The sequence below is a fragment of the Ornithodoros turicata genome, chromosome 2, assembly GCF_037126465.1.
Source record: "Ornithodoros turicata isolate Travis chromosome 2, ASM3712646v1, whole genome shotgun sequence".
Lineage (NCBI taxonomy): Eukaryota > Metazoa > Arthropoda > Arachnida > Ixodida > Argasidae > Ornithodoros > Ornithodoros turicata.
The window spans coordinates 32,577,911-32,722,089 of NC_088202.1; the positions used below are offsets into that span (position 1 = coordinate 32,577,911).

The 144,179-nt window shown below is 46.0% G+C and overlaps 2 protein-coding genes, 2 long non-coding RNA genes and 1 other non-coding gene across 9 annotated transcripts in view; 2 read left to right on the top strand and 3 right to left on the bottom strand.

Annotated features, from left to right (window-relative positions):
• Nucleotides 1–6,401, top strand: part of LOC135385276 (zinc finger protein 530-like) — a 79,202-nt gene extending 72,801 nt beyond the window's left edge. For 2 of the 4 annotated variants that reach the window (XM_064614489.1, XM_064614490.1), the window contains 2 exons: nucleotides 1–1,841; nucleotides 2,076–5,993. The exon at nucleotides 1–1,841 is cut by the window's left edge and continues 527 nt beyond it. In XM_064614489.1, coding sequence (XP_064470559.1) covers nucleotides 1,832–1,841; nucleotides 2,076–2,515 — 450 coding nt within the window. In that variant the 5' untranslated portion in view covers nucleotides 1–1,831 and the 3' untranslated portion in view covers nucleotides 2,516–5,993. Of the gene's footprint in view, nucleotides 1,842–2,075; nucleotides 5,995–6,014 lie in introns of those variants that run through there. The other 2 variants (XM_064614488.1, XM_064614491.1) reach the window with 2 other exon arrangements.
• Nucleotides 6,402–17,839: 11,438 nt separating this feature from the next.
• On the bottom strand, nucleotides 17,840–18,003 carry LOC135386469 (U1 spliceosomal RNA). The gene has a single exon (XR_010420675.1). It is a non-coding gene; the product is annotated as a U1 spliceosomal RNA (small nuclear RNA).
• A 43,983-nt stretch (nucleotides 18,004–61,986) lies between these two features.
• Nucleotides 61,987–62,869, bottom strand: LOC135383320 (uncharacterized). The gene is made up of 3 exons (XR_010419808.1): nucleotides 62,824–62,869; nucleotides 62,523–62,768; nucleotides 61,987–62,384 (listed from the first exon to the last, which is right to left on the bottom strand). It is a non-coding gene; the product is annotated as an uncharacterized LOC135383320 (long non-coding RNA).
• Nucleotides 62,870–65,706: 2,837 nt separating this feature from the next.
• Nucleotides 65,707–70,629, top strand: LOC135383321 (protein unc-93 homolog A-like). Of its 2 annotated transcripts, XM_064612832.1 has the most exons (4): nucleotides 65,707–65,793; nucleotides 66,899–67,214; nucleotides 67,275–68,090; nucleotides 70,313–70,629. In XM_064612832.1, the coding sequence occupies exons 1-4, from the start codon at nucleotides 65,746–65,748 to the stop codon at nucleotides 70,537–70,539; spliced, it is 1,407 nt and encodes a 468-aa protein (XP_064468902.1). In that variant the 5' UTR covers nucleotides 65,707–65,745; the 3' UTR covers nucleotides 70,540–70,629. The 2 variants fall into 2 exon arrangements, with proteins under 2 accessions (XP_064468902.1, XP_064468901.1); XM_064612831.1 differs by having other exon boundaries at nucleotides 66,899–68,090.
• A 14,191-nt stretch (nucleotides 70,630–84,820) lies between these two features.
• LOC135383322 (uncharacterized) lies at nucleotides 84,821–85,737 on the bottom strand. The gene is made up of 3 exons (XR_010419809.1): nucleotides 85,524–85,737; nucleotides 85,275–85,347; nucleotides 84,821–84,930 (listed from the first exon to the last, which is right to left on the bottom strand). It is a non-coding gene; the product is annotated as an uncharacterized LOC135383322 (long non-coding RNA).
• Between the last annotated feature and the right edge of the window lie 58,442 nt (nucleotides 85,738–144,179).

Consider the following 144,179-nt stretch of genomic DNA (forward strand, 5'->3'; position numbering starts at 1 on the left):
ACTTGGAGAACAGCTTTTTGCCATTAAACACAAACTCTTTGTCATCACAGTTTGTAGACAAAAGTCTGTCAGGGACAAGTAATGACACGATCCCATTCCCCCCCATGACCCCCTGCACTTGGTTGAGAACCACTAACATACACTGTTCTTAACATTCTGGGTAATAAACAGGGGTTGAAGTACATATGTGCATAAGATTTTTGTCTGCGTCTATGTGTTTCACATGACATAGGGAATGTTGCAAGAATATTAAATGTGTTGTCTCAGCACCTCCAAATGTAGCGGCTTTATTTTTTCTTGCCTTAGATTTATTTGTGAAAAATATGTGAAAACAGATCTCGAAAATTAAGATAAAGTGCTTTTCTCTTTGCACTGAATCCTGTACATTATTATATAAGAGCAGATATTTGTTGTTATTCCAGTGGCGTCACTAGGGTATGCATCACACCATCCCCCAATAATTAATCCCTTTTCATGCCACGTGATACACGATAAATAACATCATACTTCACGCGTAAAAAAATTGTGCCCTCAAAGGGTTGAGTGAGGAAGCAGCGGTTCTTATGCGGCACATCACCCCCCTCTCCCCTCAGTGATGCCACCTCGTGATAAGAAGGAGTCAAGTGAATAATGCTGCTGCTTTTAAAACTGGGAACCGGTCACCAGCTCTGGTGGCGCAGCGGTAACGCGTGCGCTTGGAGACTGGGAGGTCCGCGGGTCAAATCCGCGGGCCGGCTGTGCCGTCTGGGGTTTTTCCTGGGTTTCCCTCAGATGTGTAATAGGCATATGCCGGCACAGTTCCCCTGAAGTCGGCCCATGGACGCAGCTATCCTCCCCCCGCTTGGTCTTCCACTTCACCCTTTCCTCTCCACCACCTTTCCCTTCCCGAGAAACATGCCGCCTAATCAGGCAGGCAGACCTCTCGGGTTCCTCCCAACGACACTCCTCCTCCTCCTCCTCCTCGGGAACCGGTCCACTCGTCACAGGAAGACTCGTCACAGGATAATTGGTCACACCGGCCCTCTGGTATGAGGTCCTTTGTCACCGGAACACTTGTCAAGGGTGGCGGTTTGTCACCGGAACACTGGTTGCAAGGTTTACCCCGTTCCAAAGGGAATGCGTTTCGCAGTGTTTTACCAAAGGGATTAGTCCCGTGCCCGACCCGCACTTCCGCGAACCCGGATTCCGAAGACTGTTGACTGTACAAATTTCACGTCTTTGCTAAGGGCACGGAGAGCATGGAAGTGACAAACTCAGCATGGGGCTCCGTTGCTGGGGCGCCGACAAAAGTTGAGAGACTGACCAAGATTAGGTCAGGAGACCCTTTTACGTATTTCACATGCTGGGGAATGGGTCAGTTCATGTAGAACATGCACCGGTCAAGACTGACCAAGGTTAGGTCAGGAGAGCCTTTTACGTATTTCGCACAGGTTCACGGTGACGATTATTCCGGCGTGACAGCAGTTCCTCGTACGAGATGCCCTGTGACGAGTTGGCCTTATTGACGGGTTCACCTGTGACCAGTTGGCCTGTGACGACCGGGCTTGTGACGAGTTCTCCTAAACCCTGGAATTTTGTGTGCATGTGTGTGAGAGAGAAAGTTTTGCAATTCTGATCTATTTTTGTCTGGAATATCAATATAATTTGAAAATTGTGATGTTAGTACAGTTATTATCTCTTAATTTGTGTGACTATCATTCCGCTTTACATGTGCAGATTCGTTTCAGGTTCCTGTTCAGGCAATAAATTTATTGGAGCTAACCTCGCATAGCCATGTTATTGCTTCATCTTTCTGCCCTGCTTGTATTACTACTACGTATTGATTTTGACAATGGTTTTAGGTATGCTTCATTTAGGTGCTTATGCATTTATGAAGTGTGTCTGAGCACTGTATAAGAGCTGTACAGCTAAATATGACGTATGATGGAATTCCCAATTTTCAAATTTTGCTTCCCAAATATTTTAAAGGGCGAGATTTCAGTCTTTATAAGTACCTATATGCTTTACAAGGTGCATAATAACCATTCAAGGTGTGGCAAAATTTTTGCTAACACGTCTTCCTCATAATGTTGCAGATTCAGTTGATGTTAAGACAGAAGATGTAGAGCTCGTCGAATACGACACCAGCCCGTACACTGTGGAAGAGACTCTCCATCCGTTGCCATGCAGGACACCCAAAAGTGAAACGCTGTTCCGCTGTGAGTTCTGTGAGTGCAACTTTTTCCAGAGCTACCACCTCACCGAGCACCAGCACAACCACACGGACGAAGAAGAGGAACCGTATGATTGCAACTACTGTTCCAGGACTGTGGCCCAGGATCTGCACATGATAGGCGAATCGGACGGTGACCTGAAGCCCTTTATGTGCCTTCTTTGCAAAATGCCGTTTAGGCATCGTGGTGACCTGTACGAGCACAGAGCGTTCCACAAAGAGAAGTCCCACTTCGAAGTGTGTATCAGGTCGTCCTCTAGTTATAACTATTTGACCCGTCACATGCTGCAGCACACAAAATGATTGCCCACTTTGGCTTGTAATCTCTGCAAAGAAAGGTATCATTTTATGTGCTTTGCTCTTCTGAGCTTTGATATCTGTAGTATTTGTCTTGAACATGGTGCTTGTACTGCCTCATGTGTGTCAAAATGAATTCTAGGAAATCAATGTCAACACTTGAAAATGCTATTCATATTCAGTGTTGGCTTTCACGAAAATGTCTCGCTGTGAAGTGGACAGCCAGTGTAGTTTACAACCAAATCATTGTACTCTTAATAGAGAATCAGAACATTAACAAGTTTTCAGCATCTAATATAATGACCGTCATGACCCACATGACCGTCAAAGGTGGTTTCTCCTCCAAAGCATGAATATCCAATGACTGCAAAATGAACAGGCTGTCATGATGAATTAGAAAACCAAGGAGGATATGCACACGATGAGGTAGCATTATCTTACATTAAACCTATCCTCGAGGAAATGTCAGCAAATTAAAATTACCAGAAAGTGCAAAGTTTATTTATTGTATGATGTTGACCTGGTGCATTGGCCGTAGTTCTCTTATTATGTCGTATAGCTCATGATTAAGACCCACAGTTTTCTGCTGCGGCAAGTTCAAGATTACGTGGCACTAACTTGTAAATTCCGTGATTTTCTACGGCAAGGAGTCAACGGCTACTTGAAACTGGGAACGCTTTATTTTCTTGGACAATGTGGGAACAAAAAAAAAATTATAAACTTGCAGATTCAAAACACTGTTGTGACTCGGCATTACATGATAATCTCCTGTGTTCTCCTCTAACAGCGAATGCCGTCTGTCAATCATTTAATTTACAATCATTTAATACCTTCTGAAACCTTCGCCAACTTTGTCATGTTGTGCTGTAAGGTTTGTCATAGCGTGTTTGTCCAGCATTTCATTCCGCGTTTTGTAATTCGAGTGACACTATCATCCATTAAGTCAGTGGACCAAGTGTGCGCAAATCAAACAAAAATACCACAATAACTAGCAATATTTAGTGCTACACTAGAGGTGTGCATATTATGCGGTGGCGCAAAATATCCGAGTGAATGTGGTATGTTGAAGGGTAACATGTACCATGGAGCAGTTAGAAACGTGCGGAGCGTGCATGTTTATCTGGCACTCTTTTGCGGGAGCGTGCAATACTTCTCCTGAGATAGCCTTAGTTGCTCATGCGCCAATAAACCTCAATCCAATCCAATTCTTCGGAGACTCTGCACGTCGTAGTAACTGTTCACATCCTGCCACGTGTGTCCTTCGACCCAGTTGGGTCTTTGGCACAATCGGACTTCTGTGAAATTCTGTGCAAAACATTGCAAAATTTCAAACAAAGCGAAATTCTGTGCCAAATGAGGTATTCCGCGTAATTTCGTGAAATCTCGGAAGACCGGGGTCTTACTCATGATCACAGCTGCCTCGTGATGTAAAGCGACTTCATTATTATTAATATCTTATTGTGTAAAGCATAACTGCTTATCTTTAAGTGCATATTGGTTGGTTCACACATGTGCAGAGATTTTACATGTGGGATGTGTTTGCACAGTCATAAAATTAGGATTGTAATTTTAGCTGATTAATGTTCATTCCTTTATATGTGCATGTGTCTGTGACCTGAAAGTCATGGTGTTGTGTGTAGGGGTTCCTGATAATCATATCTGTATTGGGCTGTATGATACTATAACTTCAGAGCTTCTATTGGTTTGTTCAGTTGTGCAGTTAAATATAATTGCCTCCTCTGCAGAAAATAATGTGCGACTGGGCTTTGCAGTTACTGAATGTTGCCGTCCGTTAGTGTTACCTGTGCTTTTAGGCAGGAAAGCGTGCCTGCCTTGACAACATTTCTTCGAAGAAACTATAGATAACTTGGTGCTATGTAGTCCACATTATCAGGGAGCTTATATTGCCTTACCTGAATATTGAAACACCTTGTTTGTAGTTTGGTTTTTATTATTTTAAAACTGTTACAGTATACCATTGTATAGTATAAAAGATATTTCAACAACATCAGGGCAAACTTTACAAAACTGGTCACAATTACCTGAATTAAGTTTTGAGTTTTTCATGTTTCACTCTCTGTAGCTTGCAATATTTACTTTCCACAACATTTACAGCACATGATGAAAATGGGTGATCCATACCTGCTATCACAAAACATGTAGTCAAAACTGTACTTCGTTGGTTTCTATGAGCACATCTGTAGTTTTATGCCATCTATTGGCTGTGGATAGTATCCATAAACTGGCGATTACCTTTGAAGTATCCTGATGCTATGCTGTGCCTCGCACCCAGTGGAGCACTGTGCCACAATAACTCCGCATCATTTCTGTGCATGCCTCGTAATTTCCAAGCATTTTCAATATTACATTGAGTGTAAACAAGTCTGATTGTAGCATGGAATATGAGGGGTAGCTGGATCTTCATGAATATTTCACTATACGTACATTCAATCATCACTTAAAGATGCCTTGTCAGTCAACACTGTAGTGCGTAGAAAGCAGAAAAATCTGTAGTCATATAATCTTGTGATTCACAACCTCAGATATGCTCCAGTTGCATTTAATAAATGTTGCCTACACATTTGGTATAAGGTCGCATCTTGTGCAATTCTTTGGCAGAAAGCTGGAAAGTTGCAGGAGCCATGGACCTCTCTCAGGCATTGTGTGTGTGCCTCTCAGTTTCACCTGTCTTATAGCTCTGTGATTTTTTTGTCCCTAAAGTTCGATGCATGTGGAATTTAGAGGCTCTGTTTGCGTATGTGTCTGCTACTTGCGTAGCGTCTGCTTACTTGTGTTTGCAGTAATGAAACATTTTGTGCGTGCATAAGAGCCTTGTGTTTTGGGTCAAACCAGCTAAAACCCATTTTTAGCCCCACCAACTCGCGGGGCATAGTGGATAAGTTGATCGCCTTCCATTCCGAGACTGGGAAGTGATGCAGGTTCGAATTCGGATACCGGCTGTGCTGTCTGAGGTTTTGACTGGGTTTTCCGGCAGACTTTCTAGACAACAGAGCAGCCCTGGATGCATGCTAACCTCCTCGCTGTCCCCCACTCCTTCTTGCATCAACTTGATGCATCAACTTCACCAGCTCGCTTGCTTAGCCATCTTTTCATCATCATGGTAGCCCATTAAGTCATTCTCGATATTCTGAACAGTCACAGTGTTTGAAGAACATGGGTGAAGAACACTCTCGTGGCAAAAGCGCTTGCAGGGACTACACGGCGGAACATGGCGTACCTGACAAAATTCACACTAGCATGCTAACTGATGCTCAATGTGACAAATGGGTTGAGCATGTGTGAACAAACAGAGAGAGCTGAGCATGAAGTTAGTCAGTACATGGTGAACTGAGCAAGAAGTGAGTGTGAATGTGAGTGAGCAAACAAAGAGCTGAGCTAGAGATGAGTGAGCAGGAGTTGCAACCGCTGATCTCTGCTCTCACGTGCTTGTGTACTTCCAGTAAATTTTGAAACGTCCCTAAACAGTTTGTTGTTGGTGTTCCAGGAGCCCTGCGACACAAAAGAAGTGAGAGTGGAATGTACGAGTGCAGGTTCTGCCCCTATGCCACCAAGTCAAAAAGTCACTGGCAGACACACGAAAGGACCCACACCGGGGAGCGACCCTTCAAATGTGCAGTCTGCGGAGCGGCGTTTGGCCAGCACACTACGTTGATGTACCACATGCGTCGTCACACAGGGGAAAGACCCTTCAAGTGCAACCAGTGTCTCAAGTCCTTCTCCCGAAAACAGAGCTTGACCAACCATTTGGCCATACATTTGACTGTGAGACCATTCAGCTGCAGGAGCTGCCACAAGACATTTGCGAGAAAAGATGTGTTGCTGAAACACGAAGCTGTCTCTCATCAAATTTAGTAAAGTGATACTTTCATGACCCTTGACTTCATTTTGACAGGACCTTGTGTTTTGGGGTGTTTATGCTTTGTTTGTTTTTTTGTAATAGTGGTGGGCAGAAATTGGGTTTTGTTTTTTTAGGAGCTGTAAAATAAGATGAAATTGGTAGATATTGAGTGCAAAAGCAAATTAGCGAGTGGGAAATCTAACCAAACCGCTTCTCGCATTGAGAATGAATTGAGTGTCATGCGGCAGTGCTTAGCATTCACTAGTGCCAGCGTAAATGGCTGAATTTGCTTTTTGGCATTCCTTTCTGGTTTCTTTGTTCTGTTTTTCCTTTTTTGTGGGGGAGGGGAGTTCGTCTGAAGTGACGATGATGTAAATCAGGTTTAACTCTAAAACAGGAGGCTTTCAATGTGAAGCAAACGTGCAGGTGACCTCACAGCAGAAAAGGAACGTTGTACCCTGTGCAGGTTGTCTGCTGCTATCACCTCTGGGTACCAGGTACCTGTGGGCAAAACGGGTGAAGTGACCAAGCTGTCAGGAGATGCAGAGCATGATGTCTGCAGCTATAACTCCCAATCTGTCCCACATATGGTGCCGAGTAGGTTGTCAACGTCAGGTTACACTAAACAGAGACACTCATTCGAAACCAACTTGAGGGCTCAAGTTTCGTAAAACTACGTATTTGGCCGTGTAGTAAGAACCTGCAGAGTTGCTGCAGCCTTGCACCATTGGAGCTGATGTAGGTGCATCTCTGCCTTGTTTCTGTTCATGCACCAGTCTGCAAGCACACAGCTAACAGTATAATATGTGAAAGAACTGATGTTCCGAGGCTGGAACAACACAGAAGGGACAAATGCATACAACGCCTCAATTTGCCTAAGAAATTAACGATGAAAGTCACTGAAAAGCAATCCAGAAGATGTGGGTTCGAGTCCTACAGCTAGCTAACCTTTTCAGTGACTTTCGTCTTTCATCGTTAATTTCTTAGGCACATTGAGGCGTTGTATGTATTTGTCCCTTCTGTGTTGTTCCAGCCTGAGAACATCAGTTCTTTCATGTTCAACAGTTGCCGCATGCGTCGATCCCGTTGTATGAGTGTGGGCCTCTTTAAACAAGAAGCCACACTTTCTATAGAGTCCCTCCTTGGGCTGAACATTAACAACGCAAATGACTATGTCACAGACATTCTTGTAAAAGCCGCAACAAAGTCCATTCCACAGTCATCAGGTCAACTGCCCAGGCGTTGCAAGCCTTGGTGGTCGGAGGACTGTCCAACCACAGCAAATCTACTGGCGTTTAAGGGAGCTCGAGCAAAAGTTAGGTGGACACGCCGACAAGCAAGGAATGAATCATGGAAGGGCTTTGTCTCCTCCTTGAATAGCAATAGGTTGTGTGGGATTGACTGAAGAAATAAAGGGCAATTACACAAGCTTCTCTATTCCCTTTTTGGAGAGGAATGGTACGGTGTGCCAAACTTTAGAAGAACAGGCGGATGTGTTGGGAGAGCACTTCCAGAGTGTTTCTTCCTCCTCTCACTACACCAGGAATTTCTTAAAGGTCAAAGATGATGCTGAGAAAAACAAAATCACATATGGCACCGTTTCAGCCGTGCTTTTAATAAACCATTTTGTATGATGGAGCTGCTGCGTGCTCTGTCATCTCCAAAACAAACAGCACCTGGGCCAGATCGAATCACGTATAGGATGTTGCAGCACTTATCAACAACATCACTAGACGGTCTTCTGTACTTTTTCAATTCAGTTTGGCATCAGGGTGAACTCCCATCTCATTGGAAAGTGGAGACAGTCATTCCGCTTTTGAAGCCAGGGAAAGATCCTTCCAATGTATGTAGCTACAGGCCTATACGCTTCGTGCAAAGCGTCCGCAAAACCTTCAGGCAAAACCTTCGAGCGCATGGTGAACTACCGCCTGATGTACTCCTGGAAAAAAATGGATGTCTCGACAGGTATCAGTGCGGATTTAGAGCCGCCCACTCAACCACTGTTCATCTGTTGCGGCTGGAAATTGTCGTCAGGAAAGCGTTTGTCAGAAAGCAGCATTGTATTTCCATATTTTTCGATCTCCAAAAAGCGTATGATACCGCATGGCGATATGGTAATGTTTGCGACTTTTACAATTTTAGTATACGTGGTCGTACGCTCCTCTGCATCGCAAATTTTCTACAGGACAGAACTTTTAGGGTTCAGTTGGGCACATCACTCTCGCGTTCGTTTATTCAGGAGAACTGTGTCCCACAGGGTTCCGTTCTGAGTGTCACACTCTTCATAGTCAAAATGAACTCTATTGTCCACGCTATTCCGCCATCCGTCATGTACTCACTATACGTTGACGATGTTCAGATATCTTGTTCGTCTACAAGCATTTCAAGATGTGAGAGACAACTCCAGCTCTGTGTGAATAAATTAGCAAAATGGTCATCTGAGAATGGATTTAATTTCTCACCTGAGAAAACGGTTTGTGTACCCTTCTCAAGAGTAAGGGGTATATTTCCTGAGCCAGAACTTAAAATGAATGGCCAAGATATTACGGTCAAATCTGAGCATAAATTCCTGGGTATACTTTTTGACCGCAAGCTCACTTACAACCCTCATATAAGGAACCTAAAAAGTAAATGTGGGAAATCTCTGAACATTCTCAAAATCTTGTCACATAGATCCTGGGGTGCAGACCGTGAGGTTCTGCGTCGCATCTACACTTCTTGCATTCGTTCCAAGCTTGACTACGGATCTGTCGTGTACGGCTCTGCACGAAAGTCCGTCTTGAAAGCTTTAGACCCTGTCCACCACCAGGGTCTGCGACTGGTCTTGGGAGCCTTTCGCACATCGCCGGTCGAGAGTCTCTATGTTGAGTGCAACGAGTGGTCATTAGAAAGGCGGAGATTTTACCTTGCCTCTACATATGCACTAAAAGTACGAAGTTATCCACAGCACCCAGCTTTCTCTTGTGTTACTCAGACACGCTGCAAACAGTTATTTCTTAACAAACCGTCATGTACACCCCCTTTTCAGCTTGCGAATCATGCAGGAAATTGAAACAGTTTTTCAGAGTACGATTCTACGCCTGTAGGAACTAGTGGGAGGATTGCACCGTGGCAACCACCGCCCGAGCACAACACATCTTTATTGCAGTATAAGAAACACGAAACCCCCACAGCCGTACTCCTGCAAAAGTTTCTGTCCATAAAAGGTGGTTTTGGGGACCACGTCGCATTTTACACAGATGGTTCCAGAACGGACACCGGTGTCTCATGTGCAATATGGTTACAGACACATCTTGCAGATCGCACCGATTGCCTTGCAGCTTCCATTTTTACCGCACAAGTATATGGCATAATCTTGACACTTAATCATATACTACGACTTTCCATCAGGTCATCAGTTGTGTGCACTGATTCGCTTAGTTGCCTGCAGGCTATATGTAGCCTGCAACCACCAAAAAACCTGCTCGTTCTGCGAGCAAAACACCTGTCTAGCCGCATAATAAACAGAGGTCTTTCCTTGGCACTTTGCTGGGTGCCCAGCCACGTCGGGATACCCGGTAACGAGCTCGCGGACACAGCGTCTACCAACGCACTCTCAGGTGACATAACCCCCTTTGACGTACCAGCTCAGGATCTGAGGTCTGCCTTGCGTAGAGCAATTAATTTAAAATGGCAAAGTGACTGGGACTCACAGACAAATACTGAATTGCACTTGATCAAGTGTAATGTAGGCAAGCCTGCATGAGTTTTTAAAGATAAGCTTTATGAAGTAGTCATGTCTCGTTTGCGTATCGGCCACACATTTCTCACACACGTTTTTTTAATCCTTCAGAAGCACCCACCTCAGTGTGTGCACTGTGCTGAGCAGCTGTCTGTTCTTCACATTCTCATCAGCTGCCCCCTCCAGGAACATAATCGCCAAACTCATTTTTCTGAGTTCTGCCGGTATAGAATTCCTCTTCACCCAGCCCTTTTGCTGGGCGATGAGCCGCTTGTCCGTTTTAGCAGTGGTTACAAGTTTTTTAGGGACACCGGATACCTTAGAGATATCTGAATTCACATACATTTTTTATGCTTATATCAGTTTTAAATTGATCGTCTTCTTTTAACTGGTAAATAGATGATGTCTCACGGTATTGGCGCATTAAAGCCTTAGTTGCTCATGCGCCAGTAAAACCTCAATCCAGTACAACTAGTTAAACTACTGCATAGTAGTTAAAACGTTGTTAAAGCTATCTCTTAGTATGTAATTATAACTAGTAGTATAACTACATGTTTCTACGTGAGCCGCACTTGCAGGAAGGGTTGCGCTTGCTGTTTCTCAGCGCGCTCTACAAATTTCTAATTTACACCTCGGGCCGTCATTAAAAAAGCTTGAAAACGTAATCATACGTAAAACATCATGTAATCATACGTGAAAAAAACAAAAACAAAAAAAAACGTTATCATATGAGGCAATAAAAATGCCTGAATAATTCAGCAGAAAAAAGAAAAACGACTAAAACATAGGGCTTCGAATACTCCAGCAGTTCTGCTTCATGTAGAGCGCATCATCCTGTTTAAACGGTCGGTGTGCTTTAGGCTGCACAGTGGACACTGCATACAGGGTGTCCCAGAAAACGTGTAATCGAATTATAATAAAAAAACTACACCACCTAGAGTCATGCGGTTAATGGCATTTGTTCTTACTGGGTTCTTGCCACCTCCTCATGTGAATGTCGTGCAACGTAAGTTTAATTATGTAAATTTTTGCGAGCTTAAGTCGGAAATGTGCCTAGTAAATGTCACTTTTTTACCCCACCAATCTAAAGAGCGTGTCTAATTTAGTCAAATTAATGATAATTGACAGGGATATGCAGGAGCTATCCCATCGGAAAAAATAGCCGAACACCATGCTCTACGGAGGTCGCACAGAACAGCGCACGATGAATTTTTCAGCGCAATCTTTGTTAGTCTGACGAAAGGAGGTTGGAAACCCAGCCCTCCCCGACATCGCAGAAAGAGATAAAACAGGCACGGCTTATCACGTCCGACTTTCGCTGGGATAATGCTTTCCCTCTCCCAATTTTAGGAACTGTTACTTTTTATACTATCACTCTGTGGGCTGGCTTCGGAACCTCCTTTCGTCGCACTGAGAGCGACTGCGCTCAAAAAGTCATCGCGCGCTATGGTCCGTTCTCCGAAAAACATGATGTTCGGCTATTTTTTCCGATGGGATAGCTCGTGAATATCACTGTGAATTATCATGAATTTGAGTGAATTCTGCACGCTCTTCATATTGGTGGGGTAAAAAAGCGACATTTACTTGGCAAATTTCCGAGTTCAGTTCGCGAATATTTACATAATTAAACTTGGAGTACATGACATTCACATTAGGAGGTGGCAAAAACCTAATAAGAACAAATGCTGTTGACCACATGATTCTAGGTGGCGTAGTTTTTTTTATTATAATTCAATTACACGTTTTCTGGGACACCCTGTATAGAAACGCGCACAAAACGCCGAGGTAGTTAAAAATGACGTAAACAACGAGATTTGACCGAGGCAAACCAACAATTAGGGACGACACAGACAAGTAAGCCTCAAACGCCCAGAAATTAGCGAATGCAAACAACTCAGGGAAAAGAGGTGCTGACGCCAGGAAATCAGAAGACCCAGGTTCGATTCCTGGCGTCAGCACCTCTTTTCCCTGAGTTGTTTGCATTAGTTAAAAATGTAGCTAAACGCGTCGGCAGTAGTTACAAAGTAGTTTTAACTATTAGTGCTATGATGTAGTTACACTATAGTAGTTAAACTACAACCTCAAGAGGTAGTTAATAGTTGTAGTTAAACTACAAAAAAGTAGTTAATGCCTATCTCTGGTTGCAGATGAGCCATCGCGAACAGTTGTATCTGATCCAAACGGATAAGCGACACGTAGAGGTCATGAGCCTGTTTACTTTCGTAGCACGATGCCTTGATGAAGTACACACCTTGCCTGCAAATAATAATGTTTGTTTGTTTGTAAGGAAAAGACGAACGAATTAACACACTGTTCTTAGTGTAAAGTGCCCCAAATATGCTCCTGTCAAAATCTGATCCAGATGAATAACCCGAACGCAAATCTGAAATCTCCGAAATGTGAACACGCTCGCAGCGAGTCAAATACTACGTTCGCTCCCCTTGTATAATTGCCTTGAAGATGCAACTACAAACTGCTCTACGTAGAAGTTGTAACTTCTCAAATTTCGCTCTGACAAGCCAAACCACGCCATTCATTCTTCCGGAAGTTTTGGCAACTTGGATAGACTGATCACCCATCCAGCCACGAGGAACATTTCCACAGACATGACGAAAAAGAAAAGAAGAAACAGGCACGTATATATCATGCAGAGAGTCGAACCGAACCCGAACCTGAACCGAAAACCGTTATAACCGTTATTTTTGGCCGAACCGGAACTGAACCGAACCGAAAGAGTTGACGCCATCTTGGAGCTGAACCGGAACTAAACCGGTAAAAAATACCGGTTTCCGGTTCAGATAACGGTTCACACGGAATTAAGTGCGAAAGTTTGGATGTTGTGCATGAACACAAAAACTATTTTTCGTATTTTTTCTCCATGTATTAACTTCGTAGACATCGTCCGTCTTCCAGAAAAAGTCGTGCCCTGCAACAATGATTTGGATCTTCTCGAGTCACGAAATAGCAGCAGATAGTAACTGAAAACTGCCAGGACTACTAACGTCTAAGACATACACATAAATATATAAGAATTAAAGGTCAACAGGACATTAGGGACAGTTTTGGGTAGTAGTCATTAAGTGACCTATTATAATAATATACTGGTCAGAGTCAGCTATACACAGAGTGTCCTGGCGCTGCATTTCAAGATCAGTCCGTTGCAACAAAAACGTGTCAGTTTTTCTTTGACAGCGCTATGTCTTCGAGGTCATCTCTACCGTTATCGCAAGCATCCTGTATATAAATACCAATACGCGGACCAACCGACGTATACGTCGTCGGCTGTGCGACCTTCGGTCTTTCAAATATTCTCCCCTTCGTTTTTTTCTTTTTCTTCTTCTGTTGTCTTGCACGTAATGCATTGCGAAAGCAAACTACCTGAGCTCAGCTCTAGCAGATATTCGTGTATACAACGCTGCACCATAATTCCCAACGTGTGTGCGTGTGAACTTACATAAGCCCCTTATACGCTAGCCACACTTAATGAAACGGAATGGCGGTAAGTTCACCTCCTCACCAACTATAATCTTGTGTGGCTTGATGAAAGCAGGGGCGTGTTGCAAAAACGCAGTCATTCGGGACGGTGGTTGCTCAGGAGGTGAAGTTACTGTCATTCCGTTTAAAGCATTAAGTTTGCCGCGTGCCTAGGGTCCTAGAAAGTAAAGCACCGGCCACACCATGCTGGTCAAATGCAGAGAACATGAGTTGAGAACAAGAGAAAATGAGTCGAACTCTCTGTTTGCACTTGCTTTGTCTTTGTTCCACAGACACTTCACGCTCACGCCGAGCACGGCGGCGGTCAGTGCTGACACAATAACGTCCCCGAGCTCACGATCGCACCCTTCCAATTCAACTACATACCATGAAGCGTCGTTATTTGATTAACGTGTATTCGCGATCCTGACTGATAACGAATAATTTCAATTACTTAAATGGCTTAGGCCAAGGTAGCAGGCTTGGTTGACATGGCAGATAATCCTGGTGAGATTCCGCTAACAACCCCGCGCCCTGAGCTATACGTGCGGGGAAAGTCAACCCAAACCAGTAATTCATGGGTATGCTCTTCTTGTACCCGCTACTAATCTTGTCTTTCATGTCGCACAAACTCTTTCAAAATCCTGAACCACCACTGACGCCTTCCTGCCCACTTCAAACACTGTAACACACACACGGAAGCTTCTTTTGACCTGCCTGTTGTGCTCCATTCGCACCAGTCGTTCCTGTACCGGTTCGGGAACCGAACCGTTTGGAAAGAACCGGTTTGAACCATTATAATTGCCTTCTGGACCTGAACCGGATCCGAACCCTTTTCGCCGAACCTGAACCCGAACCGGACCGTTAAACGTTTCGGTTCGACTCTCTGATATCATGCTGCGAGCATAAATCGCATACGCCGTTCTCGCGTGCGTGTGTCTGATGCTCTCCGTCTCCCGCAACATGCCGACCGCATCTACTCACGGCCGCTAGGTGGCAGTATTTCGAAACAGCTCTATAAGCTCTGCCGCTGTCGAAAAGTGCACACATAAAGTTGACCACAGACAAAATGTCCGCGTTATGGTATGTGGGAAAATGAAGACAATCACAATCTGGTATTTGGTCCAGAAAGTCTATCATTGTGACGGGAGATTATAGGCATTGCCAATAATGCCCCCTTACTAACACACCATACCAATGCCAGAGTGTCTACCAACCTGCAAAACCTGGAATTGTCAGGGAATCTTGATGCGACTGGAAACGTCAGGCGATTGTCAGGGAATTTTACAAAAACCAGCTCAAGTCAGGGAAAATCACAGACAAGTGCCGTCATAATGTGGAGCGCTTCACGTGTGCCGCTCAATGGTTGGGCAGCTGTGCTACCTCTACGTTGCCGCGAGTAGCTGTTTGGAGATACGACAAGCTCAGCTGGCAAAAAATTAGGGCAGTCTTACTAATACTCAAGAAGTGATATGTTTTTTTTTTTTTTTATAGAGGGGATATATAATAACATATATCAAAATGTAGCACCAAGGCATGAAATCCCCTTTTGTTGTTGTCAGGGAAATATCTTGAAGTGAGAAGTGGAAACCTGGAAAATCTGGTCATTTGAAGGCTGCAATTTGGTAGACACCCTGAATGCTCAATTTGTTCCTGCACCAATGAGGCGCACGTTTTCATAGATACGCATATACATGTATGTATGTAAAGCGAGGCCCGCATGGAGCGCTTTTTGTCGGTGAAAACGCGGCGCGCGTTAAACGCTGACGCCCACGCCGGCGACGGCACACCCGCAAGGAGCGACTGTCTCGGCGCGGAATTCGCGGCTGAGCTTTCACAGTGTTGCTTGGGGCTGGGCGCAGTCAGCACGCAGGTGGTTTCCATTGGGGCATAAATAAACATGTTGTACCTAGGTTATCGAAGATAACACTAGCATATGCTTTCTTTAGTCAAGAAGATGTTTCTCCTTCAGTTTTAGGTCCCCACTTTCCGCTGTCAATTCGGCAAACCGGTCTAGTGTACGAAACAGGCATGCTGAATGAGCCGCGTGATGACAACGCCGGCCCCGATTGGTGGAGAGCTGGCATCACCTCCGGCGCTGTTGCGACGCCGGGCGCATTTTTCTAGTCTGCCCAGAAACCTCCCAATCGCTGGAAAATGACGCGCGCGCGTCAAAATAGACGTCGCGCCGACGCCGACGCGAGCTAGTCGCGAGGAAAAACGCTGCATGCGGGCCTCGCTTAAGTTTTATGCATTATCTTGTGTGCGCAATGTTTCTGGAAAAGTGGATGTTCTATATATCCCCATTGCATTTCAAACCGACGATGAAATTCATGATCTCTCGTCCGGAATTTGATACCATATACGAGAGTAAGACTCCTGTAGTAAGAGTGTATCTGGTCACGAGCCTGCTTTCTCCATCATTTTCGACAGAACACTATGCTAACAAATCACATTCAATTTTTTCTATGTTTGTCTTATTTATTTGCCGCAATAAATTTATGGTTGTGATTAATGTGCTTGTGTATGTCCCTCAGGTTCACTGCAATAAACATTCAGCCTGTTTGCCACTTTTAATGGTACAAAAGGTATGACCAGCCCTTCTTTGCCACACCATGCAAGGATTTGATGCTTTGTTATGTGCCACTTATCTGCACGAGTGAATGATATGAGAGCATCACTCTTTTTATGCAAGATATAGTACTGAAATTTCGAGCCCTTTTGGACTATGCTGGAATAGCTGAACATATGTTCCTCTTTTCCATTAATTCATAATTAGGAACCCAAAATATTGGAAACATCATCGCCCGTTATCGGTGCTAAATGCACCAGAACTGGAAGCTGTTCTGTGCTTTTGACTGCTTCCTGCTAACCAGTAAAAAGGCGAAAAGAAACAAATGGAACGCAAGAATGACGAAAATAATTAGGCAATAATTTGACAAGGCGCAAGTAAAATCGTTTTGTCCATTGTTAAAGACTTCTTTCTGTATCTTTCTGTGGTTTGGCACCAGCTTTCAATATAATGTAACATTTTTCGAGCGATGTGTGAAGGTCATGCATCATCACATTACTTGACATTATTAACGAATTTTCGTTCGCCAACTCCCATCTAGGACGATGAGTATCAGTCAGAAATGGGAAGTGTGAAAGTGATGTTTGAGAGATAGTATGCACTTCTGGATGTCAGAAAAGACAGCAGTAGTTTTTGGAGAAATATTTCTCAGACGCTACCTCACTATGACCTGCAGTTTTTCTCTTACGAAACAGCTCCGTAGACAAAACTGTACAGACTCGCGCCAGAAAACAAATGATTTATATTGATAATTCTTGGCTTGACGTCGCGAGACAACAACGATTTTTAGATACGTCAGATGCAGCACATTGTACTATTGAGGACACGGTTAGATGTAATCTGTCAGTACCATCCCGTATTATCTCTGTTTCGCTTGAAAGTGTTGTGCCCATATTGTATTTGAAGGTGCTGCACGTGTTTATTACAAGAAATACTCTTGCAACACCTGGAGATTTGACATTACATAAACAGGGGGTGCTGATTTTAGATAACCGTGTTCGCTACGGTACGTACAACCCTTTCGATAACGTTTCTAATGTGAAGCAGAGGGCAGATACGATTTTTGCATAGAAATAATACAATAATATTTTTGAAACCGCATGTTATAAGTAATATACATGATATGTAATACATTAAATAAATAGATAAATATATTATTAAATAATTAAATTAATTATTAAATAAATAAATGTATATGTAATATACCGTTATATACGTAGTAATATACGTTGGTAATACGGCCGTCGTTGGTCTTATCTGAAGGCAAGTTCTACATTTCTAAATTTTCTTGAAGCAAAATTCTCCTGGAATTCTACCTTTCATAAGGCAAGTAACTTGCCTTTAGGGAAGACAAACGCACGTGCAACATTTATTTGAACATCTAAACGTCCTGTGCTATTACACAATAGATGTTTACACACAATTTGACTTTGACCATTCTTTTCCAAAAAACACTTCTCAAGTGCGCGTCGTTCGACCGGAGCACTTGGTTTACAATGGAAAGTCGTTCCACCGGAGCAGATAACCACAAGTCTCTGTTAAGCATTAAAAATACAGACTTCACTGTGAGCTACCACAAGAAATAAAAGCCAATTAATATCTTAGGTGTCTGTATGGGGTGAATGGGCCTTCTGTGTCATGTTTACCCTACAGGTTTGATGTGATGTATCACCGTTGTCCTGTTTCTTATTTTTGATTTTTATGAGGGGGATAGCGCGTACGCAGTCCCCCACTACCAAAAATTACATGCCCCATCTGCCCCTGTTTGGGGTAGTGGCAGGGGTCAACCCAGCCGCAGTGCAATGGCTAGGCCTCGCCCTGGGGGAACCCCCTCGCTGATCAGGGTTGCCCCGGCACCAGGTAAGTATGATTTGTTTAGTGTCGAAATGGGAGCCGTGCAGCACGTTGCATAACTTTATAAGGGTGTTTGGCTGCTTAGTTCTTATAATTATGGACACTTATAAATGGTACTTCACACTTATTCAACGGATTTGTATTAGAAGCAACTCTGACTGCCGTTTTCTTATCAGGAGTGTTACACTTCTAAGGAACAATGTAGTAACGAATATATATCTTTCCCGCAAAGCCCGTTCTCTGCTGAAGTCGCTCCCCTGCTGTCTCCGCTGCGCGTTGCGAGGCTTGGTGCAACGCCATCTAGGTGTCGCAGGCGTAACCTAGCGGAGTCACAGGACTGACGCGGAATCGGCGCGGAAATTTGAACGTCAGCTTGTTCTCGAAACCGCCGAAAACCATGAATTACAAGAATTGAATTTGCCAATGCGCGTCAATCCGCAGTAAGATTTCGAGAAGATGATTGTTACAAACCTTAGCGATCAGCTCCACCATTAGAAGAAATTACTTCTACGCTTACGAAAAATCTCTTGCGATGCAAATGAGCTTTGTGTTTTCTTTATTCAACCCGAGGAACCCGCGAGCTGGGTATGACGTAGCATCACATGACCCTGGAGTAGCCAAGCTTGCGCGAGAATTTTCGAACGGCTGGAGTTACTTTGCGCTGCAAGATAGCGGACGTTGGTTTCGATTTGCGCCTAATTGTAATGGGTGTTCAGGAAGAGGAATGGGGTCAACAATATGTTTCTGTTTTCTCTAGAATTCGGGATGAAATCGGGTGCTATTAATGCACTTAAGTGTTATCGTTTTTTCTCTGTGTATCGTTTGTTTGTTACTTGCTGTGCAGCAAGCAGTCCTCAGTAACAGTTGCATATGCTTTGTGATCAAGCCTGCATTCCTCGAGAATTCCTCGAGGGTGTCTTTCGTTTTCGGGACCACTGGGTTTTAAAAATTAGTGAAAGCTTTTTAAGGGTAAGTGAAATGGAGTGCGAGTGAAAGAGGGTCATATACGGTAACTAAAAATATAGAGAGTCATAAAATTGTGTGGTATATAACCTTTTTTATATGCATTTGAAAAACACAACCTGAATCACTTCTACAGCAGGAGAACCACGGCCTTGTACTAGGCCTAACTGATTAGAAGGTTGCCATCTTGTGAAAGCTATGAAGCGGTAGGCTAGGTTAGCTCACCTCGGTGAGGTCAGTTCACGTTAGGTCAGGGCGTTTCTTTTTTCTTTCTTGTTTTTTTTGGGGGGGGGGGAGGAGGGGGTGCCGAGGTGGCTTCGCCGGCACCAAACTGTGCCGCCGAAGTGTTTTTGCCTCCTTAGCGAACAATGCGGATCAGGTTAGAGATATGTAGGCGATACTGTAGGCAGATCAGAACTGTAGGCGATAAAAGTTAAATTTTATGTGTTTCACACAACATATTACGCTCATTCTGTAACCATTCTATAACTGTTTACCTGGTAATTTTCTTTCGTTAGAAAAAAATCAGTGGTCGAAATCCTCGTTGCAAAATAAACATCTCGAAATAAATGTTTTGTGGTTCTCCGATTGAAAATAAGCCGCCTAAAATGTACGATTTTGTCTCATTACGGCCGAAGTCTCATCACGGCCAAAAATATTTTAATCCCTAAGTGTCTCATTACGCCCCAATTCTCTTTACGGTCGCACGGAGGGAAATACGTACGTGTACGCTATGTAGGATGGTCGGAGAGACAGACAAGGACAAAAAACCGCAGAAAATCCAAATCACTCTAAAAATTAAACAATAATAATGAGCAAACGTAATTAATTCCTAAGTTCTACGTCGCGGCTGCGCCGACAGTAAAGGCTTGCAATATTCCTCTCAGTCAACGGTTTTCTCATAAAATCCCGCTATTTCGTTCCGTGAAAGAAAGCTGAGATCAAGGGATTTGGGGGTATCCCGCATCCCAGCACTAGTTGTGGCACTTTGATAAATGTTGTTCATTATATCGTATACACATTGCACTGTTGGTCAAAGTATTCAGGAAAAATAGACTTGTTAAATTGATAACATTTCTTTTAAAAAAAACAAAAAAAACAAGAACGTATTTTGGAGGCATCGGTGAAGCCGCGTCGTGTCAGATTAGTTGTAGCTTGAGGCTGAGAGGGCCCATCTCACTCTCACGAAGCACCCTCACCCCCCGTACATGAAGCTGCGTCAGCTGAGAAGGAACATTGCAGCGTGCGCGCTCGCTCACTGTCTGCACTACGAATAGAAAGAGGGGAGAGTCTAGAAGAAAAGCTGAACGAGAGGGAAATGGGAGAAAGCAAAGGATTTACACCGAGGCTATATTCCCTTTCTCAACGTCGAGACAACAAGGTCGCCATGATCGATATTGGGGCTTCATTTCCGATTTTTCGCCGGCTATTGCTCCTATTTTATCCAGTCCAGGTATCTTTTCCGGGACTGCGTGACGGGTGTACGGGCTGTTTATTCTATTATTTGTTCATGTTGCTTCGCATGGACTCCTCCGTAGTCATGCATCCCCTGGGTCCGTAATTTCTCTCACTGGCTCTGCTGGGAGGACAGTGCGCCCTGGGCCACGTTCATAGGCAGCGCAGTCGGGCCACCTCCCAATTTCGGTTACGCCCCATTTCGTCCAAACGTTTATTTCGTCCAAGTGCTCACAACGTCCAAATATTTAATTCGTCCGAAAAAAATCGGACGTACTGAACACTTGGACGAAATGAACAGGCGAGGAGAAACTTGCCCAGCGCGTCCAATAGCCCGTTTCGTCCAAATGGGGGAATTCCCAAAGGCTCTGCTCCTTTCGGCAGGCGACTGCCTGGCTGCATTCATGAAAGCACAGGCCATTTTGACACTGGGTGAATGGCAGGTGACTGTATTCATGAAAGCAAATGGATTATCGATCAAACGGGGAATCACAGAAAACACAAACCCGTTCACAGGACCGCTGACCTACAGTGACCGTCCAGTTAACGATGTGTTGTTTTCTATAACTGTGTTCTCGCTACGTACCGCGTTTCCCAATGTCAGTGATCTTTCTTGGAAACATCTACGGATCTGAAAGGAAACTTGCGGCCCTTTGCCTTTACGTAGACTACTTCGAGCGGCAGTGGCTTACCAACGTTCATCTCTGGAATTAGTTTGCGGTTGAGGACGATCTCCGCACAAACAATCACGCCGAAGGGTAGCATAATTCGCTGCGCATGAAATTCAAGAGCCAACCCCACATGACGTTTTCGAAGTTCCTCGTCGAATTTGAGTCAACCGTACACAATGTAAGCACAACCAGGTAAGCAACAAATTCGCATAATCAGGGAACACCATCATGATAATTAATAGAATATAGCATATATACTTCCTCGCTTGCTCTCTTTGTATTCGTGCCTCTTACCGCCATTTGCAGGTACGCATTCGGCTGCTGTTGAACGGGGCTTCGCCAAGCAGGAGACGATACAAGAGGCTCGCTCTTCCTTCTCATGGGCGTACGGAAAATACAGCTCAGGGGAAATGATGCTGGGAAACGAAGCACCCTTCACAGACGTAACAGAGCAGTTTGCTCATGTCATCAATGCATACCTGCAGCGCATGTCCCACTTGCTGGGCCATGCTAACTAATAAGTTAGTTGTTCAAATGAAAAAAAGAACAACTAAACAGAGCAGGCAGAGCATTTGTTTCTCGTTTTACTCGGTGTATAACATCTTTCAGTGGGAATGTTTAAATCTTACCTTCAACTAATAAGTCAGTTGTGGGAATGAAAAAAAAAAGAAAGAAAAATAAATAAACAGAGCAGGCTGAGCATTTGTTTTTCGTTTTACTTGGTGTATGGCATGGCATCTTTCGGTGTGAATGTCTAAATGCTACCTTCAATCGTAAACGAAGCAATTGTTCACTCGCATTCGGAGATCCCCCTCCCTTTTCGGACGAAACAAGCGTTTGGACGGTACGGTTATTTGGACGGGTTGGTCAAGTTTCCCCCCCTTTGGTTCAGTTCGTCCAATGCCCACTATGTCCAATTTTTTTTCGGACGTGCTGAGTACGTGGACGTTGTGAATATTTGGACGAAATAAACATTTGGACGAATCGGGGTGCTACCCCCAATTTCGATGTGGAAGGCGATGGTCTTAGCATTTGGAGGTCATGGGATTACAGCTGTCTCCCGGCCTTCAATGCATTCGGCGAGTTGGGATTCGGCAGATTTGGAGGACACGGATTTTCCACCGCCTGGTGGAACGTGCTGGATGCAACACTTCAAGATGGAGACAGAACAAAAAACGCCTGCGAAACTTGGAACAACGGCTTCGCAAAGCTAGTCGGACAATGTCACCCAAACATTTCTAAGTTAATTGGATGCCTAGAAGACGATCAGGCTGTTGCCGACACAACACTGCTCCAAGCAACTATCGGAAATCCTCCAGCGAAGAGGGTGAGACGAGAGACCGTCCACCTGCAAGCGAGACTGAGGCACCTTTGCCAGGACTATTTAAACCATGGAGATCTCCTGAGGCACCTGCATGGAAGCACTGGGAAGCTGCATCCGCCTCTGAAGCATAAAATAATAAACGTAATACACAGTTCTGCTGTTTCAGTTTTTCCAGGAAAACCTCAATTGAAGAGTAGTTTATCAATTTATACTATTAACCATTCGTAATACAATCGCAAAATATATATCGCACGGGGAGAAAACGCCGTTGCAAATGTGGTGAGCTTTTGTCCCGTGAGCGTTTGTCCGGTGAGCTTTTGCCGCGCCCCTTTTCCGGAACCCAAATTCACGTTCTCGAAACAAGGAAAATCAACGAGAGTGCTCGATTGTTTCGTAAGATTATATGCCGTGTTTAAAAATCCAACATCACTATTTACCACACAAATTCGCGTAATATCGATGTCTGTCCAAGCCTATGTAGGTCAGTCGTCGTTTGTCGGGTGAATGAAGGTAATACTCCAAAGCGTAACTCTGGATTGACCTTGATCGATTATATGAAATAACTTCTCCGTGATCATTCCTTCAGTTGGCAATTGACTAGCGCTCAGATTCATCTCTGCAAACACCCTTTTTTTAACTTCATTTGTGTCTGTGTTGCCCACTTACCCTACAAGAATAGTGATTTGCCTAAAACGCACGAACTTGGCTCACGAGGTGTCCAATTCTTCAGCTTTTTCCACGACCGAATTACACGTTTTCAAGTTTGGTTTGAATTAACTGAAACTTCAGCGTCCAACACGATGAAATCTGGAGGAAAAAATTGACGCCCTTCAGAGTTCTCTAAAAAAAGAAAAACGCACAAATTGATTTTTTTTCACATGAAATATAAGAATAGTCGAACTGCACTGTTTCCTACACTGACACAACATGTTATGTTGTCAAGTGACCGTTATTACTATTTTTTTTTACTCTATGTCCTTTTATTATTCGTCGCATCGTCCCTTTTGGTGCCCAGGGGAAAAAAAGAAACAGTCTCTGTTGGAAATATCGCGACTCCCGCAGTCCCGCTGCGAGACCCCGCCGTTCGTCCTTGGCTGGTTTCGCCGACCCAAAGCCTTTATCCTCCTCCTCCTCTCCCAATCCGCTTTTCTTTGTACGCCTTGGTAAACGGGGACGATTAGAGTCACCAGTCACTAAATAGGAGGAACAGTCAAAACAAAAAAGGAAGGTCCCTGTCACTGGGGGTTCCCCACCGACGTCTTTTTTCGGGGCTCGTGTAATGTGAAAGAAAAAGAATAGAGTCTGTAAAATATATTACTGAAGTTTCCGGGTAATAATAAACAGTGTATTTTGCGACAGAAATTTTGTAAAGTATTTTGCACCAACGCCTTAAAAATGAATTCAGATATGTGGTAATACCTACTTACCGGAAATATATATAACAAAATGTCATTTTTGCATGAATAATAGAGGTATTATCAAGGTAAATTGCGTGTAGGCGAGTGCAGGAATAAAATACTGTTTCGAGCACTAGATTTTCCAGATCGGCATTGTAAGCGCGGTGTGCAGGTGATGTTTATAGCCTAATATACCGCCGCTAGTACATCCAGTTGAGAGCCTCCGAGATACCAACATCGCGGGAGAGCTTTGATTCCCATCCAAGTGAATTGGAAAGGAGGGACAGCTGAGGAAAACCGTAAGGACCAGTATTCAAGGTAGTAGTAAGGCGGATCACGTAAGGACATTGAATAGTGTCTAATTTCGACGTCAAGTAGTTCGTACTGCTTAATGTTGAACGATTTGGTTCTTTCGTTTGTACTGGCAATAATCTTTTCCGATTGCCATTTTTAGAGTTGTTTTTTTATGTAGTAATAATAATTTAATAATTGGGGATTTACGTCGCGAGACAACTGAGCGACGCCACAGCGGCCGGTCTGTGGATTGCTTTTGCCCACCTGAGGGTTCTTTAACGTGCGATGAAAGCTCATCACACGTCACCCCGTATTTAACGTCCCTCGCGGAAGACGGCGTGTCTAAGCAACTTGTACGCTGTCACCAAGTTGCTGGCGTTCTCGGCCGGGTTTGAACCTGCGATCTCGGCATCAGAATGCGAACACGCTACCGACTGAGCCACCGAGGCCGGTTGTTTCTTATGTGCCTTGGAGCTTATTGCAATTGCACATTGCCCGCAGTCCTCTTCAGACAGTGACATAATTGTTGACTTACAGCTCTCTTGCTATAGACCTCTCCCTGTTTGTAAACAAATGACGTCATAGTGTTGGACAGCGCCACCAATCTGGTAGTGTTGAACTATGCTCGAAGCTAGGGGGCGAACAAGCTCGCGCCCGAAAGCCATGGTCTTGAGGGGATTACGATGGTCCCTGAAAGGGACGAGACCTTCGGTCCTACTTTTCTTTCAATAGGAGGCAGCGAACAAGTGCTCTTTCGTGAAACCCAGCCCTCCCCTTCCGATTTGTTTCGGCTGCCGACAACAGCAACTCACTCTGACTCTCAGATGACACGTCTGCAGCATTGTAAGAATTTGCAGATGCTGGGTTGAAGGTATGAGTAGTTTCCTCACCGAGGCATGCGCGACTATCAAATCTATTTGGACAGTGTGGCATGTTACTTATAATAAAATATAAGTACTTGGTAGAGTAAACGTATGCGAGCGGAACCCCTTTACAACGCGGATCGCATATCAGAGGCTCCAATATCATACCATGAATGGGGCTAATGGCGGGAATGCTCACTCGCAGGATTCAGACTTTGCCATCTCTGATTCATATTGCTCCCATTGTGAAAGTAAGAATGCTGCAAGGTTACGAGCTTGAGCTCGTATCGCTTAGATGGCAGTGAGTGGGGCACTTAACAGCCATACAAATGATTTGCCCTTCCCAGTATTTTACGCATCACGCATAGTCGGCAAACAAACACTCGCTAAGCATTGTTCGACATTTGTCATTCGAGTACCTAACGTAAGAGGCGTTCTGATTCCGAGCAATTGATATCATCACCTCAATTTGAGAGCGTACTTGAGCTTCTTTGTCGGGATGTGTCACTTCGCTGTTTGTCACAGGCTTTCTGGATCTGATAAGCGACCAGCAAGCGCTCGACTGGTGTAAAGAATCGCGTGTAAATTTACGGAACGTTTCAAGTTCGCTCTCTTGTGCAAGGTTGATAATTGTCCCACTGTCGCTTATCTGATGGCGCCGTTGGGAGTCTGCTATTATGTTGAGATATCAGGTAGACTTCGTGCACTTGGGTGTATATATGCGGTAAAGCTGAAGGGAACCGATTACATCTTCGGCGACTTCCTTCACTGTCGTTATGAAGCACTTGATTTTCATCGGCGTGATCGTTGTTTGTGTAGCCTGGTCAGTCTTGGCTTTTGACGACCAGGTGCACGTCTTCCCGCTACCACTTCCTTCGGTAATGTGCTGTCTTTTTTACTGTTTCTGCGCCCATGTGAAGCGTTCTTTTTTCAGCTATAATACAATACGCCAATCATTCGTGAAAATCATGTATATATTGTACAAAGCGCTTGTCATGTTGACGTCAACCGTGCATTCTCACGCATGGTTCACCAGGGTTCACATGGTATAAGTAACCAAAGTTCAGTATGACTCCATAGGAAACGTCACAAGCTAGTCAGCACGTTTTAGAGTTTAACACGTGTACTGCATGTATAGGCTAGGCATAGGATACGGTACCGCACCACCGCGGTGAAACACCCCATCTCATCGTCATCATTTATTGTTGTTGTTTGTTGCATAGCCTCATAGCTTGTGTCTCCTCTCGGTACATTTACGGAGTTGAGCTGAGGACTTTGCGCGCGCACGCACACACACACACACACACACACACACGCACGCACGCACGCACGCACGCACGCACACACACACAAATATACGACAATGAGATGGGGCTGATGCCGGCCAGCAGGCTGGGCGCTGCCCCACTGCCACTTGTACGTGAGAGATGATGAGCATTCAATAGTTGTAGATGATCAAGAGTGATTTGATTGGTAATATATCTCGTGACCTGTATGATGTACCGATAAAGGGATAAATGGTTTTGCATAGATGGTTAACCTGGTAATGCCAGTCTGAGAGGTGCTGATCGGTCATTTTGTTTGATTAACCTGCGTTATGACTCTGTCAAAGAAATGTAAGCTGACATTATCAGTAGAGGTGAGTGCGGGTAAGCAAACTTGGACCCGCACCCGCACAGTACCGTCGCGTGTGTGTCCCGCACTTGCACCCGCAAGAATTTAATCTTGGCGACCTGCACCCGCAGTGTTGTCTGTATACCCGCATTGGGACCGCAGGGGGAAGTGAGCGGTATACACGCGCTCGGCCGCCAGCTCGAATCCCCGTTTTCTTGTTCACCCTCTGGCTCTGGGTGATAAAGATGACGATGCAAGCACGATACACCAGCCCTATCCCAAATCAATGGATGCGTTCCTTCTGTTCGTTATTGACATCGGTGTTGCGGATTGAATATCCGACTGAATTACAATTTCCTGGAACTATAACTAATGAATTGATTAGTAAGTACCGTAGGTATGTAAAGTACAGAATGTGTCAAGACGATTATCGTATCACTGAAACATGGGAACATAGCCACGACAATGCCGGTGGATGGCCTGTCCGCGGTCCGCTTGCTGAAAAGGCATCACATTAGTTTGTTAAGTGCATTCCCACCTTAACAGGAATTAAGCCACGCGTTAAATATTGCTACGTACCGCGGACCACTTTCGTTCCTCGTCCACTTTACCGCTGTTTCTATTTTAAAACAATGGAAATTCTGAGTGCTGGCTACGTGTCTCCGACAGCTTCAATCGTATGCCAATAAAACTGCAATTCAACAGTGAGCCATATACTCGTATGTCTGCATTAATAATCGAACTTGCCCAGCCAGCACTTGCCTGCTGCAGTCTGGAAGATGGATTTATACGGCCAACGACATAGGGCACTGCTGAGCTTGCTTGTGACACAGAAGGATTACGTAGTTGGCCATCAAGTGCGGGTAATGCGGGTATACCCGCATTACCCGCGGTCGCATTGCAGGTACACCCGCAGTTTACCCGCTACCCGCAGCGATCGCGAATTCCTACCCGCAAATCGTGACGATGTGCGGGTACCCGCGGGTATACCCGCACCCGCGCTCAGCTCTAATTATCAGAGCTCAGCTTTTTGTTCTTTGGTTGAAATATTATGTATGTTGTTTTACTAAAGTTATTTTGTGTCAACCATGACGACATTTGATGCAGGACGTTATTTGCAACAGTGATCCAGAAACGAATAAAGTAGTCTCATCTGCGTACAAGATAGCTTTACACAGAAGTTGAATGGGTAGAACGGAAAAACTACTCTTCAGGCAATGGAGTCGCGTTTCACTACCAAAAGGGAGGCAGGGATAGCAAAATTAATAACACTCTCCAGACACAAAGAAAGCAAGTAAAGTTGTTAGCCGCAAATTGTAATGAGGGACATGACGTCGATATCCTTGCAGAACCTGGGGGTCGGCCATGGCTGTGTGAATAGCAGCCAGTGCCTGTCCGGCTGCTGTCTCCTTGGCGACGCGGTAGGTGACGCAATACAGGCCTGCTTCCTGAAGGGCAAACCTGGTGATAGATGCACCGAAGGACAAATCAAGGGCGGTGTGTACGCCGACTTCTGCCCTTGCCAAACGGGTGAGCAGTTTCCAATGGTTATCGCAATGGGTCATTGACGCGTCTTCGAGTTGATTTCGTGGAAACACCTTTTCATTGTCTTTGATATTCCGGCACTTATGTGCGGACAAGTGTTAAAGGCGGTGTCACACTGGGCCGACAACCGACAGAATCTCTCGGCTGACATCCAGAGATAACATGTCCGCGAACCAGTTGCACGGCGCATAGAAAAGACGGCCGACACAGACATCCGTATGTCGGGCGTCGGCGGGCCCTCCTGACAAACCTGGCACACTGAATGACAGCGACAAGCTGCGTTGTCCCTTCTTTCAACACGGCGTCCTGCAATGGGCCTTTTTGCAAAAGTACGGCCAATTCTTGTTGTTGGCGGCCCCTCATCAGCAAGCGATATTTTAACGAAATAAACCTACTTTAGTTATGGTTAATTTTCAATTAGTTGATCAATCGTCCTGAAGATAATCATTATCGCGAGCCTCGGGGCAAACACAGACACAGGTGTATCTCATTTCCTGTCACTCTGTCTCCCCTGCTTGAGTTGGCCTTGGACGACCTTGCAATGCGCTTTCCGTGCGTATTGGGCCCTTCGTGATTGCATCAGGTGAAGTGGGATTGTGCCGGCTGCAGGGCCGGTGCTAGGGGTGTGCGGGGCCTGTTTCACACCAGCAGTAATGAAAAGATAAGAAATGATAAGATTTTCGCAGTGGGAGATTTCAGCAGTACGGAAAATGGCAGCAGGAAAGAAGGGTGCGAAATCCTTGGTATAGCCTGCAAGGTTGGCGGATTTTTCTTAAAAGTGGGACTTTTTCTCATCACATGACCGGAGTGGCACATAACACATTCTTCTCTCATTTCTGTTGTACTCGAAGGTCGCGCGTCCGATTAAGTGCATACTTGATATTAAAAAAGAAAAGAAAAAGTAATCCCTGGTTGAAGGGCTTCGTGCGCGTTGCCTAAGGCTGTCGCCTTACTCGCCCCCCTCCCCATCGGCGGCCCTGAGTGAACCTGTATTACGTCGAGTCGGCAACATGGGTAGAACGGTGTTCTCAAAGAGGTGGCCTTCATTCCGTTAATCTTCTTCCTTCCGTTCTACGCCTAAAGGCCCACCTTAAGATGGCTCAGGCAAGCTTGTGTGACGATGCATTAATTAACTTTTGTTAATTAACCTTTTTAATTATCAACGGTAAGAGATTAACCCAATGAGAACATCTGATCCCTTGGGGGGGGGGGGATATGTTTAATGCAAAGTGACAAAAAAGGGAAGGGAAAGGCCTTGGGGTCACTGGTAACGTTACCGTTTTCAGAACAACAACTGAGGCAGATGTAGCGCGAGGAAAGGGCCTGGAAATAAGGTGCTCTGGTGGTCATTTTTGGGTGCTCAAGTAAAAGCGCTCCCGTTTTAATTTTCCTGTGTGTGCAGTGTGGGAAAAATTATTTATTCATCTGATGAAATATACGGCACACGGGAAAAGAGGCTCACTGTGTTCTTTTAACAGGGCCCTGCGGTGTTGACAAAGTCTGCCCCCTGTGAGGATGAAGATATTGCACCGGACAGCAGTCTGTAACTGAATAACCTCCATGAAGTAAAGTGATGCTCTCGCTAAAACTACTCTTTTGTTTCCACTCTCTTTTCGCGGATCATATTGCTGTTTCCGTTCTCATTCAATGTCGGGATAATGCCCATGTAAGAATATGGCTGGAACCGGCACCCGGTGGCTCCTTTCTGGATACGCAGGTTAGAACGGCACCTATTCGTTCAAGGTATTCCCATGATTTGTCGTTCGGATACTGGAAGGGATTTCTATAGACAACCGGAGTGGGAATGAAAAATAAGGATTCTGGGGACGGTTACGGTTGTGGTTTCGGCACCAATTTGTGGAAGACGAGACAGCGAGGTAGGTTGTCACGTTGTGACGTATTTTATTTGAGAATCGAAACATCCATACGTCTTGTAATGCATTTATTACTTTGTTTCTATAAGGCATTTTGAACGTGTTGCGTAATTGCCGTTCCCACGAAATGGCCAGCACATTTTACAGAAATAAGCCACTTGACGTCAGGTGAGGCCGCATTCCCCGAAGAGCTGTGACAATGAGAACAACCGCAAGACTATTGATGTATGTGCTTCAATAGGGAAAGTCAGTTTTACTGAATGCCAACGGAGGAGGCAGGGGTATATGTTTATTACGAAAAAAAAAGAAAAGGGAAAGTTAGCCAGGCAAAGAACCGGCTTGCTATTTCAAAAAAAAAAAGGAAAAGAAAAAGGAAGTGAAAAATAACGAAAAAAAAAGGAAAATGTTTATTACGAAAAAAAAGAAAAGAAAGACGAACAGAGACACTAGAACGATGTCACATGCAGTTCACATGCAGTTCACGAGTCCTGAGATGCTGAAAAAACCGAGGATAGCGGCAGTGACAGCCCACTGGTTCGGGTGAGAGACGGGGCCCAGGAGAGCGGCCATCGAAAAGTCGTTACAGCCAATCTCCTCCTATGCTCCTCCTATGCTGCTGCTATGTTGAAGGTGCTGCTGGCAATACAGGAGTTGGTGTGGGATGTCACCTTCGCCACCAACATTGCAGTTTGGTGAATTTAGCCAACTGATTTTAAAGAGAAGTGAGGGTGTACGGCCAACATTGAGTCGGAGGCGGTGGAGAAGGGATTGTTCTTTACGACTGCGGTGGCAGTGCGGTCGTAGTTTCGGCCCGGAACTCCCGAGCACATATGGCGCAGACGGCATGTGGAGGCTATAAGCTGCAGAGGTGCCAGGGCCGAAGTGACATCAGACCCAGCGCGTCTCGCTACTGCGTCTGCTCGGGTGTTTCCATACAGGCCTATGTGGCCTGGGACCCATTGAAATGAGATGTTGAAACCAGTGGCTAAAAGTTGATTGAATTGAAGTGTCATGGTGTAAAAGTCGCTTATTGCGCTGGGACGAGATGACGACAATATATGTAATGATGCCTTGCTGTCGGTAAGGATGACCCCGATAGGAGAGAAAAAAAGAAAAAGAAAATGTGAAAAATTCGCCGTCACTATTTTGCCAGTGTGGTTACAATGTGATTTTTCGAGTGCTTTCCTTCAGGAAAATGTAGAATTGACATAGCACACATGAACTGCATACAACACGCCGATATAGCCGATCCGATAATATCCGATAATATCGTGCCCTGATCCGATAATATGCCCCAGTGCTGCCAGGATACCGAACAGTCCAGCTTCTGTCGAAGACACTGCATATAGAGGAGTTTAAAACCATGCCCCAGGTCTTCATCCGGGATGTAGAAAGCCGCGCTCTATCTGTCATGTGCTACTGAGCCATCAGTGCATATATGGCGACGTAGTCGGTGTGTTGAGGCGAGATGCTCTAGTGTGAGCTGGTGGGCCACGACTGTGGGGACGTCTTTCAAGAGTCCACGTCGCCGGTGCATGGGATGGCGTAGACGCGGGAGATGGAATGCTCCCTTTCAGACGAGCAATGGCACTGCCAAAAGCAGACTCCGGGCAGTCCTCATCAATGTGACAAAGATAGTGGAGCGGGTGCCGTGTAATGCAGCGTGTATAAGCGCGAAGGGTATCACCGTCCCGCAGAATTTGAACAGGCTGTTCTTGCGCCTCTGCCAAGACAGAGTATGTCTCCGTTGTCCTGGGGACTCCTAAACAGACGCGGAGACTACGGGCCTGGATGTTGGGTAGTTCCTGCTCTTGGGTTGGACTAAGAGCATGCAGAATGGGCAAGCTATACCGCAATGTCGCCAACACCAGGGCCTGATGGACACGATAGAGGTCAGAGCATGATGGGCCACAGGATGCACCAGCAATACGCGTGAGTACATTTACCAAACAGTTTGCCTTGGTAGCAAGCAGCTTCACATGGTGGGACCGCGTCAGGCCACGGTCAATTGTAATACTCAGGTATCGACAGGTCGTGACAAAGGTCAGGAATGAGACATCGAGAAAAGCGGGTACTTATGGAACGATCTTCGTGGGATGATCTTCGTCTTGCTAGGCGAGACAACCAAGCCGCAGTGAAGGAGGTATCTTGAAGTGATGTTTAATGAACCTTGTAGTCGGCGTTGGATCGTGTCACGCTGAACGGCCGAAGTCCAGATACAGAAGTCGTCAGCACATACTGTAATGTGAGTGTGATTAGGAAGCTGCGCAAGAAGAGAAGCCATAATGAGATTGAATGAGAGGGGACTGAGGACGCTCCCTTGTGGGACACCACGGTGGACGCGGAATGTCCCCGTCAGCGGTGCGCACAAACAGGGAGCGGTGAGCCATAAAATCATTGATCCATGACCAGGGGCTGCCCCCGACTTCAGCTTCTGAAAGCGTCGCCATGATTGCGCTATGGAGGACACTGTCGTACGCTTTCTTGACGTCGAGGAAGACAGCGGCTGTCAATAAACCTTCGGCCCTTGTCTCTTGTGTCCTACTGGTTAGAGTTATGACGCTGTCCGTCGCTGACCAGCCTGGGCGATATCCCGCCATCACCTCGGAAAAGAAAAAAGAAAAAAAACGTGCTCTCAAGGTACCACCTCAGACGATTGAATATCATACGTTTGTGCCGAGGAGGAAGAAGCCCGGTGCTCCACATCCGCGTGAATAAAGATCCGAGACATGAGCCGAGGTAGGGCCGAAGTAGGGTAGCCGAGGTAGGGCCGCCGACAGCGGCCCTACCTGCACATTCGTTCTCCTTGAGTTAGCTACCAAGCGTAGCACCCATGCGCCATCTGCGTGCTATGCGCCACTGCGGAGAAAGACGAAGAAAAAAGAAGAATCCGAGCTCAGTGCTGGAAGTGTTCGTTCGAAGGTATTCGCCACACAGCTTGCAAGAGCTATTGGGCGGAAAGAATCGATGTGATGCGGCGATTTACCTGGTTTAAGTAAAGGGACCACAATCGCGGTCTTCCACTCGTTAGGGACTTCCTCTTGGCTCCACCTCTCGTTGAAGATCCGTAGGAGGGATGCTCGCCCAGAAGGGGGAAGATTCCGAAGGGCCTTATACGTGATCTGGTCTGCTCAGGGGAGGTATTGTTGGGGTTGTAGGCAGCCCTATGGTTATGGGCAGGTGAGAGGAGTAGAGGAAGAAGTGTAGAACGGACTGTTTTGTGGGGGAACGAACTGCGCAGTTGGACTGATGTTGTGTGATTTTGGGGATTCTTTGGCAAGTACAATAAATCTGCATTCTAATACTGGCGACGAGGGAGCAGCATGAACCACGCATGACCCACGCAAGACTTGGAGAATTCACTGCCGGCACAGACTGGACATCATGGCCGTGAACGTCTCGAGTTTCTATTCGAAGCAACACGCTCGCGTGCGGTACCGCGTTAACGCGTCGGGCGCAGAATCGCGTTCGGTTTCGGGTACGGCATTGGGGAAACGCGGCCCGGCGTGTTGCTTTTTCCGGAAACGGGTTCGTCGACGCGGGTGACCCTTTCTTCGAGTTTTAAGTAAATTTCGTTCGGAAAATATTCGTAACTTTTAATATCCACTACATAAAGAATTCGCATTATGTTATAGTGTATATAGAAAATATCAATCCATTGGATTAAATTCTTTGTCATCATGAAAGAGTGCTCGTCAAAGTGAGCGAGCTAAAGCTTGCGTATTGTGAAATTACACAATCTACAACACTGATCATAAATCGCAACACCTGTTCAAATTTTAATTAAACTCTTACTGATGTGTGGTAGTCACCACTTCTCCTGAATGTGAATCGATAAATTTTAGCATTTAAGCCACAATCAAATATCTTGTATAGTATGTGTGAGTATATGCACAACTTTTTAATCCATATCTTTAAAAAATGCAAGAAATAGTGTGCAGTTTTGACTTTGAAAATTTAAAGAAGAAAATGATCTTTAGTGTGGAATTTGCGTTTTACAATGTTATGAGATAAAGACTTATAAAATTAAAATATGGCATTTCCATTTGTAGTGCCCGTATGCTATGACACTAAAATAATGTGATAGTTTTTCTGTATGGCTACGGGAAATCTCGAGTATATTTTGTGAAATGGATCTACGTTTATGTGTGACCTGCGCTGATCTGCTTATTATAATTAATATAACATATCTTCCATTGTGTTTATGCATAACGCTCATCTTCATTGTATACTGGTTAAGCATCTCTGATGGCGGTTGTGGGATCCGTTTCTCCCAAAATCTGATTGCCACTTGGAAATTATTTCATATACGTTTGTGTGCCGTGTGTTAGGAAGATTACGTGGTTAGAAATGGTAGACTTCGCCTGCATATCATGCTTGTAAAATCCTCCATTTGCATCGCGGCATTTGATAATAGATTCGCTTTTCGCGAAGGCTTCGTATTATCTCGCAGGCACTGAACCCGAATGCGATTGTAAAAGTCGATGACACTATGTCGCGAATGCTTTGACTTATCCCGTCGCAATCAGTTATCTTGTCTTATTTCCCGTTTTGCCCTATCTTGGACGGCTCATTTTTCCTATGCAGTCATACAAACGGACAACTGTTTTGACGAAAATATTTATTCCCCACTCCAATCGGGTTGCTTGTCAAAGACACCTTTTCTTCTTCTTTTACTACGTCTGGGCTAGTGCAACTGTTTGAGAAATATACGTGCACTGTGGAATTTAAATAATGAAATATGATAAGTTTTCACAAAAGATTAGTGATCCTTTTTTTTTGTAATCATAGACTGATGTATCATGCCTCTAAATTTCAATGACCGATCCTTCTCCGGTAATTCTATCCTTCGGATGTTGAACTTGTACAGAGTGTAGTCGAGTAAAACCTATTTGATGGTCAGGTTTGATTCCATATGAGAATTCTTACACACAGTGTGGAATATTCGTTTCCTTAGCGATCACTGTTCTCAGTCTAGCCATGCTAAATGCAAAGTATTTTTCATTGTGATGCGTAGAATTCATTATAATGACGACAAAGATTAGATTTATTGTTTCAGTTATATGCTTGTTTATTCCGATAAATTACAATTGTCCTATTCCAAATTCTGAAGTTTTCCTTTGTTGTCTTGATTGATGAATACTGAGTGCATTATATAATGATTTCTTATTATCGGTCGCTTGAATGCAGCGTTAATCAATGCAATCGATACGTTGTCGCCGTATTTGTATCGCTTCAGTAACTTGCACTTTGTTGCGACGAACTTGCACAATCTCTTACTGATGTTTCCTTTCTTTGTACGAAGGTTCTTGAATGGCGTACAAGACAGTATTAGATGTAAATCGTCCAGTGGTCCACCGCAGTTGATATGTTCGTTGAGTTTTAATAAGTGATGATACATCAGACCTTGTACAACAATATTGAACTTCTGCTCATTCGACATTGTTGCAGGGACAGGTAGAAGAAAATAATTGCGTTGCCGTGGTAGTGGAACATATCATGTGATAAGATTTTATGTACTGTCCATCTCAGATATGTGTAATTTCAACAAATCCATAATGAATCGTGCGATATAGACCGCTTGTATATGATAATTTGATCTGACTGCTTTCTTGATGAATGCAATGCCCATTGCAATTATTACAATTACATCTGGTCTAGCGTATTAATTCTTCGTTAGCAAACCTCAAAAACTCCGCCATCAATCCCAGTGGCCCTTCCGACGTTGATGTGCAGATATTTTTATAAGTATTGTAGATTCGGCATATAAATTCTTGGACCTTCAGTTCTGTAGCGTGTACCATATCTCAGAATACGACCATGTCTAGGACGTATTGAAATGCAGCGATAATGGAATCGTTTCGCGGCTGTTCCTTTTCGAAGCAGTTTTTTATCACATCTTCCCATGACTTATGGTAGCGAATACAAAATCTGTCCATCTTTTCAATGTAGAGCAATTGTCTCTTCTGTTTTTATTTCTACATTTAATGAAAAGCATGTCTATGCTCATTGTATTAAAATTTTATTATCTGGTTTAGAATGTTATAATATCCACCTGTCGTGAGAATTACTGCTTTGACTTTGTTTCAAGTATTCACTCGACTGATATTCTATTAGTTTTGAAGTTAGTGCCTGAAATAATTATTGTCTTGTAATTTCAATTGTTCACTCGATTGACATAAGTAAAAATAATCTCTAAGATGGGAATGCCTCATACCTCTGAGTTGCATTTCACATTTGACATTTCTGTGTGGTTCATCTATATAGAACTTTCTGTTGCAAGATATTACAAAAATTGATGTAATTAAATTTGTTTCTCGTTTTTGATTGAGTATTGTTGCTACCATTTAATAATTTGGACTTTCTCTACATGTTCAATAACAATATCGCATCTGTACAAACTTAGTCGACTTGTCAACCACTTTGACGAAAGATTTCCGTTTCAAGGAAAGGATACGAAAAGATAGTGATCCCCGCGAATAATATCGACATCTATTTGCGCTGCACAATAAAATATATCGCCTTTGAACTATCTTATCTGACCTCTAGAACGCCGTGTTTGCTGGACGAAGGAATATAGCCCGCAACCCTTTGAGTGATAAAGCATGGGAGTTGCTTCGTCTTGGTCATATGGATAGAGACATAAAGTCTCCCGGCTTTGAGGAAAACAGTTAAAACCGAGATGAAAACAGTGCATATTTTCTATGTCTTGGATACCTCCATCAAGGTTCGTAGTGTTTGTTAGAATGAAAATAGTATGTTGGTCGATTTTATGATGGTTCAATGATAGATTATTTTCCTCTGTTGTTGTTTACGTGTCGCCGCTTAGAGTGTTCCTCTGTTCTTCAGCGTTAAGTCTGTGCTATAGTGTTAAATTTGTAATATTTCTCCTTTTGATAGATTGATTAGCTATTATTTCTCTGTGTTGGATGCTGCGCAGGTTTGGCTCTCTATTAATTATAGCTGTTGATTGTGTCGTTTCTCGTTATTTCCTTACGTCTATGCTGTTCACTTAATAAGAACTTGATTAATTAAAAGTTGTGTAATGTTGGAATTGCGCTCGAAGTGTTATGACAGATATTCAGGCTATTGCAATGATGGTTCTCACGTGTATGAATATTAGACCTTTTATAATACAACTTGTAATTTGATTGTAATCATATTGATTAAGAATATCTTCTTTGTAGTGGTATAGATTTTATATCCTCTTGTGTTCGTGTTCCGTGGTATTCCATACATCTATCGGCACCCGTTTTCAACAAATCAGGGCAGATATAATCAGATCTGGTTGTTGGCTAGAAGCGTGCTATGTGGTGAAGTTCATTTTTAACAAGTCTATTTTCTGTGTTGGATTCATGAAACAAAGTAAAGCTTGTAGTGTCTCTTAGAATAAAAATTGTATAGTGTTCGATTAGATTATGTCACGAGGATGGTTTTATAATAGTTAAAATGATAGATTATTCTCCTCCTCTGTTGTTTTGATTAAATGTAGTGTTATAGGTTTTATTTCCTCTTGTGTTCGTGTCGTTCGTGTCCCATGGTCTTTCAGGGTCTCTGCTGTTCACAATTAATTACATACAGCTATCGGCACCAGTGTTCAACAAATCAGGGCAGATAACAAGAGATCTGGTTGTTGGCTAGGAGCGTGCTATGTGGTGAAGTTCATTTTTAACATATCTGTTTTCTGTGTTGGATTCATAAAACAAAGTAATGTTTATAGTGTCTCTTATGAAAATTGTATAGTGTTCTTCATTAGTGTATGGTCTTCCAGGGTCTCTGCTGTTCACACATAATTACATACAACTATGATAACTTCCCGCTATTGCACTGATGGTTCTGACGTATAGGAATATTAGACTTTGTATAATACAATTTTTAATTTTGTTTGTAGTCATATTGATTAAGAATATCTTCTTTGATTAAATGTGGTGTCCGTTTCTCGTTTTGATATGGTATTGTGAAGCTATTATTTCCCTGCATGTTGGAGGATATGTCGGTTAGGGGCCCGGGCCCGTGCAGTGCTGTAGTGTGAACGTAGCATCACGCTCCAACTTGCAGGTCGGAGCCCCCCCTCCCCCCCCCCCCCCCCCCCAGAGCAGTGGTGTCCGTTTCTCGTTTTGATATGGTATTGTGTAGCTATTATTTTCCTACATGCTGGAGGATATGTCGGTTAGGTTCTATATTAATGCTATGTGTTGATTCGAATTATTTCCTTATGTCTGCGCTATTCACTTCAATAGAAACTGATTAATTAAATCTGTGTCATATTGGAATATTAAACTTAGCTTCCATATTGTGCTCGAAATTACTTACATCTATCAGAACTTTGTAATTAAAACTTCGCTAGGGTGCTCACGTATAATAATGTTAGACTTTTTATAATAAAACTTTTGATACACGCACCACCTGAAAAAAAAAATTGCGAAGGAAGTCGGCCCAGGGTGAAAAATCCCCAAAGATGTGGCCTGGTGTTGTCAGTGTGCATGCCTCTACTTGCGCGCCGCATGAAAAAAATGCGAACGAAGTCTGCCCAGGCTGAAAAATAGCCAAAGAAGTCAGCCGAGGGTGTACAACCATAAGTGTACGCTCAGCTCTTCAGCCCGCTGGTAAGCACACGGACAGCCCCTCACCTGCGCGCCACCCACCGCGCGCTGAAAAAAATCGCTAGAGAAGTCGGTCCAGGCGGAAAAATCGCCAAAGAAGTCGGCCCAGGGCGCAGCGAGCCCGTCGGCCTGCTGGTAAGCACCCGGACAGCCCCTCACCTGCGCGCCACCCACCACGCGCTGGAAAAAAATAATAAAAATAATTGCTAGAGAAGTCGGCCCAGCTATTGTTCTTTAAGTTGCATACATTTATCGGAACTTTGTAATTAAAATTCCACTATGGTGCTCACGTATAATAATGTGAAACTTTTTATAATAAAACTGGTAATTTTGATTATAATCATATTGATTAAAAATATCTTCTTTGATTAAATATGCTATATCCCTTCCGCTTAATTGAAAACGGGTGATTAAAAAATATTATGTATGATGTGTGATACCCCTTCAATGCGATTGCATCATGCCTGTAATAATTGTTGTTACGTGTATTGTGTTTCTTCTGCTTCATGTTTTGCTGTTAGATTTTTCCCATTCACAGATTGACATTACATCAATGACTTTAATAAATATATTTTCACTTGTACTTTTGTGTATGGCTATCCTTTGCATGTAAACCGCCTACTGCACACCTGTTGTAGCTGAAAAAAAATTACGATTGAAGTCGGCACAGATTCAAAAATGACGAAAGAAGTCGGCCCAGGCTGAAAAATGTGAGCGGGTAAGCGCGCACGCAGCCCTCCGGCCACGCGCCGCCCACCGGTAAGCCCCTCCACCCGAGCGCCGCCTGTCGCGCACACGAAAAACTCGCAAAAAAAGTCGGCGCGGACGCGACGGTGGTGCTGCCCTGGTGGCAATGTCTGAGTCCTATCCCCTCCGTATACTACTCATATCTCGTTACAGGTACTTGTATGGTTGCAAGTTGGTTGATTTGTTTACAAGCCCGTCGCAAGTAACTGGTTACTGGACAACGAGTGACTAAGTCGAGCAACTAAGTCGTTGCTTTTCTAAAATTCTTACTGGGTAGTAACGGATTTCGTTACAAAAATGGGCAACTCGTTACTGCACGTTACTCGTTCATTTTCTTTTCCTTTCTTTTTGTTCCTCCGTTCCGTTTTGCTTCAGTATGGACGACCTTCCGAAATGGGCTCACCGTACCTGCGCTCCGCACGTGATGACCTGGGCATCGTGTTAGCCGGTTTGTCATGGCGCTGAGCACATAAAGCCTACTGGAGAAACCACCTCGTGTTCTTCCTGGCTTTGCTAAGGCGCCATTTTGAGGTTATGAAGACATCAAATGCACTTGTAAAAGGCACGAACCTGACCTGAATGACGTGCGGCTTAAATATGCCTCAACACGAGTCACTAACCCCGGGGTGCATAGACTTTTCTTTGGTGTTCTCTGACCAAAGCAGTTCTTGCATTCCTCGAGGCGCGAGTGTTTGTCTCCCTCTTGTCGTGTGCTTAAGATGCATCAGTATTACCAACTAGCCCAACTATTGTTGTTATTCCTCAAGATTGTATCTCATTACGGCCGAAGTCTCATTACGGCCGATGTCTCAATACGACCGAAAGCCTCGATACGGCCTATAATCCTTTAATCACCAAGTGTCTCATTACGGAAAGAGGAACGTGGAGCCTCGTAATCGAGGTAACGTCTGTGTTCCTAACTGCTTTTGGTTTGGAGGTCCATCGAAAGTCAAACTTGTGCAGTGAGCTGACTACTTACATCAGTGTGAACTACATGGCCAACTGCGAATGAACACGTGAAGGACTGACACCGCAAACATTTTATCTCAATAATAATATTGAGATAAAAGTTGTAGTGTGCGGGTCAGAGGATTGCAGTAACATGATCCGCTTAGTGACATGCACCATCAATGAACTCGTGAGGGCATTCGTCAGGAGACGTCTTAAAACGTCTGAGAACTAAAAAAAATCGATTTTTCATTTGAATTTCCCCAAATTTTGAAATCGAATTTTTAGTAGCCCTATTAATCAATTAAGCGGATCGTGTTACTGCATCACCTAACCCTCACACTACTGTTCATACAAAGTATTTTTCATTTCTTGCGGAGTCCAACCTTTACGTATTCATCCGTACAATTACCGTAAAATTCACTTTGTTGGCGATACGTCTCTCAGGAAATGCCAGTGCATCATATGCCTTTCTAACTGCATACGCTACGTGCTGAGAGGAGAGGTGGACGTCCTGAAAACACGGGCAAATTAAGTTATCGCGAATGGCACTGAAGATTTTCCTTTTTTTTCGTGTGCCGATAGGGCTGGCCACGTGTTCGTTTACAACGTAGGTTTAATGAAAAGTCAATGCACTTTCACACAGCAGGAGCTCAACAGAATTCGAGGAGGTACGCCGTGCCCAATTTTCAACATCTGTCAATAATACGTCAGCAGCTTCGGTAATACGAATTCTGGGTTTTTTCCATGCAATATTTATAGGCTATATTGAGGCAGCACAGCTCGAATGAGAGTGTGTACTGAGAATTGTGCAATGAATATACTATGGAGTTCTGTTTGAGCCAGGTCAACGGAAAAGCAATAGCAACTCTGCAATAGTCTCTATTGTCTAGACTCTTGAGCATTGTGCAATAAAATTTATATTGAGTTGTTTTTGGGCTAACTCAATTCACTATGGGATTCACTATAGGGATATTCTATCGAGTTTCTGTTGACTCAAAAGTAACTCAACGAGACGTTAAGTGAAATTCAAAACTCGTTTTTGTAAGGGATGGACTACTTTGCTTCACCTATATGAGTATAGGGTCCCGCATTTTTGGCGTTTATTATGGAGAGAATTCGGCGTATGTTTTTCGATGTTTGAATTCGAGAAATGAGTGAATGAATGTCGAGAAATCTACGTGTTTTATTTTATTTTATTTTTCTAAGGGCACTACTAGCTTGCAAAAAACGTCTCCTCTTGAAAAGTAAGATGATGGTGCCTGGACACCAGCGTTGCGCCATTCGTTGCATCATTCGATTCACAGTGCCGCGTTTATGGTTGCACTGGCGTGCTACGTCCGCTAAGAGCGAATCGTTGCAACGGAACATCCTTCAGGATGGAACGAAGGTGCACGTCAGACGCTATACGCAGCCGTAAACGCAGCAATGTGTGTCATCCTTTACGCACTAAAGAAGCCGCAGTTCGCACCTTCCCTTTCCACTTTCTTCTCAAGAAGCGTGACAATGCGGAGCGGCCTCCCATTGGTCCCCTCGAACGATCCCCACGATCATCAAGGCAATCATTTTTCGCATTTTAGTCCTCCTTCAACGTTGCACTTTCTGGATAGTACACTCGCTGACAATCGGCAAATCGGAACTGTGAAACACAGGATGAAGATTGTGCAGCCTGGATATATGATTGTGAGGTAGTGCAATATTTTTTTTTTCTTGTACTTTGGTCACTGATCACACCCCATAGCTGCGAGGCACACAATCGTTCACAATAGCTCTTTTTTCTCGAATTTAATACAAGCTTTTGTCTTTGTGTTCACATTGAACACTTTCATCAACTTTCACCATACGTAGCTGTTTATCTTACCCTAATTATAATCTTGCAGCCTCTGAGCTCCAGCCCCCGTAGCAGCCTTACAGTCCTTGTCGGAGGCAGTCCGACATCGTCAGGCTTTTTCAAACAAATTCCGGAACAGTATTAATGTGATGTAGGTTTCGTTCCTGCACACATGCTGCGTACGTGTCGCTTGCATAAACGTAAACAGTCAAATCCTTAATGTGACAAAAACAACCAAGGCTTCCTCGGCTTCTATGGCAGGTTCGTACCCGTGGCGTGGCCGCGTCGCGCTTCGCACTCTCCCCGCGCCCTCTCCTTCACTCTCCACTCACCGCGCGGTGCGGGCAGACAGACCACGCCACGATTCTTGTGCAGCGAGGACTGTAATACCACGGTCCTTTGAAATCTATTCACAGTCTAAGGATGCACGTGGATTTCAGGAAGAAGCGTCTACACTGGTCAAAACGCAGGCAGAACAAGCGGCATTTGCCCGTATCAGCTGGCGTTTTCTCCCCAAGTAGCGACGCGCACGCCTCCGCGCGGCGGCGGTTTGCCCTAGGCAAACCTGACCTATTGTTCTCCGGCGGAGTTTCGTGACCAGAGAGAGTATCAATGGACCGTGGTAATACATGTTTCCACATAGTCTACTGTTTTGGGCCGTTGCTAGGGGACAGACGGGGGTCCGGCGTTCACCTACTCTACGTCTTACTACCAAAGTGTTTACAGTAAGTATAGGAATGAGGAAAAGGAAGCTCCTCAGAAAGTAGAACCTTACACGAAAGAAACTGCGTGTTTGTTATCGTTGTGGTTCAGCGCTGACTAGCTTTAGGATTCGCGTGAGGAGGAGCAACCAAAACAGCAGCATGGTACTGCAAGTGTATGGATATCGGAAGGGAGCTGCCGGCCCCTGGTTCATGGACAGGGACTGGGCAGAGTGTCTGCGAATTTTACGAGCAGACGTTTAGAGAACTGCCACGTTCACGTGTATGGATCTTGCTTACTGCAGGGAAGTAACTGTTTCTTAGCTAAATAGTAAGGAGAGTATGCTCGTTCTCATAAACACATTTACCCCGTTGTTGCACTTCTGACAAAAAGCGCTTGCCTATAGGTATCTTATGCACATAGAGAAATGCTAGCAGTTTCGTCGCTAACTGCATACAGTAAGTAGAAGGTTGTATATAGTATTAGGAGTCATTTTGCGGTGCATGTGGCATATGACGTTCTATTACCCCGTCTTTCGGTACGCAAAACAGTTCTTAATGTACCACTTCCGACACCGACTTCCTAAAGGGAGTAAATGGCTTGTTCCAATGAACACTCCCTTTTGGAGTAAGAGTTACACCCCCTAAGGGGAGTAACATGCTACTCCGTTTGTGGGGTGTAACCGTGACACCCATTGCAGTAGCTGTACCAACACGACCAAGGGGGGTCAGGCCAGCACCTGCAGATGTTGTCCTGACGACCTCCTTCGGTACCGAGTAAGGTATGAACACTGCCACCGCTGTGGGAGCAAGCTTCCAACTTCACCTCCGTTCCTCCTGTGACTGACCGTGTGCACGTGAAGTGGTTCCGTCAGCGCTGACGAGTTTTAGTGGCATTCAAGTGACGCACCTCCGTAGTCTTGAGCCTGCTGCATACATGCATAGGTGGGCATTTTCCAACGGCCTCACTCATCCTCACCTCACGAAGCACAGACTTTATTGGCCTCACTCACCCTCACCAAATCTTCCTCACCAGTAACTAAACCTCAGTCACCCTCACCCTCACATTCCATTTTAAATTTTGCCCTCACAAACCTCATCTCAGGGCATCGGGATCCCGAGAGGCCTCATCATCCTCATCCTCACATGCCTTCTCCTCATGAGGCTATTCACAACCCTTATGGCCTCACGTATCTTCACCTCATGAGGTCCTCATCCTCACGTGTCCTCACCTCATGAGGGCCCTCACGTCCTCACGGCGCCTCACGTACTTTCGCCTAATGAGGACCCACATGACCTCACGAGTCCTCATCCTCACGTACCCTCACCTCATGCCGGCCCTCATGGCCTCACGTACATTCTTCTCATGAGGACCCTCATGGCCTCACGACCCCTCATCCTCACGAGTCTCGCCTCCTGAATACCGTAATGGCGTGACGTGTCTTCAAGTCACTAGTAGGCACATAAGCCTTAAAAGAACTTTCCTTCATGTTCACCTGACACGTCGGCGTTGAACTACTGTGTCAGTATTTGGTACTAATGATACTGCGCGGCATTCAACTGCTTAAGGGTTTCGTCGAGTGATTGGATAAATTTGGTAACAGTTGCTACTGTCACAGTGAGATATAACGTTAGTGTTTGGCATCAGCAAAGAGGAGCCCGAACCCGTCACCTCATCTGTGAGGTCCGTCACGGACCGTCAGGACTTCATGGCCTCATCCGTGAGGTTCCTCACGAAAGGCCTCATGGCCTCATCCGTGAGGTTCCTCACAAAGGGCCTCACGGCCTCATCCGTGAGGCTCCTCACGGAATTCGTTGTACCCTCACGTATTGATGGCCTCACGACGACTGGCCTCATGAGGGACAATGCCTCACGACTGTCCTCGTGAGGAACATTCAGCGTGGTCTGTCCTCACTCACCCTCACGTCATCGTCGTGAGGTGAGGGTGGGGCGTCCTCATGAGGGTCCTCATGAGTGAGGACGCCCAGCTATGCATACATGGGATATATACATGTATATGAGACAAAATGTTCCAGTACGTACTGGAACATTTTGTCCTATAATATTCTCAAATCGATCGTCCATGTTCTGATCCTGGGCCGATGGTCTAGGCAAATCCAGTACGGATCTGAATAGTCTACCCTTCAAAGGCCGTGCTGAAGCTGTCCGGTGATGATCCGTTGAGGACTGGAAACGGATGCACCTGCGCCGTATCGCCTGGTGCTGCCACGGTCGTTGCACGTTGCACTGTGAAATGCAATCATTATGCAATCGGAACGATGCGGCAGGGCGTATTGTCAGTGTAGTTTCCGATTTGAAATTGTGGTGGTAAAGGGCTAGGTTCAGTTTCTGGCGTGGAATATTTTATATTGTGATACCCCATGCTGGGATACAAATAGATATTATTATGTGTGTGCGCACACGTCTCACACTTGCAAGTATGCTGAGTACGAAACTTGTGCTTGCAGGCTTCACTCAATCCAGACTAAGAGCCCGTACGGTTTCAATGAGTTTCTTGAAGTGCAGTGATGGAGCAGCCGAGTACCTTCGTATTCGTCGCTGTGTCTGGCGTGGATCTAACTACTTGATTTCGAATGGAATTGAACCGATATATTCCGAAATCTGCTTTTCAGCCTTGCTATTCAGGTAAGATGTTTTCCGATTAGCGTCCATGTGTCGTTTGACTCGTTTGACCGATTTCGTGCCACACGAGCGGCTTTCCCTTGCCGAGGTCATGTGTCCTTAGCGCTATGCTTCAACCACACAGGAAAGAACATGTTTCAAAAGTGCTAAGGTAAGACCTGTTTGGTGTAATGCTTTGTGGTGGGTTTAAGTTTGTTCTTAACGCCTGCCATAGTGGCCTGTCTTATAGCACCAGTTGCTGTTTGTGAAGTCGGTTATGTCGAACGTCATGCTGGTGTGCTTCTTTTATTTGCCTTGGATTCCTCTTATAGGAAGATGATACTGCACGGCTCATGCGGCTCGTGTTTCAAGGGTACCGTAGAATGCTTATAATGCTCATGACAAACAGCGTCACCTTACTCTTCACATCAACAGGAGCACATGAAAAGCAGATACCGTGGGTTTATTTGAGTAACAGCCTGTAATTGTAAGTTACATTACAACGTTCCACCTTGGTTGAATATAAGTGCATTGGAGATTTTCTAATGTGATTTGTGTACATCTTGTTTCAAGCATGTATCTTGCATCTGATGTCATCTTACGTAGAGTCGTGATGCAGCCCCGATAGGCGAGGCCACCAAGTCTTCCCATTGGAAGTACGAACGCACGAAAACGAATTTTGGCACACTGAGTAAGTCACGTCCCAATCTACCACTTTAGAGGAATATAAGTGCATGTGTTTCAGATTTATTAATGTGATCGCCGTGCTTGTTCTTTGAAGCTCAATGTACCATCAATAAATGCACAATTTCAAGCGTAATCTACTTTGCTTTGATGTTTAGATAGCTTCATCGGACATGACAACAAGATTCCTGCACAAGGTACAACGCAACGAAGAAGCAATCGAATCGTCTTTTGAAGGATGCATCAGAACACCAGCCGCGAAAGACTTAATGAGTTGCCTACAAGGAAGCCTCAAGCTGCAGAAATTGAAAAGACTGTGGCAGAACTTATTCATGTGTCTGCATGTGAGTCTATGTGTGTGTACAGAGGGACATTTGCGTCGCATGTTGAATACTCCAATTCTCGGGCCCCCTCGAAACATGTGGCCTTCGAATCACTTGTAGTTGTAAATGATTATTTCTGGCGAATTTATTAAATGTCTTCGCTCTGATAATTCGGAGTGTATTTGGGGAATCGATGCTTAGGGTTTAGTATACATTAAGCATTTCACCTTTATGCGAGTTGTTTTTGTTCTATTCAAGACATTCAAGGCCATGTTCATGACCTAGCATAATATCAGGATTTCGTCATATGGAAGTGCCACGACTTTTCCATGTGAGTCAGCTCACATTATACTTTGCACAGATTCAATTTAGGGTACGCTCAGGTAGTACTTGGAGTTGGTTATAATTTACTTCTTTACTGAACATTATACGCATATTTTTGTGTGCGGGACCGCAAAAACATGACATTATATTGCTTCGGGAATATAGTTCTGCTGCTACAAATGGTTATGTTACTTGTATGAGAGTTCCCAGGCTAGAAGCCTGGGAAAAGACCCATTCCCACTATCTCTTTATGATTGATTGTTCGATAATTTGTGGAGTTTGCCCAAATTTGTCGTGTTACGGAGCTGCAAAATGTACATCTTCAGCTCTCTATGCATAACAGTGTAAGTGGGAGTAACTGCCCTCAAGATTTTTGCGAAATGGAAAATGTCGTACCAAGTTTACAACTCGTGCACAAATGCAGCGTATGGGTGACCGTAAGAATTTGCATGTTTCTATATCATGGTACTGCTGGTGCTGCGGGAAAAATATCTGAACAGTTTCCTTTAAAGTCAGCATAGGAACAATGTCTTGGCAGTGGCAGGCAGACCTCCCGACAATAACTTACGCTACCGACCACTTTGTCGTGTTTGTCATTGCACGACGTATTTCCCTGAAACGTTTAGGCTGCTAGGTGCAATATATACATCACATTACTTGTACGGGTTCGGCAAGCATTGTACAAATTCATTTTATGTGCAGGATATGACTAGACATAACTTTTCAACAATTTTCCCGCGTAAACAGCAGCGCATGTAGTGATAGACGGCACTGCTGCGATGTGCTAACGTCATTGCAACACCAGCGCATTGTATATGCGTCATGCGTAAAAATAAATCACTTGTGTCCTTTATAGCGCTTCCTATGTTTTAAATAATATCATAATCAAAAATAAATAAAACATCTAAATTTCAACCTGAATGAGTACTTCGTTCGTCACGCATCAGGAATTTTCAACCGGGACCGTCGTGGGAGATCAGTGGGATATTCTGGGAGGTGACAACACGGTGTCCGCGGAACGTCATTTCTCGCCCGCTTGGCCCAAACCACGGGACGTCCCAGCATCCTATCCTGCAGCATCCTGGGGACACCCACGGAATGGACGTGTTCTGCTTGGGTGGTGCTTCCATCTACTGCAGTAGATTCTATAAACGTTCTCCGCACTTCCTGTAGCGAAAACATGCTTGGACACATGAGCGGATGCGCCCATCTTTACAAGTGACGCGCATTTGGAGAGTTGAGCAGGTGCTCCTCTTCCCTGTGTAGCGCCAGAAGTGCTGCTTAACGCACACAGTGTAAGACGCAGGAAATAACGTCAAGCTTCTATCACAGACTCGCTCGTCTCCATAATTTCGTAGGATATGTATAGGTCGACACACACACACACACAAATAGAGATACGATGATGAGATGGGTCGACGTATAGGTCGACATTCGCAGAGGACTTCCCAAAACTGGCTATGCGCCACTTTTGAGAAGAAGACGAAGACGAAGAATAGAAGAAAGAAGAGCAAAGAGAAAGGCAATTTGTATTATGTGTTAGAATCATGAAGCTGGAACATAGCCACCGAGAGGCGTTGAAGTCTTGTGTGTCCATCTCAACGCTTTTCGTCATCTGCGCCTTCGTAGCCACAGCCCTGGCAATGGGGTGGTGGAAGGGGATAATTCCATACGTCCTCCTTTTCGCGTCGACGATGCTAGTGGGATCTGTAGTAGTAGCTGGTTCTTACAAGCGTCACAGTTGCCAAAAGAGACTCATGACTGTTCGGGACGAAGGTGACCGGCATGTTGAGGTGCAAGTAGGCGTCGACAACCGAGGCTTTCAAAATCACTCGCCGGACTGCTCTCTAAGGCTCGGATTCGGACTCAGTTCCACGTATCGATGCCTTTCCAACCAAACACAGTACAAGATGATGCCACGGAGCTGCATATCTACTCCATCTGTACGTGGCGTTACCAGGGGTTATCGGACGGAAAACGTCGATAACTACGGAACAGGCTTTCACCTGGAACGGAAAGATATGACAGGAAAAAGCAAGTCGGACCCATGTTTGCATGGATTCGGCGTCCTGTCTTGTGGTATGGACCGCCCAGTTAGTGGTGATTTCTGTAGCACTTCCCAGAATAAGTCCAAAGGAGGTCTGTACGTGTCCTGCCACCGTCCAAGAAACGTTAAGTGTGCGTATCTACGCGATGAATTCATAAAGGATAACCCCACGACAAAGTTGGCCAGACCTTCACCGTTGAGACGTAGCAGAACAATTTCCTTGTGGCCGACCTTTTCTCAGGGTCAGTCGTTGAACCAGACTAATAGATTTTGTCTTACCGCCTCACCCGATCTGATTGAAGGCACGTCTACGCAGGGAGGCGCCAAGAGGTCAACCGCTGAAGAGCATCTCGACACTGTTCATCCAGAGTACCCGCAAAATAAATTTACTGATTACGGTTTAAACGTCGCACTAAGTGATAGTTTGAATCTGTTCCCAACGGCCAACGAGTCTCCAATGAGCAGTTCTTCTCTCGTGCCTTCTTTCTGGAAAACAGAGGCGTCATCTCCCATCATCACTCCCTACCCTGCGAGTCCGGTAACTTCGCCTCCTGGACATTCGGACATGAGCTCTGTTTCGACATCCAGCTGCTCGCCATCTGGCTACAAACCATCCTATCTCTTGGAGGCATACCTGGCATCGAGTTGGCGTTCGAGCGAACCTGAGATCGACGGCGGGAGCGTCGTGCAGAATTCTACGAGGGAGTTTCTCAAGAAGTGTGTTCTAGGAAACGAAAATATCATCACGATGACCTCAGGCTCCTGCAAAGGTGACCTCACAGAAGCAATATCCGTGGTCCGTAATGGAGAGAGGGAAAGTGAAGACGGGAAAACAGCAGCTTTCAAGTCTTTCAGCATCACTTCGTGTGGTGTGGAGGGAACGAGGTAGAGTCGGGGGGGGGGGGGGGACCTCATACAGACATGGAACCAATGCCGCGGGGAAGAATGGTAAGTAGACAGAACAGGCAAACATTCTTAGTTACTGGCTCTGAGCATGACTTTTAAGACACGAGACACTCTAGGATCTCAAATCACGTAAATCATACTTCCCACTCGGCGCAAGACTCGTGTAACCATATATTACAGCTTGAGAAGGTCAATTAATTGGGTGGAGTTTTTTGTTTTTGTTTTTGTTTTTTCTGTTTTGGCAGCGGGGAGGGGGATGTTCTCTGCACGCGTTCTGACGAAAAATCTAGGTACGTGGCAACATAAAACTACAAATAATGATATAAAACGAGATACGTGGGAACAGGAGTTGCTCATTTTCTGAAAATTTTATGTCTCAGCTGCGAATGCTCTAAATTAGCAATTGCCCCACATCTATGGATGACTATGCTATTCTGTGTTGTCAGGTTAGCAGAGTATCTGACGATCAGACACTTGCGGGCAGCATTGCACCTCCCACCCAAAATTAAGTAACATTGTACCACAACTCTGCACGCAAACTATACATACTGCAACCCGGCAACCGCATGACCAGCAACGATATCATTTCTAACCAATTCCACCACTCTCCGTACGTAACGTAATCTCTGGCCCTGTACAGATCACTGCACGTACATAACTCTCTGACTTCAGGTTTCCACACTGCTATCGTCTATTCGACATCGAAATACCGGCCCCAATACTAGCTAGTTGGCTAGTGAGCTAGTTGGCCCCAAGACTAAATTAAATCTCAGGTTGAAGAAGTCTTGTGCTCAAAACACCTACGTCAACCATGATCCCGTAACCGAACCAAGTTATGGTGCTTCGGAACAATCATTCTATACATTGAATTGTTTGGGCTTCATTTCTTCGCTGCATCATGCGTTTCTGTTCCATTGCAGTGACTCCGGGGGATTTTGCATAGTGGACTGATTCATCGAGGAATATACAAGGGTGGTTCCATAAGTTTCCGGCCCGACCATCTTTTAATAGTCATAGAGACGAAACAAGTGTATCACTTTCAGACTTGTACACGTTACTAAAAAAAAGTAATTGATTACCGTTACCGTTACCTTGTACGAAAAAGTAATTTTTTACCGTTACAAATTACTTGCCGGAAAAAGTAATGAAGTAACGCCTTGAAAAGTAACGCGTTACTTTGCCAATTACTTTCGATATCTGAGAAAACGATATAAAAAAGATAGAAAAAAAGATATCCACAAAAAAAAAAAAAAAGGAAACTGAGCAAAAACGAAGCGAAACGAAGCAAAAACGAAGTCACATTGAAGCAGAATTTATTTCATAAGAGCAGTGTTCAACTTTAGTAGCAGCTGCTTCTCGAAGTTTTCGTCCGTTAATTTTCCGCGTTTTCTTGTCAGAACGTCCGCAGCCACACTGAACACTCTCTCCACCATCGCGCTTGAAGGAACTGCAGTGTTGTACCGTAGGAACACCTTCAACAGAGGTTGAGAGTTTTGAGAGTTCTGTGAAAAGAGTCCCAACTGGAACTCCCACAAATGACTCATCAGGTTCACGGTACAACCTACAGTCCAACTTACTACATACAGGCCGGGTTACGGATAGATAGTACACATGAACGGGGAGAGGACAGTGGACTCAAAAATACACTACACGTGCGGAACACTGTGGCAATTGACCTCGGGGTCCTCGGGTAAGTAATTGTTGCGGGAAAAGTCCTAGAGATAAGACAGCTGCCTTGCACCGAACTTGCAGAGGGCAGTTGGTTTTGTCTTCTCGCGGCCGTGAATCATCCCATATATGTGTGTGTGCGTCGTCCCGAACAATGTGAATTCTTTAGTTTCCAAGTAATCGAGTACTTGGTAATTGATTACTGATAATTGTAATTGAATTACTCAAAAAATTACTGGGCCCCAAAAGTAATCGATTACGTTACAAATTACTCAAAAAAGTAATTGATTACTAGTAACGCAATTACCCGTTACCCGTTACGTACAAGTCTGAATTCACTTTTCGACATAGTCACCCTTAACTTCGATGCATTTTTGACACCTTTCAACCAGCATTCTTATATCCTTCAAAAAATAGTCCAAAGTTTTGTCCGCAAAATGTTGGAAAACTGCCTCTTGCACCTCTCTATCGTTTTGAAATCTCCGTCCTCTGAGATCCCTCTTCAAGTTTGAGAACAGGAAGTAGTCACTCGGTGCCAAGTCTGGACTGTAAGGTGGGTGGTGGATTTCTTCGAAGCCGCACTCCTTCAGTGTAGCCTTGGCAACAGAAGCCGTGTGGACAGGGGCATTGTTCTGAAGCAACCGGACACCTCGACTCAACCTGCCGCGCCTCTTTTCCTTGATGGCGTCTCGCAGTCGGTGCAGGAGTGAAGCATAATAAGTCGCATCCACTGTGGTGTTCCTCTGTTTGAAGTCGATGAGGAGGATCCCGTGACAATCCCAAAACATTGTTGCCATGATCTTCTTTGTGGATTGTGTGACCTTGGCTTTTCTTAAGGGTGCTTCTACTGGTTTGCGCCGTTCCGTCGACTCTTTTTTCGAAAGGAGATGATAATACAGCACCATAGTCTCATCCCCTGTGATAATTGACTTCAATATTTCTTCTTCGTTCTCTTGACAGAGCTCCAAAAACTCTTTGGCACAGACGACCCGCTGTTGCTTTTGAACTGACAAGACGAGAGAAGTCGTGGCACCCATCTCGCACTGACCTTTCTCATGTGAAGGCCCTCGCCGATGATGCGAAAAACGGTTGTTTTGGAAAGCCCCAGCCTTTCTGAGATTTCCTTCACCTTCCAACGCCTGTCGCTCAGCACTCCTCGACAAGAGACAAATTTTCTTGTGTCACCACTTCCACTGGACGACCATCGCGTGCATCATCTTCAATGGACTCTTGCCCCAGTCGAAACTGCTTAGCCCAGTCTTTTACCGTTGTGTACGACGGAGAGGCTTCCCTGTACACGTTGTCCAGTCGCGCTTTAATTTCTTTAGGCGAAAGTCCCTCTTTTGTCAAGAATTTTATCACAGCGCGGTACTCGATTTTTTCCATTTTAACTGAAGAGTGCACCCTGACTGTTCGAAATGCCGCTCTCCAACCGACAAAAGCATGGAGAGGGTTGAGGGTGGTGCTCCGGCCCTCCAACAGATGGCGCCACGCGTCCTTAATCGCATTTTCAAGTTCGCGCGCATTTTCTACCTCGGGCTGGAAACTTATGGAACCACCCTCGTATATGCAGGCTTAATAAATGTTGGATTCTCAATTCTGCGTACATTGCATCGAATGATTGTCTGCACAACAAACGTGAAAAAGAAATGAACGGTGAAACAGAATGAAAAAGAAAAGTGAAAGTGATGTAAGGGCACCGTTGTGCTCTCCTCTCAGCTCAAGGTGAAGGTAAATGCCGTGACAGATCAGTGTACTGGTAACTAGTGATGTAGCGAACTTTTTGCGGACCTTAAGTTTGCAGTCGAAACCCGCTGGTTCGAGAGGTTCGATGAACTCACAAACCAGATTCGCTGAGATTCTCGAAAGTTAAGAGTGGTGTGACTGATACGGCTAGCCATTGAATTGAAATATCTTTGTGAAAGAGGACAAAACATTGGTTTGGGCTAGTCGGTGCAAGTTCACGATCATAACGGGCGCATCACGGAGGTGGACCGAGAAAGACCGACATCACACAGGCGCTCACTGGCAATTACGGGAAGTTTATGGGAAGTTCTCAAACCGCTGTCTCAGGGAGTGCAATGAAGATAGAAATAATGCACCTACATCAATCCAATCTACCCCTATGCGCCTGCTGGAAGAGCTGCGCCTGCTCTGGCATAATTTAAAAGCGCATGTTATGAAGCGTGGCACAGGAAAACACGGTTGCTTGTGTGTGTTGCGGCGTCTCGTCGCGCCTGCAGGTGACTCGCATGATATTTGTTTCCTTTTCAGGTTTTCAATGCATCTTGCTAGTGTAATAAATGTAGTATAGCACACAGAAAAGTATAGAACGTCATAATCTGAACATGACACAACTATTTGGCGGCTTTTCGAGTCGAAAAACATATGCTTCCGCCCCCGGTAAGGAGATCGGCGCGCATGCGCAGTCGATGTCAAAGTTGAACTTCTGCGAACTTTTTAGAAAAGTTCGACTTTTGCGAAATCGAACCACGAAAGGTTCGCGACATCACTACTGTTAACGAGACTCGGGTGATCGCTTTGTTCTGTGACGTCTCGATTTTTGAACACATTTCGAGATAGCACTTACTGTATTATTATTATTAATACATTATAAAATATGTCTATTTCAACGTACTTGCACAAGTTTTCTTTTTACAGGTAGGTTGCGGCATGCATGATGCATGACAAAACAAAGTTCGGGTATGGACCCAAACGTCAAATCTCGTCAAACGTCAAACTCCACTTCCACTACAAGAGCGGATATGTCGTTACGGAGCTGGCTCGAAGACGTATGAGAATTGGCTCAGATCCGCTCGCACTGTGTTTGTATATTCACTCAGAGTCACCTCCGGGGCAGCTCGCTTCGCTCGGAGCTTGGAGGGCGATCTCGCAGATCCTTCCCACAATTCATAAGCTAGATTATGGCGGCTATTTCGATTTTTTTTCTTCTTCTAGACTGTGTAGACCGATTTACCACCCGAATCAGATTGTGGAATTAGTCATAACTGCTTAAATTTTGGCCCTTGTGTTAACAAAAGTAAATAAAATAAATAAAAATAACTGGAATGAAACATATATAAAAACTTTCACACAGGCCTTCATGCACAGTCTACGCTTCTTCAGGCAACATAGGTACAACATGGAATGGCTAGAGTGAATCTGGCTAAGCGCGCGTTGTCTGTCCGTAGGACGCATGCAGTCCGGTCTTTTGTTACAAAGTGATAAACAGTGCTCAACTGGAAGTAGACGACACTGCGAGTGCGTTGTCTTGTCGCTCTAGCTCGGTCGCGAAAGGAATTTTCTTTTTTCCTCGGTTTCCCGTTCAATGACGCACTTCCGCTCAGCTCCGACTCTGCTCAGAGCGAATAAACGTAAACGCCATACGAAACGATGCATTTACACGGGCAAAGATAATGCCTGTGCATTATGTCTCTAAAGCGATAGTATGCAGTTGCTCTTTGGTGTTTTATCTTATTTTCATTCGCCATATGTATGTGACTTTTTACGCTATCAGTCCACATATAGCTCTCAAGGATTTGTTCTAAGTCACTCTCGTTTTTACGGCGTTGCACTGAGCGTTATCAAGATCAAAGAAAAACTCATAGAAAGCGATATGAAACTTGAAGCTGTAAAATCAAACATTAGTAATTTGTTATTAGCTACTCCAAAGCCGTTATGCGATTGGTTTATCATGATTGCGGAACTATTATTGTAGTGATGTCAAGTAGTTAACTACATGCAGTTAAACTACTGTATAGTATACTATACAGTAGTTCCAGTAGTAACGCCAGCACAAAACGAAGTATGGTTGCAGCTCGGGGTATCCTTTGCTTTACCCAAGCCAACAATCTATTTTTATTGATAGGCCAACCATGGGCCCCACAGTCCTAGAGCAGTAGGCCAGACGTTGGATGGACGTTATTCATACTCAATTGACTTGCGGCGTAGGGTAACGATTTATCATTATTTATTTGTTGCTCGTATTTCCCACAACGGACAGTGAGCGCACCGTTTTAAAGCACAGAAATTTCCCACAATGAACACGGCGTTTCAAAGAGCAAAAGAAAAAAAAAGGAAAACAGAGAGAGAGAGGGAGAATCATACAATATAGTATATGCAATATGCCCGAGACCACTAGAATCAAACAGCTCATAAAGAAAAGCAATACCATATATTTTTGGCATTTGTCGTATTGCCAACTCTAGGATGGGACAAGCGTAAGCATCTCTTTCCTGAGGAACAACAGATACAATACATAGGTTGTCTCGCGAGCTTCCACAAATTCGAGAGCCCTGTTCGCGTGCGAGTCAAAATGAAGGGTGATGTGTCAAAGTTCAATTCTACGCGGACACAAAGTACACTGAAATGAGGAATTGCTGGCGTATTAGCTCACCATGAAAATAACGTCTCTGTTTCTTACTGCTTTCAGTTTCAGACAATCACTTGGCCAACCGAAAGTCGAACTTCCGCTACACCATTCCGCGTTTCCCTCTCCCCGAGGAAACATACAGGGATTGGACCAAGCTTAGCAAGAGTTTGGCTGGCCAACCTTGCCGTGCTTGACAAGTGCTTGGCCAACGAGCTCGTTCTTGGTATAGATCTGCCCCCTGACCTCGCTCTGCCTATCACTATGCAACATTGCGCCAACGTTGGCTTTACCGATAGAGTCGTTGGTCAACTGTCATCCGACTTTTTGCGAACCGTCAAAGTGTCTTTTCTTTCTTTTTGTTTCGAGGAGCAGCTGCATTGTTTTAAGGTACTTCGATCCATTATTTCATTCTCCGCATCACCACCAGCAATAGGGTAGAGTAGCGCCCCTGGCGATGAAACTCCCCATCCATCATCTCGATAAAGTTTTTGTTGTTGTAACTCTCAGTTGTCTCGCGACGTAAACCCTCAATTATTAAAAAAAAATATTTGTTGTTGTAAGTTGTGTAGACTGCACACAGGGGCAGAGCCATTCCCTGCTGCCGTCTACCAGTGATAGTAACGCCCACTTGTTGACAGTCCCATTTCGCCTAACGAGATGATACGACAATCCCATTTCGCCTATAGTGGCAGACACCCCCTCGCTCTCTTAATCCTAAAAGTCGCATTAGGCTAAATGGGAATAGGCGAAATGGGACGTAACCCTCCGACTACCCAGACCAGCGAGCTTGCCTCTGCACTAGCTGCGCGTGACGCCACTGAGCTCATGATATCAGGTACGGATCGCGTTTAGGTCTAGGATCGCGGTACTTCCCTCGCTCGCGAACGATAAGCAGTGGAAAGCACGCTTGTGTTTTTGGCTAGCTTCGAAAATTGCGCAGATTGTCCCACGCTTTTTTATCTTTTCTTCTTTTTTTTGTCATTGCTGAAAGATATGGCAGTTCGAAGGCGAGAACGGCAGAACCCATGATCACAACATTCTCTTGTGGTGCGGATCGGACGTGTGTTGACAGCGTTCATGTTTACGCCTCCTGCACCCCACGAAATTGGGCACGAAAATTATGTTGGTGATTCTGCATGATGTGCAGGTAGAACAAGCAGCTGTAAAGTCTTTTATGAAGTCGTGGCCTGTACGTTCATGCAGTATTGCAATATCCTGCTACCATCTTTGTACTTAATTTAGTTGTTGATCTCTGTAGTCAATTTACAGGAAGTCACTTTCCCCAAGTGAACACTTTCCCCAATAAGTCTGAAAAATAATTATAAAAATATTGCGGTCAATATCATCCTAGCAATACACAAGGCCTTGCCGCTTTATTCTCGTGGATCATCGTCATAAGGAATCCAGTAGTAACAGTTAATATTCCCACGGTTAAACGATATATACAGGCTGTTTGCTCTAACGTGTCCAGAAATTTTATTTAAAGCGAGCGATAAAAGAGAAACGAGCGCTACTTTTCAGCTACTTGACTAAGAAACAAGTGCTAATAGTGAAGCAGTACCTGTTTCTTTCTCAAGTAGCAGAAATGTACCACTTGCTTTTCGTTTATCGCTCGCTTTAAATATAATTTCTGGACGCGTCAGAGCAAACACCCTGTATACAACTAGGAAAAAGAAGATTGAAGTGAACGCGTCTGGTCGGAAGCTACCCACATGTCGAACTGGATCGCGGGATATTCCACTTTAGGGAAAAGAAGGTGTCATGAAACGCCACCAACATAGTAGGCAGACGTTATGTTTACGTTACTATAGGGAGTGCGCGACAAACTGGTGGCGCCGCAATGCGGCTTCCGGAGAAAGTACCTTGAGTGATAGCCGCCGGGTAGCCAGCTTTGTTTACATGTGAAGTGCGGGCGTCTTTTTTTGCCACACTGGACCTGTTGCATCGCTGACTGCGTCAGCACCTAAAAGAACTCTTCATTAGGGACCAGATGTTTCATTTCTCGTGATTTCTATGCTTCCAATACCACCGAGGGCACTAGACCCGCAGCGAATAGCGTTTGTGACGCGCGTTCGGCCATTGCATGAGGTGTGCACAACATATTCTATTTCTTTTGTTATAGTTTCAATGAAACTGAACGATGTCCTGCGAAATGATCAATGATTTACAGATGTACAATGAAAGCAGCCACTTCGTGACGCTGAAACGCCGCTGGATACTGTATCACCGTCATATGCACCGACCAAACGGCAACCTATTTCGAGATAATGATTGAGGTGTTTCATCGCCAGTGCCCAGAGCCGATATTGCTCCCGGTAATCTGGTTGACGAGTCTCACAGTGAGAACGGAAGTTCTACGTTGTCCAAAAGGTTTAGTTTTAGTATTTACGCACCGACCATTTCACAGCTGTCGTGCCGCAAGCCTACGGCGGTAGCCGAAGTAAAAACTCATATACAGTCGACCCCCGTTTATCCGGATGGTGCCGTTCCCGGCGAAATCGTCCGGGTACCGGGGCATTCGGATAAATGAAACGACCGCATAGAAACGTCCTACAGAGCAAGGTTTAATTAAAACACCGAAAGCTCGTCAACGACAGCTGTTTCATAGTACTGTAGGCACTCAATTCCTGCAAACTTTTGCTAATTGCATAGACTTGAGCCATGTTGTTGCGCTGCTCGAAAAATGTCAGTGCGGACGCAAAGTGTCAATGTCGGAGCCTTGTTTCTCACTGGCGTCATCGGCACCGTCTTGCTGCACATCATCGGAGGCAACAGCAGCAATCACATCGTCATCAGTCATAGCTGCACACGCGTGATCATCCTTATCAACGTCAACGTAGTCAGAAACCGCAACATCATCTACGGCAGTCGGAGTGGGCCTCTACATCAGGGATCGCAGCTCAGCTAAGGGAATGTCTTCATCGGCCAACGGGTCGTAAGCAGCAGGCCCTCGGGTTGGAGTTTTCCCCACTAGAACGGGACAGTTGCTCGAGATATTTCCAAATCACTCGACTGGTCAACGTGACCCGACGCACACAAGTAGAAAAGGGGGTCATCGTGCACAGTTGTCTCCCTTTGGGAGGAATGCAGGTCGCTGTCATGTGACGGGAATAACCCCAACACAGCGAAAAGGGTGACGAAGCGGGGTCAGCGTCTCCTCTTACTCACCGTAGTCCGGATAAGTGAAACTGGATTACAAGAATTTTCCACTTTCGTTCCCTGGAATCCTTGTCCGAGTCCGGAAGCTGAAGTCCGGATAAACGAGAACAAAATACGTGGAGGGAAATCCGTTCCCGTGCCTTTTGTCCGGATACCGCGGGATCCGGATAAATGAAGTCCGGATAAACGGGGGTCGACTGTAATTTCTTCGTTGAGGATCTCTTTAGCGTTATTGTATCTGAAGATACTGGAAAAACTGCAGTACAAGCTTAGACAATAAGTTGTGACCTCACGTGTTTATTTGTATAGATAAAACGGACGCACGATATAGATTTCAGTTGATGAAGCTATATATGTGTGTCCAAAGAGGACGAAAGGAATACAAGACTCAGTCAAAAACATGATATTAGAAATGGCTGGAATCAGAGAAATACACGTATATAGCCTTCGCTAGCAAGCCAGGATTTTGTGAGGCGTCAAATAACCATCCTCTCGACATATCACTTACACGCGTTTTGACCAGACAGACGTGAGTGGCTGTTCTCCTACAGCACTGTTAGATACATTATAAATACGGTGGTTGCTTCTGTGCAGTGTGTCTCCATTCCCTTCGTTCGCGCCCCAGAAAGGTTCCACATTATTTGCACTTCAAAATTAGCCCTTCTAATTACGGCGGTCGCCATGCAAGCTACGGTTCCACTTGAGAATGCATAGAAAGGGCGACGCGGTATCACGTCGGATACTTCCAAGACCGCCACTGGCGGTGCTGTCGCGACGAAGCAGCGCGCCCCCTTTTGGTGTCGCACGGTCCCTATAGGGACTGTGCGACAAACTGGTGGCGCCGCGATGCGGCCTCCGGAGGAAGTACCTTGCGTGATAGCCGCCGGGTAGCCAGCTTTGTTTACATGTGACGTGCGGGTATCTTTTTTTGCCACAGCATCGCTAACTGTGCCAGTACCTAAAAGAACTCTTCATTAGGGACCAGATGCTTCATTTCTCGTGATTTCTACGCTTCCAATACCACCGAGGTCACTAGACTCGCAGCGAATAGCGTTTGTGACGCGCTTTCGGCCATTGCATGAGGTGTGCACAAGATGAGCGAATATATTCTATTTCTTTTGTTCTAGTTTCAATGAAACTGAATGAGGATCTGCAAAATGATAAATGATTCACAGTTGCCACTTTCGTGACGGTGAAACGCCGCTGGATACTGTATCACCGTCAAATGCACCGACCAAACGGCAACCTATTTCGAGATAATGATTGAGGTGTTTCATCGCCAGTGCCCAGAGCCGATATTGCTCCCGGTATGACGAGTCTCACAGTGAGAACAGAAGTTCTACGTTGTCCAAAGGGTTTAGTATTTACTCACCGACCATTTCACAGCTGTCGTCCCGCAAGCTTACGGCGGTAGCCGAGGTAAAAACTCATATACTTTCTTCTTTGAGGATCTCTTTAGAGTTATACTGTATCTGAAGATACTGGAAAAACTGCAGTACAAGTTCAGGCAATAAGTTGTGACCCCACGTGTTTATTTGTATGGATAAAACGGACGCACGATGTAAATTTCAGTGACGAAGCTATGTGTGTGCAAAGACGACGAAAGGAATACAAGACTCAGTCAAAAACATGATATTACAAATGGCTGGAGTCAGAGGAATACACGTATATAGCCTTCGCTAGCAAGCCATTTTGTGAGGAGTCAAATAACCATCCTCTCGACGTATCACTTGCAGGTGTAACGAAAGAAAGAGAGGACTCCGACTTAACGTAACAAATAACAAACACAAGAGCAGCGCGCCCCCTGTAGGTTTCGCACGGTCCCTATACGGCTCTGGTCACACCATAGCTTTACCAGGGCTTTTTCCCTCTTATTTGTTACGTTAAGTCGGAGTCCTCTCTTTCTTTCGTTATGTCATCTCCCGGCTTTTGGAGTATTTTCTCACTTACAGGTGTTTTGACCGGGCGGACGCGAGTGGCTGTTCTCCTTCCGTACTCTTAGGTGCATTATAAATACGGTGGTTGCTTCTGTGCAGTTTGTCTCCATTCTCTTCGTTCGCGCCCCAGAAAGGTTCCACATTATTTGCACTTCGAAAATTAGCCCTTCTAATTACGGAGGTCGCCACGCAAGCTACGGTTCCACTTGAGAATGCATAGAACGGGCGGCGTGGTATCACGTCGGATACGTCCAAGACCGCCACTGGCGGCGCTGTCGCGACGGAGCAGCGCGCCCCCTGTAGGTGTCGCACGGTCCCTATACTCACGGCCGCTCGATGGAAACTGAGTACGGCCTGCCGCTATCCCCAGGAAGCGCGTGAGGGGCCTGTTTACCTTCGCCGCCGCCGCGGCGCCACCAGTCGGGGACAACCAGGACAACGCTCCATGAGCGAGCGGCCCTTCGACGCACGGCTGTTGCATTTGAGAGCGTGAAAAATGCTTACAGCAGCTGGCTATATGGACAGCAACGTCTAAAGGTTGTTTCTGTGCAGCCATTGGTCGGAAATCGTGTTATTAGTCTCCCCGAGATATGGAAGAGCGAGCGTGTTTTGGTACATAGCGTGAAAATCCCGTCACGCGGCTCGTTCTAGATTTCGTTGTTTTGTAGGCGTGTTGCTGAACAGAATCTCCAACTGAGAACACCTTCACTTAGTCACAGAAGCTACGTAACCCGTGCTTCTGCGGAACGAGCTTCTTGTACATATCCCACATTTGTGCCGAATAAAACGTGCAATCCGTTGCATAGGGGGTAATCTAATTCGAGAGGAATTCTAGGCGAGACGTACCTGGAAAAGAATAGTGTCACCCATCCCAACGTGCACCCCTATGCCATGCACTGCTTGCAGCTGCCAGTAGAAGTGCACATCCAAGTTTCATGTAACATATGTAATAATTGGGAGTTTACGTCGCGAGACAACTGAGATCATGTAACATATGTAACACAAGTGATGCAAACGAGGCCTCCACAAGGTACCACAATAATTTTATTTTTCCTGAGTGACACACAGCACAAACATTAAAGCGAAAAGAGCACACTGTAACTAGACCTATAAACGCAAGACTTTTCTCGAAAGTGGCTTATGCACCAGCTTTACAAAGCGCTCCACAGTTGAAGTGATATTGCCGGCCCAATTTCCCAGCAACGGTCGCAACAGTTTTTTTAAGAAATAGCTCACATAGCTGCTTACTGTGGTCAGCATTTTCCAGCTCACACATGAATATTGGGCTGCACATCATGTGTGGGAGTAGAGCCGTGACCAACGTTGTGCACAGATTTCCACTGCGTCTAACATGCTCACATTTCATCATCCTGCTAACGAAGATACACACCAGCCTGCAAACACCAATGACTTCCATTTTGGGGTATTTCAAGTGTCCATTGTCGAGCTTCCTGATTAGCTCAGAGACCGGTCCACTAGGCTTTGGCAACTGCAGCAAGCTCTTGCATGCCCCACATGCAATCTGAAAACAAATTGTATGACCCTATATATTTCCTGCACTTGGCAAACTGCATCTGTCAAAGCAAAGTGCAAAAGTTTAAAAAGTCAGCCACGACTGCAATAAGGGAGGATTACGGTGAGACAGGGCCCAAAAACACACCTTCTCCTCAAAAACACGTGCTAGGTATCCAGCCAAAAAAGCGAGTGGTGCTATCTCCAGATCATCCTGGTTTTCGGACAAACACTGTACAAAGTTTAGTTCACTTGAGAAGTCACTGGCAGCTTGTCCAACTTCATCTGGCTGGGCAGTAGCAGGTTCAGTGCTCTTAATCGGCAGTCGAATGGATGCCCTGGTCTCAGAACTACACGGAGCATTTCCACTCTTTGCCGCCTGTAGAATTCCTACCTAAACAATAAGCACAACTTGAAGAGCTTTCTCCTTTCACCGAGATGTGCAGTACCTTAAGCAGCTTTTCTGCAGTAAAAACTGCTGTCCTGGCATCAACCTTGTCATTACTCCCGTTGTATTGCCTAAAGCAACTGAATAGTGACCCTGTAGAGTCACTATTCAGTTGGACGTGTAAGGACGTATCGAAACCTAGAACACAAAATATCTCTTCATAAGCCTTTACTGAACATGTGCAAACACAAAAGAAACTAGCCATATGAAGATACTTACTTGTTATGATCCAGAAGATACTCAGTTAGTGCGACAGTTGACTTCGTTGTTAGGACTGTCGCCTCGCAGGTCTCTCTTGTCATCTTCTTTGCTGTTCTACCACCACTACGTTGGAGGTCTTCAATATAGGTGACGAAATCAACCTCAAGCCAGGAAAGCCGTTCGTCATCTGCCACAACAAATGGTGGTTCCTTCTGTTCCCTTGTCTTCACTGCACCAATGTCATGAAGGGCATACCACGTTGCCACCATCTTCATGAATGTTACTGTGGGTTTGCAGTCTAGAAAGTCCGAAGCATAGAAATGGCAGTGTGGGTTCTCTTGAAGAAACTCCAGTGTGGCAATCACCACTGGAGAAAAGATCTGTGTTGCTCGTGCAACCTTCATCTTTTCAAAGTTTGTCGGCTCAACGTGAGACCGCGTCGAAACCTTATCGGCTTGACAAGGAACTGCTTCTGAATATCAAACAGTTTCTTCAAGTACAGGCCTCCCTGAATTAGCTGCCCACCATCAATCATCTCTCTCTCCAGGAAGTTGGTGCGAATGTTCTTGATCAAATGGTTGGGGTCAAATGACAGAAAAAGAGGGTCGCCTTCTCGCAAGGGATGGGGCACAGCATGAACAAGCATACCATTTTCAGAAAGGCTTCTAAACAGAGCGGCGTTTGTCTGATGATTGTCAGTGATAACGCGAGCGACACGGAAACCGGCCTGTTCAACAGCTTTCATCACTTCGATTGTCATAGAAAAAAGTTGGTTGTTCTTTAGGTTCCGAGTAAAGAAGTAACCCACAGGCACAACATCGGGAGTGGACAAGCCTCGCAACAACAAGTGATTCGCAACCTCGGAGTTGGTAGTTGAGGGCACTTCTGGGCCCATGTCTACAAGGCCGAAAATCCTGTCCACTTGACGGTCGTAGATTACCTTCTGCTGAATTGACATCTCATCAATGATGAGAGAACTAAATGCTTCTTGCTCTGATGCAAGTCCTTGAAATTCCGCACTGAGCCGCTGTTTTATTAGAGATGTCACTCCAATTTCACCGGTTGTCTGTCCCACGTACCTCTGCAGTGTCGTACGACATGGCAACGTAAAAAGTTTTCTTGACCTCACGTGTTCATAACTTTGTTCGAACATGCTTTCCAAAGCACACATTCCATCAGGGTTGCTTCGCAGTATAGAGGTCTCTTGGTGTTAAAGCTTGCTACTTGATTTCGAACAAACAATGCAGTTGTGTCACCGTGCTTCGCTGCTTCTAGTACTTTGATGAATGACTGCATTTCACAGTTTTCTTCAAATGCCTGCAAGCGGTCTCGAGCTTCATCATGCTCGCGTTGCAGAGCCTGCAATGAGTCTTTGAGCCGAGAGATTTTCATTTGGAGGCGATGCGCTAACTTCTTCCCTTCTTCCATCATACGTACAACGTCAAGTGTAGTTTGGCACGCTACATCCGCAGGTAAGGAACTCTCACAACATTCCTCAGGTGTGTCAACAATACGAACAGCTTGTCGTACCTGGTCTTCGTAATCCAAGTCCTGCACATTCACGTTCTCTTCTCTTTGGGGAACATCAAAGGTTGCATTTGTATGTGCGTTAGAATTTGCTGGACTGCTACGTCGTGGTCGTTTCCTCTCCTTTGAGGTAATTGGCTTCAGGTACGAAGGGTAACCCTCGAACACGGTCGGCACTGCTGATGGCAGTAGAACCCTCAGTTTTGCCGTCTTTCGGTAGTCTTCATCTTTGAAATGTAGAGAACATACCAAATATCTGTCACTGGGCTCCCGTTTCGGGTCTTTTCCGCCGGATCCCTGGCGTGAGATGTTCCTGAGCCACGCTTCCCGGCGCTCGGCGTCACAGGGAAACTCATGGTAGCGGATGCCACGATCCTTTCTTGTATTCGTGGTGCACAGCGGCACACAACAGTTTCGTGGCCTGCACGTGGTTGCATGGGGAAAACACACACGATCACGCTTCAACAGGTGTCTTTCTCGCCTCCAGTACCGCGAAAACTGGCGAAAACCGACTACACACACTTCAAAACTCACGCCGACCATGCGTCATGCCACGCGAGTGGACGCTGCGTTGTCTCCGAGCACTAGCGACACGAGGAGAAACTGCGGCCAAAAATGTAAACTCCGGCCTCACACCCTCGCCCGTTGTTTGCGCCGCGACCTGGCAGGCCGTACTCAGTTTCCATCGAGCGGCCGTGCTATATTTCTGCATGGAAACAGTCATTGCACGGATTAATTTAGTTGGCACGTGGATTAGCTTATGGATGTATAGATTAGACGGAATGTGAAAAGAAAACTTTAATCAGTGGCAAACGGCCGCCACGAGTACAGAACAGGTCGTCGCGCGGCCCGTGATTTATCCAGATCCCTCTACACCCCGGAAGACTTCGACGACAACTACCGTCTTTCTCTCCCTCGTGCCTGCTACCAGGGTGCTTGTGTCATTTCAACTTTAGATGCATATCGACAATGATACGTAAGCTCGTTACAACATAATAGGGTTAATGACCCTCTCTATTTTCTTCACCCCCACCCTCCGTCCCCGTGCTCGTAATTCTGGGTAAACCATTGGCCGTGGCTGATTGCCTCATCGGTGAGGGTCGCTGAGTCCCCTAAAAAGCTCTTGCGAACAAGCGAAGAAGAAGAAGACGTAGAAGAAACTGGCACGTAGAACGAACGATACCTTGCAAAGTCGATGACATCTCTGGCCCTCGCGAATAGCTGTTTCTTAATTCCAATCCACGTAAGAATGAATCTTCTCTGTTCAGTATAAGACTGTGATATTTTTGTAAGGCAATCTGATAGAGTATTGCGCATTCACCCGTTCTCCAGTGTTCAATAGTAAGAGTAAGTACGGTCATAACCTACAACCTAGAGCAGGGATAGTTGAACTAACACCGACAGGGTATTAGAATAGTGCGCCAGCTGGACACATGTTCCACAAAGCCTTTATACAACTTAATTGATAACGTTCAACATTGCGCACCGTCGGTTGTACATGTATCCTGTCGCCCTTTAATGCACTCAGATTTCTACGGAACTATGCGGAGAGCATCCTATCTATATGCGAATTCTACTGGCGTTTACCGAAAATCTTATACTGACTTGAGTATGCGTGTTACCCCTGCCACACAGAAAAATAACCATTCTTCGAGAGTTCCTCATAGTGCAAGAACCTTTCTCTTAACCCTTCCTGTCTTCGAGAACGAAAGAGTGGATTTCCTGACGTCTAACTTTTGAAGAGCCTTTTAAAGGTGAAAAATACGGACAAGCCGAAGAACAAGCCGAGGAAGCTCTTTTTCGAACGCTTATTTTTTTGCGTGTGGTTCAGGGGGCTTAATCACTTGCACGCGTTAGGAGCTAACGAGAGGCGGGGCACTCGTCGAGAAGGGCACGTGATAAAACACGTGCACGGCGCTCTTCGCTGACCGTTCCAGAAGGAACAGTGCCACAGTGTGTATGTGTGTGTGTGTGTGTGTGTGCCACAGTTCCACACTATAGTGTATTGGTCTGACTACACCGAAAATTTTTGCGGTGCGTGGCGATGATTGGAGGAATTCGAGTAAGCTTAGGTATGTTTAGTAGGCCCATATAGGCAAGGATAGATGACGCGTGATGGATGGGAAACTGAAAATGGCTTCGGTTATCTATTTTCTGTCTACGCACCCATCGCGTGGCATGTTCAGCTGGGGGCGCCGACGGAAGCTGCATTAACATGACTTTCCTAAAAGGAGATGGAGGATCCTTAATGACGAACAATGCAATGCTTGCTTTGGAAAATAACTTCAAAATTAACCTCATCAAGAGCCGGTCTGGATTGCCGTAATTTTCGTTCTCTTGTGTCATAGATGGCGACGAAGCAACCAGTGCAGCCGCGCCCGTCTTTGTCCAACATTCGCGTGGCTATTGAGGAGGACAAGACGCCACCATTGTCAGATAAGAGACGAGTTCTTCGCAACCTACTTGTGCTTAGCATGAGTTTCCTGCTCCTCTTCACCGCCTACCAGTCCCTGCAGAACCTCCAGAGCAGCATCAATGCGGAAGGAGGACTCGGGACGGTCTCTCTGGCTACAGCTTATACCGCCCTCGTTACCTCCTGCATGTTTCTGCCCAGTTACATGATTTGTCGCCTAGGGCTGAAGTACACAATGGTTTCTGCGATCTGTATGTATCTGCTGTACTTCTTTGCCAACATGAAGCCAATGTGGTTCACACTCTTGCCAGCGTCTTTCATTCTGGGAGTGGGAGGAGCGCCGCTTTGGACAGCCAAATGTTCCTATCTCACAGCGCAGGCCCATTTGTATGCCGACCTTGTAGGTGCTTTGGATGCTGCCCCATTTGTAACTGGATTTTTTGGTATCTTCTTCATGCTGTTCCAGACTGCTCAAATTTGGGGCAATTTAACTTCGTACCTGGTTCTGCGGTCCTCAGACAGTCCAGACGCCGTTGACACTTCCAACCTACGTCTCTGTGGGTCTTCCTTCCACCCCAAGGCAGATGTGAAGCAACTCAACAGCACAAAGCTTGGCAGCGTCACCTCGCTCCAGATACTGACACTGAGTGGCCTGTATGCCTGCTTGGGGATATCTGCGATACTAATAATGGTATTGTTTCTGGACCCGATCTCGAACGAGCTTATGGAGACCAGTCCACCATTGCGGTATATCACCGAGACCATAGATCACATGAGAAACGCCTACCAACTGCTGATCATTCCCCTGACAATATACAGTGGAATGCAACAGGCCTTTCTGTGGGGAGACTTCACGCAAGCCTTCGTAGGGTGTTCCTGGGGTGTACAGTACATTGGGTTTGTCATGATGGCGTACGGCGTGATGGACTCCATCTGCTCTATGTTGTTTGGCCTCCTGATGAGAAGGGTGGGACGAGTTTCGTTGGTACTAACGGCGGCTGTGCTCGATCTTGCCATGATGGTGCATATGGTCCTGTGGAAGCCGATGGCGGAAGATCTGTTCAACTATTTCTTGATAGCCATCCTGTGGGGAGTGGCCGACGCGTCTTGGCAGACACAGATTAACTGTGAGTTACACTATTTTGTACGCATCTTTCATGTCTTTTTTTTTTACCGGTAAATATCTTGGCTTTACAACGATCATACAGTGAGAGATGTGGCCTGTTTTCGCTGGTCTTTCTTTTTCTTTTTTTCTTTTGTTTTGTGTGCAGCATGTAGAGTTCCCCAAGAAACACGCAAAACAATGTTAAGCACACAGTGACTTGAAGCAAAAATGCGCAGTCAACGTTGTCTCCGGATTTTCGGTGGCCTTTTTATGATCTTGGATTTGTTTTGATTATTATAGCCAAAGTAGAAAATTTAACAAAGCAAGGGTACCACATATTACAAGTTAGGTGTCAAGGTACCACACGTCCAAATTTACATAATTGAGACACGGAGAAAACGAAGACGTCGCGTACAGTTCTGGAGAAACGTTACGGAACTCGCGAGTGGTGTACTTTTCCTGCGGTGCGACACCCTAGCGGCGGGAGGAAGCGGGTGAGTTCATTGCTTCGGAGGAACCGAAGAGAGCACAATTAGCGACAGACAGCGGTAGATTTAACTTCCGTGGCGCATCCAAGGGATACAGGAACCACAGCTGTGTGTCGCTAATAACGCACTGTTCCACCCCTCCGGACTAGTAAACTGACCTGCTCCCGCCTGCCGCTGGTGTCACACCGAAGAAACAGTACGCTGCTCGCGTGTTCCGTAAACCTTTGTCGGGACATGTACCAGGGCGTTCTTGCTCTTCAGCTTTTGTTTATATAGTGCAGTTAGTTTTGCCATCTTGTTCCAGTAAACGAAGAGAAAAATTAGTCTGACGGAAGGAAATTACAATCAAAAGAACTCTACCTCCAAAAGTGGAATCCAGGAGGGAAACAAACACCCAGAGTTGTACCCAATCAAGTCACCTCTTCGTCTATGTGTGCGTGCCTCTTGGCATGGCAATGTTTTGTACCGCTGTCGACCCTCCAAACGGTGGCGGACACGAGGATTTTCCTGACTCCTTTTTCCAGCGACTGCACCAACGGAAACACATGAACCTACATGGCTCCCTGTGTTCCTTGAAACCCTTGAATACCCTGGAATTTAAAAATGGCATTTTCAAGGTCTGGAAAAACTGGATTTTTTTTTTACAGTCGTTGAAAACTCTTTATTTTGCATCATTCCTTTTGTTTTTCCTGTTCTTATGGAGCAGCTTGTGCACATTACGCTTATCCAGAGTCAGAGCAGTAGCTAGCAGCCCTTATTGCAATAGGAATCAGGAGCAAGAAATAAAAGGCACCCTGTATTCTAATAAATCTTTCTTTGTGTACTATGATCTTTAAAATTCAGTAGTTGTCAGTCACATCTGTGAACTGATATTTCGCATTCCCCATGTATTCTCCCATGTGGTACCTGTAGCTTATAAATATTTCTGCAAAATATTGAAACCCTGTGTTTTACATCGCAGACAAAATGATTAAAGCCTGAAGTTTTCGGGAGATATTTTTTCTAAATTCGGGGGGTAAAAATCGGGTAAATAAACATGTGCTCTTAATTCACGCGAATTCGGGTAGATAAACTTCCAATATGCTAAATTCGGGGTGAAATCTGGCTCAGTCTAACTGCACTGGTTTGGTGCAAACGGTGCTCGCAACTGCATTTGCTGCCAAACAAGTTATTGTGCATTCCTACAGACGTCTCAGTGGGGGCAATTTGCCGGGTAAAAATCGGGTTTCACCCTTAAGAGGCATCCTTGAATTCGGGGTGCAAATTCGGGAGAGAATCGGATTAAACCCTAAAGCCCCTTCTTTTGCCTTCTTTATCGTGACTCATGATCGTGTTTCGTTTTATAGATTTTGAGTACAGAATCATGTTTGTTGGCATAGCATTTTCTTTGTCGCTTTTTTGTTGTTGTTGTTGTTGTACTTCGTTATGTTAATATTGGTGCTGGAATATGCGCACAGTTCTTATTTTTGCATTTGCATATCTAAATAAAATTTGTGTATATATAAATAAAAACTTCAGGCTCTAAAAATGATGTCTGAACCTGAAAAGGCCCCGGAGAAACCCTAGAATTTTTGTTCCAAAATTAATTGGGAACCATACCTAATACTGGAACTTTAATGCGTGGCCTTTAATTGATTCTTTTGATAATATAGTACAAGCTGTGCACTTTTTTGTTTTTGGCACATACATTGTAGAGTGTACATGCCTTGACCAGTGAACTTATCTCCGAGTAGTTACGTCTTACTTTCTTTTTCAGCGTTTTACAGCATTGTGTTCACAGACACCAGGAACGCAGCCTTTGCAAACTACCGTCTCTGGGAGGCAGTGGGGTTCATCATCATGTTCTCTGTACAGAGCGTCTTCCGCTTTAGCGTCAAGATCGCCGGGCTTATGATAGGTCTCCTTATTGGCATCATTGGGTACCTGGTGATCGAATTTCATAGCAATACCTACAGAACTCCCACTTTGAGAGGTCGTTACTAACATTCTGTCATAGCCTCCGGTACATATTGATATTAAGTTTAGTGAAAAAAGAATAGCATGCTCATATAAAAAATAAAACCGTCTACCGTCCTCTGTTACGTGCTGTTGTTTTTTTCTTATGTATTTTCTTCAGGCATTTTGTATTAGAACTGAACATGAGCTGTACGTACAAATCATTTACTTACTGATACGATTGAGAAGGTACGAAGGCAAAAAAAATAAATAAAATAAAAGGTGATGTCAAGTCGCCGGTGGTGAGTAAATCGGTGACATCAAACTACCGGTATAGCTCCCACCGTTCTTAACTTTGCGTTTTATTTGCGACTGTATCACTATCTTTACTATACTATCATTTGTACTACCTTTAACCCTCTTGTAATCTGTTTGTGCCTTACATGTGTGCTAGAACGGTGGGCGTGGCTGTCTTCCCTTTCTTGTCCCCTCCCATGGCGGGAAGTTGAGGCCAATGTGATTGTGTGGCTCTGTCGGGAATGGCAATTATTTTGCCAGGGGCACACGTTTCTTAGCTGTCTTCGTTACTAGTGTAGTGTAATCTTGAGGCCATAAGTTAGGCCAAATAAGAAGGTTGGTTCGCCATCGTCGTCGTCTCTGCCTTGCGTGATATTTGGTGGAGATGCAGGGTACTTGATGAGCCGAACATCCTCGGTATTCCTGACACCAGTGACGGCCCACCCACAACCTCCCCGAGCATAGGAAAAGTCTACGACTACTGGGCCTTATGCCGGAGTTTGGAATGTTGCCAGGAAAAACGTCGACGACGACTGCAGCAACGAATACGACGGCCAGTGACACAATATCGCACCTCAGCGCAGAGGTCGGCACTTTGGACCGCCGCTCACTCATGCTCACTCACCAGCAACTCGACTCATTGCCCGCTCACTCATGCTCACTCACCGGCAGCTCAGCTCACTGCCCGCTCACTCATGCTCACTCACCGGCAGCTCAGCTCATCGCCCGCTCACTCATGCTCACTCACCGGCAGATCAGCTCATCGCCCGCTCACTCATGCTCACTCACCGGCAGCTCAGCTCATCGCCCGCTCACTCATGCTCACTCACTGGAAGCTCAGTTCATTGCTCGCTCACTCATGCTCACTCAACGGTAGCTCAGCTCATCGTTCGCTCACTCATGCTCACTCAACGGTAGCTGAGCTCATCCCTCGCCCACTCATGCTCACTCACAAGCAGCTGAGCTCATTGCCCGCTCACTCATGCACACTAACATGTTCATCGCTCGCTCACTCATGCTCACCTGCACAGGAAAACTTGTATTACACGTAAGTAACGAGGGCCGTGGTCGGAACTGGGGAGATATCGCTCCTGTTGGGGCGGTGGTAATCTTGTGGGATACAGGTTATAGAGCAATGCAGGACACAGGAGTAGCGACGGGGGGGGGGGGGGGGGGGCTGAAGCCTTCTCTCGAAACCGCACCTTTGGTAGTACATTTCGGAGACGTAAGAGCGAGAGAGAAATCCTCCCCTCCCACATAAACCTTCCAATTTTTATTTTTTTATTTTTTGGCTACGCCCCTGATGCAGGACGCTTATCACCAAAATGTAATGGGCTACACTCTTAGGAAAAAGCGAGTCAAAAGGGAGCCAAATGGTGCTCGGACTCGGACACCATCGCCTACGCAGAGGGCGTTGCAGCGACTTCCATGATTGTATTTAATTAAGGGTGTTGCGCGCACTTCCGTCATGGATGGGTGTTAGCCTCACTCCCCAATGTTTATGACGAGGTTTTCTAGACTATGCAACAGTGAAATCCCGTACTTTTATTCACTTATTAAAATGAGCATGAGTGAGCGGCGGTCCAAAGTGCCGACCTCTGATGGGGAATAAAATAAGGAGCCCCTTCACAATAACGATCGAAGCCCGATGGTGTCCAGAAATGTCAAAAAAGCTTTGAGTGCAGATCATTGCTGGACTGGATTGGGCATGGGACCAAGCAATTTCGATAGGGAGAAGGGGCGAGAGTCCAGCTGACTAAGGGACTCGGACAGTGCGGTTCGGGAAAGTTGGTAGTGGGGGCAATGAAGAAGAATGTGCTCCAGATCCTCAAGAGCGCCACAGTGGCAGCAGGTGGGAGAGTCAACTCTTTCATCTCAGTTCAGGCAAGCCGGTCCCCTTTGGTCCTCCGATTTCGTTGATTCTTTTTTATGCTAAAGCCACACCTCTATGATGAACAGTGCCACTGGTCCGAAACTTGAGATCGCAGCAGTTGCCGAGAAAAAAATTGACGAGCGTGCTTGGGTGGCGTCGTGCGCTTCACAGAATCTTCCTCGGGTGGTACTTTGAGGCTGTCTTGTCCGCACCACGAACGCGCTAGAGGAGCGCGAATTTTTTTGCGCGTTTTACAGATGCCGGACTACCAGATGATTTAAAAAAACGGGCATTTCCTCTCACGAACTGTTCTATAAAAAATCGCGAAAACGCTCGTGAGCGCGATTTTGCGCACATTTTAAACTTTCATTACGGAAGAAGTACGCATGGTAGAATTACGAACTCTGCACCAATTGAAAGATAATTAATTGCTCTTTCCAACGACGTATTACGCATAAATGTGAGCGTTACTGGAGAATAGGTAGAATGAGACGAACCATGCTCGATCCGTGAAAATACGCGAAGTTCGTAGGTCAATTCCTCAAAAACCCCACCTATAATTTTGGCAAAAAAATTGCATGGAATCCTGATTATATTACCTTTCCAATGGTGTAAAATTTGTGTATTCTAAAAGTTTAGAACCGAAATGCCAGCGCGCATAAGGAGAGCAGATACAACGCAGCCATGCGGTTCCAACTCCGGCCACCCTCCGGCGTTTGTACTGATCGTCGACGAAGGGCACCTGACTTCAACGTATCTATGCTACACTTCATTTCATCACCGCTTGTGCCTATGATGGAGATTTCATGCCATATCGTATTTCGACTACGGACAGGCTGCAAAGAAGAAACTTTGGTATCAGGTTGCGTGACGCGGAGGCTATAATATCTTTCACCCAAACTTTGTGCCCGCGTCCCATCGCCTTTGCCGGATGTACATACGGATTATAAGTAATAAACAAACCCGCACTGGGGACACCAGACGCCAGACTTCCTAACAAAAATGACCTTGCTGCGGTGTGGACAGGTTCATTTGGTCGCCGTGTGTGGCCAATAATGCACGGACCTGCCGTCGACGATGCAGCGGTTGAGTGAGGTGTCTGAATAACTTTGGGTTCGTCAGCGTTGGAAGTCGTCTACATGGCTCGGAACATTTATAGTGAGGAACGTGTGTTTTGTGCCGATTATGCACGTCGACATCGGAAAAGGATTCTTCGCCAGAGTGGATTCACAACTGTGTCAAGCCTTGACATCGGCGCGCTGAAGGCGCTTCTCGAACCTGAGCGACGTGATGAAGTCAGCGGTGAGGACCAACTATGTAAGAATTGTGCTGCGCACTTTCGTTCAGCAATTAGTGATCTATCGCAGTCCTCGCCCGTTGCTGTATCTGACACAAACTATGTTCAGAGCAAGAACATTATTGAAGAAATTAATAAGAGTATTTCGACGGAAAATATCGACATAACTCCGCTGCGGAAGCCGGCGTCTCTCAAAAGGAAACAAATGCCGTCGTATGCGTCACGGAAACGGAGAGAAGTTGGCGACGCATTGAGCAGGTCAATAAGCCGCAGAATACGTGATGCATATGACGTAGACGAACCGACCACCTCCGGAACAGACTGCACGAGATGTTCTAGCCTTTGCGCAACATCAGGGCCGCTTATCAGAAGTGCACCTCCAATCAAGAAAGATGCCAGATTCTTACGCTTCTTCCTGAAAACATGACGAAAAAAGAAATAGTAGGACTGATCCCGGATGCAACGAAATATGTGATAGAAAAATCAAAAAGTATGAGAGGGAAGCAGGGCGTGTGGGCCGATGCCGGACAAGTATGGTGGGCATCCTGTCAGCGAGAACGACGTACAGGTTGCACTCCGGTACTATCTTGAAGACGAAAAGGACTGTTCTGTCCAAAGTCCCAACAAAAAAGACGTAATTCGTGTCACCAGAGGCGGGAAGAGAGTCGCTGTCGCAAAGCGCTTTATGACTCGTTCAATACGGGAAACGTTTAGCCTGCTCAAGAGCGCTCATCCGGGCATCAAGATAGGACTGACGAAGTTCTACACACTTCGGCCTAAGTGGGTTCGCACAGACCCACGTCCGGAACAGTGCGTGTGTTTGTACTGCGCAAACTTTGATTTGATCATCGCGGTCATAAACAGTGCGTCATCCATCCAGCTAAGCAGAGACCAACTGAATGCGATGTCTGTATGTCCTGAGTCGCAAAGGACATGCTTTTTGCAAGAGTGTCGCAGTTGTCAAGGGGCCAAAAGGATCAACCTACAGAAGCTAAGGATGGACCGTGCCGACGACGTTCATATGGCTCTCTGGGAATCTGGTGCCCTCATTAGGAAGACGCTAAAGGCATCGGTAATCCTGAAGGCGGTCAGGAAATGTGCTGCTCTGTACACCAAGCATGAATATACAGGGTGTCCACGCTAAGTGTGAACAGATTTTTTAAAAATATATCAATCACTTTTTCCGAGATGAAATCAATTGCAATATAGCATATGCTGAAGGGCACTCCCTAGGGGGGCATTAACAGATTCCTAAGGCAATGTCTTTATTAACTTTCAATAATTAACTTTTTAATTATAAAAGCTACGAAGTTGCTCCAATGAGAACATCTGATCTCTTCGGTCACCAGATACCAAAACCGTTTTCAGAACAAAAATCCGTTCGGTAGATCGTACGCAAAAAATTCGTGAAGGAACGCCATTTTTTTCCTTTATTTGGTTTATTGCGCATCTTCAAAGAAGCGGCTTTCCTTTACCCCCAGTGTGAGATTGGGAAGGAGCACAGTGCCGCCTCATGCGTCGAAGATTAGCTTTAACTTGCGGAAACAAAACAAAAACACAAATCTATCGGGTGACTCTATCGCGACTGCCCTTATCTTGGGCTGCATTTTCTGTTTTCTTTTAATCTTTTTCCAGGACGCAAGAGGCGATAGTGTGCTCTTTCATCCTCTCGTATTGGGGGCGAAGGAAAGACGCTTCTTTGAAGATGCGCAATAAACCAAATAAAGGAAAAAAAATGGCGTTCCTTCACGAATTTTTTGCGTACGATCTACCGAACGGATTTTTGTTCTGAAAACGGTTTTGGTATCTGGTGACCGAAGAGATCAGATGTTCTCATTGGAGCAACTTCGTAGCTTTTATAATTAAAAAGTTAATTATTGAAAGTTAATAAAGACATTGCCTTAGGTGTCTGTTAATGCCCCCCTAGGGAGTGCCCTTCAGCATATGCTATATTGCAATTGATTTCATCTCGGAAAAAGTGATTGATATATTTTTAAAAAATCTGTTCACACTTAGCGTGGACACCCTGTATATACAACATACAAAGAAGCACCATTTGGAACGAGAAGGCCTTCGTGGATCCAAGACATGTCGTCATGCACTTCGATTTTGCAGAAAACTGGAGAGTCAACTTCTCAAGTGAGGTCCAAGGACGCTATTGGAAGACAGATCAAGTATCCTTATTCACCTGTGTTGTAACCACCATGTCTTCGACAAATAGTTTCGCAACAGTGAGTGACGACCTATCTCACGATACTGCACATGCCCTTCTTGCCCTCCAAAACATAACCGAGGCTATACAAGACATACTGCCCGTGTTTTCCCATGTGATATACGTGTCCGACGGTGCTGCAGCGCACTTTAAGAACAGGTTCCAGCTCTATGAAATGGGGAAAAACAACTTGTTGCTGCGATGGATTTTCTCTGCCAGTGGCCATGTAAAAATGCGTGCGATGGGGTCGGGGGCTCTTTGAAACATAGAGCAAGTTTGGATAACTTGCGATGTCCACCTGCTGAAGCTATTCAAACCGCTGAAGATTTTGTGTGCGCTCTCAAAAAAAAAAAAAAAGGAACACGTCACGGAACTGCTGCACATTCCGTCGGCTCAGGTTGCAGCCTTTCGAAATTCGAAAAAGGATGAATGGGAACTGGTTCGGCCAGTGACAGGGATCCGTTCATCCCATGCGTGGTACAAAGCATCTGAAAGTCATGCAGTATCTGGAGTTCAGCTAGGAAGAACCGCCGAGGACATGTTTGAACCTCGGTTATAGCTGCGATGTTTTCAGCACGTCGAACGATCAGCGCACTACGTCTGGCTGGTGATGTTTTCGAGAATGTGCATACAAATCTGTGTTTTCCAACAGAATCAGTTTGTGATGCCGCTCACACATAGGTGACATTTGTTCCCGATTCCGCTTTCGGAGCTGTGTTTTGTATTTAAAATGTACGTATGGCTCTTTCATGCACCGTAACTACATTTTACGCTTGTTTTAGTGTCTTTGGTAAATTCTCTCTAAAGGTGAGCAATAGCAAATCCAGTCACCAAATAAACCACTCTACCGGCTTGCAATGTTGTATTATTCCTGTACTTCTATGCGTATCAATGTATTAGGCCAGCTGCCCTGCTTCAAGAAGGTAGTTAAATACGGACCACATCTTAAGCGCCTGTCAACAGAAAACAAAAGATTAGAACGAAAGATGGAACCGTCGGACCGCATTGTACCTGCTCTCCTCATACACGTAACATGATAGCAACGTTTGTTCTTTGCACCCTGTCCTTAGTCGAAATACGATATGGCACGAAATGTCCATCTCAGGCACAGAAGATGATGAAAGCCAGGTTCCCTTCGTCGACGATCAGTACAAACGCCGGAGGGTGGCCGGAGTTGGAACCGCATGGCCGCGTTGTACATGCTCTCCTTATGCGCGCTGGCATTTCGGTTCTAAACTTTTAGAATACACAAATTTTACACCATTGGAAAGGTAATATAATCAGGATTCCATGCAATTTTTTTTGCCAAAATTAAAGGTGGGGTTTTTGAGGAATTGACCTACGAACTTCGCGTATTTTCACGGAGGGAGCATGGTTCGTCTCATCTTACCTATTCTGCAGTAACACTAACATTTATGCGTAATACGTCGTTGGAAAGAGCAATTAATTATCTTTCATTTGGTGCAGAGTTTGTTATTGTACCGTGCGTACTTCTTCCGTAATAAAAGTTTAAAATGTGCGCAAAATCGCGCTCACGAGCGGTTTCGCGATTTTTTATAGAACAGTTCGTGAGAGGAAATGCCCGTTTTTTGAAATTATGTGGTAGTCCGGCATCTGTAGAACGCGCAAACAAATTCGCGCTCCTCTAGCGCGTTCGTGGTGCGGACGAGACGCTCTCAAAGTACCACCCGAGGAAGATTCTGTGAAGCGCACGACGCCACCCAGGCACGCTCGTCAATTTTTTTCTCGGCAACTGCTGCGATCTCAAGTTTCGGACCAGTGGCACTGTTCATCATAGAGGTGTGGCTTTAGCATAAAAAAGAAACAACGAAATCGGAGGACCAAAGGGGACCGGCTTGCCTGAACTGAGATGAAATCAAGAAGTTGTATTCCTGAAGATCTTGCTCACTCATGCTCACTCAACTCGCTGTTTGCTCACTCATGCTCACTCAACTCGTCACTTGCTCACTCACTCACTCAACTTGCCGCTTGCTCACTCATGCTCACTCATCATGCGCTCAACTCTTTGTTTGCTCACTCATGCTCACTCATCCTCTGCTCAATTCTCTGTTTGCTCATTCATGCTCACTCATCCTCTGCTCAATTCTCTGTTTGCTCATTCATGCTCACTCATCCTCTGCTCAATTCTCTGTTTGCTCACTCATGCTCACTCACTCGTCCCCGGCTGTCCGTTCGCTCACTCATGCTCCGCTCATTTTCCAAAATGAGCATGAGTGAGCATGAGTGAGCATGCTCATGAGTGAGTTTTGCCGAGGTATGCCTCAGCGTACTCGACAACCACGTGATCCGCCGTTATTCCGCAGTTCCTCCTATGAAGACCCGGAAGACTGGATTGAACAGTCCGACCGTGTTGCTGCATTCAACAGGTGGGATGACGAAAACAAATTGCGGAATGTTTTCTTTTACCTCGAGGAATCCGGCAGAACATGGTTTGAGAACCAAGAACGGACCTTGACGAGTTGGACCACTTTCAAAACCGAGTTTCTCAAAATTTTTACAACAGTCGTGAGGAAAGAGCGAGCAGAACTTTTATTGCAAACACGCGTGGAGCAACCCAACGAAAGTGTTGTTGTTATGTGGAAGAAACGAAGCGTCTGTTTCGACTGGCTGAACCAGGTATGTCTGAAGACAAGAGACTACGCCACTTAATAAGAGGGGTCAAGCAATAACTTTTTGCGGGGCTTGTCCGCAACCCTCCCACCACTACTGCGCTGGTTTCGTCCAGGACACTACAACAATAGAAAAGACGCTGGACATGCGTGCCAAACAGTATGACCGCCCTCCTCAGACACAAACAACGATTTACATGCAAACAAACTGCTTTAGTATGGACTCTCTACGAGATGTGATACGGGCCGTAGTATGTGAAGAAGTGCGAAACTTCAACCGTCAGGTCAACCTCATACCCTTTCCTTGACCGATGCGGTTCAAGATGAAGTTCAACAAGCACTAGTGTCACGATATCAGGCACAGTCTGCGCCGCAGTTGCAAGCAATAAGTCATGGTGCGACCAATCGTGATAACCATTGAGCCTTTACAGGGACCAGCGATTTACCCCAGTACGTCAACCATCTTACTCTGCGCCCATTACTGATACACCGGCAGTTCCACGAAAGAGCGAAGTCTGGCGGACCATTGACCGCCGACCCATCTGCTACCACTGCGGTGAAGCTGGTCATGTGTATCGTTACTGCCCGTATCGACGTCTAGAACTACGAGGGTTTACAGTCAACGCGCCACGACCGAAGCCTGGCGAATACCCACAAGACATTGACGCCTATGTCGGTGATACTGATAGGGGAGCACCGGGACAGTTTTCTCCTTCCCCATCCCCTCAATGGTACGGCTCACCAAATCGCCGGTCGTGCGCTTCGTCTTCAAGGCAAAGGTCCCCAAGCCCACGTAGGGGAACAGCAGTCTCTGGAGGTGGGACTGCTTTTCGTCGATGTGTCAAAGGTCCTCCAACCTCTCAACGTCGTAAGATTGATTCGCCGCCTCGTCGTAGCCGTCACAGGGTACCTAACACTGCTAATTTACCAATAAGAATTGATGGGCATCACATGACTGCACTTGTCGACACGGGTGCCGACTATTCGGTCATTAGGGGAAGATTTGCTGCGAAGCTCAAGAAAGTAACGACGACCTGGGACTGCCCACAGATACGTACCGCTGTGGGCCATCTAATTGTGCCTACGGGAACTTGCACAGCGCGTGTACAAGTGCAAGATCACCTTTACCCAGTGACGTTCGTCGATTTGGGGCATTGCTCACGGGATGTAATTCTCGGAATGGACTTTTTGACAGAAAACGGCGCAGTGATTGACCTACAGTGTGGATCCGTTACTTTTTCGACAGAAACTCAGAGGGAACTGCCCTCTTTCCCGTCGACTGCTTCAGGTGCCGTATCGTTAAAAATTGTTGACGACCACGTCAGCACCCCACCGCTATCATCGCTCATGATAACTGTGTGTGCTGACGTAACTGACGACCACGAAGGCGTCGCTGAAGCTAACCAAACTTTGCTGTTTGATCGTTGTATATCAGTTGCAGGAAGTGTTGTGATGGTCAAAGGTGGGCAAACGTCTATTCTTGTTGCGAACTTTGGGCCCGCGTATCAGCATCTGAACAAGGACACTACAGTTGCCTTCCTTGAAGGGATTGATGAGGTCAGTAACACCCTCACGCTCAATGACCCGGCCTCACTAACGTCGCCAGGTCGTTCGTAGGATGTCACGTTTAACATTAACCCGTCGTTGTCATACGAAAAACTAGAACAGCTACAAAACCTGCTACAACATTACCAGGATTGTTTTTCGTCATCTTCGAGAGTAGGCCAGACCCCGCTGGCAAAGCACCGTATCCTCACTGACGATGCAGCGGCACCGACTCGCCAGGTACCTTATAGTGTGTCGTCAAAGGACGTGTGTCGTCAACGTGACGCCATTCGTAACCAAGTGACAGAGATGCTTGACGATGATATTATACAACATTCCAAGAGCACCTGGGCATCGCCCGTAGTACTGGTCAAGAAGAAAGACGTGACTTTCAGGTTTTGTGTGGTTTACGCCGGCTGAACAAAATAACGAAGAAAGATGTTTATCCACTACCCCGAATCGACGACGCTCTTGATCGTCTTTGCCATGCAAAATATTTTTCTTCACTTGATTTAAGAAGCGGGTATTGGCAATTGAAGTTGATGAGCGGGATCGCGAAACGACAGCGTTTGTAACACCAGACGGCTTATACGAATTTAAGGTCATGCCGTTCGGGCCCTGTACTGCACCTGCTTCATTTCAGAGGGTTATGGATACAGCACTGGCAGGTTTAAAGTGGCAAACTTGTATATCTCGACGACGTCGTTGTGTTCGCCGGGAACTTTGACGAACACGTCAACAGGCTACAAGTGGTTTTGGAGGCGATTCGGAAGTCTGGTCTAACCCTCAAGCCGGAAAAGTGTCACTTCGCATACAGCGAGCTCAAGTTTCTCGGCCACGTTGTAAACAGTGGAGGTGTTCTGCGGGACCCTGACAAAATAGCTGCAGTTGTAGGTTTTCCCAAGCCTAAGGACAAAAAAGCTGTTCGGAGATTCCTCGGACTATGCGCGTATTACAGACGGTTTGTGCCTGGTTTCTCCCGCATAGCAGAGTCACTTAAAGGGGCCGTAAACAGGCCACCAAACATTTCTGAAATAATGATACCCCATGAAAGAACGCAGCTCATAATACCCAAATATACATTTCGTTCTGCTCGTGCCAGCTCATTGACCTGGATAACTGCTTTCAAAGATGAGTAACCAGCGAGCCTCTCTCCACAACGCATACGTCACATGGCTACGTAGCGTTTTGCCGTCCAATCGGGCGGCCCAGCTGCGCACAAGACGTTTCAAATTACCAGCCAATAAACATACTTCGTTATCAGCTGTGAGTCGGAGCGCTCAGTTTGTTTATGTGAAACGACATTTTACGCTCCGTGGTTTCGCAATTCAACGTCATGACATCTTCAACATCTCCGACTGGCGCAAACGTCAACAGCTGGGTTGCTATCACATGACGCGATTCGAACCCGGGTTCCTCCCAGTCACGACGTGACATGGCCAGCACGCTATCCACTGTACCACGCGAGCTGTTGACGCGATGCCGCGTGGATCAAACTAGAGTCACTAAATAAGCTACGCTTCAGAGTATCGACACTGAGGCAAAAAGAGCCGCCATGTTGTTTCGGATGACCTCCAGCCCCACCTCTATTTTGGCAGTAGAAATAGATGAAGGTGACTCTAGATCAAACCACAGTCCAGTTGTTGGAACCATTCGAAGATGACGAAGATGTTCCATCGCGCACCTACCTAAGATTCCAGAACTGTAGTCCCGGATATTCACTCGCGCAGGTGGTGTGCTGCGTGCTACTGACCAGAAAACGTAGTGCGCGTATGATACCCAAATTATACGCATTTCTTTCTCAGTTTGAGGCTGTAAATGTTTAGATTTTGAATAGAAGAGGATTCACGTTCATCTAGTCCAATTCCGCATTTCAAATAAAATCATACGTGGAACACTCAATCGTAATTGGTGAGGAAAGCGCTACGTCAAAATGACGTAAAGTTAGAGCGCGGGGCGGAGCTAAAATGCGAAAGAGTGCAGTGAATATTTCATCCGTATACAAGCGCCTTTTGTTTTTGAGCGTTATTAATTGCAAGGAGTTTTCACTGACTAAATTTCAATAATATAACACAAAGACATGTGCACCTTTTGTACCTGTTTACGGCCCCTTTAACCGTCTCATGAAAGAGGATACATCGTTTGTGTGGGAACTACCATAGGAAAAAGCGTTCCGTGAACTTCAGCGACACTTGTGTTCTCCACCAGTACTTGCGCATTTCGACGAAACCGCCGAGACTCATATTCACACCGATGCGAGCGGTGTCGGACTCGGGGCTGTACTCGTACAGAAACAGAGCGGACGTGAAAGGGTCATTGCTTACGCCAGCCGTGGGTTATCAAAGGTTGAAACAAACTATTCGACGACGGAGAGAGAGTGCCTCGCAATTTTATCGGCTAAGTCGAAGTTTCGGCCATATAGATACGGAAGACCATTTAAAGTGATAACTGATCATCACGCTTTGTGTTGGTTAGCTAGTTTGAAGGACCCTTGGGGTCGCCTCGGCCGATGGACCCTACGGCTACAAGAATTTGACATTACTGTCGTTTACAAATCGGGACCACTCCGATGCAGACTGTCTTTCACGTGCACCAGTCAAACCAACACCGACTGATACTGGAAATGACGAAACGTTCCTGACCACGATCAGCGCAGTGAACTTTGCAACGCAACAACGAAATGATCCAGAAATTAATGAAGTTATCGGTTATCTGCAGAACGAAAACAGCTCTGTTCCGAAAGCGTTCCGACGCGCCTTATCTACGTTTTGTTTGTGGAATGGCGTCTTGAGGAAAAATAATTTTAAAGGCCCGTTCCGACATACAGCGCTTTGCTCCAGAGCACTGGAAAACAGCGCTGTTTTTCCCTCCTCTCCCGGCCTCGACTCGAGCTTCGGTGAACTTTCCCATCGCTGTCTCCCAGCGATAGGCTCCCTGTACCAATGAGAACGCGGCGCCGCGTTTACGTGACGGTACGATCACGTACAATCACGTGAGATCACCAAGTACAGCGCTGGGACAAGCGCTGCAAGTGCGAACCCCCGCACAGTGGAAATACAGCGCTGTTTTGCAGAGCTGTGGTGCAGCGCTGTGGAGCAAAGCGCTGTATGTCGGAACGGGCCTTAATTCTTCAAGAGCAAAATACCTTCTGGTGGTTCCGTTACAGTTACGTGCCGAAATCGTGGAAGCATGCCACGATGAACCATCTTCAGGCCACCTCGGACAAGCACGTACTTTAGCGCGAGTTCAAGCACGCTACTACTGGCCACATGTTGTTGCTGATGTTAGTCATTACGTTCGAACATACCGGGACTGTCAACGTCGGAAACCTCCGCACCCATGCCTGCCTCCTCCTGTCTAAGGCCTGTCTCCTGAAGCCTATTGACCCACCGACAAGACCTTTCCAACAGATTGGGATGGACTTGTTAGGCCCGTTTCCTGCTTCAAGTATGGGCAACAACTTTATTATAGTTGCCACAGACTACCTAACACGGTATGCCGAAACTGACGCCATTCCTAATGGTAGTGCTTCGGAGGTTGTTAAGTTCTTTGTTCATCGGATTGTTCTTCGGCACGGAGCACCAGAAAGAAATTGTTATTACGAATACACTCTAAGAAAAAAAGGAGTAAAACGGGGAGTAATTGCAGCTTATACTCCACCTGGACTGCAATTACTCCCCATTTTACTCCCCAAACCCGGCATTTAGTCCCGACATTTACTCCCCAGGACTGCAAATTGCCACTGAACTTCGCGAATTGTCTTCTGAATGCAACAGTCTACGTAAATATGTGCCCTTGGTCAGTCTGATGGCATAAGGCTGCATAACTCAGCCAACACAGCAATTTTCCAGCCACACAGAGTAAGAAACACTTAGCGCATCTTTCTTCGCAAACTGCGCCCTATGTATGGCGCAAGATTTTATATAACTCGATATATCACGGTTGACGGTTTGCTTCAACATATTTTCATGCATGCACACGAATTATGTACCTGGGACTCTCAAAACAGCGCGTTAAATGCAGTCTCCACTCTGTGACATTCATTTACTCCCACACTCTGAAAAAAAAAGGAGTCGTACCGACTCCTTTACGGGGGTAAAACGTCCTAACTCCGGGGTGCAAAATAACACCCCTTTTGAAGAGTATCTGCAACTCCGGGAACTACGGAGTAAAGTTTACTCCTATGGTACAGAGTAAAAGTTACTCCCACACAGCTCCCTATTTACTCCAGCATATCGGGTGTAAAAGTAACTCCGTTCATGAGGCTAGCATAACTCCACTGGGGAGTTCTTGTTATGCTACAAAAGGCATAAAAGTTATGCCCTTCACCTGGAGTGCACATTACTCCAGTCGTCTCCTCACCTTGAAGATCATGCAAATAAGTGTTGCAAAACAGTATCTCTAAATAAGAAACATTTATTGTGTCTCTGATACAAATTGGCAAGAACAGAAAAAAGGAAGCTTTCAGTGCTTAATATGATCCTATGAAAACAACTGGTAAGATGCCACAGGTACAAGTACATTCTTGCATTATAAGGTTGCCACACACCCAATGCAACTATCACCTGGCATATACTTCCAACTCCTACAAACAGGAAACAAAACAGTTATTCGAAGTTCATCTGTCACTATACATTAACATATCAGTGCATAGGAATTTGGCATAACGGCACCCACTTTTCTGCTTTCTCACGAGAAAGAAGGGGGAGACGCGCCTTTTGAAGTGCATCTGGCTGAGGCATAAAGTGCAGTACATGTACTTTAGATTTTTCTTTTTTCTTGGCAGAAGGGTAGTTGCCTTATATGAGAAACTGCTGTCATATGCAATTCACAATTTGGAGCTACAAGAATATCTTGCCTAAAATAGATGTGTGTATACACTTCCCACTATACCTATTGTAAAGCACCTGTAATAAGATGAGCACTTACACAAGTGAAAAGGTCAGATGCACCTCCTTCAGCAGATGAGCAAGGGCATGAATTACTCATGCTGGGTAATAATCTGCAACATAAATATAGCTAATGGAGTCCGAGCAGTGGCGATATGTTACTTCATCATAAGTCAAATACTTTCATAACTAACAATTTCTTGTGCCAAACAAACTATGCTAGGAAAATGAATGGTTGGAATCATGTCTGTGCGTGCAAAAACTGATTCGTGCTATGTCGGTTACTTACTATCTTGTTCATCAATAATATTCTCATTTATGAGCTGATCATTACTCTAACTAGTCCCTTTCTCTTCCTTGCAATGTGCATCCATCCTTTGTGGAGGTGGAGCAGCACTTCCTTTTCTCTGTCTGCCCAATGTGCCGTGCAAACGACTCGTAAATCTGAAACAGTAACAACAGCATTAGAACTCAACACTGATGCAGTGGCGGATCCGGGGGGAGGGACGGGGCGATCGCCCCCCCCCGCTTAAAACAGTAGGTTTAGCAGCGGTGTCCCTCACTCCCCCCACTTAGGGGCTTCGACAAACAAACCGCCCCCCCCCAAAACAACAACAACAAAAGCGACACGGACTGGATCCGCCCCTGCACTGACACCACTTGTCGTCGGCAGGATACACGTGAATGATAATACAGAACTGCGGTAATACCTACCCCATTGAAACTTACCAGTGCAGGGTACCTCCTTACCACAACCTGCACAGGTGACTTCTCATTCCAGAGCCATGCCGAGTGATGCTAGCCTTTAGGTAACTTGCCACCTTCGTTATCTGCAGTGCGTTCCATCAAAGCCAGACTATTCTGCAATGCTGTTAACATTAATTAACAAAGCGTCCTATCCAAAATACGATTTCACATATCGTCAATTTGAAGTTCCTGTTCTTCAAAGAAGTTACACTTCTTAGGATACAAAGGTCCACTTACGAAAAGAAACTCTCTTGAAGAAGCATAACTGTGAACAGCTACCATATTTTCATAATTCGTGCACGTAACACAGGACGCATACTTACCTGAAGTACATACAGGACGCCACTCAGACACATGATTTGTAGTTGTGGCATTCATTGCACTTCAGCACGCCGACGTTGTTCTTCGAAGATAATCTTATTCAGCTTTGAGAACATCATTAATAGATACAGTTTCAAGTTCCCGCACGACAACGGCCAACCGCTAAACGACCGCGCGATGTCAGTGTTGCTAGACTACGCAATGAAAAGAACGAAAACGGTCCAAGAATATGAAGACGCCTCGCGCTCAACTCTTACCACGGAGTAAAGCGCTGGTTGAATGGAGTTATTAGAGCATGAAAACATAGAAACGCAGAAACAGGGAGTTGCAATGGTGTTTGGTGAGAGTTAAACTGCATCAAGGGGTGTAAAATTGCCTAATACTCTCGTTCGACTCCTTTTTTTCTCCGAGTGCATGCATTTACTCCCGAAACGGACTATTTTTTGTGGCAATGCATTTAGTCCCCAAAAGGAGTAAAAGTACTCCTTTTTTTCTTAGAGTGTAGAGGAAAAGCCTGCACGGGCAAGCTGATGCAGGCCATCGTCCTCTATTGCCATACTAGCCATCGTAAGACAACTGCTTATCATCCGCAAACAAATGGGCTGACGGAACGGTTGAACTTTAGCGGATATGTTATCCATGTATGTGGATGTTGAACATAAGGCTTGACATGCTGTATTGCCCTACGTAACTTTCGCATACAACACAGCTCTTCAAGAAACTACGGGTATCACTCCATTCAAACTTGTCTACGAAAGAGAAGTCACAACAATGCTTGACGCGATGCTACCGAATGTCGAAGATGATAACGTGGATCCCGAGGTGGCTATGTTCCTTCAACGAGCAGAAGAGGCACGTCAGATAGCACGGCAAAGAATAAAGAGTCGACAGAGCCGTGACAGAAGACTCTACAACCTTTGACGTCGTGACGTCCAGTATAGGCCTGGAGACAGAGTTTGGGTATGGACACACTTCAGAAGACGAGGCCGTAGTGAGAAACTCCTGCGACGTTACTTTAGCCCGTGCAAGGTAAACCGTCACATCGGTGACCTAAAGTATGATGTCATTCCGCAGATTGGACTCAACACTCAGCGCGAAGACGCGTTCTTCCCGAGGTCGTTCATGTAGTACTCCTTAAACCGTACTACGACAGATAGAGGATATTAGAGAGTTTTAGCAGACCGTTGATAACGTGGCTAGCGTCGAACCGTATCAACCGGAACCAATCAGTGGACAAGATTCTGAGTCACGCACCACTGCGATTGGTTCCGATAGGCACGATAACCTTATCAACGGTATACTAAAACTCACTAATGTTAACGTTTCACTTGTTTGCTTATATTAACTAAAGACATCGGGACGATGTTTTCTTTTTTCTTTTTTTGAGGGGGGATTGTGCCACGAAGGCTATCTTCATCTTACTCATGTTTCTCTTAACTTTGCGTTTTATTTGCGGCTGTATCACTGTATCTTTACTGTACTATCATCTGTACCATCTTTAACCCTCTTGCAATCTGTTTGTGCCTTACATGCGTGCTAGAACGGTGGGCGTGAAAGCCTTCCCTTTCTTGCCCCCTCTATTGGTGGGAAGTTGAGGCCAGTGTTCAGGCGGCTCTGGCGGGAATGGCAATTCAGACTTTTGCCAGGGGCACACGTTTCTTAGATGTCTCCGTTACTATTGTAGTGTAATCTTGAGGAAACAAGTTAGGCCAAATAAAAAAGTTGGTTCGCCATCATCGTCGTCTCTGCCTTGCGTGACAATATCACTCTTTGATAGGATTAAGAGAAGGTCCCTGGGGGCCGTTAACTTCAGATGCGTTAAGTTATTCGATTAGCGAATTATACGGAAAAAGCTTGCCCATTTTTTGGTGTAAATGATTATATAGTGTTTAAATGAAAGGTCAGCTATGCCGATATCCTAAATAGTCGAAACGGTTGTGATATTCTGAAAGCCCAAATCCAACTGTCCCCAAAATGCACCTTTATTCCCCCGGTTCTGCACAGTGCCATGTAAGAAACAAAAAAAAAACGACAATTCATTCCGAAACACACATGGGCGTAGCCATGTTTTATGACGTAGACGCACCCGAACGGGCACTGTGACGCGCCTTCGTACTTTGTCAGTGGATTCCAGCTGCGGCTTTTCGTGGCTTCATGTACCTGCGCTTGAAGATGGCGGATAGCCGGGTTCCACTGGTTCCGCGATGAGTAAACAGTGCAGCAGCTGCGAATTCATTCGTGTACCAAGCTCTCTGCGATGTTGCAACTGGAATTCGTCGTTTGTGCTTGGTGAGCTCGAACAATTTGTATTAATTCGCGTCTGCGTTAGCCCCTTTACAGCGCTTGCCCAGTGTAGGGACAAGTATCTTAGGGAATTGACTGGCGTTTCGACAGCCGTTTTAGCAACAAAATGCCGACAACGTTCTTTTGCAGGAAAAAGCGTGCTGCGTATATGAGAAACCGCATAATGCTACGGGAGAAGTTTTACGTACGATTTATCAATGTGTAACACCGTCTACGGTATTATGGAACGACGAGTGACGTAAAACAAAATACCACTCACGTTTTAAACATTTTGTGGGATTCTGTGCATTTTCCAGAAGCTTTTTTTGAATCGCACACTCACATGTCATGCTACGTCGTGTAGCACGCTACAAACTACTGCACTTCATGTCTAACATCTGGATTTTATTTTTAATGAGCACCGTAGCACAAAAACATGCGGCTGCGCACCATGCAGACGCAAACAAAATACCAGAGCCAATACTGCCTAGAAATACTACCACTTAGAAATGATGTTTCGGGAGTCTGGCGAGTTAGGGTATAGCATAGGTCCTAGAAATCCAATCAGCGGGTGCACCTTATCCCCCAGTAAAGTGCCGCCGTATTTCAACTTACAACTCAGCTCATGGGGTGTACAAGCGATAGAAGCGATTTATGCGACTGTCGTCATGGGTAAAATCACTAGTCAGTCTCTGGATTAATTCCATTCGCAGGAATTATTGCACAAATCACCTGGTATTGAATGTTTATCATGTGGAACATAGTAAGCAATTTGTAATAAGATACAACCATGTCTGCAGCATTCCCGCCTGTCTATTACCTTTGCAGGTAGAGATACGTTACCGAATGGTTCGCAAAGGCCGGTCTTACAGGGCCAGTGTAACTCGAGTCTTCATGGAAGTTATGCTTTAGCATAACCATCGCACATGAAGTAAATTATATACGCGCTTGCATACCAAGTTATTTTTTTATGCACGTGCTGTACCTTCCTAGTCATACATATGCACATGAATAACAGTGAATGTATGTGAAGTGGCAAAAAACGATGCTAGACTCTACCATCATTGTGCCCCTTTAACTTTGCAACTTTTATGTCTTGTGAACAGGAAATATCTAACTAGAAAAGACAAAATGTGTGTATTATTTGGTAAGCAAATAGATATCTTTATTTACATTTTTCATCAATCAGAAGGAGTGTGTGGAGGCGGGGTAGTTGGTGTACTTTCATCGTGACTAAGCAGCACAAGGACGCGGACAAAGAACGAAGACAGGACGAATGCTAACTCTCAACTGACACTCAACTGGTAGTGACTGTCAGTTGAGGGTTAGCAGTCGTCCTGTCTTCCTTCTTTGTCCGCGTCCTTGTGCTGCTTAGTCACGATGAATCCATCAATCAGCAATGTTGAGACCTGTAAATGTCAACAAGGAATGCACTTACAAACCATTCCTATATATTGAAATGCAGATATGACAATTCTGTTTTTGTACCTGAGTACAGTACAGCCTCAAAATTAACGAACTGTACAGGATCAGCAATCTTAAAATATCTCAAGAGGGGAATCTCGGACAGAAACAAACCCAAACCACTACTTACCGCGTACACATGCATCTTTCTTGGATTTTTCTAACTACTTCTTGTTGAAATCTGGAAATTTGGGGAGCATCCAGTGTCCCTACAATTAATTGCCAAGTTTCCTGAGGGCATCATATGTCTGTCCTTGGATGCCTATGTTTCAGTATGGTTTTCAGGTACAAGCTACCCCATTTCAACACAGTAGGAAATGCAGATTTGTAAATAGTATCTGGTGATTGCACTGTACATACCCCTCATACAAAGGACCATAGTGGATACTACATTTTGTGTGATAATGTCAGTAACACAAGAAAGCTAGATTTTAAACCACTCTTACTTCGTAGTAGTTTTTGTGTGAAGCTACGCAATTCCTGTCCACCAAATAATTTAGACCATATGTTTCGTCTGCCAGCGTGATGACCCCCTGAAAAGCAATTCGCACTTCCCTGCAACTACCGGTTCTAGAACCTATCCCTAACATGTGTAGCACTAGGGAGGCAAACCAAGGGCCACAGTGGAAAAGACAAACACACACAGGGGCTATGGTCTCACTGTTTAACAGCTGCGCTGTCTACAAAAATAAACATGTTCCAACTTAATACAACATGGTTTGACACGATACATTGGTGAAAAGTAAGAAATAAAATAGGTAGTTAAATTAACAATACATCAATGCATAATGTAAAAAACCCCGAGACTAGGGAACACGAAGGGACAGACTCCCTAAGTCTCGGGGTTTTTTACATTATGCATCATCTTCACCAGCTCGCTTGCTTCCTAGCCATTTTTTCAATACATCAATATTTGTCATACCATGACACTTTCCTTCCTGCGTTTGTGCGCTGCCATTCCTCCCACTTCGAGGAAGTACTGAACAATATTACTACATTGCGTGGCATTACACGCTCCTTTGACAGAACTTGAACAGCATTGCATAGTACAGAATAAAAGTAGTATATAATCAGCTCAAATAGCCCACAACTCACACAGCGGCCTGGACGCCCTTAATTAGCAATTAGAGCAATTTGGGACCCTCACATTAGGATTATTCAGTGAGTCATTACACTAATTGGGGAGCATCTAAAACGTGTCCAGACCACTGTGTGAGTTCATAAGGAACCAGTTCATAATGAGCCAGTTCATAATGACAAGTGTGTGAGTTTACATGAGGTACCTAGCAAGTACGGTGACCAATAGATCCTGTAAATTAATTATTTGCTGGGTGCCATGTCGGGATACCTGGCAATGAACAGGCTGATACAGTTGCTGCAGTAGCCCTTTCTGGTGATATAACTCCTTTTGATGTTCCTTGTCAGGACCTTAGGCCTGTCCTGAAAAAGCCATAAATAAAAAATGGCACCAGCACTGTGAGAAACAGGGCAGCAACAAACTTCGTTTGGTTAAAAGCCGCATACAGAGCCTGACACTATCTCATGACAGTCGTCTGCACGAAGTCATTTCATCACGACTAAGGCTTGAACACACTGACCTCACACATTGTTTACTTCTTCGCAGAAAGGAACCCCAAGTGTGGACACTCTGAGGAACAGCTTGCTACACTGCACATGCTTGTGACGTGCCCGCTACATGAGCCCCGCCGTCAACACCATTTTCATACATTTTATCAGCACAGTTTGCCGTTTCACCCAGTTCTACTACTGGGTGATGAGCCACTGTTGCCGTTTGTAAGAATCTATAACTTTCTGAGGGACGTTGGCTATCTATCTGCGATGTAGTTTTAATGTGCATATTTTTATCATATATAATGGCTTTGTTTATATCTCAATTTGCCAAGTATATTATTTTTAGTATAATTGTCTGATTTTTATCTAGTCACAATTTTATCATGGTTGTGGCCCACTATAGCAGGTGTTGCTTATGCGCCATTAACATTGAATCAACATCATGATCATCATCATATATAATGGCCATGCATGCACTGGCCTTCTTTCACTGAAAATATATGCTATCGTTGCATCTACCTGAACCTAAGATATAGGCTCAAATTAATAGTACCTCCTGGTGCCCTGGATGGTGCATGCCTCATTGTGCTTCCCATTTGGTAATCTCTTCTCCAACCGTATATCCTCGTCTGAGAGCCACAACGCATGCACTCTCTTTAAGCTTTCTTTCATACAGAGCTGTACAAGTGGAGAAAGAGAATATCTGCACTTTGATAGGGGATGTGCAAGCTAGCTCTACAGCTGCAAACATTTTACGGTAGTGCCAACATCGTCAAATTCCCCTTTACCACGGGATAAGGCAAAGAATGCTACGTAGCATGCCAAAGTGCTTGTGGAGGCAAAGGTTAGCATGTGTATTTTGTTTTTCTATTGCGACGCAGCACGATCAGAGAAGTAGTACATTTCTCGGTGTCACAGGGCAACAAGTTGTTGTGCGAGTTTTTGTTTAAACATTCTCTTTTGCGAGTTAGTTTAGAGAAGAGTTGTACAACAGGTACTGGTTCCGTTGGCCATGACAGATTGAGGATCCTCAGATTTGTTGCTGCCATGTGTTTTGTCAGACGTGTTGGAGGGATAGTCCGCGTGTGAGTCCGTGCGAGTCCTCAGAATAGTTGCCGACCCTCTGAGCAAGACCAGGCATGGCATTTTTGGGTGGGTGCTAAGCTTGTATTTGATAACTTCCTTTATCGCATCGTTTTCGTAGAATTTTTAGTGTTTTAGTGCATCGTACGCTATCGCCTTTGCGTACGTAAGGGATAGCGTGGTGGTCCTGCGCAATGCGCGAAGCTTTCTTTATGTTTTGTGCGTGCGCAGAACCAACAACGCTATCTTTTACGCACGCAAAAGAGATAGCGTACGTAAGAGATAGCGTTGTTGGTTCTGCGCACGCGCAAAACATAAAGACAGCTACAGAAGATACGCAGCCAGAGACAAGGGACGACAGATACGCAACAACTGATTACTAACAAGTGACAGAATTTAATGCGATAGAAAACAAGGAAACCACAAGGGGAAGTGATAGGAAAAACTGGCTTGTTAGTCATTATCTTCCTGTTCAGTGGTCTAACAGCGCCCAAGCAGCACAATGTACTGAAAGTCGAGTGCAACAGGGGTGGACGGTATGTGTCTTATCAATGTTCTTTAGTTTAACGAGTCTGTTCAAGGCCTTCCACCTACCCGTCCACCCCTCTTGCACTCGACTTTCAGTACATTTTGCTGCTTGGGCGCGTGCCGCACAGGTAGCTAATCCTCGTGGCGATAAGTCAAACCACCGAACAAGAAGATAATGACTACAAGCCAGTTTTTCCTGTCACGTCCCCTTGTGTTTTCCTTGTTTTCTGTTGCCCTAATTCTGTCAGTTGTTAGAAAGCAGTGGTTGCGTGAAGTCTGTCGTCCCTTGTCTCTGAATGCGTATCTTCCGTAGCTAATATGTACCAACTACCCCACATAAACTCGTTAATAAAGAGAGCTTCGCGGAGTGCGCAGAACCACCACACTATCACATACGTACGCAAAGGCGATAGTGTACTTTGCACTAAAACTCGCTGTTCGATACTCCGGTAAATAAGGTACTCTTTACATTGACGCTTGAATGAATGGTAGCGAAAAGTAAAGTCAGCAAAAGGAAAGGAGCATATAGTGCTGTTTTTTTTTACACCGGGAGTGTTGGCTGATTCGATTACAAACAGCTCAAGAAGTACTATATGTCTTCCGCATAACACCGACAGCAATTTACCTGCCGAAGTGTGATGTAGAGTAGGATTATGACTTTTCGCTTTTATTTCTTTTTTGCGCGCGAGTGATCCGGAGCAGTCTGCATCACACTATTGAGGCGCCTCAGTCTGTATTTTGGTTTGGTTTGGTAGGAAAAACACTGAAATTTCAGTATGCAGAAGGTCACTAAGACAGAAAAGCACAAAAAGTTTAAACAAGAAATGCAGCGGGAGCTTAAGGGCTGTTGCTCAACGTACGTCGCAACATTTGCTTGAGCTTTCTTGTCCTTCGAGGTGTCACTATGACGTTTGCCTCGAGCTCTGTACGCAGTTCAGCGTGCGTCATGGAGTCTGGTTCTCTCTTCTTCTGTTTTCCTGTTCTTACCCTTGCCGCCGTTCTTTGCACCAGTTATTCTATTATGTCTATGTACTAACTATCTCAATACACTCTTGGCGTTTGATGTATCTTGGATAAATAACGTAAATACAGCCCTTTGATTCATGTCATGGAGTCTACTGATATGTGGTTCGATCAACCTGAAGATTAAAAAAAAAGATATGGTGCGATTTGGCGGCGTCAGAGGCAGCGTTGCTTCCCTCTTACGTGTCTCTGAAGTACCGATAAGCAATAACTGTAGGAGTGCGTTGTACGTTTTCTCATTGATATTTTACTGATGAAGTAAAGATGACGCGGTTCTATCACAACACGTTGTATACACTCGTGGAGCTTCGTTATCGCATACAGCACGGTGCTGTTAAATCGTCTCGATGTCACCTTTATGTACGGAGATGTTCAAACGAAAATTGCTGGAACTATGCGCTGCACTATGGTGACCCAACAAATGAAGTTGTGCTTGCCTTTTACGAATTCTGCCCCGCTGCTGGACAGTTGGTCTTCCGCTTGATGTCCAGCTTTGAACAAAAGTTTACGGAACACTGTGGTGTCGCATTTCTCAATTGGAGCGACAGCTGAGCAGCAAACAGGAGCGGACACACATACCAAGAGATGGTAAGAATAGCCGGTCACCCGTTTCTTATTCGATCTCTTGCTGATAGTTAGCAGACGGCCGCTCCGATGAAGAAATACGTCAGCGCTGTGTTCCGTAAACGTTTATCCCAAGCTGTACTAACTGCGCACATAGTATGTCTGAAATGCTTTCCTTCTTTCTTTCCTTTTGCGTGCAGAGCAGCAGGATGTTTGACTTGTACAAAGTGAGACGCGATGATGGACATTGGATGACAAAGGACATAAACATTTTTTTTAAATTCCGTGTTAGCGCCGCGAAGCAACTGTGGCTATGAGCGGCGTACAGACGTGGGCAGATGGAGAGAGGACAGCGGGAAGTAGTGGGGGACAGGGGGTTAGTATGCGTCCTCAGACGACTTCAGCGAGAAATGTGCCTACATTCATCTGGAAAGTCTGCCGGAAAACCTAGGGAGAACCTCGGACAGCACAGCCAGTGCCGGGATTCCAACCCGCGTCACCTCCCAGTCTCGCCGTGGAAATCAGTAATTCTAACCACTACGCCACGGTAGCTGACACAAAAATAAATATTGGGTACTACATGTTACCAACCAAAGAGAGGAAAAACGATCCGAAACGCGCGTAGCCAAGTAGCGCAAATAAAACGTCATTCATGCGCAAATATGGCTGCATAAATCAGCTGTTCCAAGGACGAATTATAAAGAACAAAGGTGGCGAGGCTGATTCTGTAATTTCAGGACTTCGGAAACAGATGTTCGTAACTGGGATGTTACGATTACCGTTTGAATATCTATCATTATTTGCGCATTAGCATTATTTGCTGTATTTGGAGCTCGCGAAGTTGATGTGGAAGTGGGGAGAGGAACCACCCACATTGGGGCTCCCAAGCGAAGCTCCCTCAACAAGCCGAGCTGGAAAGTTTGGAAACTCAAAGGAACCTGACATTATTCACCCACAAATCTGCATTTAAAGGCATCACCATAAGAAAAGCAACGCATTATTCGCGCTCTTCGATTTTAAATGCGCGCATATCGGGGCGGTAGATAGATCATGCCTGCTTTACGAGGCGAAAGGAATCAACTTAGTGCTCTAATATCAGCCTCTGTGCTTGTTTACCACAGCTCATATCACGATATTCCTCGCCTGCGCGCCACTGGTCTCAGACCTCCTTACAAGCTGCGTGCATCGAAGCAAGATCTCGTGACAGCAAGTTATTATTATATAAGAGGGGGGAAAAGCCATTAAAAAAATAAGTAAATGATGCTAGACGTGTTTGAAATTCAAACTTACAGATTAAAATGGCTTCTATGGCTGCACGTAGAGAAACAGCACGTAGAGTATCTGTTTCTCTACGTGCAGCCATAGAGGCCATTTTAATCTGTAAGTTTGAATTTCAAACACGTCTAGCATCATTTACTTATTTTTTTAATGGCTTTTTCCCCCTCTTTATAATTCACTGGCTTGCACTGTGGCATTGAGGAGTGCTCAGTCACCCTCCCAGGTGTATATCGCTCGCTGAGTGACCCCTGATTTGCCAATCCCGAACGATGCACAGCTACCCAGGGCCGACGAGCCGCTAACCCGGCGAAACACGTGTGCTCTGGTGCTGTTGCATCGTTCAATGAGTATATATATATAGAACAAATAGGTTAATATATCAGACGGCTACGAAGTTGAATAAAAGTGAAATAATAAGACTTGGCCTACAGATTACAGGAACGTTAACAAAATCTAATTTATTTAATGGGCAATTTAACACATAGATTAAAAAACAAAAGAATGGTGGACGTTTCGACAGTGGCACTGTCTTCGTCAGGACAAAAGAGGTACAAGGGTTGCACATTGCTTAAATAGGTTTCCTGGGTGACGTCACAATCGGTGCAAGTATGCCACGTGGCAGTTGTCTGAGTCATATTCTGGAACATTCCGCAAGGTCAAGTCCGTGTGGTGATGTCATCTTTCTTGGGGAGCCAGCTCAGGGTGAGCTGTACTGAGGCCATAGCTGAAAAGAAAAAAAAAGAAAGAAAAAGGAAAATAAAAGGAAAAAATGGGAAAGTATATCCCATCTAGACGACCAGATTCCTTACTGTTGAAAGTACACCGGGATCTTCGTTAATGATTGATTGGAATTTGTAAATGAGGTAAGACTCGCGTTGTTCCCTGCCTCTATCGGAGCTAAAGTTTGATTGAAGAATAAAAAGGGCAACGTCATTTATTGAATGACCAGGCTGGTTGAAATGACGAGAAACAGGAAGATTTGGCTTTTTATTAACGTCCGACCTGTGGTTGTTGAACCTGATCCGAAAAGATGTTTTGGTTTGACCTACGTATTGTGCTTGACACGCGTTGCACTGAATGGCATAAATGACGTTGGATGAATTGCAGTCAAGTTCACCATGAATTTTGACGAAGAAATTAGAATTTGTGCTGTTAAGCACGTGGGCACTTAGCATTAGTTTGCATATTTGACATCGGCGGCCATTGCACGGGTGGCAGCCAGCCGTCGGACTTGTTGGTCGGTTGACTTTGGAGCTGACTAGATTATCGTGGAGGTTTTGCGAGCGCCTGTAGGTCACACGTTGCGGTTCCGGGAAGATTTGTCGCATGCGCTCTGACTGACAAAGAATACCGTGGTGGCGATTAAGTATACTGTTGATGTTGGAAACATTATTGTTGAATGTTACAACGAGGTTGACGGAACCATTGTCTGATTTGCGGTTGCGGTTTTGGAACAGAGCTTTGCGATCTGGCCTGCGGGCCTTCTTTATTGCGTCCTCAACTAAACTGGGTGGGAATTGGCGACTGATGAATGTTTGCTTGAGTTGGTTCAAATTTCTATCCAGATCACTGTCGCTGGAACAGATCCGTCTATAACGAAGTGCCTGGCTGTAGGGGATAGCAAGTTTAGTGTGCCGCGGGTGGCAACTCTTGAAAGCTAGGTACTGCTGGGAGTCCGTAGGTTTACGGAACAGGTCCGTAGTTAGGACCCCGTCCGTTAACTTTGCCTGGACATCTAGGAAGTTAACAGTTAGAGCTGAGTAAGAATTGGTGAATTTGATAGACGGATGTGCTTGGTTAAAATTGCTAATGAATATATTCAGATCGTCCTCCGAATATGGCCAAACCATAAAGATGTCGTCCAGAAAACGCTTGTACAACGTCGGCTTTTTCTCGCATTGGAACAGAAATGCCTCCTCCAGATTACCCATAACCCACCTTTATCACCATTTTGATTTCAGGTCCCGATCGATGCCAACAATGTTCGTGTCCCGAAGCGGAGCAAGAATCCTGGACTTCACTGAGGAGGTCGACCAGCTGCCGCCGTGCGTTCGCGTCGTCGTCCTGCATTGTGGGACGAACGACATGCCGTGCGCTGGACCGCAGCAGGCTATCTCTCACTACCAACGACTACTAGAGAAGATACGAGCTCGAGGAGGAATCGACATGGTGGTTTGCACCCTCGTCCTTCCTCGATCATATAACCGACGACGACCCTTCATTGACAGGCGCAGGGAGTTCCAGTGTAACCCGCGGGCCTTCGAGTTCAACCGTCGATTGATCCAGCTGTGCCGGAACACCGCGGACCTCTGCTACCTGGACCACGGATTCTACCGACTACGTCCCACCCAGGTCCTGGCTGCGGACGGACTTCATCCAAACTTCGAGGGAGTTCGGATGATCAGCCGTCACCTGCAGAACCTGCTACCACGACTCGCACGACGACTGCCACCTCGTCGACCTGACTCCCCCGCCGTCCCGGACCTGGTGTGGCCTACTCCACAGGAAGCCACCATCTTGGAACAGCGACAGCGAGGACGGACGCCACGACCATCAAGACAGGATTGACTAACCGCCGGTGAGCGTACTCTTTCCAACTTTGACCCTCAACCATCCCCTAGCGCCCATGCTTTCTTTAACCTTAGAAAACTAACTGATAAGTCCATACGGTATAGTTCTCATCGTGAAAGTTTGCAGCTCTATAAGCAACACAACAAAATTCCAAAGGGACTTGCAATCGACCTTAAACCTACTTTCCCCCTTAAAAATGAACACCAAAATAAGTGGAACGAGATTATCAACAATGCCTCCACCGCGTTAATCGATGTGTTGTTATCCCATTGTGATGACGCTATCAGCCAATTTTCTCAGGAAGCTTAAATTATTCGCGATAAAACCGCTCTTCGTGACAACCATAACTCAGATTTAGCATGCTTCGCTGAAAACAGGGAAGAAGCCGTGCACTGCAGTAAACGCAAAAAGCTCGCCAGGGACGGAGTTAGCCAGGTTGCCCCTACTGGGCTTAAAACAACGTTTCAGGATAGTCGCCCGATAAGTATTGTCCAAATTACTAGTACGTCATCACAGGATCAGCGCACCATTATTAATTAAAATCAAGAAGCCGCCTCCACTGATCCCGGTAATGCCGAAAGCCCCAAGCCTCATAATGTCGTTAACTTGTGATCCCATATTCTCACAGATTCCGAAATATCTTTACTCAGCCATGGCCTCTCATATTGTCCCAGCAACAATAAATTAAATGAATATCAACTTCACATAGACTTAGATAACTTCGCCCGCCGCTTACGCCTCAAAGAATACTTTTATGACAAGCCTAAGTCAGACTCCAACCCTTTCAAACAGCCGTCCAATTTTACACCGGACGATAACCGTGATAAAGCCCTGGATATGTATATTCGTGCAGTCCAAAAGGATATTATTAACGCGTACCGCCATTCATCGAATCGTAAATCACAGTCCAATTTATCGCCAGCTGAACACCGTAGCCTTTCCGACCTTCAAAGACGTGATGAACTGGTTATAAAAAAAGCTGATAAAGGTGGTGCAATTGTGGTAATGAACAAAACTGATTATATTAACGAGGGCATTTGGCAGTTATCTTGCACATCATTTTACAAAGTCCTCGAAGCTGACCCTACGCAACAGATCACTGCTAATGTTATCCGTAGCTTGAAAGATCTGAAAACCAGCAAAAAGATAGACACCACCCTGTACGAGTACTTACGCCCTAGAGATCCCGTGCCAGGCAGATTTTACATGCTCCCCAAGATCCATAAACCTGGGAACCCAGGCGCCCGATAGTTTCGTGTAACGGTACAGCTACCGAAAATATTTCCAGCTTTGTAGATTATCTTCTTAAAGATATACCCCCAAAACTTCCATCCTACATTAAGGATACAAATCACTTCCTGGAAATATTAAGTCAGTGCCAACCTCCTCCCTCAAGTTTGCTGGCCACGCTAGACGTTTCTTCCCTCTATACCAACATCCCCCACAAAGATGGCATTGCTGCAGCTCAAAGGGCGTTCGGACAACTCATACGATCCTTGTGTTCTATTCACATTCCTTAACCTTATTCTGAAAAATAACAACTTTGAATTTGATGGTAAACATTACTTGCAAGTCAGTGGCACGGATATGGGCACTAAGATGGCACCAAATTATGCAAACATCTTTATGGGTAATCTGGAGGAGGCATTTCTATTCCAATGCGAGAAAAAGCCGACGTTGTACAAGCGTTTTCTGGACGACATCTTTATGGTTTGGCCATATTCGGAGGACGATCTGAATATATTCATTAGCAATTTTAACCAAGCACATCCGTCTATCAAATTCACCCATTCTTACTCAGCTCTAACTGTTAACTTCCTAGATGTCCAGGTAAAGTTAACGGACGGGGTCCTAACTACGGACCTGTTCCGTAAACCTACGGACTCCCAGCAGTACCTAGCTTTCAAGAGTTGCCACCCGCGGCACACTAAACTTGCTATCCCCTACAGCCAGGCACTTCGTTATAGACGGATCTGTTCCAGCGACAGTGATCTGGATAGAAATTTGAACCAACTCAAGCAAACATTCATCAGTCGCCAATTCCCACTCAGTTTAGTTGAGGACGCAATAAAGAAGGCCCGCAGGGCAGATCGCAAAGCTCTGTTCCAAAACCGCAACCGCAAATCAGACAATGGTTCCGTCAACCTCGTTGTAACATTCAACAATAATGTTTCCAACATCAACAGTATACTTAATCGCCACCACGGTATTCTTTGTCAGTCAGAGCGCATGCGACAAATCTTCCCGGAACCGCAACGTGTGACCTACAGGCGCTCGCAAAACCTCCACGATAATCTAGTCAGCTCCAAAGTCAACCGACCAACAAGTCCGACGGCTGGCTGCCACCCGTGCAATGGCCGCCGATGTCAAATATGCAAACTAATGCGAAGTGCCCACGTGCTTAACAGCACAAATTCTAATTTCTTCGTCAAAATTCATGGTGAACTTGACTGCAATTCATCCAACGTCATTTATGCCATTCAGTGCAACGCGTGTCAAGCACAATACGTAGGTCAAACCAAAACATCTTTTCGGATCAGGTTCAACAACCACAGGTCAGACGTTAATAAAAAGCCAAATCTTCCTGTTTCTCGTCATTTCAACCAGCCTGGTCATTCAATAAATGACGTTGCCCTTTTTATTCTTCAATCAAACTTTAGCTCCGATAGAGGCAGGGAACAACGCGAGTCTTACCTCATTTACAAATTCCAATCAATCATTAACGAAGATCCCGGTGTACTTTCAACAGTAAGGAATCTGGTCGTCTAGATGGGATATACTTTCCCATTTTTTCCTTTTATTTTCCTTTTTCTTTCTTTTTTTTTCTTTTCAGCTATGGCCTCAGTACAGCTCACCCTGAGCTGGCTCCCCAAGAAAGATGACATCACCACCCGGACTTGACCTTGCGGAATGTTCCAGAATATGACTCAGACAACTGCCACGTGGCATACTTGCACCGATTGTGACGTCACCCAGGAAACCTATTTATCTTTACTAGTTTGAACCGCACCGGCTTTCAACAAACATAACAAAATACAGTTAACGTTTCGGGTCCCATTCGGGTCCCATCATCAGAATGACGCTGTCCTGGTCGTCACCGGGTATTTACGTAGAAGAGGAGCGTAGCATTCTGGGAGGGGGCCTGGTTGTCGATTGATAGCTTCTTTTGTTTTCTTTATGTGCCATGACTCCAGCTGTCTCCTCACCCCCCATTTGTTCTTTTTCGCCAGAATGCATGGGTTGTCAAGGTCTAACACGTGGCCTGTTTTGCGCGCGTGTTCACACGATTTTTTTTAATCTATGTGTTAAATTGCCCATTAAATAAATTAGATTTTGTTAACGTTCCTGTAATCTGTAGTCCAAGTCTTATTATTTCACTTTTATATATATATATATATGTTTATAAGCTCCGAACGTCGCCACACCAGCATTGGACAGCTGTTTCGGCCTTATTGGGCCTTCATCAGCAATGCGTAGGTGGGCGACGTTTGAGCGAGTGGCGGCGGAAGGTCACGTGGGACGTGATGTCCTCCCGTCAGGGTGAGAAACTCACCTCTGAAAGCCCAGTGCCAAGCCAGTAAAGTATTAAGTGAAAAAAAAATAGCCTAGGCTCTTTGGCTGCACGTTGAACATATGTTTATAAGTCCCAAACGTCGCCACCCCAGCATTGGACAGCTGTTTCGGCCTTATTGGGCCTTCATCAGCAATGCGTAGGTGGGCGACGTTTGAGCGAGTGGCGGCGGAAGGTCACGTGGCACGTGATGTCCTCCCGTCAGGGTGAGAAACTCACCTCTGAAAGCCCAGTGCCAAGCCAGTAAAGTATTAAGTGAAAAAAAAAGCCTAGGCTCTTTGACTGCACGTTGAACATATGTTTATAAGTCCCAAACGTCGCCACACCAGCATTGGAGAGCTGTTTCGGCCTTATTGGGCCTTCATCAGCAATGCGTAGGTGGGCGACGTTTGAGCGAGTGGCGGCGGAAGGTCACGTGGAACGTGATGTCCTCCCGTCAGGGTGAGAAACTCACCTCTGAAAGCCCAGTGCCAAGCCAGTAAAGTATTAAGTGAAAAAAAAAATAGCCTAGGCTCTTTGGCTGCACGTTGAACATATGTTTATAAGTCCCAAACGTCGCCACACCAGCATTGGACAGCTGTTTCGGCCTTATTGGGCCTTCATCAGCAATGCGTAGGTGGGCGACGTTTGAGCGAGTGGCGGCAGAAGGTCACGTGGAACGTGATGTCCTCCCGTCAGGGTGAGAAACTCACCTCTGAAAGCCCAGTGCCAAGCCAGTAAAGTATTAAGTGAAAAAAAATAGCCTAGGCTCTTTGACTGCACGTTGAACATATGTTTATAAGTCCCAAACGTCGCCACACCAGCATTGGAAAGCTGTTTCGGCCTTATTGGGCCTTCATCAGCAATGCGTAGGTGGGCGACGTTTGAGCGAGTGGCGGCGGAAGGTCACGTGGAACGTGATGTCCTCCCGTCAGGGTGAGAAACTCACCTCTGAAAGCCCAGTGCAAAGCCAGTAAAGTATTACGTGAAAAAAAAAAATAGCCTAGGCTCTTTGGCTGCACGTTGAACATATGTTTGTAAGTCCCAAACGTCGCCACACCAGCATTGGACAGCTGTTTCGGCCTTATTGGGCCTTCATCAGCAATGCGTAGGTGGGCGACGTTTGAGCGAGTGGCGGCGGAAGGTCACGTGGGACGTGATGTCCTCCCGTCAGGGTGAGAAACTCACCTCTGAAAGCCCAGTGCCAAGCCAGTAAAGTATAAAGTGAAAAAAAAATAGCCTAGGCTCTTTGGCTGCACGTTGAACATATGTTTATAAGTCCCAAACGTCGCCACCCCAGCATTGGACAGCTGTTTCGGCCTTATTGGGCCTTCATCAGCAATGCGTAGGTGGGCGACGTTTGAGCGAGTGGCGGCGGAAGGTCACGTGGCACGTGATGTCCTCCCGTCAGGGTGAGAAACTCACCTCTGAAAGCCCAGTGCCAAGCCAGTAAAGTATTAAGTGAAAAAAAAATAGCCTAGGCTCTTTGGCTGCACGTTGAACATATGTTTATAAGTCCCAAACGTCGCCACCCCAGCATTGGACAGCTGTTTCGGCCTTATTGGGCCTTTATCAGCAATGCGTAGGTGGGCGACGTTTGAGCGAGTGGCGGCGGAAGGTCACGTGGCACGTGATGTCCTCCCGTCGGGGTGAGAAACTCACCTCTGAAAGCCCAGTGCCAAGCCAGTAAAGTATTAAGTGAAAAAAAAAATAGCCTAGGCTCTTTGGCTGCACGTTGAACATATGTTTATAAGTCCCAAACGTCGCCACACCAGCATTGGACAGCTGTTTCGGCCTTATTGGGCCTTCATCAGCAATGCGTAGGTGGGCGACATTTGAGCGAGTGGCGGCGGAAGGTCACGTGGAACGTGATGTCCTCCCATCAGGGTGAGAAACTCACCTCTGAAAGCCCAGTGCAAAGCCAGTAAAGTATTAAGTGAAAAAAAAAATAGCCTAGGCTCTTTGGCTGCACGTTGAACATATGTTTATAAGTCCCAAACGTCGCCACACCAGCATTGGACAGCTGTTTCGGCCTTATTGGGCCTTCATCAGCAATGCGTAGGTGGGCGACGTTTGAGCGAGTGGCGGCAGAAGGTCACGTGGAACGTGATGTCCTCCCGTCAGGGTGAGAAACTCACCTCTGAAAGCCCAGTGCCAAGCCAGTAAAGTATTAAGTGAAAAAAAATAGCCTAGGCTCTTTGACTGCACGTTGAACATATGTTTATAAGTCGCAAACGTCGCCACCCCAGCATTGGACAGCTGTTTCGGCCTTATTGGGCCTTCATCAGCAATGCGTAGGTGGGCGACGTTTGAGCGAGTGGCGGCGGAAGGTCACGTGGCACGTGATGTCCTCCCGTCAGGGTGAGAAACTCACCTCTGAAAGCCCAGTGCCAAGCCAGTAAAGTATTAAGTGAAAAAAAAGATAGCCTAGGCTCTTTGGCTGCACGTTGAACATATGTTTATAAGTCCCAAACGTCGCCACACCAGCATTGGACAGCTGTTTCGGCCTTATTGGGCCTTCATCAGCATTGCGTAGGTGGGCGACATTTGAGCGAGTGGCGGCGGAAGGTCACGTGGAACGTGATGTCCTCCCGTCAGGGTGAGAAACTCACCTCTGAAAGCCCAGTGCCAAGCCAGTAAAGTATTAAGTGAAAAAAAAATAGCCTAGGCTCTTTGGCTGCACGTTGAACATATGTTTATAAGTCCCAAACGTCGCCACACCAGCATTGGACAGCTGTTTCGGCCTTATTGGGCCTTCATCATCAATGCGTAGGTGGGCGACGTTTGAGCGAGTGGCGGCGGAAGGTCATGTGGAACGTGATGTCCTCCCGTCAGGGTGAGAAACTCACCTCTGAAAGCCCAGTGCCAAGCCTGTAAAGTATTACGTGAAAAAAAAATAGCCTAGGCTCTTTGGCTGCACGTTGAACATATGTTTATAAGTCCCAAACGTCGCCACACCAGCATTGGACAGCTGTTTCGGCCTTATTGGGCCTTCATCAGCAATGCGTAGGTGGGCGACGTTTGAGCGAGTGGCGGCGGAAGGCCATGTGGATATATATATATATATATATGTCTGTAACTCAAACATCGCCATGCCAGTACTGGACAGCTGTTTCGGCCTTCTTGGACTTCATCAGCAGTACGCAGGCAGGCAATGTTTGAGTGGATGGCGTCAGAAGGTCACGTAACACGTGATTCCTCCCGTCAGGGTGAGATAACTCACTCACTGAAAGCCCAGTGCAAAGCCAGTGAAGGATAATAGGAAAAAAATAGCCGGAGCTCTGACTGCACGTATAGCATATGTCTGTAACTCAAACATCGCCATACCAGTACTGGACAGCTGTTTCGGCCTTCTTGGACTTCATGAGCAATACGCAGGCAGGCAATGTTTGAGTGGATGGCGTCAGAAGGTCACGTAACAGGTGATTCCTCCCGTCAGGGTGAGATAACTCACTCACTGAAAGCCCAGTGCAAAGCCAGTGAAGGATAATAGGAAAAAAATAGCCGGAGCTATTTGACTGCACGTATAGCATATGTCTGTAACTCAAACATCGCCATGCCAGTACTGGACAGCTGTTTCGGTCTTCTTGGACTTCATCAGCAGTACGCAGGCAGGCAATGTTTGAGTGGATGGCGTCAGAAGGTCACGTAACAGGTGATTCCTCCCGTCAGGGTGAGATAACTCACTCACTGAAAGCCCAGTGCAAAGCCAGCGAAGGATAATAGGAAAAAAATAGCCGGAGCTCTTTGACTGCACGTATAGCATATGTCTGTAACTCAAACATCGCTATGCCAGTACTGGACAGCTGTTTCGGCCTTCTTGGACTTCATCAGCAGTACGCAGGCAGGTAATGTTTGAGTGGATGGCGTCAGAAGGTCACGTAACACGTGATTCCTCCCGTCAGGGTGAGATAACTCACTCACTGAAAGCCCAGTGCAAAGCCAGTGAAGGATAATAGGAAAAAAATAGCCGGAGCTCTTTGACTGCACTTATAGCATATGTCTGTAACTCAAACATCGCCATGCCAGTACTGGACAGCTGTTTCGGCCTTCTTGGACTTCATCAGCAGTACGCAGGCAGGCAATGTTTGAGTGGATGGCGTCAGAAGGTCACGTAACACGTGATTGCTCCCGTCAGGGTGAGATAACTCACTCACTGAAAGCCCAGTGCAAAGCCAGTGAAGGATAATAGGAAAAAAATAGCCGGAGCTCTTTGACTGCACGTATAGCATATGTCTGTAACTCAAACATCGCCATGCCAGTACTGGACAGCTGTTTCGGCCTTCTTGGACTTCATCAGCAGTACGCAGGCAGGCAATGTTTGAGTGGATGGCGTCAGAAGGTCACGTAACACGTGATTCCTCCCGTCAGGGTGAGATAACTCACTCACTGAAAGCCCAGTGCAAAGCCAGTGAAGGATAATAGGAAAAAAATAGCCGGAGCTCTTTGACTGCACGTATAGCATATGTCTGTAACTCAAACATCGCCATGCCAGTACTGGACAGCTGTTTCGGCCTTCTTGGACTTCATCAGCAGTACGCAGGCAGGCAATGTTTGAGTGGATGGCGTCAGAAGGTCACGTAACACGTGATTCCTCCCGTCAGGGTGAGATAACTCACTCACTGAAAGCCCAGTGCAAAGCCAGTGAAGGATAATAGGAAAAAAATAGCCGGAGCTCTTTGACTGCACGTATAGCATATGTCTGTAACTCAAACATCGCCATGCCAGTACTGGACAGCTGTTTCGGCCTTCTTTGACTTCATCAGCAGTACGCAGGCAGGCAATGTTTGAGTGGATGGCGTCAGAAGGTCACGTAACAGGTGATTCCTCCCGTCAGGGTGAGATAACTCACTCACTGAAAGCCCAGTGCAAAGCCAGCGAAGGATAATAGGAAAAAAATAGCCGGAGCTCTTTGACTGCACGTATAGCATATGTCTGTAACTCAAACATCGCTATGCCAGTACTGGACAGCTGTTTCGGCCTTCTTGGACTTCATCAGCAGTACGCAGGCAGGCAATGTTTGAGTGGATGGCGTCAGAAGGTCACGTAACACGTGATTCCTCCCGTCAGGGTGAGATAACTCACTCACTGAAAGCCCAGTGCAAAGCCAGTGAAGGATAATAGGAAAAAAATAGCCGGAGCTCTTTGACTGCACTTATAGCATATGTCTGTAACTCAAACATCGCCATGCCAGTACTGGACAGCTGTTTCGGCCTTCTTGGACTTCATCAGCAGTACGCAGGCAGGCAATGTTTGAGTGGATGGCGTCAGAAGGTCACGTAACACGTGATTCCTCCCGTCAGGGTGAGATAACTCACTCACTGAAAGCCCAGTGCAAAGCCAGTGAACGATAATAGGAAAAAAATAGCCGGAGCTCTTTGACTGCACGTATAGCATATGTCTGTAACTCAGACATCGCCATGCCAGTACTGGACAGCTGTTTCGGACTTCTTGGACTTCATCAGCAGTACGCAGGCAGGCAATGTTTGAGTGGATGGCGTCAGAAGGTCACGTAACACGTGATTCCTCCCGTCAGGGTGAGATAACTCACTCACTGAAAGCCCAGTGCAAAGCCAGTGAAGGATAATAGGAAAAAAATAGCCGGAGCTCTTTGACTGCACGTATAGCATATGTCTGTAACTCAAACATCGCCATGCCAGTACTGGACAGCTGTTTCGGCCTTCTTGGACTTCATCAGCAGTACGCAGGCAGGCAATGTTTGAGTGGATGGCGTCAGAAGGTCACGTAACACGTGATTCCTCCCGTCAGGGTGAGATAACTCACTCACTGAAAGCCCAGTGCAAAGCCAGTGAAGGATAATAGGAAAAAAATAGCCGGAGCTCTTTGACTGCACGTATAGCATATGTCTGTAACTCAAACATCGCCATGCCAGTACTGGACAGCTGTTTCGGCCTTCTTTGACTTGATCAGCAGTACGCAGGCAGGCAATGTTTGAGTGGATGGCGTCAGAAGGTCACGTAACAGGTGATTCCTCCCGTCAGGGTGAGATAACTCACTCACTGAAAGCCCAGTGCAAAGCCAGCGAAGGATAATAGGAAAAAAATAGCCGGAGCTCTTTGACTGCACGTATAGCATATGTCTGTAACTCAAACATCGCTATGCCAGTACTGGACAGCTGTTTCGGCCTTCTTGGACTTCATCAGCAGTACGCAGGCAGGCAATGTTTGAGTGGATGGCGTCAGAAGGTCACGTAACACGTGATTCCTCCCGTCAGGGTGAGATAACTCACTCACTGAAAGCCCAGTGCAAAGCCAGTGAAGGATAATAGGAAAAAAATAGCCGGAGCTCTTTGACTGCACTTATAGCATATGTCTGTAACTCAAACATCGCCATGCCAGTACTGGACAGCTGTTTCGGCCTTCTTGGACTTCATCAGCAGTACGCAGGCAGGCAATGTTTGAGTGGATGGCGTCAGAAGGTCACGTAACACGTGATTCCTCCCGTCAGGGTGAGATAACTCACTCACTGAAAGCCCAGTGCAAAGCCAGTGAACGATAATAGGAAAAAAATAGCCGGAGCTCTTTGACTGCACGTATAGCATATGTCTGTAACTCAGACATCGCCATGCCAGTACTGGACAGCTGTTTCGGACTTCTTGGACTTCATCAGCAGTACGCAGGCAGGCAATGTTTGAGTGGATGGCGTCAGAAGGTCACGTAACACGTGATTCCTCCCGTCAGGGTGAGATAACTCACTCACTGAAAGCCCAGTGCAAAGCCAGTGAAGGATAATAGGAAAAAAATAGCCGGAGCTCTTTGACTGCACGTATAGCATATGTCTGTAACTCAAACATCGCCATGCCAGTACTGGACAGCTGTTTCGTCCTTCTTGGACTTCATCAGCAGTACGCAGGCAGGCAATGTTTGAGTGGATGGCGTCAGAAGGTCACGTAACACGTGATTGCTCCCGTCAGGGTGAGATAACTCACTCACTGAAAGCCCAGTGCAAAGCCAGTGAAGGATAATAGGAAAAAAATAGCCGGAGCTCTTTGACTGCACGTATAGCATATGTCTGTAACTCAAACATCGCCATGCCAGTACTGGACAGCTGTTTCGGCCTTCTTGGACTTCATCAGCAGTACGCAGGCAGGCAATGTTTGAGTGGATGGCGTCAGAAGGTCACGTAACACGTGATTCCTCCCGTCAGGGTGAGATAACTCACTCACTGAAAGCCCAGTGCAAAGCCAGTGAAGGATAATAGGAAAAAAATAGCCGGAGCTCTTTGACTGCACGTATAGCATATGTCTGTAACTCAAACATCGCCATGCCAGTACTGGACAGCTGTTTCGGCCTTCTTGGACTTCATCAGCAGTACGCAGGCAGGCAATGTTTGAGTGGATGGCGTCAGAAGGTCACGTAACACGTGATTCCTCCCGTCAGGGTGAGATAACTCACTCACTGAAAGCCCAGTGCAAAGCCAGTGAACGATAATAGGAAAAAAATAGCCGGAGCTCTTTGACTGCACGTATAGCATATGTCTGTAACTCAGACATCGCCATGCCAGTACTGGACAGCTGTTTGGGACTTCTTGGACTTCATCAGCAGTACGCAGGCAGGCAATGTTTGAGTGGATGGCGTCAGAAGGTCACGTAACACGTGATTCCTCCCGTCAGGGTGAGATGACTCACTCACTGAAAGCCCAGTGCAAAGCCAGTGAAGGATAATAGGAAAAAAATAGCCGGAGCTCTTTGACTGCACGTATAGCATATGTCTGTAACTCAAACATCGCCATGCCAGTACTGGACAGCTGTTTCGGCCTTCTTGGACTTCATCAGCAGTACGCAGGCAGGCAATGTTTGAGTGGATGGCGTCAGAAGGTCACGTAACACGTGATTGCTCCCGTCAGGGTGAGATAACTCACTCACTGAAAGCCCAGTGCAAAGCCAGTGAAGGATAATAGGAAAAAAATAGCCGGAGCTCTTTGACTGCACGTATAGCATATGTCTGTAACTCAAACATCGCCATGCCAGTACTGGACAGCTGTTTCGGCCTTCTTGGACTTCATCAGCAGTACGCAGGCAGGCAATGTTTGAGTGGATGGCGTCAGAAGGTCACGTAACACGTGATTCCTCCCGTCAGTGTGAGATAACTCACTCACTGAAAGCCCAGTGCAAAGCCAGTGAAGGATAATAGGAAAAAAATAGCCGGAGCTCTTTGACTGCACGTATAGCATATGTCTGTAACTCAAACATCGCCATGCCAGTACTGGACAGCTGTTTCGGCCTTCTTGGACTTCATCAGCAGTACGCAGGCAGGCAATGTTTGAGTGGATGGCGTCAGAAGGTCACATAACACGTGATTCCTCCCGTCAGGGTGAGATAACTCACTCACTGAAAGCCCAGTGCAAAGCCAGTGAAGGATAATAGGAAAAAAATAGCCGGAGCTCTTTGACTGCACGTATAGCATATGTCTGTAACTCAAACATCGCCATGCCAGTACTGGACAGCTGTTTCGGCCTTCTTGGACTTCATCAGCAGTACGCAGGCAGGCAATGTTTGAGTGGATGGCGTCAGAAGGTCACGTAACACGTGATTCCTCCCGTCAGGGTGAGATAACTCACTCACTGAAAGCCCAGTGCAAAGCCAGTGAAGGATAATAGGAAAAAAATAGCCGGAGCTCTTTGACTGCACGTATAGCATATGTCTGTAACTCAAACATCGCCATGCCAGTACTGGACAGCTGTTTCGGCCTTCTTGGACTTCATCAGCAGTACGCAGGCAGGCAATGTTTGAGTGGATGGCGTCAGAAGGTTACGTAACACGTGATTCCTCCCGTCAGGGTGAGATAACTCACTCACTGAAAGCCCAGTGCAAAGCCAGTGAAGGATAATAGGAAAAAAATAGCGGGAGCTCTTTGACTGCACGTATAGCATATGTCTGTAACTCAAACATCGCCATGCCAGTACTGGACAGCTGTTTCGGCCTTCTTGGACTTCATCAGCAGTACGCAGGCAGGCAATGTTTGAGTGGATGGCGTCAGAAGGTCACGTAACACGTGATTCCTCCCGTCAGGGTGAGATAACTCACTCACTGAAAGCCCAGTGCAAAGCCAGTGAAGGATAGTAGGAAAAAAATAGCCGGAGCTCTTTGACTGCACGTATAGCATATGTCTGTAACTCAAACATCGCCATGCCAGTACTGGACAGCTGTTTCGGCCTTCTTGGACTTCATCAGCAGTACGCACGCAGGCAATGTTTGAGTGGATGGCGTCAGAAGGTCACGTAACACGTGATTCCTCCCGTCAGGGTGAGATAACTCACTCACTGAAAGCCCAGTGCAAAGCCAGTGAAGGATAGTAGGAAAAAAATAGCCGGAGCTCTTTGACTGCACGTATAGCATATGTCTGTAACTCAAACATCGCCATGCCAGTACTGGACAGCTGTTTCGGCCTTCTTGGACTTCATCAGCAGTACGCACGCAGGCAATGTTTGAGTGGATGGCGTCAGAAGGTCACGTAACACGTGATTCCTCCCGTCAGGGTGAGATAACTCACTCACTGAAAGCCCAGTGCAAAGCCAGTGAAGGATAATAGGAAAAAAATAGCCGGAGCTCTTTGACTGCACGTATAGCATATGCCTGTAACTCAAACATCGCCATGCCGCCATTTCAGGTGTTTATCAGGCTTTAGAGCAATAGTGCTCATATGCCTACACTCATCATTAATGGGGGGGCCCGGGTGACGTTGGGCCACAGGTCTCTTTTCATTCCTGCAAAATAGAACTCGAGGAAGAGGCTTTAGTGACCGTCGTGCGCTCCAGAAAAACATGCCATTCAAACACGCATTTACGCAATGGGCAAAGCCACATTTTTCATGCATACTTCACTCATTCACACATTCATTCATGGCTATTTGGTTTTGTTATCGCCCCTGGAAAAAAAAAATAGAATGAATCAAAAAGAAAAAAATTCTCATTCGCAGGCTGGCTGTGTGCTTTACGCCGCGACAGTCGCCCCTCATTCACTGGCTTGCGAAGCGTTACGCCTCCGCAGCGGCCACTCTTTCACGCCAGAAAAATTATAAAGGAATAAAAGAAGCACACATTTGCTGGCTTACGTGAATTACTCCGCGACAGGGGCCACTCTTTCATGCTTCTACAGGGGCTTAAAAACCAATGCCTGGTACGCATTCATGGTGGCTTTTCAGCCACCTTGCTCATTTGCTGGCTTGCGTGCGTTATGCCGCGGTAGGGGCCACTCTTTCATACATGCATCCGCGCGCCATTCATACTGGAGTGGTTTACGACATAGTTCACCAGTTTTCCTGTTGTATTGACCTGTTTTTGTTTACTTTTCCTTGTTTCAAGTCATTTCTTTTTGGCTACCCACTGCGTAATTTCAGCAGTGGGTTGTGATTATGGTGTGATGAGTAATGATTTCATGAGAGGTGATTAGTGACTTGTGACGGTGATGGGTTAAAAGTGAGTAAAGATTAGATAATTAAAAATATAGAGGTTATGAGGCATAATGGTGTGACAATGATATGTGAAAACATGACAGATGGCTGTGAATGATTATGTCCGAAATAAAGGATAAGAAGCCGTTGCCCGAGGGAAGCCAAAATAACCAAAAAAGAAATGGCCGGCATAACGGAAAAATAGAAAAGAAAAAGAGAAGAAAAGAGGAGAACACGCTGCCCAAAAGGTGCCAAAATAACCATAAAGAAAACGGCGGGCGTAGCGTGTGGCGGACCCTTTGTTGCCAAAAGGACTAAAAATAATGTGGCAGGGTACGTAAACTTTTGTAAAAGAACATGATTTGGTGGTAGTTAAAAGGTTAAATAACAAAAAATTAAATTAAAACTTGATAAAAATTTCGTCATTGCGCAGGTCCAATAGAAGTGCTGGGTTCATCCATTTATTTGTAAATTCTGAACTTTGCATTTTTCTTTTTTCTCTTTTCAGCACCCATTTAATTGACCTGCTGATCATGGCAAGAAAGCCGGCTGTATCTGGTGGGCTGCCTCCGTGCGCAACACTACATCTCATCAACCATGTCTGGTATGATATTTCCACCAAGAGCAATATAATTTGCCTCTTTTTACAGGCGTTGCCTGGTACATCATCGAGGTAGCGTATCATTCCGTAATTCAAGTTTCCGATGCTTAATGTGTTTTTAACTTTTTCTTTTATAGGTCTCATGAAGGAGCACGTTGAGAAGAAGTGCTGGAGAGACTCTCTACCTCCACAAAGGTTACATCTGTTCACGGTATGTTTCACGTTACGTTGGTAGTTTAGTCGTGGCAAGATACCGTGGGCGAATCGCCACGCAAACGTTTTCCTATTTCCGTCCAGGAATTCAGCGTTTATGTTAAGCCAGTTAGGACTTCTTCCAAATATCGGTTCTCTAACCTGGAAGTCCTTTTTAGCTTCGAGAATCTTTATTATTTCCTTTGGCGTCAGATTTCTAGCGTCTTCTTGTTTACTTGTCTTCAGCTGCTTACATACCTTTATCACATCGCAGTAAAATTGCCTCACATGCGCTGCTCGCGGCTTCGTGTTATCTACTTTTCCTTCAATTGTGATTAATCCGGCGCCAAAGGAATATCTCGAAAAATTCCTTATCATAGGGCTGTCGCACTCGATAGCCTTGAGAGCCAATTTAACATGTTTGGTTTGTGATAGGAGTTCAAGTTCACCTATGTTGTAACCTCCATTCTCTTTACTTTGTTTCATCCAATCCCTGGCTACCGGTTCGACACCGCTTCCCCAAATGTATGGGAAGATCAGTTTATCAATTCTTTTGATATCGTCTTTATCTGGTTTCAACACATCGGCAACGTACTGCAGCTTTGATAAGAGATGCACTCGAGCCATCTGTATTCTTGGAAACAGTGAACATTTTATCTTCTCTAGTTGGTCAATCCCTGTTTTCATCTTGTTTATTTTAGTGCTCCAGTTTTGTTTGGAAGGGCCTTCGCTATTGAAGGTTATTCCCAACACTTTGACCTCCTTTTTTACGGGCAACCCGTATATGCTATTTTTGTTGACACGCCTCGAACCAAAGAGAAGAATTTCACTCTTGTCTTTGTTTATTCGTGCACCACTGATCTGTTGATATGTTTCGCAGGCGTGCAAAATTTTTGCAACATGTTCAACATTGTCAACAATTACTGTGACATCATCGGCAAATGCCAGTACTGGTGTTATCTTACCTACTGAAGGTAAGTGTATCCCGGGTGTTAGTCTTTTTATAAGTTGTATAAAGGGTTCCATAGAGATGATGAATAATGCTGCTGATAAAGGGCAACCCTGTCTCACTCCTCGTTTTATTCCAAACGGTTTCGTATTAAACCCGTTTACTGTTACCACGCCTTCACAGCCTTCATACAAGGTTCGTACCTTTTCGACTAGGTGATCATCGAAGTTCGCTTCTTTTAAGCATTGAAACAAGTAAGAGTGATCCACCCTGTCGAACGCCTTCTCGCTATCGATCGTGACTAGTGCACCCGGGTTGTTTGACTTGTTTACCCAGTGCATAATATCCGTTAATGTTATTAGGTTTAACTGCGCAGAGCGGAATTGAATATTGGCACCCTGCGTGTCGCTAACTACATCCACTAAAGAGTCTTGTATCCTATTTGCTAATGCTTTTGTTATTATTTTATAATCAGTGTTTAGTAGGGACACTGGTCTCCAAGCTCTGATATCTGTTTTCTTTTCAATGTTCTTACATATTAGCGTAATGCGGCTTCTTTTAAAAGAGTCGGGTAAGTGTTTTTTGTCGAACGCTTCATTTATCATTTTTGTGAAAGGTTTAGAGATTATATTCCAAAATCGTTTATAGAAGATCGGGGTCAGCCCGTCTTCACCGGGTGTCTTTTTTTCATTTAACTGCATTAGGGCATTTTTTAGTTCCTCTTCAGAGAAACGGCCCCCATCTCTACTCCTTGCCTTCCCCGCAAAGGTAATATGTTCATCAATTAATAGCGTGCTTTCCTTTCCGTAAAGTGATGCATAGAACTCTTCCACATAGTTTTCTATTCTCTCCTGGGTTTTATATTCGTCTCCATTACGGTGGTCAGTCAGGCTAAGTATTTCTTCCCTACATTCACCTAGGCTTTTATTTACTAGCCATTTACTGGCCCAGTTCTCCAATTCCCATTTTTCTGCTTTTAGCCGCAGTCTTACAGTGTCCCATCTCTTTTTTATCAGACCAGTGTGTTTTAATTTTAATCGTTGGATTGCTTCTTCAAATCCCGTACCAGTGTTCTGTGGCATCCTTAGTAAAGCTATGGCGTCGGCCACTCTTCTAATTTCCAGCCTTCTCTCCTTTGCCAACGCCTTACCCCATTTTTTGCAGATTTTTGCCACCTCTTTTTTTAAGTCGTCCCAGCTTCGTGGTGTCAAGTCCTCCTTTAGTCTTTCTGACAAGAGGATCTTAATCTCACCACTTACTCTTTCCTCTCGTAGCAATGTGGGGTTCAGCTTCCACGTGCCTTTCCCGCGTATCTGTCTACCATCTTTTAAGTAGCACGAGACTATAGCATGGTCTGATAGTGGTGTAAATTCCACTTTCATAGATTTAAGGTTTTCAACAACGTTATCGCTGACGTATATTTTATCTAGTCGTGCCTGGTACCTTGAGCTTCTCCAGGTCATTTTGGGTCTGCCTGGGTGAGTCTTATGCCAGCCATCAATGAGGTTACATCTGTTTTTAAATTCCACGAGTCTCCTTGCCCCATATGTGATCTGTCTATCTCTGGCTGGGTTTCTATCTGCGATTTCGTTCTCCACGCAATTAAAATCGCCCAATACTATTAACTTCCGGCTATCGTTAACGTAGTCATCTAGGTTTTCAAAGAAGTCTGTTTGTTCATGACTTCTCACTGGGGCGTATACATTCAGGATCTTAATGCCCGTTTTAAGTTTTACTGATAGGATTCTTCCACTATAATCTCTTTCCATTCCTATCATCAGCTGCTTAGTACTCCCAAACAGTAATATGGCTGTCCCGCCCTGTTTGCCATTCGAGAAACTCCATGCGCTCTTAACATCAAAAGTCTCATCAAAGTTCTTTATATATTCTACGCTATTTACATACGTTTCCTGAAGCGCCAAAATATCAACTTTATTTTCCTTCGCTATTTCTATCACCTCATTCTGTTTTTCTTTTTGGCGAAAACCCCTAACATTCCACGTGGCTATTTTTAAAGGGGCGTCGTTCAACATCACAAAAAAGAGTAAAAAAGTTCTCATCTTAGGAGTGACTAACATTTTAGAGTAAAGAAGTTTTATCTTTTTCTTATTTCTATAAGGTATCTTGTAAATATTCACCTTCATCGTCACCTACCAGCGTATCCGCTGACGTGTCCCACGCCAGACTTTGGTAGCTATCATCGTTTGATTCGCTCGTGTTTGTTTCCGTCTCTTCGCGCGCTGTTTGTGTTTGCGTAATCTCACCGTTATCAGTAGATTGTTCTGAACTTCCTCCTGCCTTTTCCACTTTTTTCTTAAATTGTTTAGCTGCTGGTGACTTCTCATCACTTTCTGATTCAGTTTCGCTTGATAGCTGGGGCATGTGCTGATAATTTTCAATGAAAGCGACCCAAGCAGCACAATGTACTGAAAGTCGAGTGCAATAGGGGTGGACGGTATGTGTCTTATCAATGTTCTTTAGTTTCACGAGTCTGTTCAAGGCCTTCCGGCTACCCGTCCACCCCTATTGCACTCGACTTTCAGTACATTTTGCTGCTTGGGGATCGTTGCTCCTATAGATGGCTTTTGGTTTGTTCCTCTTTGTTTCTTTCTACGTACCCTTTTCCTCTTTGGTTTTGGTGCCTCCTGGTTAATAACTTGTTCCCCGGGGGCAGTTTCGCTCTCTTCGCTCGCTATGCCCCTAATGGGCTCAACGTCGCGTTCTATCCTTATTATTGGAAGACTACTTGCATGTTCTTCAACACCTACAGCGCCCAAAGGTGTTTCCTCAAAGGTGAACTGTACCGTCTTTAAATCAAGTTGTTGTTCATTGATTAAAGGCCCACTTCGAGGTTCATTCAGTGGTAGCTGTCCCGCTTGTATATCGAGTGGAATAACGGCTGTTTTTCCCTTTTTCTTGTTAATCGTTATCGGATGATCCGCCGACACCTCGTCATTATCTCGTGGTTTAAGCAGGGGCCATGAATTTTCGTCTAGCTGTGGTTCGTCACTAACGAGTTTGTCATTTGTGGATTCATTACTTGCACCATTGATTGGCACATTCTCCTGTTGTTCTTTATTTTCGATTTCGTTTACACTCTTCTTTGCGGTTTCAGGTGGTACTGAGACTTCATCCTCAAGGTCTGTGATGTCTGGAATTACGTCGAGTGCCGGCACCAGTCCCTTCGAGTAGCCCAGGGCCGCTGCGAAGGTCCTTTGCCTACACTCGGCTACCGGGTGGTCGCCTCGACATCGCGGACAGGGATCAGTGCACGCCGCATGGCCAAATATCCCACAACGTGTGCATTTCGGTGTGTTGCAATTACTATTTAGGTGACCCTGCCGTCCGCACTTCCGGCACACTCGAGTGACTCCCTGATACTCGCACTGGACAATAAAGCTACGATTCCCGGCATTGACCTTAAGGTAGTTTGGAACGCTTTTCTCCATTTCCATGAATACTTGAAAAACGCCACTCCCCCACTGTTTATGCTTTTTGTACATGGCCTCTTGTACTTTCACAATTTTTCCATACTGGGCCAATGCACTTTCCAAGAAGCTACTGTGTTCGTCTACAGGGTAGTAAAACACCGATATTCTAGTGGTTCGGTATCCTAAATAGTTAAGTCTATATTCTGCCCCTCTAACCACTATGGTGGGATCCCTTGTCAAGTCCTGGGCGATCTTTTCACTCTTTGTTTTAATTTCATAACGGCCGAAGCCGTAGTGAGACACTCTTTCGAAATCCTCATACTTTCTCTTGGTTACTAGTGCCTCTGCGAGGTCATCTAGTACAACTCCTCGTGGTAGGGCAATAGTAAAAACCAGCGGCCTGACCGCCCTAATCTGGTTCATTTTTAGTCTAGAAAGAACTTTTTTTTTAAATTTTCCTGTTATTTTAGTCTAGAAAACTTTAGTCAAAAGGCAAAAAAGAAAAGGAAAAAAAAGAAAAAAAAAGAAAAAAAAGGAACCTGCCCTGCCGGGGATCGAACTCACGGCGGGACGGGACCGTCTTTCGGCGGCGGCCGAGCTGCCTCTGTTTACTACCTTAGTAGGCCTAACACGATTAACAAAAACTCAAATTCTGACATTATTTTAGTAGTGCGAACAGAAATTTTGCTTACCTTACATGCCTGAAGTATTCATAGATGTCCACGCACAAAGGAAAGGACTCCAAACACAAAAGAAACGCCACAAACTTCGCTGGAACACGGAGCTCAGAACAACGTGACCCGCCGTGACGCCGCCTCTTCTGCGCCTCCTCAAACATCGCCATGCCAGTACTGGACAGCTGTTTCGGCCTTCTTTGACTTCATCAGCAGTACGCAGGCAGGCAATGTTTGAGTGGATGGCGTCAGAAGGTCACGTAACACGTGATTCCTCCCGTCAGGGTGAGATAACTCACTCACTGAAAGCCCAGTGCAAAGCCAGTGAAGGATAATAGGAAAAAAATAGCCGGAGCTCTTTGACTGCACTTATAGCATATGTCTGTAACTCAAACATCGCCATGCCAGTACTGGACAGCTGTTTCGGCCTTCTTGGACTTCATCAGCAGTACGCAGGCAGGCAATGTTTAAGTGGATGGCGTCAGAAGGTCACGTAACACGTGATTCCTCCCGTCAGGGTGAGATAACTCACTCACTGAAAGCCCAGTGCAAAGCCAGTGAAGGATAATAGGAAAAAAAAAATAGCCGGAGCTCTTTGACTGCACGTATAGCATAAGAGCTCCGGCTATTTTTTTCCTATATATATATATATATATATTAGGAAAAAAATAGCCGGAGCTCTTTGGCTGCACGTATAGCATATGTCTGCAACTCAAACATCGCCATGCCAGTACTGGACAGCTGTTTCGGCCTTCTTGGACCTCATCAGCAGTACGCAGGCAGGCGACGTTTGAGTGGATGGCGTCAGAAGGTCACGTAACACGTGATTCCTCCCGTCAGGGTGAGATAACTCACTCACTGAAAGCCCAGTGCAAAGCCAGTGAAGTATAATAGGAAAAAAATAGCCGGAGCTCTTTGGCTGCACGTATAGCATATGTCTGCAACTCAAACATCGCCATGCCAGTACTGGACAGCTGTTTCGGCCTTCTTGGACCTCATCAGCAGTACGCAGGCAGGCGACGTTTGAGTGGATGGCGTCAGAAGGTCACGTAACACGTGATTCCTCCCGTCAGGGTGAGATAACTCACTCACTGAAAGCCCAGTGCAAAGCCAGTGAAGTATAATAGGAAAAAAATAGCCGGAGCTCTTTGGCTGCACGTATAGCATATGTCTGCAACTCAAACATCGCCATGCCAGTACTGGACAGCTGTTTCGGCCTTCTTGGACCTCATCAGCAGTACGCAGGCAGGCGACGTTTGAGTGGATGGCGTCAGAAGGTCACGTAACACGTGATTCCTCCCGTCAGGGTGAGATAACTCACTCACTGAAAGCCCAGTGCAAAGCCAGTGAAGTATAATAGGAAAAAAATAGCCGGAGCTCTTTGGCTGCACGTATAGCATATGTCTGCAACTCAAACATCGCCATGCCAGTACTGGACAGCTGTTTCGGCCTTCTTGGACCTCATCAGCAGTACGCAGGCAGGCGACGTTTGAGTGGATGGCGTCAGAAGGTCACGTAACACGTGATTCCTCCCGTCAGGGTGAGATAACTCACTCACTGAAAGCCCAGTGCAAAGCCAGTGAAGTATAATAGGAAAAAAATAGCCGGAGCTCTTTGGCTGCACGTATAGCATATGTCTGCAACTCAAACATCGCCATGCCAGTACTGGACAGCTGTTTCGGCCTTCTTGGACCTCATCAGCAGTACGCAGGCAGGCGACGTTTGAGTGGATGGCGTCAGAAGGTCACGTAACACGTGATTCCTCCCGTCAGGGTGAGATAACTCACTCACTGAAAGCCCAGTGCAAAGCCAGTGAAGTATAATAGGAAAAAAATAGCCGGAGCTCTTTGGCTGCACGTATAGCATATGTCTGCAACTCAAACATCGCCATGCCAGTACTGGACAGCTGTTTCGGCCTTCTTGGACCTCATCAGCAGTACGCAGGCAGGCGACGTTTGAGTGGATGGCGTCAGAAGGTCACGTAACACGTGATTCCTCCCGTCAGGGTGAGATAACTCACTCACTGAAAGCCCAGTGCAAAGCCAGTGAAGTATAATAGGAAAAAAATAGCCGGAGCTCTTTGGCTGCACGTATAGCATATGTCTGCAACTCAAACATCGCCATGCCAGTACTGGACAGCTGTTTCGGCCTTCTTGGACCTCATCAGCAGTACGCAGGCAGGCGACGTTTGAGTGGATGGCGTCAGAAGGTCACGTAACACGTGATTCCTCCCGTCAGGGTGAGATAACTCACTCACTGAAAGCCCAGTGCAAAGCCAGTGAAGTATAATAGGAAAAAAATAGCCGGAGCTCTTTGGCTGCACGTATAGCATATGTCTGCAACTCAAACATCGCCATGCCAGTACTGGACAGCTGTTTCGGCCTTCTTGGACCTTTGAGTTGCAGACATATGCTATACGTGCAGCCAAAGAGCTCCGGCTATTTTTTTCCTATTATACTTCACTGGCTTTGCACTGGGCTTTCAGTGAGTGAGTTATCTCACCCTGACGGGAGGAATCACGTGTTACGTGACCTTCTGACGCCATCCACTCAAACGTCGCCTGCCTGCGTACTGCTGATGAGGTCCAAGAAGGCCGAAACAGCTGTCCAGTACTGGCATGGCGATGTTTGAGTTGCAGACATATATATATATTATATATATTTTGATTTGATTTTTGATATATATAGATATGTTTTTTATACAAATTTTGCGAACTTATCTCTATTGTAGGCTGTTTGAGATGCCGTACAGAGCATTCAGCTCACGCGTTTCTTGCAAAATATATGGTGCATTCGTGCTAACTCACCAGGAAGAGGGCTTCAACCAGCGCTTCAGTGCATCTCGTGAAGCCTCCTTAACATGTCGGAAATTTGGAACCAAAATGGAACCTCGAAGACCCCAATATTCGTCAACGAAGCTTGCACCAAATGTTTAGCAATGACACAGGCAACGTCCCACTAGAGAACGGATGCAAAGCGGTAACAACGGAACCTGCTGCACGCGCTTTCCTATTCCTAATACATGGCTTCTATATGGGACAGTATCAGGTGAAGCCTGCTTTACGTTTTGTCCCGAATTGCTGGGCATGGGGAGCCCCGTTTAACGGGGTTATATAATATAAGGGATGGTTGGACGAAGTTGAGGGAGTCAGTTGGTCTATTTGGAAGGGAGAAGAGAGACATCGCGAACGGGGTAGCAGCGGTTTTGCCGCCGGGGAATCTTGGGAAGAGTAGCGGCTGTAATAGCTTCGGTTTCAACTATCGGTACAGTTCGACAATCGGTTGAAGTATCGAATACAGGATGCTGCATAGGAAGCACTTGGTTTGTGTGAAGTGTGCAAGAGTTGTGTGCCACGGTGTGACGTCGGGAGAAACGGAGAAGACACGCCACCAACAAGAAATCGTCACAGACCTCTTCAAAGTTTCTCCAGACTCCCCCACCCCTATACAGCGAAGTGTCTTCGATGAGACTGGCGTACTGCATTTTGTCGTGTAGCCTGTGTAGTGGCTTTGATTGTGATTTCAGGAAGCCCAGATACATTTTGTGCATTTTGTTGTGTGCCTGTGTGGCCGTTGTAAGAGTTACTTCAAGTATTGCCTGTGTGGCAGTTTCAAGAGTTATTTCAAGTATTGCCTGTGTGGCCGTTTTAAGTGTTAACCTGAGTATCCCCAGTGCAGCGCTTGTATTTGTTTGATTTTCACGTATGTAATGTGCGGTGCATCATTTGCTCTTTATTATTGTTTTCGATTATCGTCTGTGCATCCAGTGCATAGCACTGCATCCTCAGAGTAAACAGTTTTGTTTACAGAAGTCGCTCCGTGTATCCCTAACTCGCCTGTGTGCCTTTGCCCACAAATTGGCAGGTCTAACATCTATCAGTCTCGGGGATCGGGTTTAGCGAATCTATTGCGATTGGAATACCCCCCCCCCCCCCCGAGCCCGTGACAACTAACTGGCGTCCGCAGGAGAACTAAGTACGTGCGTGGGTGGGTGAGCTGACTCTAAGATTCTTAATCGAGTGTGCGAAAACCGTTAGAGTAATGGATCTGCACAAGTTACTTGCAATCAGAAAACTGTAATAAAGAAAGAAAGAAAGAGAAAAAAGAAGCAGAAAAGGAAAAGAAAAAGTAGCAGGGGACGATGGGGTGGCTGATGGGGCGGCTCAAAGGCTCTCAAGGTGGGGTGGCTAATGGGGTGGCTCAAGGCTCAAAGGCTGCTGAGCAGCCCAGTGTCCTTCACGTAACGCAGGAGGGCTCGGGTGTTTGCCCACTGTCTGGAGTGCCGGACAGGTCCCAGCAGCGTCGCCAGGGAAAGTTCCCTGTGGCCTAGGGAAGTGAGATTTGTGGCGAGGACGGCTCGGGGGCCGGCGTACCGCTTGCAGTGCAACAACAGATGGCATATGTCGGCGACTGCAGCACAGCAGGGGCACATCGGGGGATCGAGGTAGAGCAAAGAGCGCTCTTAAAAGAGCAGACGCTTGCCAGAGAACAAGAGCAGATACATACGTGGAAGGGAAGCGCTAGAGCTAAACATGAAGATCAAAGAGCTACAAAATCAGGGATCGGCCTGATCCACCGCCAGCGTCGTGCCAGAAGTGACTTAACATATTACCCGTTACAACTCATCGATTGCTCGCACCTTTCGACGAAAGGCGTGACGACCTAGACGCGTACTTGATGCGCTTTGAGCGGTTAGCAACAGGACAGCGTTGGCAGAAAGACCTATGGGCGACAGTACTTAGCGTATGCTTGAGCGGCCACGCGTTGGGAGTCTTCGCAAGGCTTACTCCAGAGAGGACTCCGACGATTACGATAAGGTCAAAAAGGCGCTTCTGCAGGGGTTCCGTCTGACAACGGAAGGGTTTCGGGAGAGGTTCCGCAGCGGAAACCCCATGGACGGAGAAACCGGTCCCCGGTTTGCGGCGCGCCTGAGGAGTTTGTTGGACCGCTGGGTTGACAACTGGGGAAAACCATTCCAATGAGAAATATGCTGCTGTGGCTCATTGGTTCAATGAGACAAAACGGGGACATTCAATGAGTTTGAAGCCACCACTTCTCATTACATCTCATTAACACTTACTGTGATTTCTCATTAAGACTCATTGAATATTACACCATTCTCAATGTAATATTTGTCCCAGATCATCTATTGGTAATAAGAATTTTCGTAGTCACTGAGTGAGATTTGTCTACATGATATCCAATAGGTTCAATGAGATTTTTATAAGATTTTGAATGAGACAGTTTCTAGCAGGGCTGTCCGAAATAAACACGACTATGACAGCCTGCGAGATCTACTGCTGATAGAGCAGTTCATGAAGGGTTGCCAACCGGAAGTTAGCAATGTTCCTGCGGGAAAGGAAGGCGGGCTCCTTGACAGATTTGGCAGTACCGATTATGATAGGCCCAGTGCCAGAACCACCTGGTTTTGCAAATCTCCATGCAGTGGTGTATGACCACAATCAATCTCGGGCTCCTGCGAGAATGCTAACTTGGCGAAAATTAATCGTACACTTGGCTTAAAACGCGATCCGTTCTTGAGCTCTGACGACGTCACAGATCATCGTTGTCTCGCGACGTAAAGCCCCGAACTATATAGATTCACGACGTCACCGGATTTGTTATTATTCCATATGCCCTTTGGAAAGCTAGTTCCACCCTTTCCTTCTAACACCAGGCAAAGAAAGCGCAGAGATGCAGTTTATATGTGCCAGAAGGACGCGCAACACTTTTTCACGTTTAGGCCAAGTTCGAGGCGCCCCCAATGTTCATGAAAACAAAATCGCGATAAGAAAAGTTTATATCCTACACGGACACCCCTAAGAGAAGCACACTTTTTTTTTTTTTTTTTCAGCGAAGTCTAAGAGGGTCAAGCTGGTTTCGGCTGGAATGGCTCCACTGGGGGACGAAATAAAGGAAGGAACAGAACGCAGAGCAAAGCTTATGACCCCTGCGTTATGATCAGACTGACGAAAAACCCACAAACCAATCGTAAGCAGGGACTTCTCGACGGCCTTTTGTTGATCATCTTGATGCCTATCTATCGGAGCCCCTAGCGGCGTTCTGTGTCTTCCTTTTTCTTTTTTTTTTACATCGAGGGGTCAGGTCCAGGAGGGGAGCTTGCAGAGAGGATGTACAGTAGGTTATCTTGCTTTTTTTAATTCTTTTTGTTTTGTTATGTTTTTCGCGGCTGCGGCTCGAAGCTAGCAGTCCCACCACCAGCAAGGGTACCATGCCGTATTTTATAACCCTCACACAGGAGCAGGCTCCTCTGAAGTAAGGGGTCATTTACAGCTTTGAAGGATGCTTAGTGAAAGCAGTTCGCCCCGCTCACACACGACAATGGCGATCCCGCTTTAGTGTTTGTCTCAGTGTACTCCGCAGTTGCTCAATGCCTTGGTGATACGGATGCGGATTTCACCACTATGTTTCTCTCCACGCAGGCATCCAGTTCTCTTCCCATCGGAGTCCACGTATCCCCTTCTTGCCACTACACTCGCGGCTCTCTGGGCTAGCTCGCAACCTTCGGTGCTTGACCATTGTTACACATTACGGACACGATTAATCAGAAGCACGACTATTCTTCAACAATATCCACTCGCACACAGGACCGAAGCAAACAGAACACAACTAACAGCAACATATTAGCGCGCGTAGCCAATGCCTTGGACCTCTACTCGTAATTATTAAATTTATGATCATTCGTGTTAGACACGATAAGGCTCATGTAAGTACTTTGTCTACGTAAAAGCGCAGGAGTTAACTGACGGTATCAGATCTTCGTCTTGCCGATATTCCGTAACAATCATTAACCACGTCACTACGCATGTGATTCCTTCATTAGCTCTTGCGGGAAAGTAAAAATGATAATTGGAGTAGATGTACTTGCATGTAAAGTGTGTCTTGTTGGGAACCAAGTCTCCGAGTGGTAGCGTGATGGAGGTAGAGGATCAGGGGTCCGGTCTTCGTAACCATAACAAGCATTTATTGCAGCATGGTGACGACTGAAGACAGACAGACAACTCAAGAATTGGGGTCCCGCGCTTAAATAGGAAACATAAACGGAAGGACGTCATCTCTAAGCATTATATACAACAGTCCGTGCGTCAGATCCGTTCCACAAATCCATCCCACAGTCTGGGAACTAGGGCGCACTGCCTATTGACTCGGCCATCGATGTCCGGTTTGGTCAGCGGGATGAAAGGGCTCATATCCAAGGCTGACCCGAATCCGTTCTTGGAATTGCACGGGCCTCCCTCGTGGTTTGGCGCCAAGTAGCATGAAAAGATGGCAGCCATGTCTCAACGACACCTTGCTCGCCGGGCTGGTCATCACGAAGGGGTTGCAGTTTCTGACGCTGCTCCGCTGAGTTGATGAGATGAGGGCTCCGCTGACATGATGGCCAGACTCTTTCTTTCTTTCTTTCTTTCTGCGGGACACCCTGGGTCTTTGATGGGCTCGGGTTGCGAAAAGCTCGTCCAGGAGATGGGGACCCTTCGGACTAGAAGTTCTGGACTCCGATCTTTGACAGTCTGGAGAAGAGGTCACAGCAACAGAAAACAACGGAAGAACAACCACGCCAACCCGCAGCCCCACACACAGGAAGCGCTCTGCGTTTCCTGACCTGACTACAACCAGGCTGTGAATACATTTACAATTATTCAGGCTATTTTGCATCCCATAATCACAATACACTAAAATGATTAATAATCTCCTAACACTAAAGGAAAGTTCGTGGATTCTTTAAAGCACATGAGCCAAAGATGCAATGTAGTCGAAGTTTACAAGTTACTTACAGCAGGATCAATTCACTCAGCTTATCCAGCGGCTAGAAGCCCCGACTCAGGCTATCGGCGTTACCATTGAGGCTCCCTTTTTTGTACCCTATGTCAAAATTATAGTGTTGGAGCACCAAGCTCCACCGGAGCAAGCGGCCGTTTTTGGAGGACATGTTTTGTAGCCATGTCAGCGGGCAGTGGTCCGTTTCGATGATGAACTTTGCCCCAGACAAATAGCACGACAGCTTCTGCACTCCCCACACAAGGCACGCGCACTCCTTTTCCGACGCACTATATGCCTCTTCTCGAATTGTTAGCTTGCGACTCATTGCGAGGTCGTTCTCTGCCGCGTTCATCTAGTTGACAGAGAACGGCACCCAACCCTCGATCGCTTGTGTCACATTGGACAATAAACGTGCGTGTGTAATCCGGTGCGATCAGCACGGGTTTGCGAGTTAACGCCGTCTTTAGTGATTGAAAGGACTCCTCCTTCTGAGAGTCCGACACGACGGTTTGTGGTGCGTTTTTCCGCAGCGCATCAGTTAGCGGGCTGGCTAAGTGCAAATAGTTGGAAATGTAATGTTGATAGTATCCGGTAAGACCGAAGAAGGCTCGTATGGCTAACTTGGTCGTGGGACGGGGGTAGCTGATGACGGCGGCGATTTTCGCATCGTGAGGACGGCGGAACCCTTGTCCCACAATGTGTCCCAAATATCTGACTTCGGCACTCCCTAACTGACACTTTCGGGGACGAACCGTGAGACCTGCTTCCTGAAGTTTTCGTAGCACAGTTCGCAGGTGCATAACGTGCTCCTCCCAGCTATTCGAAAACACGGCAACGTCATCTAAATACGGTAGTGCAAAGTAGCCCAACCCATGAAGAACCCGATCCATCAACTTCGAAAAGCAAAATGGCGCGTTCTTAGGTCCGAACGCTAACATGACAGGGCGATAGGTACCAAACGGGGAAACAAACGCTGCGTAACGACTCGCACGCTCCGTAATAGGGACCTGCCAGTATCACCTTACCAAATCCAGCGTCGAAATGAATTTGGCCCCACTTACCGATTCTAACCGCTCCTCGATGTTCGGTATGGGATACGTTTCGTCACGTGTTATAGAATTAAGTCGCCGGTAATCTATACACGGGCGGGGTCTTTCCCAGCGACCTCAACCAGAATCATGGGTGACGTGAAGTCACTCTCGGCCGGTTCTACCACTCCCAATTCCAACATTTTCTGGATTTCGACCTGCATGATATCCTTCCGTCTCGGGGACATTCGATAGGGCTTCGAACGTACAGGTTGTTCACTTGTGAGCTCGATATTGTGCACTACCAGCAAAGTTTTTCCCGGCTTCTCAGAAAATAGGGGTCGAAATTCTTCAATGACTTGCTTTAGATCCTCCACCTGCGACGGTTCTAGATGTTCCCCTACACGAGCGGTTTCGAAAATTTCTGCTGTCGTAAGCTCTTTGTTGGTGCCGACATCAGGAATTTCGTTATGTTCCTCCTCGGGCCCTTTTAATGTCATGTTTACAACAGCCTCCCTTTCTCTGTAGGGCTTCAATAGATTGCAGTGGTATACCTTAACCTTTTGCTGTCGGTTTCCCATTTCCACCGCGTAATTCGTCTCCGAAATCTTTTGAACCACCTTAGCGGGTCCTTCCCACTGCACCTCTAACTTATTTTGTTTAGACGGTTTAAGCAGCATGACCTGGTCTCCGACTGCAAAGGAACGCTTTCGGGCACTCTTATAATAGTAAGCCTTTGCTTTCTGCTGGGCGGATCTCATGTTTTCTCCGACTACCTCCTTGGCATGGCTCAACCGATCTAGGAGATTTAACACGTACTCGACCACCGTGGGGTGTTCCCCTTGCCCCTCCCATGACTCCCGTAGCATACGCAAAGGGCACCTTAGGCTTCTTCCGTAGACTAATTCGGCTGAAGAAAAGCCTGTCGTATCATGGGGCGCACAACGGAGCGCGAACAAAGCCGCCAGCAAACAAGCTTCCCAATCTATTTTATGCTCGAAGCACAGGGAACGCAGCACCCGCTTTAAAGCGGAGTGGACTCGTTCAACACTATTAGATTGCGGATGGAAATGGAACTATGAAGCACCTTCATTCCACATCTTTCAAAGAACGTCGTCGTTAGGGCGCTCGTGAATACGCTGCCGTTATCACACTATCTCTGCCGGAAAGCCCACCTGAGCAAAGATTGACAGCAGTGCATCAACTACATTTGCCGAACTTAATTCTTTGAGTGGTATCGCCTCAGGGAATTTTGTGGCAGGGCAAAGTGCGGTCAGAATATAGCGAGACCCAGATGATGACGAAGGGAGCGGTCCCACTACGTCGATCACGAGACGACGGAATGGCTCAGTAATTATTGGAACAAGTTGCATCAGAGCCTTCATTTTGTCGCCCGACTTGCCTACCCTTTGACACACATCGCACGACCTTACAAAGAGCTCCACATCCTTCCAGCAGCCTGGCCAATAATAGTCCTGCGTTAGCCGAAGCTTGGTTTTCCGCACCCCTAAATGTCCGGCCCAGGGGCTAGAGTGCGCAAGATGTAGTAAGTCGCTTCGATATACAGTCAAACCTCGCTTTACGAACACCCTTCGTTTCTCAGAAAATCGTTCGTAAATCGAGGTCCGAGGTGTGCAGTACACAAATACCTCACAAAACCACGGGAAATTGATTTGAATAAGTTTTATTTTTGAAAATGCTGCGTAATTGTGCTTTGCACCGTACTTTCGGCAGGGTCTATCCTGTTTAGAAGAGATGACAGAAGTCTGACACTTGACTCATCCACCCGGTCCTCAAAGTACCGTATCGCGCGGGGATGAGACTGTTTCCAACGGCAAATATCACGCTTGTCACCGGCTGTCAGGACTGAACGCCTTCTCTTGGAATGGCAAGATGTTTCCATCTCGGAGACCTGGTCCAAACTCACAACCGTTCGGCTGTAAACGCCGGAATTATTCTTTCAGGAAATGGTGAATCATGTTTGTGGAACGTAGTGGCGTTGGGACATTGTATGTTTGACCTTGGCAGCATGTACTGAGGAACTTTCATTATCCTCCGGTCCATTGGCCTGTCCTCTGTACGTTCACAACGCCCGTTCGTATATCGAGGTCAGAATGGCTTGGCTACTTTGGGTCCGTTCCCTAATAATCCGTTCATAGTTCGGATATCGAGGGTTCGTAAAACGAGGTCAAAATACACGGAAAAAGTTTGGTTCCCTGTGGAGCCGTTCGTAAGTTGAGGGAATTCGTATATCGAGGGTTCATAAAACGAGGTCTGACTGTACTTTTGGGGGACGATCAACTGTTCGACTACCTTGCCTTTTCTATCCTGGTACTGTCTGTAGAGTAAACCCGATTTCGCGTGGAAGCTGAGGTTCTTCTTTGCTAAGCCCTCCTCAACCTTATGTCGCAAGTCGATGAGGGACGGATCACGTTTCTGCTCGGCTGCTAGGACTGACTTCTCTACGCTAGCGAGGACTTGGAAGTTTCGAGACACTGGGGGAAGGACTTCACATTCTATCGCTCCTAGGTTCGTGTCCGTAGCGAGAGTTCCTCCACTACCTAGTTCACATGTCTCATCTACTGTCGCACTGTTCTCTTCTCGGCCTTTACCATTTTCATTCACTGCGTCGGACTCTGCCCGTTGCTCTAATGGTGGTGCCGCGTGGTTTGGAGTATTCCCCTTGTCGTCAAATTGCAATTTCGTCGCAAGCTGCCTGGCCTTTGCGCGTGTCAACGCGAGCACAACCTCTTCCGAAAAGCACTGTCCCCTCTCCTTCAACATTTGGTCAGACTTGTTAGAAAACAGGTACGGGTAGCAACGAGGGAGGTTTTTGGACACCGCAGCTTCGGTCACAAGAATCCCAAATGGACCTTCTATCGTTACCCTTGCTATTGGCAAACCTACGTTGTGCCCCTCTACGACCTGTTTGATCCATGCACAATCGCTAGTGTAATCTGCCTGCTTTACATAAGACGGGTGCACTACATCCATAGTCGCGGCGGAGTCGCGGAGAACCTTGCATTGTTTTCCGTTCACCACCATGTCCCTCATGTAAGGCTCTAGCAATTTAGCATTTTCCGGACAGTTACTAACGTAAGACATGACAACCTTGTCTGGGCAGTTGGCCGCGTAATGCCCTGGTTTCCTACATGTGTAACAAAGGCTCTGTCTCTTTGCCCCGAACACTTTTGTGTTCTCGCCCGTTTGGTTGTTCTTATCTCCAGACTTAGGGAGAACTGGCCTATTTTGGCGGGCGCCTTCCCTTTCAACCGAAGCCTTTTCAGAACGCTTACGGGGGTATCGTCGTCCCGTCTCAACTTTTCCACTTTCTCTACTTTCCTCTTTTGACCCTTTGGAGAAAGTATTTTCCCTATTTAGCAATTTTCTGCGTGTCGCGTATTCTTCTGCGAGCTCAGCGGCCTTTTGTACGTCGACGCTATCGAGCCTATCCTGAACCCAGAATTTTGCCGACTCCGGGACACAACGATAAAATTGCTCCAGTGCAAGGCACTCAACGACCTTGTCACGGCTGCTGTACACCTCAGCGCTCTTTAACCATTCTGTTAGGTATGCCTTGAGGCTGTACGCAAATTCGGGATAGGACCGATCTACCTTTTCTCGGAGGTGCGGAACAGTTCTCGAAACGCTTCGGTGGATAACCAGAACTTTTTTTAGGAGCACAAACTTCGTTTTATCGTAGTTATCGGCGTCCTCCTTGCTCAAGCGCGCAATTACGTCGGCGGCCTCGCATAGGAGCAATGTCAGAAGCCTCTGGGGCCACGTCCCGCGGTCAAAACCGACTTTCTCACAACATATTTCAAAGTTCACCAGGAACAAACCAATGTCCTCGCTGATTTTGAATGGCTGCATAAGATCCTTTATTTTGACCCTTTTTTCGTCCCCATTTCTGGATCCTGGCCTACTGGCTCCCTCCGTTTCGAGCTTTAGCTTTTCCAATTCCATCTTTTTCATAGCCAAGTCGTACTCGCGCTTTTCTCTTTCGGCACCTTCCTGTTTGGCTAGCTCTTCATCTTCCTTTCTCTGGACTATCAACCTCCAGCACTCTTTGAGCTCATCGTCATCGGCTCCTATCCCCTGAATCAGCTCGATGATTTTCGGCTTCCTTTTTACCTGTCCTGCATTACCTCCCAACTCTTCGAGCAGCAATAGTAGCTCCAGCCACACGCAACTTATTTAAATCCATCGTACTCTCTTGAGTGTTAATTTCCCGAAGGCCCTATCTTTTTTGGTGACGCAGTAGCACTTTGGCGCCCTACAAAAGATATCTATCCGATTTTGCCTACCGATTCTCACAGCCTGGCAATAATCTCGACCAAGAAACGCAAAACACTCACCCGTGCACGAAGTTGCGGTCCAGCGAGTCCATTCCGCCGTTGTCAACCAGTTGTTGGGAACCAAGTCTCCGAGTGGTAGCGTGATGGAGGTAGAGGATCAGGGGTCCGGTCTTCGTAACATAACAAGCATTTATTGCAGCATGGTGACGACTGAAGACAGACAGACAACTCAAGAATTGGGGTCCCGCGCTTAAATAGGAAACATAAACGAAAGGACGTCATCTCTAAACATTACATACAACAGTCCGTGCGTCAGATCCGTTTCACAAATCCATCCCACAGTCTGGGAACTAGGGCGCACTGCCTATTGACTCGGCCAGCGATGTCCGGTTTGGTCAGCGGGATGAAAGGGCTCTTATCCAAGGCTGACCCGAATCCGTTCTTGGAACTGTACGGGCCTCCCTCGTGGTTTGGCGCCAAGCAGCGTGAAAAGATTGCAGCCATGTCTCAACAGTCTGCAATAGCATGGCGACATGCTGCACGTGCCGCTGGGTACGAGTTTGGATTACCTGGGCTTCCTCTGACGTGCACCTGAAATCGCCTACACACGGTGCTGGAATCAATGTTTACCTCCCCCAGATTGCTACCATCATCGTCCCAAGGACTAAACCCGTGATCTTGAGCTCAGCAAGCCAACACCTTACCGACTCAGCAATCGAGGACTGTTTTCATTTTCTTTTCTTTCTTTTTTTTTTCTGACCAGAATACTCTATTTACAGTTTTACAATACACTGTGCACGGACACGTGGCACAGTAGAACGAATTACACTCCTTGTAGGATTAAGTTAATGTGTCTACAATATGTTTCTTGCCGTTTGTTGAGCCCGAGGACCTTCCAAGCCAGACAGAAACTATGAGTTTACACACCGTCGTCCTGCAGTAATCCCTGCTGGCGCACAGTTCATGCACTTTATAAAAAACAGTAATTTTACTCACAAGTGACTGCTAACACTGTTTGCCGGCATATGTGGCGTACCCTAGTTATTGCAAAAAAAAAAAGAATCGTTTTCAGTGCACACTGCACAGGTCCTAGAAAAGAATGACACTTACATTAAAGGTGGTGTCCTGACAAAAAAACGCATGGGAATAGTGGGTGTCTGAAGTACATCAAACCGGAATGTTTTGTTTTGAAACCGTCGAACACATTAGAAAATGAATTTAATCGGATTTTTTTAGACGGCTGCATGCTCCCGGCTGAATTGAGGCAACAGTGCGCGGACCGACGTCACTGGAATCGGTTATGAAGGCAGGCTGTCCGTCACAAAATGCGGTCTTACGACTCGCAATCTGCTGCCGAACAGTCGCTAGAAACATCTGCGTTCGTGCTTTCGGTGCTATCGCGTTGCAACCAGCCTGGCGACGCCGTCAGCTGAGCGATTGGGAATCTCGCCGGCAAAGCCAATTGCGTCACCGGAAGAGGCGAAGCAGGGAAGGTCCGTTTCAACCGGAAGCTGGCAGTTGGTTTCGAATTCGACGTTTTATGAAAAAAAAAAAAAAGAAAAGAAACACGAATGAACTTTGCGAAACTTTTTGGTGTTTCCGTCTTGGAAAGAATCTTCAAGTGGATATCACTTAACTTCGTAATTACCCATTCCTTATCATTAATTTATTTGTTGTTGTTCGTAATTCAAGATTTACTCGCAGACACCACCTTTAAAGGGACTATGAAATTTCCCGAACCCCCATATTTTTTTTTGCTGGAAACTGTTCTTCCCGCCGAGAAACTAATATGCCAGAAAGTTTTCCGTTCGAAATCGCTCCATGCTGTGAGAAGCGCGCGCTTGAAGTGTCTCTTCCGCGTTCCTCCTCTCCCGCGCCCATTCTCCTGCAGATCGGGTAATTGTACGGGCTCCCTTTTTGGCCCCGTTACGTCACCGGCGTTGCGTAATGCAAAGTAAGCGGCGTTGGCGCCTGCTGCAAGGGCCCGAAACTCGCCAGTTCCTTTGCGAGATAAAGTGAGGCGCTTCATGCGTTTCACGTCAATGGACGCCAGAAAACGTCATAAAATGAACGTCATGGAGTCATCCGATGGCTAGTGATTATTGATTGGTTCCCATGAGGATGAATTGGTTTTCTGAGCGATGATTGGCCGTTTTCAAATTTGTTCGCGAGCGCTCAAACAGGCGACAGCGCGGCGGATGTGCCGGTTGGGACCGGCGTCCGTTTCGGACGGGCTCGTGTTGTGTAGCGGTTGGGTTGGAGTATGAGTTCTGATTTTTGCTATTTAAAAACGCAAGCTGTATCATGTGAGTGTCCTCGAACAGTCACAGCTGCCACGGAAGATGCCTGCGCAACATTTCTGCTCTGCTTCTTGGTGTAGAAACGATTCGAGAGTGCGAACGCCTCGTACCAGATACCCGGTCAACGACTACCGATAGGTAAGTCATTTGTCATTGCTTGTTGCCTTACAACACCGCATTCACTTCGTGTATTGTGAATAAGTTGCTTAACAGTTACCGAAAATGGGGACCGGAATACGCTGTGACCGAGACAGACAGCGTAGTTTTGCAGATACGGTGGTAGACTATATTTCTGTTCTGTATGATTAAACATCCACTCACGTCGTACCGTATAAAGGTATGACGATACTGTAAATCTTATTCTGAGTGATTTCGCTCGACAAGTTTCGTCCGACATTGACTTAGTAGCTGTTCTGTACGCAGCGCCAAAGCCAAGTTTGTCACGCTATTCGGCCTGAATACATCATTGTGAAGTAGCGCAATAAAAGGTATTTTTTGTACTAAGGTCGCTCATTACACCCCATGGCTGCTAGCTTCTCACAACCCTACCACCGTTCTTATTTTTCGCGTTCAATAGCACCTTTATTCTTTCTATTTACATTGCAACTTTCACATGCATAGCTGTATATCTGATACTAATTTTCATCTTGCAGCCACTGAGCTCCAGTCCCCAGTAGCAGACCTTGCCAGAGGCAGTCCGACATTATCAGGCTTCTTCAAGCAAATTACCGCAGTCATGCTGTATACGTCTTGCTTGTATAACCGTATGTCGCACAATAAAATACTTCAAGTGACAAAAACAACCAAGGCACCGTCGTATTCCTGTAACTCCCACTGCATTCCGACAAACGCGAACAACAAAAAGCAGTGAATGGAAGAAAAAAAAGGAACAACAAAAGAGGACGGGAACCAGAGGAGAGAGGAGGAAAGTAGTGAGAGAGAAACGGATGTCACGTCATTTACGTCATTCGCGACATAATCAAAAAAAAAAAAAAAAAGGTGGCTAGTCCTCAGTCATTGGTCCAGCTCCGGAGGTCACGTTGAGGTCATATTTCAGGTAAAATAGATTTCTACTACAGCTTCGCGCCCCTGCCTGCTGGTCGTACTTACAAGGTCACAAGGTCTCTGGTCGCGTCGGTTACATCCCATTTCGCCTATTCCCGTTTTGCCTAACCCGGATTATCGGATTAAAGAGGCGGGAGGGGTAACAGCCGTTAGGCGAAATGGGACTGCCGTGCAATCTCATTAGGCAAAACGGGACTGTCGGCAAGTGGGCGTTACTTACACGCTCCGACCCGATGATGACGTGTGCAAGAAATGAATGTGCTCGTCGGACAACTACCTTACGTCGTCCGAAACAAAGACCCTTTACATTTGCAAATATAAGGTGTAAATATAATGTACAAATATAACAAAAACATTTTACATAGTGACTCCTGATGGACAGCATGACGAATGGAACAAGGCTTCGAGCCATGTTCAGTGTCACCTGAGCGATGTTAAATATGGAAACTGGTGTTACTATAGTCGTGTTTAATTTAACTCCTTTTTTTTCTTTCGTGTTAGCGCCGCGAAGCTATATGAGCGACGGCGAGGTGGCTATGAGCGAGATGTGGCTATGTGGAGATGCGAGGTGGCTCTGAGCGGCGTACAGATGAGAACAGATGGAGAGAGGACAGCAGGAAGGAGTGGGGGGATAGGGGGTTAATATGCGTCTTGGGCAGACTTCAGGGGGAACTGTGCCGGTATTCGTCTCGAAAGTCTTCGGAAAACCCAGGGAAAACCTCAGACAGCACAACCGGTGGTAGGATTCGAACCCACCGCCTCCCAGTTAGCACGACACCACCGAGCGAGACGCCTTAACCCACGTTCAACCTAACTACGTATTTTCCGGTGTATAACGCGCGCGTTATTCGGTAAAAAGGTGCTCTGAAGAGGGCCTGCGCATTATCTAACGGTGGGAGTTATACACGGAAATATTTTCCGACAGGAATTCCTTTTCTGGTCAGTGTCGTATAAATTCTAGTCTCCTCCAGGGTGTGCTGTGAATTTCTCCCAAATCACTTAGGGTCAGTTGAAAAAGCCGGCGTAGGGCGTTGGAATTAATAAAAAAGTTGTGATGCTACTTAAGAATGTCATTGAGCAGTCAATAATTCAGAATGGCGAACGGGACATGATGTCGTACCTCGATGCCGTGGGACATCTAATGTATATTGAGTAGAGCTGCAAATTTGGAAGAATTTTGAAGTGGAGAAAACAAAGCTGCCCTTCTAATTTAAAAAAAATGTAAATAAAAACTATGTTTTCACTCTTGCACAGTCTATATTTGTGAACCAACAGATGAGGGAAGAAACCCTAGTGTAATATGAATTATAAATACAGACCTCATGCTTCAGTGAAACCAACAAGGTTGCATGTAAAGTTATATGAAGATCCGAAATTGACTTTTGGCAGCATGCCAGAGGACCGCCTTCTTTCTTACGTAACACGGATTAGTAGGCGAAGTGGGACTGTCTGCAGCATACATTAGGCCAAATGGGACCCCCTGCAGTTCGAGGTCGGTGAACCTGCTAAGGGATGGCGAGATAATCTGCTAAGAAGCATTAGGCAAAATGGGAATAGGCGAAATGGGAAGACACGGTCGCGTCTGAGGGCTGAAGTTTCTCTTCGTTCGTTGAAGGCGTTCGGATAACACGCGATAATGAGCAGCTTTTTGTGTGTGAATCGTTTGCTACACTTGCGCTGGCAGGTATAACACGTGAGCTGTACTTTTTCAATGAATTAAATCGTCTTCTGCTCGGCGGCTGTTCACAACAAGGAACACAAGCACCCATCTCCGTGGCTATGAGGTTTTTGCTGACGCGGGACGTGGGCCTATAGCGATTAACCGCAACGTTGTATTGGTTGTATCGCCGTCACCAGTGGAATGTGCCTGGTTGCTTGGCGTTGCAGTTATATTTACATGTTTGCAATGTGACAACAAGTGCGTTGTGAAGTGCGACTGTGATATTTCGAAGATATCCCCCTTTGTTGCTCGATTTATTTGCACGAATTGTCGTAGAAGACTGGATGGTCTAATGTTTTGTTTTACTTTGTTTCAACCCGTGTTCTTCGTCATCATTACTATTGTTATTGAAAGCACCTTCACACCTTCAGGCGATTCTGATTTACTCTGCACTGCTTCGTCTACAGACGGGACGGGCTGGCTGTATTTCCTCTCTTTCCTAAGGACTTGTTGTTTGCCTAAAAATATGTTTCACGCAAGAATTTACGTTTCATGAGGTATTCAATGTCGAGCTCGTCGTAAATCCGAAGATTTAGCATTAACACCCACCATGCCTACAGAAACTCCACTGCAGCGTATTCTGCACATCGTATATATTTCTGGTACATGTTTGTTGTTTAACACATTTATTGTTCAACCATAATTCCAATACTGTGCAATACATCCATAATCCCGAGACTGAGGGACACAATCCAACGACACCAGTTCGCCTGCGTCATTGTCACTTTATATTATTGTGTTACATAAGTTTGAAGTCATGAGTTGAGGTAACTAAAAAGAACCAAGAAGCCCTAGTAGTCACGTAGCATGCCCTATATTTTGCAATTACAAAAACGACAAGTAATTGGTACTGTTTCAAATAAATTGTGTTTTGGTCTTCTGGCAGAAACCTGCTTTCTTTGTGAAAGAACTATTCCATTTGCCCCCTGGACAGAGAGTCCTCAGCTCTGCAGGCTCCACCAAGGGTGTGGGCACACTTGTATGTGTGTCAAGGATGAGGGCACTAGGCTCAAACAGCTAAAATGTCGACATTTAGCTCAAACAGTACGATAACTAAAAGGTATAAGACCTAACATCTGCATATACACATTATATGCTACACATGCATAACTTTTATGCATATGCAAACACAGGATGTATTCTATTTTACACTGTCACGCAGCTGTATTGGCACCAATGTTACCAGTAAATAAGGGCTGAAGTAGCTGCACAGGCTTTACAGGATGCCCAGAGCAAGTTGAACTGGTTGAACACAGCAGAACACCACTGGTATGGTAATGGTTGGTAAGGTTATTTTTGGTAATGTAAAACAAAGTGTAGAGTTGTAGCAGGAACAAAGTCTCCTAAGGACATAGCTTTATTCTCCCAAAACATAATCTAAAATCTCCCAAACATAGGTTTATTTATTTTAGAGGTGAACTGCAGAGCACTTGCTGGAGTTGTTCTGGCATGTTACCCTGGTGAAAGACTTCAGCTGCAATACACATGGGCCGCCCTGGTTTGAGAGAAGAAACTGAATAACACAGTATGCACCTCCAGTTCCGGTGAATGTAAATGGATGTAGTGATCCACCTGAGTAATGATTATAAGATAAGGAACAAAAGTGTGCAGCTCTTAAAAGCATCCTAACTTATTCAGGTGTAAGCAAACATGATGAAACAAACTGAAATTAAATATAAAAAAAAGAACTTGCGAACAACACACAGAGCCCGAATAGTAGGCAAGACAATGCTGCAAAGAGGAATCTGGAAGGAGGCTGCACAACACTGGTTTGCTCTGAATAGTGGGTTGCAGTGAGCATGCTGTCTCACCTCAGGGGTTTCAGACTCCGCTGAGGAGGTTACCTGTAAACATGAACATGAAAGTAGATGAGTGAAGAGAAAAGAACAGATACATATATGTTCAATATATTACATAAATATTCTTTTAAAGTATGGTTTCTAAGATCATGCTAAACGAAGTCTGTTTTTATCAACAGTGCACCACCTGAGTATCGTGACTAGATTCGGTAACTTCTTTCTTGTCTCTCTTTTACTCTCTCTCTCTCCCTCTTGTGTGGTGTAAACGGCCGCAAGGTTCCAAGTCACGCAGATGAGAATTAACCCATTTACGCAATCCTGAAATCTGTGATAGCATTTGGACCACACGGACTGAGAGTTCTTTGTTAGCCCCAATAACGAAAAGTACTCACACTTTTGCGTCGTTTAGGTGGATGTTCTTTCCCCGGTGTGGACAGGTATTGTGACGACACTGAGTTCGTTATCCAGTACGTTGAAGAGATTCAGCGTCCCCTTCGTAATCGCAATCATGGAAATGTTCGCTGCAAACATGAGCAGTCGATGGCACCGCACCGTTTTTCCATTCCGGCACTCCGATTACTTCGTGGCATCAAAAGCTGTCCGTCTCGTCACTGGGAAGCATATGACATTGGATGTCCGGCGAATATTGACGTGAATTAGGGCAACCAATCATACAACATCGTCTCGGCATGTCGGCGAAAACCACAGGATTCGACTGCGATAGACTGCGACCATCGTGCGGAAGCTGGCGTCATGGAGATTTCCACTCCCGATGAACGCATACGCGGGATCCTACGGCGCATGCTCCTGGCGGCACCACGACACGTCACGATGACGTATCGCGGACACGGCCGTGGTCCCGCCAAGTTGCTCGCTGTGTTTCCGCGCGGCGGCTTGCCACGGCGCGGCGCCAGCAGTACTCCCCTCGCCCCTTCGTTTAAATTCGCTCCCGAGAATGCTACTCGCATGACGAAGGTAAAATTTTGGTTCTAGACTCAGAAAAATGTTATCTTTCTGATGAAAGCGAGAAAAAAATCATTTCATAGTCCCTTTAAAGGGATATTAAACTGCGAAAGCCCAGTCCGGAACACTGTGCACTGTGTGGTCCAAACACATTTTGTGCACCGTATTGGTTACGGCACATATGCCTGCAACAGAGTTAGCAGTCACTTGTTCAGTGAAATTGTGGTATTAAGGCTATCGTCTCACTCCTGTCTTAACAAGAGGCAACTTTGTACCAGTCCTGTAGTTCTCGTTTTCGTCTGTTGGTGGTGAAACTGGTGCCATTCGGAAGCTATGATTCTTGACTTGGGGGGACCGTCTTCCGATTTTCGGCCAGGCATGTGGTTGTAGCGCCATAAGGTCCGGAACATGCCAATATCTCCGATTATGAGTGGTCTTTGTACTAATCTGGCGCGAAAGAGAGAGCAGATAGCGGCGCACAATTTGTTGCATTGTGTTGTTCTATGATACATGGAGGGTGGACCGTCTCGCTCTTACTAGTATATGACGCCGATAATCGGGAAGCGCCTTCAGAAAAACATGAAAAAATGCCTTTCTTTGGCCTCCTGTTTCTAGGTGTTCTAATGTCACCACCCCACCCTGAGGGTGGCTGAGGATGGGCAATTATGCGCAAAACAATTGCTAAAAATTTCAGGATGATTGGATGAGCACAGCGCAGGCTATTACGTTTCGAAGCCATTCCAAAACATTCCGACGTAACCGAAACTGATGTACAAGATTTCCGCTGGCCACATCGTGGCGGAGCATGTAACTACCGTGTGATCAACTCCTGTATTCTGCGGAATGTGGCGCTTGCGTCGTTTCTGTTTGTTATGTCACGTTGTTTACGTCCTGCTGTGCTGCGGACTTGATCGCCAGCATATTGGCGTCGAAGGTTCGCCTCTTCACGTCGTAGGCTGCACGTTCACAGTATCGTTGATGTTGCCGCGTCGCACAAACTGGAAACGCACGGCAATGACACGGCCGTGCAAGAAACCGCGGAGTTGCGGTCGGAAATCAGTCCGCAAGCTGTGTCGGCGGCTGGCGAAAGAGAAACGTTAAGTTGTAACTTTGTACTGGTGCAGTGTGCATGTGCGCTTGCGCTGATGCGTTTGCGCTTATTTATTTGTTCTTCCCCGCAAGCAATCCAACATGTGGTCTTTGCCCCCCTTGTATCGTCTTAGGCATCAGTGGAATACAGAAACTTGGTGTCATTGTCGAGACTCTGGGGGGGGGGGGGCAAGACTGAGAAGCACCTGTATTACGACTTTCCTCCGATGAATTTTTCTTTTTTTTTTCTTTTTTGATGGTCTGAGGTAAATCACAGGAGTAAAAGGGTATGACCAGTGTTTTCTAGCTTTGGAACTATCTTCTGCTGTGTATCTCACTTCGACATTTCATTTCTGCCCATGAGAGCATTGCCAAGTTTTTGTGCATTTTACCTTTTTCAGATTACCACAGTGGTGCCAACTTTCACTTGCAGCTATCCAAGAGACAGGCGTACTATATGATGCGGTTCAGCTCGACCCGGATATTATCATGAACAATATATGCATTTACGAAATTATAATGGCTCTGATCCATCTCCTCTTTTTCTATCTTTGCTACTATTGCCTCACTGTCTCATCCCGTTGTTTTAAGTTCGCCAAGTGAATGGCCGCTTCCACAGTACGATGAACTTACCGTGGGCATGATCATAGCAATATCACAATGCCCGTACTAACACATCTGAAATTTGACCCGTACATTCCTTTATTCTCACCCTATGTTCTTGTCCTCTTTCTTTACCTTCTGCAACGTCCTGCGCTCTCATGAAAAGTTATCATGAATATTAGCAAAATAGATTAGCTTCTCCCACACAAGTCTTCTAACACTTGGAATACGTTATGCGAGAGCAGGAAACAGACCATCTTGCACGAGATTTCCGACCACTGTCCTGCTGCAATCCGGCCAGCATGGCACACAGCCAGAGGACAGATGACCGAGACAAATAACGGGAAACCGCGCCTGTTCACATTTCTTAGGTTGTTGTACCACCTGTCTAATTTAAGAGAAAATCTTGGGGGAACGCACAAGGCTGTTATTCGAAACGTGTCTCTTGTGTGTTTCCTTGTTTGTCTTTCTGGCATTCTCGCAACGTGTCCTCGGCCTAACATACTGGCTTCGGCTCATAATCGTTGTTGTGGACGGAACTAAAAATCTCAGAACCCTATTTTTGCGCCTATAGTGAGCAATACGTGCGTGTAGTGTACATCTGGACGAAATCTAGCGGTACAATGAACGACTGGAGCATTTCATGCAGCACTATCTTCGCTACGCAAGCAGCCCGTCTCAAGGGAATACAAAACTGTAATGGGTATTATGAACATAATTATCGTAATGAACGTAATTATCGCAATAGGTTTGAATCATAGCAATTGCGCACCTCGCTGCGCATGCTGAATCATCTTCGGTTACTGCAAGTGTCACTGACATCCTGCGTGCTAGATAAAGCTGTTAGGGGTAACAAGCAGGCTCCTACAAAGGAATTGTTACTGCTAGGCATGAATGTGAACACAGAAACGAATATGAGCTAACTGTCTTCCGTCTCCCAAACACATGCTTCTTCGCCTTGTTCCTTTATCTTTTCTATTTTTTTTCTTCATTGTTTTCTAATCGAACGGAAGGAACCGGGTTATGCACCACCTTGTCTGCGTCCTGTCGCTTCGGTCGGCAGTGTTATGCTCGCTACGCTTAGGTCGCGGAGTACCGCTATTCGCTACTCCTCTGAAACGCCGCTACTCATTCCGAAACGTAGCGCGGTACCGCTACCGGAAGGAAATATGTAGCGGCGCTACTGCCAAGCTGCCTCGTAAGATATTCTTTTTATGACGAACATGTAACCATGATGAGTAGAGCCCACACAACGCTTAGGCAATCAAATATTGTTTTATGCAGGAACAATAAGCACGAAAAATGTCGATACCAGCTCTGAAAACTTTATTCTAAGCGGGATAAGAGCGTACAAAAAATTTCACTTTGATCATGACGGATTGTGAGACTTCAGACACGAATACCGCCTTGTCGAAGTGAAATGGCGTGGAATACGAGTTATTTCTTTTGTTTTGCCCACTAAAGTAGCGGGAAAGTAGCTGTAGCAGTATTGGACACGTTACCAAAATTTTTAGCGGGAATTATTTTTCCGCTATTGGTTAGAAATTTAGCGCCACCGCTCCTCCGCTACTGAAAAAAGTAGCGAAAACAGCTGCGCTGCTAGTAGCGTCGCTACGCACAGCACTGTCTGTCGTCGACAGGGAAACGTGTCCAGCCACACACACAAACACACGAATGAGAAACCCGTCCCCGAATTACGCACGTGTATGCCGTCATGTACCGCGTATGACTGAATTCAGGTACCGTCTGCACCATGATAAAAATTCGTTATGTAGGCAAGGAGAGTTACTGTATATGTTTATTATGTTTATTCACACAAAAGGAGATGTCAGCCAGGCAAGTGCCGGATTGCTGCTCCTTAAAAAAAAAGATGAAAGTGCAGGAGAAGCCGCAATGGCAACGATGTGCTGCGCCTATGCTTCAGAGGGTGGTCATCATTTCGGTGGCTTTGAGGTACTCGAAGAGTGCCTTGGTAACATCCCGTTGCCCAGGGCGCGGGACAGGCCCGAGGAGTGTAGCGAGCGAGAGGGGGCGGTGGCCCAAGGCTTGGAGGCGTCGGCCGAGGGTGGCACGGGCCGCCGAGAACGTCGGGCACGTTAGCAGGAGGTAGGCTACATCAGCGATTGGCGCCGCAGGCATCGCAATTTGCATTGCCACGTCTGCCCATCTTGTGCAGGAGTGATGGAGTGTAGGCGACGTTGAGGGGGGCGGAGGCGATGAAGGAGGGTTTCCTCGGCCCTGGTAAGGTGTTGGGTGGGGTAAAGTTGCATCGCGGGGTCGATGGCTCGAAGAAACGTGTTGCATCGTATAGCGTCTGCAATGAAGTGGCGGGTTTCAGAGGCAGACCATCGACGAATTTGAAGGAGGCAAGCTGATGCCGTGAGCGGTAGGTTTGCGATGTGGCTGCCACAGCTATGCGCGCGCCTTGCAGCAGCGTCGGCACTGGTATTCCCAGGGAGGCCTATGTGGCTGGGAACCCACTGGAGCCAGACGGTATGACCGGAGGCGAGAATGGAGTTGTATGACGAGGTAGTCATTGCGTGGAGGTCGTTGATCGTCTTGGTGTGAGCTGACAACCTCTAGCGCTGCCTTACTATCCGTATAGACGGACCAGTTTCCCCGTGGCGAGATGGAAATGTTCTCAAGCGCCGCGTACACGGCAAAGAGTTCAGCCTCCGTGGATGACATCTCGTTTGCAAGTTTAAAAGTGCGCTCGATGTCCTTGTGGGGCACATAAAATTCTGCGCTCGCTCTGTCAGGTACGACCGACCCGTCGGTGTAAACAGCTAGCCGCTGGTCATGTAGCGTGGAGGGGTGCTCCAGGGCAAGCTGACGTGCGACAACGGAAGGCGTGTCATTCATTCGCCCCAAGGCCGGGGATAGTGGAGCACACGAGGGGCCGGTCGATGGCGCCACAAAGAAGGGCCAAAGGGCACGGTACAAGAAGGCTGGGGCACAACCACCCGCAGGCGGTCTACAGCGCCACCAAAGGCAGAGTCGGGGCAGTCACTTCCTATGAGTCGGAGATAGTGGAAGGGGTGCTGCGTTAGGATCCG

Bases quoted from the DNA above. Each gene is read 5' to 3' on its own strand.
- LOC135383321 (XM_064612831.1), top strand. From the start codon at position 65,746: ATGACATCTCTGGCCCTCGCGAATAGCTGTTTCTTAATTCCAATCCAC. The intron at 65,794-66,898 runs GTAAGAATGAAT...CTTGTGTCATAG, and splicing joins GTTTCTTAATTCCAATCCAC to ATGGCGACGAAGCAACCAGT. The intron at 68,091-70,312 runs GTGAGTTACACT...TTTCTTTTTCAG, and splicing joins TTGGCAGACACAGATTAACT to CGTTTTACAGCATTGTGTTC.